The 114,000-nt window shown below is 46.6% G+C and overlaps 5 protein-coding genes across 10 annotated transcripts; 4 read left to right on the top strand and 1 right to left on the bottom strand.

Annotated features, from left to right (window-relative positions):
* Window positions 1-679: 679 nt before the first annotated feature.
* SEC31A (SEC31 homolog A, COPII coat complex component) lies at window positions 680-39,796 on the top strand. The gene is made up of 28 exons (XM_062493046.1): window positions 680-696; window positions 1,250-1,332; window positions 1,861-1,984; window positions 4,162-4,360; window positions 5,422-5,517; window positions 7,080-7,220; window positions 8,209-8,351; window positions 9,297-9,396; window positions 10,631-10,792; window positions 10,965-11,117; window positions 12,506-12,742; window positions 13,304-13,378; window positions 15,425-15,475; window positions 16,236-16,313; window positions 18,469-18,544; window positions 19,168-19,346; window positions 20,871-20,997; window positions 21,146-21,291; window positions 22,922-23,095; window positions 23,624-23,797; window positions 26,352-26,444; window positions 27,097-27,226; window positions 28,206-28,562; window positions 33,310-33,368; window positions 35,315-35,581; window positions 35,983-36,102; window positions 38,188-38,259; window positions 39,178-39,796. The coding sequence occupies exons 2-28, from the start codon at window positions 1,254-1,256 to the stop codon at window positions 39,355-39,357; spliced, it is 3,792 nt and encodes a 1,263-aa protein (XP_062349030.1). The 5' UTR covers window positions 680-696; window positions 1,250-1,253; the 3' UTR covers window positions 39,358-39,796.
* Window positions 39,797-47,505: 7,709 nt separating this feature from the next.
* SCD5 (stearoyl-CoA desaturase 5) lies at window positions 47,506-72,110 on the top strand. The gene is made up of 5 exons (XM_062493859.1): window positions 47,506-47,665; window positions 63,133-63,263; window positions 67,439-67,644; window positions 70,398-70,630; window positions 71,165-72,110. Exons 1-5 carry the CDS (start codon window positions 47,506-47,508, stop codon window positions 71,353-71,355), a joined length of 921 nt encoding a protein of 306 aa, XP_062349843.1. The 3' UTR covers window positions 71,356-72,110.
* Window positions 72,111-85,030: 12,920 nt separating this feature from the next.
* TMEM150C (transmembrane protein 150C) lies at window positions 85,031-99,510 on the top strand. The gene is made up of 8 exons (XM_062493858.1): window positions 85,031-85,112; window positions 90,285-90,366; window positions 91,361-91,414; window positions 91,532-91,564; window positions 91,661-91,728; window positions 95,159-95,286; window positions 97,619-97,796; window positions 98,445-99,510. Exons 1-8 carry the CDS (start codon window positions 85,106-85,108, stop codon window positions 98,651-98,653), a joined length of 759 nt encoding a protein of 252 aa, XP_062349842.1. The 5' UTR covers window positions 85,031-85,105; the 3' UTR covers window positions 98,654-99,510.
* Window positions 99,511-102,478: 2,968 nt separating this feature from the next.
* ENOPH1 (enolase-phosphatase 1) lies at window positions 102,479-109,290 on the bottom strand. Its single transcript, XM_062493857.1, has 6 exons — window positions 109,207-109,290; window positions 106,199-106,300; window positions 105,144-105,346; window positions 104,106-104,238; window positions 103,715-103,838; window positions 102,479-102,711 (listed from the first exon to the last, which is right to left on the bottom strand). The coding sequence occupies exons 1-6, from the start codon at window positions 109,288-109,290 to the stop codon at window positions 102,572-102,574; spliced, it is 786 nt and encodes a 261-aa protein (XP_062349841.1). The 3' UTR covers window positions 102,479-102,571.
* Window positions 109,291-109,669: 379 nt separating this feature from the next.
* On the top strand, window positions 109,670-113,610 carry HNRNPDL (heterogeneous nuclear ribonucleoprotein D like). 6 transcript variants are annotated; one of them, XR_009933222.1, is made up of 9 exons: window positions 109,670-109,853; window positions 110,126-110,294; window positions 110,383-110,544; window positions 110,794-110,925; window positions 111,040-111,154; window positions 111,716-111,883; window positions 112,062-112,158; window positions 112,539-112,642; window positions 113,341-113,610. XR_009933222.1 is itself a non-coding variant. In XM_062493039.1 (8 exons), exons 1-7 carry the CDS (start codon window positions 109,765-109,767, stop codon window positions 112,130-112,132), a joined length of 906 nt encoding a protein of 301 aa, XP_062349023.1. In that variant the 5' UTR covers window positions 109,670-109,764; the 3' UTR covers window positions 112,133-112,158; window positions 113,341-113,610. The 6 variants fall into 6 exon arrangements, 4 of the variants coding, with proteins under 4 accessions (XP_062349023.1, XP_062349026.1, XP_062349022.1 ...); XR_009933221.1 differs by having other exon boundaries at window positions 112,062-112,642; XM_062493039.1 differs by lacking the exon at window positions 112,539-112,642.
* The last annotated feature ends 390 nt before the right edge of the window (window positions 113,611-114,000 follow it).

Raw genomic sequence — 114,000 nt, 5'->3', positions numbered from 1 at the left:
CCAATGGGAGCCGCGCCTCCAGCCCCCATTTATAGCGGGGCCGGCGGCACCCGCCGTCTCTCACACCGTGCTCCATCTGAGTCGCGCCATGCGGCTCGGGCGGCGCCCGCCCCGTGCACGGTGTCTGCCCGCCAGTCGGCCGCGGAGCTCGGCGGCTGCGGGAGGCGGCAGCGGAGCTGTGCCCCGGCTGCCGTGAGGAGGTGGGTCCGGGGCTGCCGCCCCCCGGCTGTGGAAGCCGGCTGAGCTCCCTCGGGCTGGTCCTCCGCCCTGGGGTGGCCCCTGTCCCGTGATGAGCCTCACTGCTGTTCACATCATGAGCACGCTATGATTACTACCCTTGAGCTGAGGACAGGCGACACCGCGGCCCTCGCGCCGCCTGCCGTGAGCCCGGGCTCGCCCCGGTCCCGACGCCCCTAACCAGTCTCCATCTTCCCCAGGGCCGATGGCTGCTCCCGTCCCGAGAGACACGGAGGACACCCGCGGAAGGAGGCGGCAGCACATCCCCACACATACGCGCCCTCCCACCACCAGCAGCCCCCGTCGCTTCCCGCCGCTCCCCGTGCCGGGCAGGCGCGGCCCCTCTGCCGCCGCCCGGAAGCCGCGGGGCGCGCCCGGAAGGCGGTGGCGGCCGGGAGGCGGTGCCGGGGCTGCCACGTTGGAGCGGTCCGGGGACGGGTGAGCGCCGGGGACGCCGAGGTGAGGGCAGGGATAGGGAAATCCTCTGTTTTACGGCTGTTTTCCTCCGGTTCCTGTCGAGAACGGGGAGAGGGTGGCTGTCCCGCTGGCCGTGCGGGGTGCACCCGGAGCGGGGGGGGCCCTGAGGGGCTGAAATAGGACGCCTCCGTGAGCCGCTGAGGGTGTTCGGCGGCAGGGACTGGGGAGAGGGTCTTCTCGGGCTGGGTTTGTTTCGTGGATTAAGGCAGCAAGCTGTTTTGGGATACTCGATGCCTTAGTGCTGTGAGAAGAGGGTTTTTCACAGCTGTCGATGCTTTGGCCACGTTTTCCTGTGTTATGCTCAGTACCCATCAGTTTCCTCTACGTGTCGATGTTACTCTGCCGATGGAGAGTTATTCCTCCCCTCCCCCCCCGGTCTCCTCTGGAGAGGATGGCCTGGGTGTCTGTGGGATATCTTTGGGAAAACAGTCCCTCCGTCTGCTTCTGCCAAGTCCTAATGCGGCTCCTGGATCCGTGGCAGTGCAGTGTCACCATGCACCATTTCAGAATATCCTTTCTTGGTCTTGCGTTTCAGCAAAATGAAGCTGAAGGAAATAGACCGTACTGCCATGCAGGCATGGAGCCCTGCCCAGCAGCACCCCATTTACCTGGCCACAGGTGAGTTTTTTTGGGAAGCACGTGCTAGCAGACCCCGGGCTGTGTGTGGTGGCTGCCATGAGGGGGGTGATATTGGAAACTGTAGGAGTTAGAGCTGGAAAGCTGTGTCCTGAGGGCTGGAGTGGGGTATATATTGCAGGGCTTTGAGTGAAGTTCTTGCACTGCGATGATAAAAACATGCTTTGCATTCGGCTAGTGACAGCATGCATCCTTCTCTTTCTGCCATGGAAAGGTGACACCAATCCGAAGCACTAGTCACTTGTGGCCCCTTTGTAACTTCAGTCATGTTCTGTGCATCAGCAGGGAGAGGTACTTACCCAAAGCTTTTTCTGCTCTTACTCATTAAGAAACACCCAAGGGAGAACTATGGGAAGAAGAGTTGTGTGCGAGTATATCTAAGTAACAGAAGCCTGACCCCATCTCAGGATCCATTTTGAAAGGATGGGTTTTTTCCCCTTCTTGTGCTGCATTTGCAGTTACTGCTCTGTGTATTGTGGGTTTCTCACTGCCAGACATGCTTCCTCACAGGTACATCAGCTCAGCAGCTGGATGCAACCTTCAGTACAAGTGCTTCTCTAGAAATATTTGAGTTGGATTTAGCAGACCCTTCATTGGATATGAAGAGTTGTGCCACGTTCTCCTCCTCACACAGGTGGGCAGTGTTGTAAAAGAAAACAGTGTGGAACTGTTACATGTGTTATGTGTGGAAATGTCGCTTCATGTGCTTTGCCTGCACTTGTTGAAGAGAGAAGCTGAAGTTCAGCACTTAAAAGATGAAGGCAAGTGTGTGGAATTCCTGTTGTGGGGTAGTGAGCTGGGACTCCAAGCAAACAGCTCATGCTTTGACGTAAACAGAAAATTTTTGAATATACATGTGGACCCTTCATCTCGGGAACTCTCTGGGATTCAATAGAGAGCAAAAGAAAATGTGAAATTGTGAAAATATGGCGGCAACTCTTTGTATTGCGCCATCCTGTTTGTGTTTAGGCATTTCAGGGAGACTCCTGGAACATAACTAACTTGGGTTATGCTGTATGTGTTCATACAGCTGGAAAGCCAAATTCCTGGCTGCACAGCTCCACTTAGCTGTTAGTTCCTTACCATGTACTTATCCAGACAAATATTGTTAGCATCAGAGCATCCAGTTTCCATCTCAGCAGCACTCGTAGTAGCTCTTTGGCAGAGTTAAAACAGCCACAGTCTCTTTTTAAATGCCCTGCTTTCTGAGCAGAGCTGATGTGAACATGTTTTACTGAACTGCTCAGAGCAGGACAAAGTGTTGGATCTTTGAGTTTCTTTGATTTACTTTGTTTTAACTGTGACTGAGATTCTTCAAGACTTGCCATTTGCTTACTGAATTTCTAGAAGCACTCTTTATAGCCAGGATGCATTGCTCCTTGGAAAGTATCTCCCTTGACCAGCAGCAGAATTTGACTTTGCCCCAGAAAATTATTAAAGAGGAGGTTGAGGGTTGTTTGTTTTTTTTGTTTTTAACTAAAGATTAGATAGCAGTGTATACGTCAGGCTGTATTTTGGTTTGCAGCAAATGAAAACTTCAGGTGATTAGACCCGTAAAAGATAAATCCTTAATTGCCCTCCAAGCAAAGTTTTGCATTGCTTTTATAGAACCATGCTTTATCTTGGAAAGAGTAAAGGGCAAGAGAAAAGTAATTGCATAGTTAATTTTGGGGTTTTGTTCTTCACTGTTTCCTGCCTTTATTTTGTGGTAAGTCCTGTTCAGTCTTGCTGGTGATGCCTGGACACCTCTGTCAGTCACTTCATTTCTTGTAATCTTGCACAGTTAGATGCCGAGGCATAAAAATCATACCCAGCAATGGGTCTGTGTGATATCACAGACCAATTTCCATTTGTAGCATCATTCTTTGGTGAACCCCTGCTGTAATCTCAGCACTGGGAGCCTGAGCACTTGGCTGTTGTGGTATTTCTTACTCAGCATATGCTCTTTGAGTAGCTTTCTGCAGTATCTATCTTACCATGCTAAAGTTGCTGTGGTTTAAAGAAATTCCTTGAAGATTTCCTGGAGGTAACAAAGAGCTGAGCAATATTGCAGTGAATGCTAAGGTATCTCCTTGCTACCTTCCAGTCAATGTGAGTTTGCTTTCTGCTTGCATAAGAGCTGATAGGTGGCTATCTCATTTTATGTAGAACATATTCATTCTTTGCATGGCTAAGTGCCCAGGAATGCTGTTTTGCTTATGCAGGAAGCTAATTGAGTTGAAGGAAATTTGGGTATTTACAGATGGACGCAATAGGGTTTTTAATTTCTGGAAGTATGTTTGATTCCTTTTGAGTTAGCCTGAAAAGAGGCCATGGTCCAAGAGATGTGTCTGCAATGCTGACTCAAATTGCTGAGTTCCTGGTATGGCAGACAAAGCACTTCTACATCCAGAAGCACAGCTATAGAAAAGGATATGGAATTTTTCTAGTTTTACCTGATCCTTCTCCTGTATAAAGCTGCTCACAGATAGCAGAGGTTTTTCTCCAGACTGTGGCTGGATGAGCTTACAGCCCTTAGTTTGATTATTCCTGGTGTGGTTGGGAGCACTTAACCTGATTTTGCAGCCAGGAGACTGGAGATGTTTTCTGTTCGTGGGTTATTGGTTGTGCATGTTGTGCCTCTTGTTAATGAGCATAATGGGGACATGTCTTCCTGATGGAAGGGGTTGTACAGACACTCATCCTTAGGAAGGTAATGCAGGCAATGCTTCTCTCTGACTTTAGCTGGGGTGAGCAAAAATGGGATGTATCAACCTACAGGAAGCTGGTGGTGGACGATTATAAGACTGTGGGGCCCTCTGTGTCTTACAGGTACCACAAGCTGATCTGGGGACCTCACAGCATGACCACCGGGGACAGATTGTCTGGAGTCCTGATTGCTGGGGGTGAAAATGGAAATGTCATTCTGTATGACACAGCCAAAATCTTAGATGGAGAGGCTGAGGTAATAATAGCCCAGAAAGACAAGCACACAGGACCAGTGAGAGCGCTCGATGTCAACATGTTCCAGGTTGGTGTTTCTGCTTTCCTCTTAACATACCATCAATAGAGGAGTGGCCTATCTTAACTTGTAACCTCAGATATTTCTGCTGCTTCCCCTCCCCTGAGAAGCATGAACTGTTTTTGGTGTTTGAACGTCTATTTGTATTCAGTAGAAAAAACCTGTCCTATTACTGGCATTTCAGGATGGGAAATGAAAGTGCCTGAGGTGTCTGCTTTGTTCCTTCCCTTCAACAGTTTACCTTGTCAGTTTAGTTGATCTTTCTAGCTCTGCTTATGTGTGAAGTAGAGGTGCTCTTCAGAATGTTTTTAGTCAGTCTCTTAGCTTCTATGCATTGTACCAGTCACACAGGAAGGAATTACTTGCTCTTGTTCGTATTTCTGGTGAGATCAGTTTTCAGGTATCTCCTTTGGGGTCTGGGTAGGATCCACCTTCAAGGCCTCTAAGTATGGTTGCTTGCAAATAGGAGGCAGCAAGGAAACAGCACAGCCATATGGCCTCTTTAGCAGAAGGTCTCTCAAAGCTGACAATCCTTCCGTCATCACCAGTGAGCAGTTACTTCCTTCTAGATAGTGTGTTGGTTTTTCCTTGTTGCCACCAGCTGTGTGAGAATTCAGTTGGATTTGTTTCCTAAATAACACTTCTGTCCCTGCACACTTGCCTCCAGCAAGGCTGTGCTGTGTTCATTGTGTCCTCTCTGAATTGCTTCCTATCCCTTTCTGCCTGTTATGAACTCAGGACTTGCCTGTCATCAGCCACAAAACGTGACCAAAGAGCACTTGGTGCCCTTGGCTCATGCTGCCATGCCTGGACTTTGGCATGCCAGGTGCAGAAGTGCTCTGGATGGCTGCACTCAGTGTGTGCAGGGCAGGAATGACCCACTGTCCAGAGCAAAGCTCTGTGGTGGCCATAACTGTAGCACTGCTTCCTCCTCTGCCCTGTATCTTTTCCTATGTCCTGAGCTGACGGGGGATATTCATGGAGTCCTGCAGATCTGATGCGTCCCAGCAGCTAAGACTGGGAAAGCTGATGCTGAAAATACTCTTAATGTCTATTAATGTTTCTTACAGACTAATCTGGTGGCCTCTGGTGCTAATGAATCTGAGATCTATATCTGGGACTTGAACAACTTTGCTACGCCAATGACACCGGGAGTGAAGACACAGGTGCCAGATTTTAGTTTATTAAATTCTCCAGAGCAGACTCATAAAAAGATGCATGGCAGATTGAAATTTGCAGTTTTAAAGCAGTCTCAAGGGCATGGAGTGAGGGAAGCCTCTTGAAGTCCAACTTAGGTAGTAGCTGCATACCAGGGTGACTGGATGCTGCTGCTTTTGTGGCTCCTGGAAAGCAGTGTCCTGGCTGTGCCTGTAAGTGCAAGTGTGCATGGGTCCATGCAATGAGTGGTGTGCTCTGCTTCCCCTGCAGCAGCCCTGGATGTGCTGTCTTCTTTATCCCACAGTTTAAACCTGCAGTTTTGGCTTGCTGCACAGGCCAGCCATGTCTTCATGTTGCCATTTTTTGTTTAGAAATAGTATTTGGCCAGGGAAAAGCTGTAGTGTTCCCTTAATCTTTGAGAAATGTTGCATTTTATCAAGCAACAAGCAGAGTCTCTCAGGTTACACTCCTTTTCAAATACCATAGTCATTGCATGTCTTTTAGTCTTCCTCTGCATGTTTCACTGCATGCACAAATCTGAAGATGGTGAAGGTACACAGAATAAAATAGGAGAAAGATGAAAAAACAGCTACTGGGAAGTCAGATGATGAGACAGTAGGTTTTGCAATTACCTTGGTGGGTTTCAGGGAGTGGTTTAATTGCTATACTCAAGGTCCAGTGTTTAGCCTGTGTCTCTTAAAGATGTTCTATGGGGAAAAACAATAGTCTTTTGTGCATTTTGGCTTCTGAAGGAAATGGAAGAATGGGAGGAAGCTGTTTCAATGCAAATGTGCTTCTGTTGCTGTTAGGAAATTCCACAGAAGTTCATGATTACTGGAAATGGGTTTATTACTGCATGATAATTTGGAGACAAAAAAGTGTGCAAATGGGATGAGAAGTAATCTTCAATTTAAAGATTTTTAGTTTAAACTCTGTGGGATTTGGTTACTTTTAGTTCAAGTCATTTACTAACATGTAGGCATTTGAGAGGATGCTTACCTTAGAGATCCCTGTAAAAGACTTCTGTCCAATAGTGATTTTTTTTTTTTTTTTTTTTTTTTTTTTAGACTGGGAAATCTTTTAGGCCATATGCATGATGATAGCTAGAAATAATAGGGCAGCAAGAGCTGGGTTAATATGACTTTTAATTTTTGGTCTAAAAATAATTGGGGATAGGGGGCAATAAAAAACCCTCATGTAATTTCTCCAAGCCAACTTTTTTTTTTCCTAAATAAAAACCTAATAGTCCAAGACAAAAGAGTAGTTCATATGTTTGGATATACTTTCATGGGGTACTTTTCTGTTCTTGAAGACAGTTTTGCTTAGTCTTGTTTTAATAACTAAGCTGTGATACTGCAAAGCACAAAGTAACTCCACAGAGAAATTCTAACACCTTATACATCAGTGTTCTCAGGTGTTGTACACTACAGCATGTGTAGAAAGGAAGCCAGAACACACCCAGTAGATGAGGCACTTTCCTTGCAGATTTCTCGCTTAACAAGTGCTGAAAATGGCAGGGTTTGAGTCTCCAGTGTGGCAGGGTTGTGACAGGCTGTTGTGTGTGTGGCAGCCTCTGGAGGACATCAGCTGCATTGCATGGAACAGGCAAGTCCAGCACATCCTGGCATCTGCCAGCCCCAGTGGCCGAGCCACCGTGTGGGATCTCAGGAAGAACGAGCCCATCATCAAAGTCAGTGACCACAACAACAGGGTGAGTTCTCTCCTGCAGCTGCTGGGGGGCTTGCAGAGAGGTGTAGGGATGGGTCATGGCATCCCTTCTTATGTGACAGACATACTGAGGCCTGGCCCAGTTTGCTCTTGAGAGGATGTTTATGCAAGAGGAATTGCCAGCATTATAAATTAAAATAACCGGATGCAGACTGAAGCGAGGTGAGGCACTCAGATGTCCTGTCAGAGTGATGATTTAATTTTCAGAAAGCACTTGCTGATCTGTTTGGGGCTAGCACAGAAAGATTTTTTTTTTAATTGAATTTGCCACAGAGAAGTGTGGCATTGAGCAGGTTACATTGCCTCCTATAGTAATAACCACCATGCCAGCCCTTTAGGCAGTGTAAATGTAAAAAAGAGCCTGTTCAACTCATGGAGAGTGACATATTTGTATAATTTTGTATTGTTTTAAATAGAATATTGCTATAACAAAGCCCAAAGATACAGCAAGAGTTAAAAATGAAACTTAGAAATGGGTGGTTGTGAAGTAGCTGTTTCCTCACTGTATTATTATTTTGCTGAACTGTGTAACTTTCAGTGTTTTCTGTGTTTGTTGCCTGATATAACAGCAGCACAGTAGGCTGTCTTCATCATGTAGTCCTGTGATAGTGTTCTCATGACAATAACTTCTGTCTAATGTTGGCTTTTATTAAAATAGCAATTAAAATGGTAGGGGAAAACGTTTATATGGTAAATTTTAGTGTTTTCTTACATTAAAACATAGGACTGTAAAAAAGTCAGCGTGGTGTAACCTCTCTGAGAGGACCTTGGAAACTTAAGTGCAAGTCTTCTCATTCACAGAAATAAGGAGAATATCCCAGTCTGAATGCAGTCAGAAATAATGCCTAGAAACACAGCTGCAAATTCCCTTGTGGCAGTGTTTTACCATGCAAAGACATATTTGGTCAAGTTCTCGTATTCCTTGAGCACTGCTCAGTTATGTGATGCTCTGGGTCAATGTTGCCCCTCAGATGCACTGCTCAGGCTTGGCATGGCATCCTGAAGTTGCCACCCAGATGGTTTTGGCCTCAGAGGATGACAGGCTGCCTGTTATTCAGATGTGGGACCTAAGATTTGCCTCCTCACCACTCCGTGTTCTAGAAAGTCACACCAGGTAAGAGTCTTACATAGCGTGGTGTACTCCATGGTGTTTGTGATGTTGGTGACTGTCCTGGTTTGTACATATCACTTCTTGCTGTTCCCCATGAAGGAAGGTTCTGGTGGTGGTGGCAGTTTCAGCAGCAGGCAGTGCTGTATGCTGGCTTGCTGACCCTGCCAGCCCTGTGCCATGAAAGACTTGCCTTTCCTGGAGCTTGGTACTCTGAAAGGAAAGAGGCCCCAAAATTAAATACATAAACCCACCAGGCTGCTGGAACAGTGAAGCTACTAGTTTGTTTCTAAATTTTTTCAGAAGAGGAAGCTAAGGAAAAAAGAATTAGTAGTGGTTGATTTTGGCTGAATAATGTACTAAAGGTGCACCCAGGCAAATGGGTGGATTTGTACAATTTCTGTGCCACTGAGTCCCCTAAATGCCTTAACGTTAGGTATAATGGGCGATTTTGTTAAACTTCTTGTCCCTCCTCTATTGCTGGTAAAACTTTCCTTATTGCTTAAATCCAATGCTTGATGTAAGAAGGGAGAACAGTGTTGTGGCTGCTACCAAAATTGCTGCCAGTGGGTTCTGCTGACTTGAATGTCTTGCTAATAAAAAGCTGAAAAGCTTCTTAGTCACTGATCTTGCCTATTGGTTTGCACACTGGATATTAGTGACACTGCAGGCAAACAAACTATATTGTTACTAATGCCTAGGTTCTCCCATATGACTATTGCATTTAATTTTCAGATACAGTGGCTTCATCTTTATACCTTTTCATGCAGAAAATAGAAAACATGTGTTTCAACAGAACAAGGCCTGATAACATTGAAAAATTCATTCTCTTGTAAGACAAAGGGGTGGAGAGGGCATTTTGACATGGGATACTGAACTTGTAAATATGCTTTATTTATCAACATTTTGCATTTAAATTAAGTTTTTTATTTATTGTGGCTTTTCACACAGGGGTGTATTGGCCATTGCTTGGAGTATGGCAGATCCAGAGCTGCTACTTAGCTGTGGGAAGGATGCTAAAATCCTCTGCTCCAACCCTAACACAGGCGAGGTACTGTATGCATACCACTTAAAAAAAGCCAAAAATGTCTGTCCAGAGATGGCACAGGCAAAGCATGTGTTTCTGCACTTGCGTTCCTAGGAATGATGCTTCTGGGGGATGTTGCTCCCTATCCTATTTTCTATATGTGTCTTCTGAGCTTGTTCTGGTGGTGCAGGATTCCTGCCTGGTATTGTCAATATTGCACATTTGTCCTTGCAGCTTCTCTCTTACTGAGTAGTGATGTCCCTGTTCATTATAAGAGATGGAAATGGATTCACTTAAACTAAGTATATGCTTTCTACTCTTTTGTTTTGGGTCCAGTATGGCTGGATCATTGTTGGAATTGCCTTTTTCTTTTTGTAAGAACTTTATCCATACAGGAGCATTTTTATAGGTTGCCATGGTAGTGGCAGATGAGTGACAGTCACTCAAATGTGCTCCCACCCCACCCTTTTGAGCCTGGGGATACCTTTCAAAGAGAATGCAGATCTGTTTTTCAGACGGTGTTTGTCCCTACATCAGGAGAAATGTTTCAGCCATGATGGCCGGCTCCTTGCCTCCAGTGGGCAATAATAGTGGAGTGGGAAGTGTTTCTGAAATTTAGACATTGGTGCAAAAGCTGTACAGTAGTAGATGGGTTATCTGAGCTGGATCCTGAGCTGTTAGGAAGTTTCTACATGTGTTTGAATCATGCTGCATGCTTTTATTAAAAATAAAAACTGGTTCCTTAGGAGACAGCATTTTGCTGACAAGCTAGCATTTTGTTCTTTGCGTTTCTCCTGGTTTACAGTTCAATGTCTGCTCTAAGGGGACTTGTCTGTTCCAGGGCACAAGAGGCTGTCTGCCCAGGGTGCAGGTTTTACCCTTTTCAGTTTTCCTGTGAAAACAGGCTTCCTCCATGTAGTGTGTGGGGATACCTAAATCAGCTCTGAATAAGCTAGCATGAATGTCAACAGCTTACAGTTCTCAGTAGGGCAGCACAGACATAGCCCACCTGGATCATTTGTCCTGTGTGGATGAAACATAAGATTTAATTGGAGGAGAAGGAGATAAAGCTGTGGTGTGTGATAATCTGCTGTTTGGAGATCATCAGGGTTTGCCCACTGTTAGTGTGTATGGGGATGTGGAGGCTGCTGAGGAGCAGGAAGAACAGACCAGTGTCAGGGCACATAAGAAGATTGTTCCTGTTGGGGAGGGTGCTCCATGAAAGCTCTGATTTGTTGGGCTTGGTTTTGCTCCCCAGGTGCTGTACGAGCTGCCCACGAACACCCAGTGGTGCTTTGATATCCAGTGGTGCCCCAGGAACCCTGCTGTGCTGTCTGCAGCCTCCTTCGACGGGCGCATCAGTGTCTACTCCATCATGGGCGGCAGCGCCGACAGCTTGAGGCAGAAGCAAGTTGACCAGGTGTTGAAAATTGTTCAGCTAAGAATAGGGTCAGAAAGGGGGGAACAAAATATGGGATGTCTTCAGTGGCTGTCTGCAGCCCTGCTTGCAGGAGTACCACTTCAGCACAAATAAATGTTCAGTTTATTTGAGAAATGTCGCTTCTATTTTTTTCCCATTTGTGTTATCAAAGCTCTCCTCATCTTTTGGGAACCTCGATCCATTTGGCACAGGCCAGCCCCTGCCTCCCCTGCAGCTCCCCCAGCAGACTGCCCCACAGAGTGTGGTGTTGCCTCTGAAGAAACCACCCAAGTGGATCCGGCGACCCATGGGAGCATCCTTCTCGGTAAGGAGGAAACAGGGATGGGCAGGGTTGGCCAGACAGGTAGGGAGATGGTGCTGGCACCTGCTAAACTCCTTGGGAAGGGGGGGAGTTCAGTGTGGTGCTTCATTTTGGGGGATCTTCCTGTTTGTCATCATAGTGGGAGATGCTCGGGGCAGCTTCCACACAGGGCATTTGGGACAGCAAAAGCCTGACCAAAATGCTTGGGAAAAAGAAACATTGCTGAGAGACATTTGTTTGTGTTTCGACATTAGGGCTTTGCTTTTGTTTCTGTGCAGTTCTTGCTTTAGAGGAAATCAATATTCTTTGGGGGAATGAGACCAAACTGGGCAAGTATCTGAGAATTCATAGCTTCAAACTTCACTCATGTGGGTCAGTGTGGTGGAGAATACTCAGGTTAGCTTTGATCAAGGTAGCAGGAGTTGCTGTAGCAGCACAAGGCTGGGTTCCTCCATGCTGGTTGTTTTGCAGAGGAGCCAGCTGAGGGGATGGCAAGCTCTGCTTTTTGCAGTCATCTTCTCCTTGACTCCACTTTTGGCTTATTTTCTAAACCCACAGGCCATATATTTGGGAACTTCTGGAGATTTTAGCCTGTCCATTTGAATTTGATTTCTCTGCTGCAGTACTTCTCAATTTTCAGCATCGTATGTCTGCTTATTCATGATCTGATGCAAAAATTAAATGCAATTTTCTCCTATCAAAGAGAAGTGATGTTGCCTAGCCACTGACTGTTGTCATTTTATGATGTTGTTTATTCCCTTATTTGTCCTGGTTTCCTAGGAGCCAGGTGTCAGTCCTTTCCCTGGCTAGGCTTTTGCTTTTTTCTAATGTGGGTTTTACTAGACTGGCCTGTGTAAATTGACTTTGAGCGATAGAATGAAATACTATCATAAGCCCCTGCTAATTATTTTTTTGTGTTTATTTTACTTCTTCAAATGTTGTCACAGCTTACTGCCTCTCTCTCAGTAGAGTTTCAACTGCTAAACAGCCTGGCAAGAGTTTGGCAGACATCATGCTTGAGCATTTATTTAACAATGCATAGGTTTCTGTGGCAATTGCATTGCAATATCATGAGATAAGCTACTGATGCTGGGTACTTATAGACCCACAGTTCTAGCTCTCAGTTTCTGGTCTGTCTTTTGTCTGAGAAAAAAAATAGGCACAGGAATGGCTGTGCTTATAAATCCTATTAAATGTGAACCTACTTATCCAACAAGCTTCTTACATGCATAAAAATATGGTGTGTGTGGGGAACAAATAAATAAGCAGATGTCAGGACTGTTCAGTTATTGGACAATAATCATATATATATATCATAAAATACATTTTCATACATGCTCCCCTGCTGTATACTTGTGTTTTCACCTACTGCATGTGTGCTTCAATTCCAGTTTGGAGGCAAGCTGGTGACATTTGAGAATTCCAAGTCTGCGCAGCAGCCGGGCATGGAGCAGCAGCAGCAGCATCCCCATGTCTATGTGAGCCAGGTTGTCACAGAGAAGGAGTTCCTGGCTCGCTCAAACCAGCTGCAGGAAGCTGTGCAGTCTGAGGGCTTTGTCAGCTACTGCCAGAAGAAAATCGACATGGCCCTGGCTGACTTTGAGAGGAATGTGTGGGCCTTCTTAAAGGTAACAGGGGGTCAGCCCTTCAGTAGTTCCCCACGGACTGGGAAAGCCAGGATGTGGTTCTTTCTGCACATCTAGCTGAAGAAGTGCTGGGGACCAAAAGCTGCAGGCTATGGGAATGGTGCCCATGATCCATGTCGCTGGAGGGGGCCCACCAGAAGACAGAGGGTCCTCAGGACCAGGGGTGTTCGTAGGGTTTGTGAGGAGTCATGGCAAAGCAAAGGTGTGGGTGAGGTTTTTTATATTCCCCATGAGCACATATTTGTACTCACCAGGGAGCTGGTGAGAAGGATTAAAGCTTTGGGATAGCTTTAGATGGGCTTTTCACTGCTCGCTCTAAGCATTTAGAGGTTTCCAAGTGAAGCAGATAAACAGCCTGTTCACCTACAATAACCAGCTGGAAGCCTTGCCCACCTGCTCAGGAGCCCAAGTCACTGAAGATTTTTTGCATTTCTCTTTATTACATTCAGTCTACTCAGTCACTAAATCTCACTGGGTCATTCATGTCAGTGAGGGAGAAAATGAAAAATTGTGAATTGCAACATAGCCTTTAACTTTTTAAAGGTGAACTTCGAAGAAGATTCACGCGTTAAATACCTCGAGCTCTTGGGATACAGGAAGGATGATCTGAGGAAAAAGGTAAATGTGTGATACACAAAATAAATAACTTTGGAGTAATTTCAGATTCTTACAGAAAAGAGTTTGCTCTGTTGGGTTTTTTCATTAGTTGTGTCTTCTTGCAATATGGATGTTCAGTGGAAATGTCAGAGCAGGCAGCAGACTTCAGAGGTGTGTCTGCATCTGACTGTCTATTGCTGATGTGAAATTCTCACTCCCCAAGAAGCTTTGGTATTTATTGACTCAGGCTATTCATGTGACTTTGCTAATCGACATCCTTCTACTTGAGCATTGTGGATCTGCTTTTAAACTTTGTGGTTGAAGAACACGTCAGTATTTTTTCATTAACTAGGAAAACCTGGACAGTCTTTGTTTGTGGGAGACATAATTTATGTTTGAAAGGAAAAAAAAAAAAAAAAACAAGCCCAAAGGTAAACGTGGTTGCATTTGGAGAAGCAAAATTCGTATTAACAGGAAGCAATTTGCACATCATTATTGACCTTTCTTGCCATTTGGAAGATTTTTACTCGGTGTTACAGGAAGTTACCTGCTGTGCCTTTTTGGCTCTGTTGTTTGCAGTTGTCTACCCTGGAACTACCTAGTATTTCTTCAGTTCTGTTTCAGTGTATTTTAACATTTGACTCATTTTCAATATATCAAACTAATGTTTTATTTTCAAAGATTGGCTCCATTAAAGTGTCATTGTGCTCACATATTAAATGTCCTTCAGGGCAAAATTAATATGATTATGGAAAAAAAATCACGGTTTTAATAACAGTTTCTTCTCAGCTTCTAAATATTTGTACAAAGGCAAGCACAGCAAGGGTAATCCTGTATTTGAAAAGCAGCTTTCAATTGGAAAATCCAGTTGAAATTTAGTAGTGATTCTGCAGAGTGGCTTCATGAAATTAAAGCCCACTGCTTGCTTTTGCTCTGGGTTTTATATGCCCTGTGCATGGGGAGAAGCTGGGAAAATGGGAACAGCTGAACTGGGTGGCCTGGAATGCTGGGTCTGTCCCATTATTTCAGTATTTAGGGAACAGATGAGAGCAACTACAAGGTCCTGTTCTTATGTAGCTGTTCTCGAAAACATTCCATGTAGAAGTTGAGTCCATGTTTTTTTGAGTGTCAAGAAGCAGCACAGTACAGCTCATCTGAAAGTTTGTGATACTTGGATGGAAAGCTCACTAAATCACAACTTGGCTTTCCTATTATTGGTGGCATTAGGAAAGTAAATCAGAGATCACAGGTTTCAGCTTCTGGTTATAAGTTGTTAAGAAAGTGGGAAGGGTAGGTTACAGTCTTAAAACCTGTTATTCTCATGCAAGCCAAGTCCTGGATTTCTCATTTTTATGGTAAACTAGCGATTAAAAAAGAAAGAGAACTGTCTCCAGCAATTTGAGCTCAGCTCTTTACACAAACCAGCCTACAAGGGTAAAATAAAGCCTACAATACAAAAAGCAGTAGATAATTTTAGGAGCAATGTGAAACCCAGGCTCCCTGATGCTGAAATAATATGCAAACTCTATACATAAAATTGCTGGTTTTGAGAACTCTAATTGAAGCTGGAGTCATGATTTGCTTTGCAAAACAGTAGAAACTGGGCATTTTAACTTTTTTTTTTTTTTTTTTTACCCTGGAAAATCCTAGCCCACAGCCAAGTGCCTGATGTACTTGAACCCACAGCTTCCTGACAGGCTCTCTGTTCCATAAGTATTGTCACTGTTTCATTTTCCCTGACCAGAGTGGACAGAGGGTTTTGTTCTTCATGTTCTGACACTGCTTTTATTCATGTGATTTCCGGTAGCTCTAATGAGGTTTGAGGCCCTTGAGTTAACAATTAAAGGTTTAAAGGCATAGGGCAGATTTTGTTTCCATCAGAGCTCAAGGTGCAGGGTTCTTAGCAGTAAAGGCTGGAAAAGGAAATGGCTTTAATTTTATGTTAAAATGTCTAATTGTATGTTAACTTGTGCAAGCAACATAGTAGCTACACTTGCCAGTTTTGCAGTCTTGAGAATTTGGTGCCTCTTTAAAAGGGTATTTACTTAAATTTTTGTTGTTTTCTAGATTACATCTGCCCTGAATAAAGAAGATCTTGCAGATGGTGTTTTGGGAGAGGTAAGCAAAGACATGTATGTAACTCTGTGGTCAGTTTATGATGCCATGGTAATTTGTAAAGTAAGAATAATTTTTCTTTCAAAGAAAAATGATTTGTGACCAAATTCACAAATAATCTAGCATGTGGCAAGTTCCTACATTGAGTAGGATGAAGGTATTATTAAAAAAAAAAAAGGCAAACAGCCAGGTCTTTTCCACTCAGGTGTTCCCCTCCTTTTCCAGTGAAGGGCTCTCAGTTTTTAATTTTAATATGTGGTCTCATTGGTGTCCCTCCACCTGTGAGGCAGGGCAGAGCCTTGCTACCTGGCACCTGATCTCAAGAACAGCAGCACCTTCATCAAGCTTTAAAGGAAGCAGGACTGGGAGTGTAGTCCTATAATTCTTCCTGCAAGAGTAGTAACTACAGTTCAGGCACTGCCCACTGTAATTGCAGTGGCTTGAGTCTACAGCAGGACTGCAGTGCTTCTGTGCCACAGACAGTTTTCAGTCATCTGTAGCTGCCTCATGGGGAAGAAAGCTTTTCTTGCATGTTTTGAGGCAGCTAAGATGAAAGCAGCACAAGGTAGTGTGTTATGACAGAGCAAGGAAATAGGGGCCTCTACCTTGTTTATGATTCTCAAGCATATATTGCCAATGCATTTCTGTGATTTTCAGTCTGGTTCTAACTGTTGGTTGGTGGAAAGGTGACTGTACTCTGCAGTGCAAAGTATTTATACCTCTTTTGCTGGTGGATTTTTATGGCATCTTCTCTCTGCTGAAGGCTCCTGCAGAATCTGATGGATCTGTGCCAAACAAGGGGAATGAAAGCCAGTCTACAGAAGAACAGTTCTTGGGAGAGGTATCTGTTGCCCTCTAGACTAACCCTGCTGACCTCCCCTGTATTTACTTTGTTCCCTTTTAACAGCATTTCATTGGCTTTTTCTGCTGCTGAGGATATACAGAAATACGAAAAATCATTTATTATGGTAAAACTGGAGCCTTGTTGAGACTTTTTGCATCTGCTTCAGGCAGTATGTTCTGCCAGGTTTATTACAGGCAGTTTGTGCTCAATCATGTCAGCATTTGGGATCCTAAACCATTTGAACAGCATTGTTTTCAGCCCTGTGTTTTGCATATGCAGACAGTTCTCTAATTAGCACTAAGGACCCTGCCTCTGCCTTAGGAGGTGTCACTAGCACTGAAAATAGTGTACTGCTGTGTGAACAGGCCAATTTCATTCTTCCCCATTCCCTCAGTCTCCCTTTTGGATTGGCATTTGGGCTGGTAGCTGTGCTTCCTGTGCTTGTCTGCAGCTGTCTGTGGAGATGGGGACAGTGGTTTAAGGCTCATGTGTGTTGGGGTAGTGCACTTAACTCCAGATAACAAACAGCCTGTTAAAGGCACTAAAATCAGAATGCTCTCCTTGGTTTAGGTGCTTGATTGCTTGTTAATTCTTTAGTGGCTGACACATGGATCTGACAGTGAAGGGTTTTGCTGTATGCAGCCATGAAGATACTGGATGTCTCATAACAAATGTCTCTTCTAGGAGAGAATTCACAGCCAAACATGACCTTAGCCTACCTAAATATTTGTGAGCCTGGCCTGATGCCACTGGTGATGCATCAAAGGCATGCTGTCACATAAAGTAACTGGATGGGCACATTTTTCCTGTGGTAGTCACAACATGCTCTCAACCATACCAAACACACATCTGGTGTTAGCTGACAACAAAATCGTTTTCCAGACGCTTTTCACAAGCCAAACATAAAGCTTGTTTCAAACTTGCTTCCCCATCCAAGTGAGTGTCTTTGGTCTCCTGTGTTCTTCAATTTAGCAGAACAAGCAGGGTGTTCCTGAACTCCATTCATGTATTGGAGCATTGGCTTGTGAGGAGGTGGTTTGGGGTCAGGTTCTACACTCAGCTTAGGCTGTGCTGTGAAAATTGATGATGAAGAGGACTTCACTTTCGATACTATTTTTATTATTGACATGGTTTTTTTTAAATCTCAAAATCCAGGTACTTCCATGAAGTGGTCTCTGCCTTAATTCTGGGGGAGTTTTATAAAAAAAGCAGCCTGTGTCTACTGAGCACTCCTGTACTGAGTGCTGCATTGGACTTCTGTGTTGAAAATTGAGCTTGTGTTCATGTGTAATTTGCTTAATTAAACTGAGGTGTATGTCTAGTGCAGAGGGTTTCAAGGATGAGCTGAAATTTGAATTGAAGCAAGGTGGAACTTAAGTAGTATTAATGGTAGACTGTTCTTGGTAGGGGTTAAAGCTGAAAGAAGGAAAGAAAAGCATTCTGATTTTTCTCATTGTAACTAGAGCTTTGGTCAGAAGGGGTTATGTGTATATGGGTACAGATGCAAGTTGGTATCCAGGTGTCTGGCTGCTGGTACTGGTGAGATAAAGGAAGTTTAATTGGTAAAGCAATGAAAAACAAGGAATTAATTCAGTGCTTCCCATGAGCAGGCAGGTTTTCATCCCTGAGAAAGCTGAGCTTGTCAAATGTAACAGTGGTGTGGGAAGAGAAATGCCATCACTGCAGAAGTCCCACTCTTTCTTCTCCCTCCAGCTTTATATTATTTTGAGCATGATGTTATATGGCCTGGAATATCCATTGGGTCAGTTTGGGGTCAGCTGTCCCGGTTGTGTCTTTTCCCAACTTCCCATACACTCCCCACCTCCTCACTGGAGGTGCAGTAGGAGAAATAGAAAAGGCCTTGGTTCTTTGCAAGTGCTGCTCAGCAAAAGCAACAACATTTCTGTATTATCAACATTGTTTCCAAGACAAATCACACAAACTCATACTGGCTACTGTGGAAAAAAAGTAACTTTACCTCTGCCCAAACTGGCACGCAGGCATAACCTTCCCTAAGTTAATTGTCTCTGAGTTGAAGGGTAGTCTGAAATTCTAAATTTAACTTGCAGTGCAAGAGCCATATGGTTTTAAAATGTGTGTGTTTTCAAAGTGTTTGCATGATCTCAGAAATTATGCTTTTCCTTTCTTTTAGACACCAAAGGACCATAAAAAAGAAACTGAAGATTTGGGATCTGCAAAGACAACATTTAACATTTCTGTTAGTGGAGGTACAAAAAAATCCTTTATTGACTTCCTTGTGCTGTTATTTGTAAGTACTGATGTTGATACTGATGTTCCAGTGAGAAGGCAAAATCCGCACAGATAATGAAGGATTACTTGCTGCTAACTGCATTCTCACACAATCTCAAGGCACTTGAAACCACAACTTGAAGGAAGGAAGTTATACAGCACTTGTGTACCCCATTGCTGACATGCAGCTGCTCTGAGTGATTTCTGATATAAAAGATGACACGCTTGGTCAGGCATGAAGTGCTGCTTATACAGAAACTCCCAGGGGATCGATCTTGAGTAACACAGAAGCCACTGACCCCTGTCGAGGTTTGAGTTTTTATGGTACCATTCAGATAGTTGCTTTCGAGGCCATTTAGACCTCTAGGAACTTGCTCTGTCACAAGGTAAGTAATGCTTGACAGTGCCCCTGTGGCATGGCTGTGCCTGTGTGTGTTTGAGGCTGGAGGTGAAGGTGAGCACCCTGTAAGCACCTGGCCAGGAGGGGGCTGTTTTGCAGACAGCCATGCTGGTGTTGTACAGCCAGACAGTGTCACCTGCTGCTGCATCTCTCAGTGGCTTTTGTGGCAGCATTTGCAAGTGCACCCCTGTCTCGTTGCAGATGTGGATGGGCTGATCACGCAGGCTCTGCTGACAGGGAACTTTGAAAGTGCAGTGGATCTGTGCCTGCATGACAACCGCATGGCCGACGCCATCATCTTGGCCATTGCCGGTGGGCAGGAGCTTCTCTCCCGGACACAGGAGAAGTACTTTGCCAAGATGAGGAGCAAAATTACTAGGGTATGTGTTTTCAGGTCAGGAGTAACATGCTCATATGCCTTTGCCAACTCCCTTTTTCACCTTAAAAAGTTTTCTTGGCATTTTATAGGTTTTTTTCCTGGCAGATGTTAGTAAGCGTTCAAGTTGGTAAGACCTTGGAGTGGAAGGATTTCTGTTACTTTTTAATGCCTTGATAAGGGGAGAAGAGGCACACCACTTGAATATCATCTACTCTTTATCCCACTTTCAGTGTCTCTGAGTTGCAAATACACTAATGGATTCTCAACAACAGACAAATACCAAAAGCAGGGCACATTTCAGTCTGCTGTTCTGTCACATTTTTCACACATGACCCATGCTCAGGGCCAGCAGCATTTTGTTGATTTATGCCCATGATCAGTCTTCACAGATTTTGCTGATGCTTTGTTTTACTGCATGCACATAAGAGAGAGGAAAGTATACCCAGGGGAGATTAATCACCTTTTGTCTAGGAGACAGCGTGTTATGGCCAGGTGGTTATTGTTATTTTCAGCTTTTTGCAGTGCTAGGGGTTACTGATGCTGCTTGTGCAAATCTTTCTTTTTTACTACCAGTATGAGAAAGTAGTGACAGGAAGTTGAAACAGGAGAAGTGGCTTTAAAGGAACAATTGGTTTAGCAAGGGTGGCAACTTTTAGAGGAATTTCTTTGCTGTAGTTCAACCTTTGGGAAAAAGTGTTTTTATGGAGAGCTGACCAGTTATCTGTGCCTATGCTGACAGGCAAACATTGACCTTGTAGTTAGGATGTTGCATTTGTTGTTCAGGTAGGTTTTTTCTTTTCTGGTCCCAAACTGCACACATTTTGCTTGTTCAGCTATTTCTGAGCTTGTACTCTTGGCATGAGAAGGGCTTTGTTCACTAAAGGGCAGCACAGCTGCCAAATCTGTCTTTTGTCCAAAGCAAAATAACGGGAGGTGGGGTTTTAGAAGGAAGAAACTGGAATTTCATTCTGAGATCTGTGCAGAGGCAGCCTGTGTGGGTGGGTAGAGGGTAGGGTTACTACAGCCAGCACAGGCTGATTTTGCTGCCAACTTTGCTGCTTTCTTTATGCAGCCTTTTCAACTGCCCCTCACTGGGCAGCTTGAGACTAAGAGTTTAAAGCTGAATGAAACAGTTTAACAAACAAAATTCATACATCTCCCTGGGCATTGTGTACAACACTTTATAGCTAAATACTAGGTAGGTTATCTTTGTCTGGAAAAATAGTGCTGAAAACCATTTGCAGCAGCTTGTGGAAATTTGTCTATTCTTTTGTTGTACATTTTATGCAAGAATATTCTTGCTATTTTGTAGCAGGATTAGTTTGCCTCTGTGTGTTCCCTGTGATTTTTTTTTTTCCTTTTTAAGTAAGATGTGCTTTTGTGCAGTTGTTGAACTGCAATGCAGTACCTGTCATGACTGTGGATACAGCGGGACTGAGTACACTGGAACAGATCCAGATTATCCTGTGTATTATACAGAGGCAATCCTAACAAGATTGTGACTGTGGCCTCTCTCCTGCCCTAGCTCGTCACTGCAGTTGTAACAAAGAACTGGAAAGAGATTGTGGAGTCTTGTGACTTGCGGAATTGGAGAGAGGCTTTGGCTGCTGTGCTCACTTATGCCAGGCCAGACGAGTTTACAGCTCTTTGCGGTAAGGACGCTTCATGGACTGGATAATTCCAGAGCAGTGTCATGGCTTTGCTCACAGTTCCTTGGCCAGTCACTTCCCCAACTTCAGCAGTGGTGGGGATGGATACTCAGAGTGATTTTTCCAGCTTCTTTGTTCTTATTTTCTCTAGATCTCCTGGGTAGCAGGCTGGAGAATGAGGGGGACAGCATTCTGCAGACACAAGCTTGTCTCTGTTACATTTGTGCTGGCAACGTGGATAAACTTGTTGCTTGTTGGACCAAAGTTCAGGATGGAAACAGTCCCTTGTCCCTTCAGGTTGGTAATTCTTTTAAGAAAGATGTTGGAAATTACAGACTGCAGTCATTTGGTTCTTAAATCAAATTATGGCGTGTAGAGCTTTGCTGTCTGAGGTACATCAGGATGCAAGCCCTTTCTTTCTGGAAAAATAACACATAAATATGGTACTGGAAAATGTGTTTGGAAGTACAGTGGCCTTTGTGATTGCCTTATTCTTTGGGTTATGGTCCTAATACACATCTTGTGTAAAATAATTGTAGTACTTAGTGTTCTGGTAAAGAAGGGTTTTTCAACGCTTGCATCTTTTGTGGTTAGGAAATACTTGGGCTTTTCTACTTTTGGAAGTTCAGGAGAAGAAATCAATAGATTTAAATCTGGAGAGACAGTTGTAGGAAAGTTCCTCATGAGAGTTTTCTCTAGGGGTTTGCCCATACAAAGGTTGGTTTCCAGCAGTGAAAGACATTGTTTTTAGCAGATATCTTGAGGATGTAGGGTTGATGAGTGGAATGAAGCAGTAATGGAATATGTTATAATATAGTGTTAGTTTCTTCCATTTGTTTAAGGCCTTTGAAGAACCAGTTTTAGAAAGTAATTGCTTGACAATGCTGAGGGACTCTTGTTTAGTTAATTGAAGGAACTGATTTGTGTCTGAGTTTTGCTTCATGTCATTAGTTCTCTGAGTTATTAAAATAGTTTGATTTTGAGGGCTTTATTTACAGATTTACCTTCAGTTTGAATTTGCATTTTGATTGCATGGCTTTGGTCTCTTAGGCAGTAAAATTGGAAAATGTTGTTGAAGTCCTAATTAGGTGGCTTTTTTACTGTGATAGTGGCAATAAAAGCTGTTGTGGGTTGTTTTTTGAAGTACTGATTTTTAGGGAAAAACAAATGGTTAGAAAACAATCTTTATTAGTAATGTGTGGTTGAAATCTTTGGTGTGGTACACTCATTAAATCTCTTGTATGATTTTAGAAAGGGGTGTAATTTTGGCAAACTAATATTTGTAGTATCCTTCAGTTTAAATACAGTAAGAAAAACATAAGAATACTGAACAGAAAATGTTCCTATAATTTAGGATTAGAAGGAAACCCAACCAAGACCAGCTCTGGTCTTGGGAGATGCGCAAGGAAGGCAAGACATATAGAGTATTTTTGGTGAATATCAGGAAAGCCATTTTGCTGTAACAACCAGAAAACTATGGACAGCTCTTCCAAGGGAGTTTTTAGATCCTTTAAAGAAGAATAAGAACTGACTTACTAAAACCCTGTGCATGAACATGCAGCAGCGTGGCACTAGTGTAGTGATGACAGGAGTGATGATGTCTGTTTGTTCTGAGGCTGTCACCAGATAATTTTATGAAAGCATCCACTTGGTGGACATGGTCAGTGCTGATAGGGCCCTGTAATCCTGTTTAATAAGAGCAGGTTTTTAGAGCTCTGCTGTTAGAAGCTGCTTGGTGGTTGGTTGCAGTTCTGTCCTCTGGGAACAGCTGTGCCTTCAGTGCAGCTGTGGCTGTTTGGGAAACCTGCACTTGGTTTGGGCTCCCCATTGGGTGAGAAGGGTCCTGTCAGGGACAGTCTTTAGCCAGGGCCTACTTAATTTGGTTGTTCTCACTTGTGGGTCGGTTTTTCCCCTCCTGATCTTTCAGGATTTAATAGAGAAGGTCGTGATCCTGCGCAAAGCTGTGCAGCTCACGCAGGCTGTGGACCCGAATGCCATGGGCGCCCTTTTGGCCGAGAAGATGAGCCAGTATGCCAATCTCCTGGCTGCTCAGGGAAGCTTGGCTGCAGCACTGACCTTCCTCCCTGCCAACACCAACCAGGTATGGGCCTTCAGGCTCTTTGCTCCTTCTCTGTCTGTGAACAGGTGTGCTTCAAGCAGAGGTTTCTGCATGGTGCAGTTTGGCATCAGGACTGCCAGTTGACATATACCTTGGAATTTGACAGGCTGTTCCCCTCACCCTGCACTGGCCCTGCTGAGTTGGCAGACATGCACAGACCTCTGCTCCCTCTTGGTTTCACACCTGTGTGCCAGTGACTGCCAAAGGATGTCCTTCCATCAAGCCAGACTTGGCAAATGAAATGACATTAACATTTGGTTGCTCTCTTCTGACTTCCCATCTTCCATCAGCTGGTATTTGTAGTCAGGCTGTTTTGGGAATGAGGAAGGCAGTTGTAAGGCAGTTCCAATGGCTTCATGTCTCATGCAGAAAGGACTTATTCCAATGGAATAAAGCAGAGCAGGCTTCTGAGAGAGCTCGTCAGTGAGTGGACACTCAGCCTCTTGGTGTGATGCACTGGGTGCCAGGCAGTGCATTTCAGCTCCCTTCACTGTCCTTTTCTGATTGCAGCCAAACATCATGCAGCTACGGGACAGGCTTTGCAGAGCCCAAGGGGAGCTCCCAGTGGGGCAGGACGGCCTCAAGGGACCATATGAGAGAGAGCCCATGGCCAAAGGGCGAGCTGGCCCTGTGGCTGGACAGATGCAGACACCCCAGGCACCGGTCCAGCAGTATTACCAGCAGGTAAATGGGCTTTGGCAATGAGGGAGGGACATGGTGCTTGAGTTCTACAGAGTAATGGATGTAATATTTTTTTCCTTTCTCTTGGTCTGAGGCTGTGAGACAAACCTCTACTGAGAGCCTTGTGATGAAGGCCATTGGTGCTTCCTTTCAGTTAGTACAGATGCCTCCTTTACTCCTCATCTGGAAACATCCTTTAAACACCTTGTCAAGTAGCCTGCTTCTGAAGAGGAGGTGTTTCCCCTCTTTGTTTGGCAGTGTGCTTCAGTGACAAGGATAGCTCTGTGTGAGAGCACTGCAGGAGTTCACTGTGCTTCCTCTCTCAGCCTCTGACGTTGTCCCATCCCTGCAGGCCTTGAGGCTTGCTCATGCTGCTCTACCAGCCTCCTCTGGGGCAGATTATTCCCACCCCTAGCTCTGATTTTGGCTGCAGAAGTTGCTGAGCAGTGGCTGTAGCAAACTGGGGGCACTTCTCTGCAGCTGTGGATACAGCCTGCTGTGAAAATACCTTCCTAGCCAGGTGTAAGGGGGCATGGCATGGGCTGGTGGGGAGGCTGAGAGTGAACTGTGCTGCAAAAAAGACCTGATGAGTATGAGACTAATAAGGGAGCTGTGCAGGGAAGAAGAGAAATGGGGGAGGAAAATTCTCTGGTTTTACCTCTGAACTGAGGCTGACACTGCAGCAGAACACACTGTCAATCAGGGCAGTGTGGTGTGTTGGGCAGCCCTGGCTGTGTGCTTAAAGAGCACTGCCAGATCTCTAATCCCCAGCACATCACTCCCTCTAAAGGTGCTCTGGGCTGGGCTTTTTGGACAGCAAGGCTGTATTAGGGCTGTGATTGTTCTCCTTGTGCAGAGATTGGCACAAGCAGAGGTATCTCTTGTCTGTGCTGCCCCCAATCACTGCCTGCCAGAAAAGAAAGAAGGGATGAAAGACTGGGGGGAAGTTGGGCATTTTTGATGTCAGCAGTAGTGTGTGCCTCTGCCTTCTCTCTAGGGTGTTAGCAAGGCAGATTTCAGAAGGGACAAAAGCCTTCATCCAGAGTTTACCTTGCTAACCCCAATTGCATATGATTTTAAATGCATCATCATTAATAATCAAATCTTCTCTGCTGTCTGTGTCTTTGGCCTTCTTCCTTGTAATCAATGAGCTGCCTTGAAGTGAAGCTGTGTGTTTCCTGTCTGGCTCTGGAGAACAGCAGCTCTCCTCTAGACATTGAGATATGAGCATTGCTTTTTTAAACCAGGGTTCCCTCTTTCTCCTTCTGTTTCCAGAATGCCTCAAGGAATTATTTCAGCAAGCCCTCTTGCTAATTAAAGGCTGGATGTATCACAACCCCACGAGTTCACTGGGAGTTACAACCCTCTATGTTGCTGGCTTTTCAGGGAGCTCATCCTCAGCAGGAAGGGCTTGAAGGGGACAGGTGTCAGTCAGAAAGGTTCCCAGCTGATGAACCAAAATGGAGAGAAATTACACGTTTGAGTCTTAGGATACTTGCTTTGTTTGACTTCCTTTTAAGAAAGTGTATATGTAGGGCTTGTTCAAGCTTGAGGCAGCCTTTGTTTAACTGCTGTCCCAAATAGGAACATGTTCTTAACACTTGGATTCTTTTCAGCATAGTTTTGTTGAACTCTTTTTCATTTGAATAAACCAGGCATGAGAGAGGATGAAAATGTCTTTTAGATACTCCATTGATGAGTTATGCAAGCATTAGCAGTGGCTGTTGTGCAGCTGACTGCACCATTAGCTTAACACTGCATGGGGTTAGGGACACAGACTGAAGCCAGCTGAGCCAGCCAGGGCTCCAGGGTCACAGCTTTCCCTCTGTTTATATTCTTGAATCTCAGCCATGTGTCCTGCTTTTGGGCAGCATGCCCACTCTTTGCTCAGGAATGTCACAGGCACAGGAAGTACTTCATTCCTGTCCCATCAGAAAAGCAGGAGTGGTTGTATGGAATTCATGCCGTTTGGAGTGGCAAAGAAGGAGCATGGAGGAAAGGAGCTATGAGAGACTGGCTGGGAAGCAATGACTATTATGATGTGTATTTGTGCATGTGCAAGAGCTGAATATCAATTTTTAACCTTTTAAAATTATACTTTTACCTTTCTAAATTCATATGAAGCTCAGTTTAAGCAGACTCCTTTTGTGTAAGGCATATGTTTTAATTTAACAGGAAACCTGGGGCTTGCAGCTGTGGTTAGTGATGCTCGCTGTCATGGACCAGTGGTGGAGGGGGGCTTCTGCAGTGGGAAAACGTGATGAAAGATGGAGTCCTGGCTGACTGGCACTCATAACACTGCGCTTGCTCCACAGCCTATTGCAGCTGCAGCTCCACTGTGCTTTGTCCTCACTCTGCAATTCACTTTGGCTCCAGTGCACAGTGATTTTTGTCTGTCTGGAATGCAATTCCTTTCCTCCTCTGAGATTTTATGGCTGTTAAAAGTGCCAGCATGCAAACCTTCTTGCGTTCACTTCTTTGCATCTTGTTTTGTGAAACCCTTTAGACTTTTTTATTGTTTTGTTTTCCATGATTGGTATTTCTTTGTTCAATTCAGGTTAGAATTGCCCCTACTGTCACTACCTGGAGTAACAAAACTCCTACTGCCCTTCCCAGCCATCCTCCTGCAGGCTGTCCCTCTGACACACAGGTATAACCTTCATTATTCCTCTCTGAGCCTCTGCTCCACCCCAGTATGTCCCCTGGTGTAGTCTGTGTGCTTGGCACAGTCTGATACAGATAGATGGAAGGAGCAGCTCCCATATGTGCTCTGGTTTTACTCCTCTGCATCTCCTTGCTTTTTTTTTTTTTTTCCACCAATGCCGAGGTGAGTGGCACTGGAAAGTCTTGAGTTGGGAGCTCAGTATGATCTGAGTCTCTCCAACCCTTGCCCCACACTGGAATATTTGCAATATTATTTTTCCTATCTCCCTTTTCCATGGAGATTAGAAACTTCAGAGTTACCATTTAAGTTTAGTTGAAAGATGTTCAGGCTGCCTGAACACCAGGCAGCACTGGCAGGGAGCTCTTCCTTGTGCAGGCAGGTGTGTGCTGCTCTGCTTGCTGCTGAAGTCACTGCACATCTAGCTGTGCTTTCAGTGCTGGGCTGGGCACCCTAAGGCACTTGGGGTGGTTTGAAGCATTTGCCCCTCTGCTGGTGATTCCCTTCTTCCAGGGAATGCGGTTTCAGGCCTTGAAACATGAACTCATCATTTTGCTGCAGTTCTGCTTCAGCACTGCGTTACCATTACTGATTAAATCCTGTCTCTCCTAACCATTTTTCCTGTAATTTTTTTTGTCAGGGGGACAACCCACCTCCTCCAGGGTTTATCATGCCAGGTTCTGTTGGTCCCAGCATGCCACCACAGCAAGCCACATCTTCCAACTACAGCATGTACTCACAAGCTGCAGCAAGGCCAGCGTATCCACAGAGTGAGTGACAGCAGTTTCCCCCTCTCCCTCCTGCCCAGGTGGGCCACCATTAGCTCAGGGATAACCAGTCCCCTCCTTGTGGCTGGGAGTGTTCAGACCACACCAGTGCTACACTTCTTGCTGGGTGGGGAGAAAGGTAAGGTGATATCTGAGAATTGTAATTTCTTGGTGGAGTCCAGGCATCAGACACCCTCTGTCAAACATTCCCCCTCAGCTCTCAGACTATTCCTTACCTGGCCATGCCCAAGGTTGTGCTAGGGTCAGAAACTCCTAAGTCTGAGTCCTGGGAAAGCAGCACAGCCCTGCTAAAGAGAGACACAGTTCAACTGTGTGCAGCTAAGCCATCTATTTCTCACTGGGGCTCTGTGGAAATGGTAGAGGGGATGGAGAAATAAGAGCAGTAGTAGAGGTGAGTGAAGAAGGGGCAGAGCCCTGACTCACTCAACGCAGGAGCTGAAAGTACTGGCAGGAGGGAGGAAAAATGGCTATAGATGGACAGAAGCAGTGAAATTAGACTTCAGGGACCACAGTAAAAGAAAGGGTTACATTGCCTTCCAGAGTCTATATTCACTTCCTTGGCCTCAGTTTTCCCTTAGTGAAAACCTGGGACAGGGCTTTCCTTTCTCTGAGAGTCCCTGTGAGGATTACAGTGGTCCAGAAGACAGCAGCGTCCATGTCCCAGCCCCATCCCAAGCAGCACAGTGGCTCTGGGCTGGAGGGTGTGTGTGGGAGAGCAGCAGTCCTTTGAGCCAAGGCCATCCTGTCTGTGCCTCCCTGCTCCCAGTGCCAGGCTGGGCATTTGAGCAGTCCTACATGTGCAGGCAGAGTTGTGGGAGCCAGGATTTGGTTGGGCAGGTAAGTAGTTTCGGAGGGTAGGGAGATGAAGAGAGGAGTCAAATGCAGAAGGAAGCAGAGGCAGATGGAGCCCACTGCTCTGTTATAAACTCACTGACTGACTGTTTTCTCTCCCTGTTTGTAGCATATCAGGCCACACAGCAGTACTCCTCTGGAACAGGGGGACCAGCTCTCTATCAGCCTCAGCAGCCTATTGCTGCCCCTGCTTCAGCCTCTTACCCCAGCCCTGCCCCTAACACCACCCCTTCCTACCTGCCCTCTGCCCCTGCCCACTCCATGCCCTCCCTGCTCTACCCCGGGCAGCCTCAGCCCTCCCCAACGAGCCTGAATCCCGTCTCTTCCTTCCCTGTTCCTCCTTCTGGCACATCCTTTCAGCATGGCAGGCCAGGACCTCCAGCAACTTCTGTGGCTTATGCATTACCTACTGGACCAACAGGTACTCTGCCTGCAACCAGTGACCTTCCTGCATCCCAGAGAACAGGTCTGCGCTTGGACGGGGGGCAAGCAGGGAGGAGGGAGGGGCTTGGTCTTCACCCACTGAGTTAAATATGCACTTTGCCTTGTGAATGCTCTGTGAGAAGTTTGCTTTTGCTTAGAGATCAGTTCAAAGCATTTCTAAACCACATCATCACCCCTGTGCGTCTGTGATAGGGCTGTGTTGCTGCACTGAGCAATGCGAGCAGTCATCTTTGTCTGGGGAGCCAGACCTTGCCAGTCACAGACCTTGATTTTGTCTTGCCCAAGACAGGATGCTACAACAGGCTTGGTGTGAGGCTGTTGTATACCATGGATGGATCATGCCTCAATTTTAACATTGGTGTCAGAGTCTGTACTGTGACTGGAGAGCAAAGTACAAAAATGAGCAAGTTTTCCTAATCACTGTAGACAAGATGATACCAATTCTCCTTGTTGAATGATTTTGCAGATGTGATTTGTCTGTGTCTCTGGTTCTTGAGCAGCTTTTTAAGCCCAGGATTGGTAGCATATTTAATTTAAATAGCATTTCCCATGGCATCAGCTCTCTTTCATTATTTTGTCCCTAACCTCTTACTGCAATGGGATTTACTGTGGCTGCAAATGCCTTAAAAGATAATCAGAAGTGATTTAGAAATGCTTTTACACGTCTCTTCCCTGAATGTCAATTAAAAGCGTGTGCGTGTGGCTGACAAGAGCATGTTGGAGCATGCTTGGTGAGAGCACTCCCTGAGGTGGGGGTTCGTGTCTGCTTGTGACTGCCTGGGTGTCACTGCTGTGGGACAGTGATCTCACCTGCCATAACAAACCTGTCCCTTCACTGTGAAACAGCAGCTTTGCATGTCAGACAGTGCAGGAAGAATCAGCAGTCCTTTTCTAAACCTGCTCATGAACATCCTTACATCCAGATGGTCCAGCTGAAGAGTCAAGGAGCAAATTTGGGAAGCAGAGGGTGTGGGGAATACTGGGCAAGATTTGAGCGATGTTTTGGGGATGTCTGCTCTGCTGAGAGGCCCTGATGTGCCTGCTGTCATTCCCTCTGTTATTTTAAGTCTGTTAGGGGTGATGCAGTGCAGAAAAGGCATTTTGCCTTTGGCAGCATGAATCCTATGAGCAGGTGCTCCTGTTGGTGTCCTTGAGGCTGGCAGCTCACATACCTCCTTGTGTTTGGGGGAAAACTGAATTCTTTGCTATGTCACAAAATTAGGACTGGTTTAGGACTACCAGAGTTGCAAGGGGAGAAAAGGCTATCTACCATGCAGCCAGATTTGGTATCCTTTCTGTTTTTGGAGGTGTACTGTGACCTCTCCTGACCCCATGTTACAGGTCACATCAAATTTGAATCTAAGACAGAAATTATTAAATTGGACAGAGGGGGAGGGGTGTTGGATAGGTTTCTAGGCCTAGGGTGTCAAGGAGAAGATTATAATGCAGATAGCATAGCATCTGCACATCCAAATAAATGCAAGGAACAAGAAAGTTGTTCATTCTTGCCCATTTTGCTACTCAACTTGCATCACTGGCAGGCACTTCCAATCTGCCATTTGCTAAGTTTCTTGCAGTGACGTGACATAGTCCACATGGCATGCTCAGAATGCGTGAAGCTATTTTCAGAGTTAAAAGTTGTTCACATTAGGCTTTATCAAACTTTCTGAAAACTATCAATGCTGCTTCTGTTTTTCTCAGCAGCTATGGTGAGCAGGGTTGCCAGTACAAAGTGTCAGACCTTCAGGAACCCAGACTTGGGCATTGTCTCCGATTTCTGCAGCCTTAGGCTGAAATGCAGAGGTGGACTGTGGGGTATGGTGAAGTTATGAGCCCAGGATAGCTCATGCATACACACAGGTGATGATTGCAGCTAGAGAACTATGGAAAAAGGATAAAGTGTGTCTGGAGAGCATACTCTGTTCTCTTCCAGTGTTTAGATCACACCTTTCAGAAAGCATACCAACAAGAATGAAAAATCCTTTGTTTTCTAAGTGCATCAATGACAGTGTACATGCTTAATATGCTTAACCACCAACACATTTTCTGAGCAACTGCACTGCCTAGTGGGGGATGCCCTGGCATGAGATCCTGTAGAGCCACTGAGACCTGCAGCCAGAAGTAGATCTCACCTGTAACTCTTCGAGTGTTCTGGTGCAGTGATGCTGATCCTGGCAATGAAGTGGTGTGCTTTTGTGTGTGATGATGATCTAATCTGGGAACATTATGCTTCACTTTGCAGTTGTGACTCATTTAAAAGCAGGAGTAAGGGAAGAAAGAAAAAAAATATCAAATCTGAACTCTTGAAAAGCACCTGACCTTTGAACTGGCTTGGATTTAAAGATGCCTGTAAAAAGGAAGAGTTCTGTAAATATTTCCTGGTTTTTTTGCAAAGGCACACAACATCAGTATGTTAAGCTGTGCTTGAAGCTTCTGTAAGCAAGAAAAGTCCACGTCATTTTATTTTCAACCCCTCTCACTTTGTCTTGTGGTAGACTTAGAACCTACTTTCAAGGGAGATCTAATTTTCAGCATCTTGAATCTTATTTGAAACTGAAGTAGACCAATCCTGAGCTAAAGGAAGGGTTCGCACCAGAAGTATGAGCAGGCCAACTCCAGGGACAGGAGTTATCTTCTCCCCAAAGCTCCTTTCCTCTTTGGAATGGTGAGGGCTTTATTGGCTACATTTTGCCATTTGGGTTTGTTGCTCAGTCTGATCAGGCAGTGTGTCTTTTTGTGAGTGTAAAGTTGATGTGTGAGCAGACTTATGTTGCTGGGCTGTGTGCAGAGTTGAGAGTGTGCCTTGGTTTGAGAAAATACTAGGGAGATCCACCTTAAGGTGAAGTACTTCAGGCATCTCTTGAAAAGCTTTGTGGAATGGTAAAAGGTGTTGAGAAGATTGTGGCTAAGAGTAATGGTCTGTCAGCTGCAGTGGAATAGAAAATGAAGACACCAGAAGAGATAAGAAAAAGGGCCAGAATGCTGCAACATTTGTTATAAACAACTAGAAACACTGATTTACTGCATGGAAAGAGCAACAGGCTTATTTTGGGGGAAGGTGGACAAAAGCAATTCCATGGGGGGTTTGAACAAATTACTTGTCTCCAAGCTGGCATTGTAATTAGGTTAGGTGTTTTTATTTTTTTCTGCTGATGCATGTTGTGAAACTAAATTGCTGGTCAAAGATTAAAGACCAACTGCTTCATTATTTTTGAAGAAATTTTTTTTTCTAGTTATCTTTGCATTTTGTCTGCAGAAAGCCTACTATCTCAAGACCAGGCCGCTCCCTTCGCAGGTGAACTAGGTACCACCTAACCTGAAAATAATTACAGCCACTACATGAAATTAATTGAGTGGATATCAATTATGCAAATGTTCTTTAGTGAACATTAAGTGTGATGCTGTTTGCCAATTAGACTTTAATCAAATTGATTTTTAATTAATTGAAACCAATAACAATATATCTGGAGTTTTTAACCACAGAAACAAAGTCTTTTTAAATATTTTCCTTTTCTTAATGCAAATTATTCCAGGAAATTAACAGCAGTAGCAGTCTGGGAGATTTTCTTTATGTGGTACTCCTATCAGTATCTGAAATACTCTGGAATTTTCTGGATAGAGAGGAATACGAGAGGCTGCCAGGAGATGGCACTGCATTTGGTTAAAGAGAAAACAGATGTGAAAGGGGTTTTAAATAGTTTTTCATTTGCCCCTTTAATATGCTCCAGATGCAAAACTTGCTTGACAAAACCCTGGGAGCAAATGAAATTTCAGATCAATTAAGCCAATTCTGCAGTAATGTTAACCTGTGCTGTCTAAGGTAAATTCATTATCTGCTAAGTGGAAAAACACTGTGGTGAAAAAGTCCTTTGAGCAGGGATTTGGTTTTGTTGGCTTTTTGTGGCTGTGTGCAATAAATCCTGATTACTTGGGGAGGCAGCAGTAATGTCTGGATGTAATGCCATGGGCTCAATTCCACGTGCTCCATGAAGAGATGGGCAGCTCTTTCTAATGCACTAATGGGAGCTTTGGGGTGCAAATATCACAGCTAGCTTTAGGGGGCTTGCTTTCTTGGGAGAGCAGAAGGTTTGGTGCAGAGCAACACTCCAGACTTGGAGTGAATCTGCTCAGACATCCTCTGTGCTTCCAGTTTCAAACAAATCACCCCTGGTACAGAAAGCCAGATTTTTCCACCTTGCTCAAGCAGCTCTGCTCTGATTTGGGATACAAAGCACCCAAAACCATGCTGTAGCTGGCAGGGGAAAGCTGGGTTCATGGCTCTTCTGTGTTTCCAAGGTGACTGGGTGAACTTGGCCTGAAATGCTCAAGGCCTCTCATACCGCTTCTTTTTGTGTGGTGTTGCTGGGGAACTTGATGTACAAATGTCCTGGATAAGCTCTCTTCACATACACAGTCTGTGTAGCAGAGCTTTTTTGGGCATGGTAGGCCCTCTTCAAAGGCATGTCTACTCAAACTCTTTTTTTCTTGCAAGAGAGGAAAAAGTTAATAATTGAGTTATTAACTTCAGAAGAGTTGGTCAAGATCCCCAACCTTGCCCAGTAGGTGCAGAGCCCAAAGGGTCTTATGGCAGGGATGCTGGGAGGCTCTGTCTGGCTCTGTTCTGGCCCTCAGGGAAGGGCAGAGGAGCAGGCAGGTCAGGGCAGGCTCTGCCAGTGGAGCCATGACATGGATCTGGCCCAGCTCAGTTTAAGAAGGCATCACTGCCCTCCTCCCAGGTACTTATAGTCTCTGTTTTCTTTCTGTTCCAGGGCCTCAGAATGGCTGGAATGACCCTCCCACCCTCAACAGAGCTGCCAAGAAGAAGAAGGTAGTCTAGGAAGTCCTACCTCAACACAACTGAGTGCTGGTCACTTGAAAAACAATAGTTTAAGCTGCTCCTGGGAAACATGTTGGCAGGATAAGGGAAGAGAAGGGTTAACAGCAAACAAAAACTGCATCTCATGAGCAGAAATGGCCTTTATGTCTCTCTAATAAGCATAATCCCTCTCAAAATGTCTAAGCCTCTGAAAGAGATGGTGGGGTTTTGCTGAAGTTGTGGTTGTTAATAACAACATTGTTTCTAGTTTGAAGCAAATACTTCTGATTGTTTTCATCTGCAGAAAAGCAGCAGAGTTTTGCAGGAGATGATACTTAGGCAAAATGAGGAGGCTGTGCAAATTGTTATAGATTATTGACGTTGCTGGAGCTGAAAGCAATTTATCCTGATTAAGGGTCTGACCCTGAGAGATCTGTTGAGAGTAAGACAATTTCCATGATGGAGATAATGTAGTTTTGCAAAATGGATTTAAATTGCAGCGGGGCAGGATAATTGGGAACACTTGGCACAGAGCAGAGTGAGGCTTTTTATCCCCTGGTGCTGCTGTAGCCTGGAGTATGTCCACAACAGTCAGTGTTATCCACCATTCTCTGACCCTGGGAAGCAAGAGTTAGTCTGGAGCATGTAAAGTGTGGGGAGAACAAAACATTAGAACAGCCAAGGATAAGGTCTGGGTGGAGGCAGAAGTCTTCCTTACCTTACCCATTGGGTTTTGGTCTCTGCAGTTCAAGGTGAAGAAGCTTTTGGAGGCTGGATAAAGAACTCTTAATGTCAAAATAACTGCTGGAGCAGAGAGCTCAGGAGCAGCCTTCTGCACACAAGGCTTTTGCTACTTGTGTGTGTGTCAGAGCCAGAATTTCTGCCATAGCCAAGGCTTGCGGGTTGGCTCCTTCTAAATAAGCAATGTGTTAGTTGCATTCCCTGTTGGGTATTTAACAAATCTGTCAGTTGTGTTTCTATGTTTGTTTCCCTTCTGTCCACTGTCTGAGGGGTGGTTTAGGATATTATAAAATGACTCACCACATGGAATGTTATAAAATAGAAGAAATGTCTGGCATTTCAAGCCATAATTTTGAGCTCTTTTCCTCCTAACTAAGAACTTATTCACTACTCAAGAGTTTATTGCTGTGATTAATTTCTTTTATAATTTACTTTATTGCAGGATTGGGATTTTTTTTTTTTTTTTTGCTGTCCCAAACCACTAGCTTAATTCTAGCATCATTCATTCAGGGTTCTGTAATAGTCTCTTTTTTTTTTCCCATGTGCACCCAAAGAAATGTGCACATTCCCATGGAAGCCCTTTCTGTTATTTTGATTCCTTCATGATGTGTGGCAGAGGCCAATAGTTCATTTTGCTGTTTCTTCCCTCTACCAGATGTTTGTGAAATACCCCTGTGTAAAGACTGGCTCAGTTGTTACATGCTCAGGGATGACTCTGAAATGCCCTGGTAATGTGCCTTTGTGCAGACCTGTGTGCCAGAAGCTTGAAAGGCTTTCAGGAGCTTTACTGGGGCATGTTGCTGGCTATGTCCTATGAACTGCATGGACAAAAATACACACTTGAAAGTGACACAAAAGTCTAAATATAATGACCCAATAGTAAGAATAGATGTAGGTATGGGTTAGCTTTCTCTTCTAATAGTGCTGGTCTGCCAAACCTCTGGGTTGGAGGGAGGGTGGCTCTGATTCAAGGTGGCTGCACTCAGCTCTTGTGGCCAGGGGCAGGCTGGGCTGCCCCAAGGCACTTCTTATTGTGCAGCCAGAGGGGATGGGATTGGTTGGCCAGAGTGAAATTCTGTGTTGTCTGCCCCTGTTGTTTCTGTATCCAGTGCTCCAAATTACTGTGGTTTGGGAAATCTGTAAGAGCTGGGTGTTGTGCTGTGCCTGCAGCAGTCACACCAACATAAATGCCCTGCTTTTTTCCTTTTATTCCCCAGGTCCCTGACAACTTCCTGCCCCCGGTCCCCATCACCTCCCCCATCATGAACCCACTGGCAGATCCACAGTCTCAGCTGCAGCAGCCCCAGGCACCATCCAGCAGTACACCCAGCTTCCAGCCTGCACACCTCCCTGCAGGGCAGATGGTGCTGCAGGGTGGCTTCCAGCCTGCTTCCCAGCCCCTGGGGCCATCCATCATGCCACCTACTGTTTCCAAACCCAGCACGGAGGGGGCCCCGGGGGCTCCAATTGGCAATGCCATCCAGGTAACGTAGCCCCAGCATTGCATGGGTTTATTTATCCATCAGTAGAGCCTGCCAGGCAGGATCCTGTTGTACTGGCTTTTCTTGTAGCCACTAAGTGTACTGTGGAGTTTCTAGGCATTGGCTTTGCACCGTGCTGGCATTTTGTTACTGTGAACTCCACCAGGATGCCACTAATCCTCTAGTCAGTATGGGCCAACAAGCTGCTTCCTCCTGCAACTTTCACAGCCTCCCAGAGGGAGCAGTAGCAGGTGCTGGTAAAGTCACCTCCACACACCCACAGGGAAGAACACAGGTTCTTCTAGGAGTTGTGCCAAGCTAGGTAATAATGCCACTTGCTTTAGCTGAAAACAACATGTGGGCACAGTGACCTGGAAAAGCCTCACCTGTTCTCTGTTGTTCAGCATGTGCAGGCACTGCCAACAGAGAAGATCACCAAGAAGCCCATCCCTGAGGAACACCTTATTCTGAAGACTACATTTGAAGCTCTCATCCAGAGGTGCCTGCTGTCTGCCTCTGATCCGGTAGGTGATTTCTGTGACTTGGGATTTCTGATAACAAACTCATTTCAAAGGGAAACAACAGTTACCTGGGAAAGGGAGTGTTGACAGCTTTAACACAACCATTGGTGCTGGATAGGAAAAACATTTCCCATGGCAGCCAGTACCTTGTAAATGAGCTATCCCTCCCAAAGCTTCTCATTTATTTCTGATGGCCAGTAAGTAACATGCCACCACAAAACTCATGCTTGCCACATGCTAAAAGGTGGTGTTGGTGGTGTGCAGAGGGCTTTGTGCATCAAATTTGCTTAGTCTTGTCGGTTTGGTATCACTCAGTTACTCAAAATCCATTATTTAAAGGCTGCAGAGTACATATATGTGTGTGTGTGTATATGTTTGTATGTATATATAGTGTATTCTGCATTCCCTTTGATCTTTTCTTCCTCTAAGTGCCTCTTCCCCGAGACAAACGAGGCAAAAGCATTCCACTCATATCTGCACCTGGTGATTGCTTTTCTCTCCTGCTAACACATTTTACCTGCTTCTTGTTAAATCTCCCTGATTTTCTTAGGCAGTGAGAGTGTTTCAGCCCATGGAGACAAGAGACACCACCCTGGCTGTACACATCAGTTGTTGTCAGAGCAAATACAGGCACTGCTCAGCTATTACATTTTGAAGGGGAAAATGGGAATGGGAACTAAGGAGTGAGGAGAGCAATCAGTTTGCACTTCCACCTAATTGCTTTGGCTGGAGAGATTTCTTGCTCTTTCCTAGACACAGTTTATTCCTCACTGTCCTAGCTGACAGTCCGTAAAATGAAAATAGCATGTGCTCCTTTTCATGGGTTTTGAAACAAATGTTCTGTGGTCATGCATCTGAGAGTTGGGCAGCCCAAAAGAACTGGGGGTTTCTTACCTACTCCTCCTGGGGTATTTTTTCCTTAGATATATCAATTCCTTGATGATGTAACTGCAGCTGAGGAGTTTGCTGCATGTGGCCCAAGACCAATGTGCTGTGTTCTCCTTTATGCCATCTGAACAGCTTTCCCTAATTTCTAGCACAGCAAGCAGCGAGCAGCTGGTCTTCACCCTTGAGCTAGAGCATTCCCACAGGCTTTTTCTTCTCCAGGCAATTATTTAATCCAGACAAATATTTCCAGTTTCCGGGGAAAATGACAACTATCCTAAGTGAGAGTGGATTGATGCACAGACTGATTTAGGAGGAAATTCCATTACTCTTGTGCACTGATGCCATTCCTGCTGCTATTGACCAGCAGCTTTTTTGTGCTCCTGCAGTTGTAACCTTGATGCTTTATTACTGTTTTATTACTCTGTAGTGAAAGCTACAATTTTAGATGTGGCGATTTTTGTTGTTGTTGTTTGGGGTTTTTTTAAGTGGCTAAAAATTCATTTCTCCAGCAGCTGCAGCTCCAGGTGAAATGTACTGGGGTTATTTTAAGAGCTTTTGGTGGCAAAATAAATCCAGGAACATCAGTGGGTGGTTTACTTTATAAAAGCCATGGAAGCACAAAGTGTCTGAAAGGACAGATTGGGTTAGGCTATTAGTTTTTCTGTTGACACTAAAAACTTACAGAGAAACTGCTGTCTTTACTAAACACATGAGGAGAAATATAATTAGGATTTTCCATAAATGATGACTGAGTTGTACACACTTAGAACTGGAGAATCTGCATGTGCCTTAAGCTCTCACTAATGTTGCTGGATGCTTCATTCCAGTAAAAATTTTATCCAGTTACGCTTTTTCAGTGAACCATAGGAAAAAAGAAATCATGCTGCAAGTCAGAATTCTGTCACTTTTCTTATCAGCCAAGCCAGTGGGATTTGCAAATGACCAGTGGCTTTTGAGGCGCACCTTTACAGGTTTCTATTTTCTGTAGACAACTGAAGTGTTTACATGTGGAAAACTAGAGTCATGTTGTCATTGCTAGCAAAATCAGGGGAGAAGGGTGCAGAACAAAGAATCCAAATGATGTGTTAGGAAAATGTTGTTGAGAAAGGAATTTGATGTGCTGCATGGACCTCTTTGCAATGATACCAGATTGGTGTGGGGTTCTTAAAATAGCTGTTCTTTTATGCATTTGTCTTGCAGCAAACCAAGAGGAAACTGGATGATGCAAATAAACGTCTGGAGTTTCTGTATGACAAACTTAGGGAACAGACAGTAAGTTCTGTTTCACTTCCCCCCACCCTTCAATCATGTGTGGCTAGTGACTTCATTGGTGCAATACTCTTTCTGCAGTATGTAGCAGGGGCACATTTTTTCCTCGGAAGTGTGCTCCAAATGCATTTATTGGAAGTTGCATGGATTTCTTAGAAAACAGCCAGTTACTGTTCTTGGCCCTACATGCCAGTGCAGACTTTACAGTGTTGTTTTGGGGTCGTGTCATGAGTTTTATGGTGCTGTGCTGAGGCAAAGAGCAGAGCTTCTTGCAGCAGGCACTGGTTCTCTGCTCCAGGCAGGAGCTGAGACACACAGCCTGGGGTCAAAACAGAACCCAGGGGACTTGGATATGGGAGGCTCACTGACTTCACTGGAAGGCAGATGTGCAAATACTTTTGAAGATCTGGTAATTTTCCAAAGGCTTCCAGGAGGCTTTGGCAGAATAAAGGACTGTGCTTACATATTTTAGTACCTTAAGATTAGAGTGATGTAATCCTCTTGTTGCCAGGCCATGTTTGCTGAGCAATTACCCTTACCCAAGGCATAAAAGCTCAGTAGGTTTTTCTGATGCCAAAAATCTGTCACAGCAGGTCTCCCCCCCCACACCCCCAGGGAATTGCATCCAGGGGCTTGCAAGGAAGGCTCTGCAATACTGCAGGGAAGGCTCTGCAATACTGCAGGGAAGGCTCTGCAATACTGCAGGGAAGGCTCTGCAATACTGCAGAGAAGGTCCATTCTGGTTGAAGTCTACTGTTAGACTTCCCAGTGGCTGTTCCCAGTGTGGTGCAGCTCTGAAGATGGCTATCTCCAAAGAAAGGAACTAAGTGCTGCACCTTCCTGAGGGCCAAGTGCCACATTCAGAATTTTTTTTTCTTGTTTTTCCTTTGTGCTGACCTGCCTTGCCTGCCTTCCTTGCAGCTCTCTCCAACCATCATTAGTGGCCTGCACAGTATCGTGAAGAGCATCGAAACGCGCAACTACCAGGAGGGACTGAACATCCACACACACATCGTCAGCACCAGCAACTTCAGCGAGACCTCTGCTTTCATGCCAGTCCTGAAGGTTGTCCTCACCCAGGCCAATAAGCTGGGGGTGTGAGGCAGCCCTGCACTTTCAAAGCCCTGGTTGGGTGGTTGCTTTCCCAAAGAAGTGCATTTCTATGGCAGACACGCAGGAAATGGACCAAACGCTTGTCCTCATGGCATGGCGCAGCAGAGCTGACAAATGGCATTACACTCTCCCTGCAAAGTACTTTGTTCTAGAAGGGCTGTGGAGCCCTGGTGCTTTTCTTCTTATTTTAATCCTTTTCCCATCCCTAACGATTCTCATCTACAAATAGTATATTTAATGGATGATGTCCCACGTTGTCAATTTTTAGGCGCATGTTACACTGCTAAACAGTGGCTTTTAATAACATGTATGTGTTCAAACAACAAGATAGGTTGTGTATTGTACCCTAAAACAGATTATTCCCTTCCACCCACCCCACTGTTCCTTATCCACCGGATTAAAAACAGTCTGATCAGGTTACAAGTGTATCTGGTCTTTCATTCTGCGAAGCTGCTTGCAGTTCTGTTATTACAATTTACGTCTTATATAGCTTAATTGTGCACTGGGGCAAATGAACAAAATAAAAGCTAATGTGATATTTTCAATCAATGTAAATTTATTAATTTTTTTCTTTATGAAGTGCAGTGGAGAGATTTTTGAACTGGAGTACAATGGGGCTGCTTTCTGCTATGTCCTGGGCATGAGAATACTTTTGTTTTTCCTCCTCTTATCATTACAAGGTCTGTGTAGAACACAGATCAGCAGTTGGAAGAATTGTCTGGGATTTGGAAACAAAAGAAACAGTTTTACATAAAAACAACCTAAAATATCAGTCCTTGTGGAATGTAGATTTGGCAATGTATACTGCAAGAAATAATCTCAGTAACAGTGTAAATCACTGCAGACTTCTGTGACTTCAAACAGATTTGTTAGGCAAAACAGTCTTATTTCCATTCCAGCATTTTCTTCCTAAGCTTTTAAGATTGGTAAACACAAGGCTTCAGCTTGAAGTTACCTTATTTTAGGGGTTTAAACAACAACTGGAATAATTTTATCTAGGTTATAGGTTTCTAAGCAATGTTAAAAGTATTCTTGTGTAAGTGTACTTACAGCAGTGTATTCAGCACCTCTGTGTCTTGATTCAAGGTAGAAAAGTTCTGAAAGAACACATTCAAACATAAACAGGAATAAAATAAATTTAAAAGCACCCCTCAACAGGGTGAAAGGCATCTGTGCTGAGCTGGCCTGTGATTTGTGATGCACTGCTCAGCAAGGAAGACAAAAAGCAATCTCAGTACTTCAGGACCAAACCAGCAGGTATGAGGTAATGCTAGAGCAGTTCAGGAGCTGGCCTTGCATATTCTCTCCCTGGGTGTTTTTGGGAGTAGTTCTGGAGAGGGAGTGGGATTGGTGGCATGCACTGGCACTTGTGAAGGACAGGTATGGTTCATATTTTGGGAAGCTGGCTGTTCCTGGCAATGACAGCTGGGGAGACTGATGTTAGTGGCAGAAGGGCATGCTCTCCAGCAAGTGCAGGGTTGTGGGCAAAACCACTGCTTTTGTAAACTGGAAGCTCACAAGCTGGGACCAAGAGCAGGAATATGTGAGAGTAATGAGCTGGGAATATCTCCTACTTAAGGCTTTATAAAAGCCAAGGAATGTTCAGTGACAAACCTTCATGAGACTTGCATCCATGTCAAAAGATTCCAAATGAGAATCTAGTCAGCAAGGCACACGTGCCAGGGACAGGACTGAAGAGTTTATTTAATGGGAAGAAATTAAATAAATTTTGCTTGCTCCCCTTTTGAAGAGCACAAGGGAATCAGGTTGACTGGAATTATAGAGCATGACAACACATGTGGTATGAGCTGGGTGATGTCGGTTTGGTCTGGAAATTGGTCACAAATGGAAATGAGGAAGGGTTTTGAGGTGATAGTATCCTAAGAGTACCCTGATGTTACACCATGGCCTGGACAGTGTCAGCAATGGAGTCATCTCCTCTCCTTGCTGAAAGGAAAGCTGTCTTCTACCTCAACCATTGTCAGGAGCTCAGGACAGGATGAATGCACTGCCCAAATGCATAACAGGAGTGGATGCAAAATCTGCTCTTCTCTCCTGAGAGCTGAGCTGAGTTATCAGTTACACTGCCGTCTGTTCATATCTTCAAGGAACGCCAAACAATTAGCCACCCATCTGATGGGATAAATGCAAATGGCCATCTTCATTTACAGAAGGCAGTGAATCCTTGCCAAGTTATGCTGGTAAAACAATTTGGCCCCAAATAGCCTAATTTTGATCTCACTGAGCGAGAAGAGATTTATACTTTTAGGACACCAACCAAGCTGTTCTTCTTTGCAGCCACCCAAGGCTGCAGAATTATAAGAAGGGATGGAAGGAAATTCAAGGATGTATTCCAAGCAGCATAGGTGTTGTCTGATGGCAGCTGACGTGGAGGTACCTTGCTACTTCACTGGTCACCAGCCAAGCAAAAGGGCCAGCAGGAAAGGGCAGAGTTAATGTAGTTGGGTCCTACTTGCTGGAAACAGGTGGGGATGTAGTAGTGGCAGTACTGCAGAGAGGACATCCAAGTTAAGCACTTGAGTAAAAACCTTGCTGTGTTTGTAAAGCTCTGTAATGGATTTGCCTTGATTTGCTGGCAGAGGTCCAAGGTCAGCACTAGGCATGAATGCTGGAGATTGTCTTTAATTGCTGCTGCCTTTCTAGCCTGGGCACAGTTTGCATCAGATTTTTCCTGTGTTGTGCCTTTCAGGTCACACAGTTCCCAAACATAAAGATTGGGAATGTGGTTTTGCTGCATAGTAACCATGTTTTCTCTGCCCAGAAGGAAGAATGTGCTAGGCTGACTGAGCTAATGAGACAAGGGACGGGGGTCTTGCCAGAGCTGTTTCCCCAAAAAGCTATGGAGGGGAGGGGGCATGTTTTGGCAAGCATGGCAGAGCCTGCATGCAGAGCAGTGGCACCACTCCCCAGAGCTCTGCTGGCTGGCCTCAGCTTCATCTTCCCCTTCCCCACCATGCTGGTGCTTGGCTTCAGCAGCACCAACCCCACTGTGTCATTAGCCCGGCTGGGGAGCCCCTTCTGCCTGAGAGGGGGAACAAAGGAGATACTGAGTCAGGTATTTCCCTTCCCTGCCTCCACTCCCCAACACCTGCGATCCCACACGGCTCCACATCCCGAAGCGTTCCTTGTTCCGAGGCATCTATCGCAAAGGCAGAGCAGCAGATATAGAGCCAGGCACGGCCCAAAGCTAAAGAGAAATCCAGCCAAACATCTGCCACCAGCTGACAGCACCTCCCCTGCAGGGAATGCTGAGTGTCCTGCTGAGGACAGCCTTCAAGTCGGTCAGCCTTGAACAAGGGCCAAGACTTTACTGAGGAATGTGATAAATATTGTACTGATAACAGGAACACTTTCAGCACATCCAGTCTAAAACGGGGTAACCTCCCAGCCTTGACATGCTGTATGCTGGGGTGAGCATTCCCATGTTTCCTCTGGTGATCCTGCAGATCAAACAGATACATCACCAAATGGCCAGTCAGCATGGATGTATGGATACGTTTAATGCAATCCTCACTCAAAAGAGGCTGAGCTGATTAAAATTCCTCTGAGCTTTAGAGCTGCAAGTTATCCAGAAGAGCATCTAATTAAGAGGGGATTTATTATGAAGCACTCTAAAAAGCAGCTGCAGCTGGCCTCACCCAGTAAGTCCATGCCTGCCTGGACAGCACACAGAAGGCTTCTTTAGAAATTGTTGCTCAAATTCTATTCCAGGTACACAAGAAGCACTTCAATCCACAAAATTGATCACATATTCTTTATCCCTCTAATGTTTAAGGCTTTGTTTCCTTCTTTTCTTAAAGTGTTCCTTTGAACAATGCTTTGGGGTTGTTATTTTTCATGGGAAAAGAAAAGAAAAAGAAAAGAAAAGAAAAGAAAAGAAAAGAAAAGAAAAGAAAAGAAAAGAAAAGAAAAGAAAAGAAAAGAAAAGAAAAACACTGTTGACAACATGTTAAATAGCTCTGCTGCAATATAATGGCAGCAGGCAGGACCGAATACCATTAAAATGGTACTAAATGTTCACATGAACCATTCACTGCTTTTCATTATTGCTGCCCTCTTTCTTTCTTATGGGCAAAGAATTCTAAAAGAATATTCAAAATATACCAAAAACAATCTTGGGTTTAATTATATGCTCTCTGCTGATTCAGTTGCCTCAGGAGGTGTAGTTATTAATTAATTATCTCAGCAGACTAATGTGCTTTGTAGCAATATCACTCATTAAGCCACACTCGGCTGGGTCCAGGCCCATCAGGAGCTGAGGCCAGTGCTGTGCCAAGACCCACTTGGGATGGAGGTGAGCTGGTGTCTGCCTGCCTCCCCCTGCCACACCACTCTCAAACCCTGGCAAAACCTCCCTCTGAACTCCTTTGGGTGGCTTTCTAAGGCAGGAAATAGTCAGGTCAAATAACTGGAGAAGGACAAATAAATTCTGGAGCTATGCAACATTAGGGGTCAGTTTTTGCTGCTTCAGAAACCGTTGTGATAATAAAAAACGTGAAGATACAAAGATTTTAAGGCCCTTTGCAGCCCCAGCTCCAGAGGACCATCCCAGCCTGGCTCATCCCAGTAAGGCAGAGATCCTCTAGGCCTCGTGGTGCTTGGCAGTAAGGATTTTTGATGGCACAGGCATCAACCGGACAAGCTGCTGCTGCTGCCCAGGCATGCACTGACACACAGAACATGACAGGCAGGGACCATTCGCAGGCGTGAGTGGATTCCCCCGTGTTGCTCCCTGCACAGTGAGAGAGGAAAACAGGCTTTGTCTAAGGGGCTTTGTCTAACTCCAGTAGCAGTGCTGAAACCTGAATTCCTGCAAGTCCATTATGTTCTCTGCTGGAATAGGAAGCTCCACAATATTCAGGTCTTTGTCCTTTGGTTGTCTGACAGACAGTTGTGCTGGCAGAGTAACATATGACCTCCTTCCTCCCAGCAGTACAGAAGTGTCTTTGTGGCACAGAGACGGCTGTCCCCACCGGCAGAGGGAATCTGCCAGTGAGGTATTCCCAGGCTGATGTCCAGGGCAGCATTTCACACCTCGGTGCAGATGATGGATGAGGCCTCTCTCACTGGTGAGGCTGAGAGGATGTGTGATCCCTTGTGGGGTGCACTGAAGCACTACCCAGAGCCTGTGCCAGTGTGTTCAGCGACCGGGTGCAGCACTTCAGCCAGGTTCAGAAAGGCAGGCTCAGTCCCAGGGGAATCACACTCTTGCCGGCTTCCTGTGGGTGGATTGGAGTCTGTAGTCCAGCCCTCTGGCCCAGCAGTGAGATTTGAGCAAGAGTTGTGTGAGGCAGACCACACAGTGAGATCATCTCAAGTCAGTGCACAAGACAGGAACAAGAACTACGGACAGGTCCCCTGGACCACAGCTCAGTGCCAGGTGCCCCTTTCACCTGCACAGAAAAGGCATTGTTGCAGCAGCCAAGGCCAAACTCAGCGAGCAGAGGGACAGGCATGACAACAGAAAGTCCAGCTGGAATTGCCAGCATAGGCAAGATGTGCAGACAAGAGGGAGGCTGTCACTTCCTCTCAAAACTCTGCCTTGAGTTCTCATTTTCAGCACGTCTGCATTCACCACTGGGTACAGCAGACAAAATCAAGTTGTTTCCAGATCTCTTAACTACACTCAAACTTTATTTATTGTTTTTTTCTTTCCGGACTTGCACGTCCTTCGCTTTTAAAAATATGAACGTTTATTCGGAATGTTTATTGAGAAAATCTCCTTTTAACTCTGTTGCTGTTTTGGTTGCAGCTCCCCAAGTTTTTTTTTTTTCTCTAAGGCAGTTCTGGCCTGCTGAATGTTTTCCAATGCTATTTTTTTTTTACCACAGGAAGTAGGATTCAGATTTGCAAAAACTTTCTTTGCATTTCTGGGTACTAACAAGGCCTTAATCTGAAAGACCAGACCTCTCTGCGACATGTAGTCCTGACATTAGGATCTATGTGGCCAGGTATCTTTATTCAAGACACTAGATGTTTCAACAGCATCATGTCCCAAAATACACTGCTTCCCACAGCTACTGCAGTGATCCTGGGACAAATGCTAATGCTGTCACTGAGTTGCCACTGCCCAAGCAGTGATTTTTGGGATCAGAGGAACAGTGACGGGCTCCACTCATGAGGAATGACACTGTGCAACAACATTCTCAAAGGGGATACTTTGAGCTTCCTCTGCTCCTCCATCACGACCAGCAGCTCCATGAGCATTAGGGACTGCTCTGGAGCCATCTGGGCTGGCTACCACATAATATCCCCCTTACAGTTTTGCTGCTGCACTTGCCAAGTCTTCTCTGCATGCAGCCAGCTTCACTTGAAGAGGGACACAAGGACTTCTTCACAGAAGTTACCCAACAGTGTCACCCTAAGCATCAGCGCTCCCTACACCCAGAGGACCTGTGGCCACAGCAGAGCATTTTTCTTGTCATCTGAAAGCAAGCTTACCTGCTTTCCTTGCTGCATTGGCTACTCCGCAAGCAAACTGCTGCAAACTAGAGGTAAATGTGGGGTATGAAATTTACAGTATTGTGTTCAAAGGCTCACAGAGGGAACCTTCACAGATGTGTTCATCAGTGGCTCCAGTTAGCTGGAAATCTGGCAAAGCAATTTGTGTTTGCCTCTTGCCAGGGTGGCAGGAACGTCTGTGGACGTCAGCTGGGAGGCTTCAGTGCCACTCGCATCTGCATGAGCATACAAGACTAACATCTGTACTGTGCCATGCTTTAACATCCTGCAAAAACAGGGTGAACAGTTTACATCCTGCCTTTTCAGAGAGATGTGCTCCCTGGGTCTCCATACTTCCTTGCTGCCTGGTAGCATTCCCATTTCATTCACCTTGAACCCTGATATTCCTGCCTTAAACACTCAGGGCATCCTGTACGTGGTGTGCAGAGCTGAGCTTGGGCTGTGCAGGTTCCTTCTGCCTGGCGTGCCCAGCAGCAGCTGGGGATCTGCTGCTGTGCAAGGGATGGAAAAATCATTAAAGGATGAAGTCTTCTCTCCTGCCTGCCCCCAACAACAGATTGCAGAGTCCAAACAGGAAGATGAGTATTAGATCAGTATTAGGTACACTTGAAATAAGCCTGACAGTTGGCCTTGGGCACCTGGAAGAGGTCAGGAGTGCAAGTTAAATCGCCTTCCTCTGCGGTCCTGGAGCAGCAATGGAAGGACATGGCTTGGAAATCATGGAAAATCTGGTCCCAGTCAGGGCGGAGAGCAGATGGGCCGCTCCCTCCCTCCCTTCGCTCCTCCCAGGAGCGTTCAACACTAAACAAAACGCATCACAGGCAAACGTGTTATCTGGAATCAGTGTCTAGTTCCCACCCGGTGACTTAAACCCTCCGTATGCGGCTCGTGCGGGATGTCCTTACTCCGCGGCAGGTGAAGCACCTGGCTCGTAACAGCGAGCTCCTCCGTGCCACCCTTCTGCCAGCGCTGAACTCGCCACTAACGAGGTTCCCCCGGCATCCCCGGGATCCTTTCCCGCACGGGACACGGAGGGGACACGGAGGGGCGGCCGCCCCACGAAACCACAGCCGAGCGCTGAAACAACGCCGCTCCACCCGCGCCGGGACGGAGTAAACACCGAGCGCGGCGGCTCTCGGCTCGGGGGTGCGCTGCCGACAGCTCGCTGCCTGTCTGTGCGCTGGTTTTCAGCGCGCCCCTTGTCCCTCCCAGGCAGGAAACTTCACCCACCGCCTCCCCAACACCTGCTCCTGCCTAGAGGCATCTTTTACTTCGATGGCACGGGCTTCCAAATTAAACGCGGACACCTTTGTCTGCCAGCGGGAGCGGAGCGGGCCGGGCGGTGGGGCCGCGCTGCCGCGGGGGCGCGCCGGGGGGCGGCCGCGGGCGGAGCCGGAGCCGGAGCCGGAGCCGGAGCAGGAGCCGGGGCGGAGCGGGCGGCCCGGGGCCACCATTGGCTGTCGCTATGCGGTGCCCGCGGCCGCCCCCCGCCCGTCCCCGCCGCGGTGCGGGGCGCAGCCGGCGGCGCGGCGGCTCCATGGAGGCGGCGGCGGCGGCAACAGATGCGGCGGCGCGGCCCGGCCGCCCGTAGCCGCTGCGGGGCCGCGCTGCGCGGGGGCCGCCGCCGCCTCTCCCCGGTGCCCGGCCGGAGCCATGGCCGCGGCCCGGAGGGCGGCCGGCGGCTCGGCGGGCTCGGCGGGCGGAGGGCAGGCCATCGTCTGGCGCAACGTGGTGCTCATGGGGCTGCTGCACCTGGGCGCCGTGTACGCGCTGAGCCTGGTGCCGCGGGCGCACATCCTCACCCTGCTCTGGGGTGAGTGCGGGGGATGCGCTACAGGTGGGGCGGGGGGCGGCGGGAGCCCGGGCCAGCGGCGCCGCTCGGTTTCCCCGTGCCCGTCCCCTGTTCGCTGCCGCGGTGGCTTTTGTTCCCCAGCCCCCCCCCCCCCCCCGGCAGCTCCCGGGATGCCATTGCCATTGCCATTGCCAGCGCCGGGCTCTCGGTTGCTGTAGAAACAGGAGGCGCTCTCCCTCCCGTTCCATTTATCAGGGTTTTTATTTTTTAGTTAAAAATCCCAGTCGGGCGCTGATGTCTCGGTTTGAAGGTCTAAGGGAGGACGCGCTGGCCGTCCCTTTGCTGTTTCACCGTGTCACTTTCTGAACAACCCGCGGTTTTCTGCTCCGGTTCCGAGTAGAAAATCGGCTCGTCGTTTGTTTCTTGCGGGAGGTGGTAGGAAATTTCCTTAGGGAAGATGTGAAAGTCGAGTAAGAGCTGTAAGGTGCTGGCACAGAGACGATAAGACGCTGTGCTTCCTGAGGGGAGATGGCTTGCAGCGTCTGTCCTGCCAGCCGCGAAAAAAAGCCAAGGATTCTGTTTGGGGAAGAGGATATGAAATATAGAAATATAGCGTCTTTTCTTCCATCCCACAGTGGTGAGGTCCTCTTTTCTCCACAGAAGAATGGTGCTGGGAGAAACTGCTACACAGAAGAGCTGCAGTATTGTGCAAGGCTTATCAGGGTTTGTGAGACCAAATGGATGGTGAATGTCAGCATCGCTGTTCAGCAGGCACAACTGTATGTTGATTCATATCAATCTCGGTGGCCAAGAGGGTAAAAACTTGAGTGCTGCCTACAGGTGATGCAATTTCTTGGATAAATAACCTACTTTAAGGTCAGTGGAGAATATAACAGCCTGGGATTATTTTATATGGAGGAAATAAGGGTCTCTCTGCTTCAGGAACTCACAGACGTGGAATTTGGGTTGTTAGGCTGCCATCATTACTGTCGAGGTGACTCTTCAAAAGCCCCATCTAAATGCTTTAAAAGTCAGGCTTATTCCTTCTGTTTGGAGAAATCCTAAATCTCTTTTTCACAGGTTCAGCTTTTGTTAGTCTGTCTTAAAAATCTCCACCATTGCTGCTTGCAGTTGGGAAATGAATCTTTCCATCAGTTCCCATCCTCAGTTTCTGGGTCCCTGGAGGGCACCTGCATTTGACTGGCAACCTGGTTTGCACAGTCCCTCACCTGCCTTGCTCATGACCAGAAGAGGTTTGTGGGGTGGTTGTGTTTTGCATAGTTTCCTCCTGTAAACACTTCTCCTCTCCTCCCTGTTCTTGGTTGTGCTCAGGCTGATTTTTTTTTTTTTTTCATAGTTTATCTTGGCCACAGCTTGGTGATCAGGGAGACCAGGAGAGCCTGTGGGAGCTGTGCGGCTGGAATGCACAGCCTGTGGTCTGCTTTCAACCCTTTTAGGTCCTGTTGTGTGCAGGCAGGTGGGCTTTCTTTTTCTGTTTTGCCTTTCCAAGAAGACAATTTGAAATCATCTCTGATTTCACTGTGTTTAGTCACAAAAATCCCTGAGGCTGGAGGCAAAGGACAGAATTACCAATTCAGCCCTCTATCCTCCCAGGTATCTTTTCCTGGTGGAGATTAAACAGACTCTAGATAATAAACAGTTCTCAATGACTTTACAGCTTAATGCCTTTCCTTCTGACAGTGAGACCCTCTCATTTCTTGACATCATTATTTTTAACAGCCACTCTAGAGCAGACCACAGAGTTTTTACAGGAGTTTGGTGGGTGGTTTTTACAGGGGATTCGCAGCAGGGAGTGAGTGCTCTGGCTCCAGCTGTCCTGGACACTGCATGCCACTCTGGCATCTGGCTGCTGCCAGCTCTGCTCCCCTCAGAGGTGCTGAGCAACGTGAAAATACACACTCTCCTGCAGAATATATCAGACAAATTAGCTTGCTGTCATGCTGGTGACCTGTTTCTGAGGTCCCCCTGAGCGACTCAGGGTGATAAAAAAGGGTGGCTGTTGATTAAGTGGACAAACCCAACTCACTTCGGTGTGGAAGGAGCCAACCAGTGAGGTTGTGTTGGAAGGAATAAGTGTCAATCAGACGTGTCCCTTGCCCTCCCCAGCTCTCCACATCTCCTTCCCTGTGCAGATCAGCTGTGAGACTGCCTTTCTGTGGGCTCTGGCTGCCAGCCAGCCTTGGGAGCAGGGCTGGCATGCTGGCAAGCTTGGATGGTATCAGAGCAGTGTCAGGTAGCGCAGGGACGGATGTGTGTATGCTGCAGTCTTCCATGCATCCCTCTCTGGTTTTCTTTCTCTTCCCAAGCTTTCCTGGGACGCAGGAAGCTTCCCAGTGATCCCGTGCGAGCCCTTGCATTGCTCCACTCCGTGTTGCCCACCACTGCTCCCCCGTGGATAAGGTGCAGGAACAAGGGTGCTGGGAGTGGGATGCCAGTGCTGGCTGTGGCCTCCGTGGAGTCTGGCAGGAAGCCGACAGCTTGCCATGACTCACCACTGCCTGCTTGGCTTTCTACCTTTTCCTCCCCCGAGATACCCACCCCTTGTTGTGTTCTCCCCTGGGGGAGGCCGGGTACAAACCCTCCCTCTGTGCAGGGCTTGCTTTCCTCCTTCCCTTCCCACCCCCGGAGGCAGCTGATGCAGCACCGATTGCAAAGTGGAGCTGAAATGCCACTGTGCCACCTAGAAAACAGCTGTTGAGGCCAAGCTGCCTGCTCGGCAGGGCTCATTTCCATTGGTAATTTATTGACATTTGTCCAGCTGTACATAATAGACAATGGGGAAGCGCTGCCAAGGAAGGCTCAGCTGGCTGTTTACTCAGGATTATCTGTGCTCCTCTGTTCCCCTTGCCTCCCGCACCAGCACCTTGAGGCCCCTGCTGCAGCTTCCCACACCCCACGTGGAGCTGGGGCTGCACAAGGTAACCCAAACAGGACTCTGGGTGGTGCAGAGCTGGGGATGTGAATTGGTGCAGAGCTGGGAATTGGGTTATCTTTGAAGGGTTGTACAGATAAGCTGGTTAAAACGCAGGCTTTCAGGGCCATCCTAGAATCTCTGTGGAATTTGGTTTCAGTGCAAGCTGAACAAAAAAAATGAAATTACTCATGTCAAAATTTTCCATGAGCTGGGAGCTGCCTTGACCCGGGAGGCAGAAGATGGTGTGTGTGAGGCATGGAGCAGCCCCAGGCTGTGCCCGTGGGACAGCTGTGGAACTGGCCCAGAGGATATGCTGGATATCCCCTGCTGCAGCAGCCCAGGCTCACTGGGAGCTCTCTTGCCTTGCTCTTTGCCAGCCTGACTTGTGGTTTGGTGCAGGGATGGGTGGAGAAGACCCTGCTGCCTTCCCCCTGGTGCTCAGCACCACAGAGGTTTGAAAGGGAGACATCACCATTCTTTCCAGGTTCCCAGGAGGAACTGAAACAGGGTGGGAACAGCTCACTGTTGATGGGGCTGGCTGAGCCAAGCATGCAGATTTTCCAGGAGTGCAAAGGGGTGCTTGTGGCCAGCTGGGGCTGTGGCTCACTGTCCTCTTTTGAGCTGGACATGCTGCACCACCTTCCAGAGGTCACTTGGGAGGAAACTGTGCAAGGCTCATCTCCTAGGACAGTAATGTGCCATTAAATGATGCTTCTTAGCCAGGAATCTCCTTGCTCCAGCCAGGTCCACCCTGTGGCAGTCCCAGTGAGGTTTATCTGTTTGATTTAGGAAAGCAAACTAAAAAACTCTAAAATCCTTGTACAGAGGGAAGTACCAGCATGTTTCACTGCAGGGCCTGATGCTAACAGCTGCTCACAGCTTTTGGTGGGCTCATGATAACTTCTTAAAGACTCCATTTGGGGGATCACATGAGTGTCTCAGATTTTGGTTGGAAAAAAGGTGGTTTTTAGTCTTTGTGGAAGGCTCATGAACAAGCACTTGAAGTAGCCAAATTAATTCTAGGAAACATTTCCACTGCAAAAGAAATTAGGCTGTTTACCTGCTTTAGAACCTTTAATTTGAGGCTGCTGAACAGCTTTTAAAACTTGAGCCAGTGTGGTCACCCAGAAATCCCAAACCACCTGGATGCGCTTGGCTGAGCTGCCTGAGGGAGGAGTGGATGTCACACCTGCTGTGCCTTGCCAGAGCCTGGGACTGGGAAGGAGGGTGGCCTTGCCCTAATGGTGCTCATATGGGAAGGGAGGCTTGCTGCCATTGTTTTAGCAGCGTCTAGGAGATGTTTTAGTGCTCGTGAGGGCGCCAGATTGTTCATGTTCAGCCATGGTGGGCCATGTGCCATGCTTATCCTCAGCTTTCCCCATGCACGAGTGCTGGATGTCTGGGAGAGCAGAGGCGCTGCCCAGCTACACCACTGCTGAGATGCAAACTGCTCACAGGCAAGAGTCAGGATCCCACCTGGGATGCCTGAATCCTTTCAATAAAAGAGATTAAAGCAATTGTGGTCTAAGCACTTTGGGTTATTGCCTCTTTTTCAGGCTGCTGATAGGTAGCACGCCTATGTAATGAGACACTGGTTGCTGTTGTGCACTGCAGATGCAAGTTTTATTGGTCCTGCATGATTCCCGAGTCTTGGATATTCTTGAGTGCCACCTGCTGGCTTTCTGGTTATTAACTGGTTTTAGTCCCAAACCATTTCTACGCACGGTGTTGGAAACTCTGCGCAGACAGCTGTAAATAAAAAAATCCTAGCTCCAGGGAAGCTCCCCTTGGTACCTCTGTGGATGAAGGGGAGTGGAAATGCTGTCTCTGTTTCACACACAGTGAAATGGAGACATTTGATGGAAAATTCTCTGTTGTTCCTGCTGCCACTCTGGAGAGTGTTTATGCTCCACTGTGGCCTGACAGTGGGTTATGCTCAGGTGATTTCTGCTGGTGAGGTTTTGGGAAAAAATGCATTTATCTTGGATACTTAATGGGAAGGGCTTAATGAAGGACCTTTCCTCTCCTTACTCCCTGCAGTGATCTCCTGTTTGCTGGCTCCCAGAACAGCCCCAGCCATGAGCAGAGAGGAGCTCTAGGAGATTTCTGTGGAATACAGAGGCTGGCCTTGTTGTCCATCAGCCCCCAGCTCCACCATGCTTTCAGCAGTTCAAGACTGCAGCTGGTCCACTAGATGATAAGTAGAGAAGAGGTGGAGCACTTGAATGTTAGTTGCATCTGCATCTCTGAGGTGGACATCTGCACAGGGGAGTAGCCCTGCTTTTGTCTCCAGAGAAGTTTTTGACTGAATTTTCCTCCCCTGGCCCATTTGAAACTGTAGTTATACTGTTGTCACTCTTAATAGCCAAATTCTTGCTTGTTCCTTGTGTCCTGGCATCAAGAGCTGAACTCCCATCATCTGTAACAAGAACAAAGTAGTTTCTCTCCTTAAAAATGGCATGAGCCCCGGATCTGGGGCTGGCTGTAACATGTCTGGGAATGGTCTGAGCTCTGTGTCCATGGTAAAACTGGCAACACACCCTCACATAATGCACAGATAGAGCAGCATCACAGAATCACTTGGGTTGGAAAAGACCTTTAAGATCATAAAAATCAACCATTAGCTTGCACTAACTTACACAAGTCCAACACTAAACATGTCCCTAAGCACCATAAGTGCACATCTTTTAAATCCACCCAGTGGTGGAGACACCACCACTTCCCTGGGCAGCCTCTTCATGGAATAGATATGATGGATGCAGTCACACAAGTGTTCCTGGGTCTGTTCCAGAATCCTGCTCTGAGGTATCTCCTATTGAGGGCACTCCTGCCTGTTGGATGTTTTCCCTTCCCCAGTGTTCACTCCTCTCTGTTTTTAACTCTTGCTGGAGATGGTTCCTTAAGGTCTTGTCTGTCACAATGTTCAGCTCTAAGTGTATGTTTTTGTTCCTTATCCTGATTTCATTCCCAGTGCATTGGTGGTGCTCCTGTGTTGTTTCCCTCTGTTCTGTGTGCTGATATCACGTGGTCACTGCAAGCACGGCAAAGGAATGGGGAAGGAATTCCATTCCATGTGTGTGTGCTGAGCCCTGGATGTGTGTGATGGTCCTTTGGTCCTGTTGCTCTCAGGAGTGGGTTCAAGGCACTCCTAAAGAGTTCCTGCAGTGAAGCTATGTGTGCTTGACATCAGGATGTTCACCCAGCACAAAGAACTGCTGGGCTGCTCTGACCCGTGCTACAGCCAAGCCACAAGAACCTCAAGCACTCTTTCCCTTTGATCTGTGTGATGAGGACAGAGATGACAGCTGGATCCAGCAAAGGTAGAAATCCCTGTCAGAATTTGGCAGGATTGTTGGCATTTGGGCTGCCCCCTGACATTGTGGGCTTGGGAGAGGCATTCCTGTGGAGAAGCCCCTTGAAGGGAAGGTTTGTTGGCACCCCCAGAGCTGGCTGTGGCAAGCACGCAAAAGCCCAGCCGAAGGCCACAAAAGCATAAAGTTCCTTCTTTAGCCATGGTCCACCAGTCCCTGAGCTGGTGCAGGTAATTCTGGGGAGACATCAGGGATTTCTGACTCTAGCTTTTTATCTTTGGTTGCATGTGCAGGTGGGGATGGCAGAATACAGGCTCTGAGGAGTTTCAGTGGATGAGTCAGGATGAACTTTTCTGCAGGAGAAGTCTCAAGGGGCTTGCTTGCTGCATTGAATTCAGTGTGGTTCCTCATCTCTGCCACTTTGCCTATCCTCCCTGCAGTCACAGTTGCACTTGTAACTAACACTGATGTTATAATAGAAGCCAAGTAATTTCTTGTAATCAGATTTTATTTTTAGCATGTAGGCTAACAATAAAATGTGCTGCCCCACTGGAGAGTGAAACATTACCAATTACTGTGCTAAGTAAAGCAAAGCTGATGTGAAACAGGGGAGAAGGCTGTTTGTGATGCTGGCATGGGGAATCATGTGCCTGCCATCCCTCTTGTGCAGGGGCTTCAACAGCAGAGGATGGGGATTTCTGGAGGAATTTTCTCAATACATTTTTGGACAGTGGCATCTCAGATGATGTTCTGAGTGCTAGAGCTCGCTGGAGGAGCAGAGCTGGGCTGGGGCAGGGCTGTTTGTGCTGGAGGGACAGAGCGAGGATTCACTGGGGGAATGTGGGTAGCAATCATCTGGTGAGTGCCCCCGAGGAGCATCAGCCTGCCCACACACAAGGTCTCCTCCTCTGCCCTGGCACCATCTTGACAGCTCTGGCTAGCTGACCTGTTGGGTACAGGGGGCTTGTGCCTTCTACTTGTAATGAAGTTTAGTGCTTGCAGCCCAGCTCTGAGGCTACAATTGCCAGGAGAGAAGGTTGGAAGAGGCCATTTTTTGCAATAGGTTTTACTCTGAGCTCTGTTTGGTTTAGGAAGGGGGAGGAAAAGGTGTAGCAGCTGATAGCATACAACTGGAGCAGACACTAAGCATCTAGGCAAGGTGCAGTGATACAGAAGGAAACATCATCTGGACTGTGGAGTCCTGGAAAGTCAGACCCCTGAGATCTCTGCTTTGGTGGTCATGGGGAGGGCACTGGGTCAGAGCAGGGCATTCCCCTGTCATGTACCTGGTTCTGCACAGGGTAAGCTTTGGCTTTGTCCCTTTTTGGACAGGGATGCTAAACAATAACTAAACCTTCCTCAGGGCACAGCAGTCTGCTGAACGCAAGGCTCTGGGGTGCTCTGCTAATGGCTTAGCCATGCAATCTGTGTACTCTGTCCCTGAAAAAAAAGAGGTAAAATTGGCATTTATAGAGCACTTAAAACCCACCAGAGCCTGAGTGGGGATTGAGGACAGCAGTGAGGTCACTGGGAGAGAAGTGAAATCTGCCTGTGGTTTTGTGATGATGCAGGACCCAGCTGAGATGAGACAGGCTACACATAAGCACCAAAAATTTCAGAGAAGCCAAAGCATCTTCCAGCCTTTTCTTTTGATCTAAAAATATATGTAAGCTGTTCAGCATCTTAAGGCAATCTTCAGTTGCTAGTGAGTTCAAGGAATCTGTATTTCCTTCCTAGGGGAGTTCTAACATTGGCTGGAATAATTGCTGTCAGTCACGATTTCCATTGCTGTATTGGCTTATTTTATGTCAGGTTGGCTGCAGTTGTCAATATGAACATTTCTGCTATTCCAACTGGAATAAAGTCTTTTGTATACTCAGCCAAAAGTGCTGGCTCTGGGGAATGTTCCTGAAAATGCAGATGCAGGCATGTTCATCCAGGCAGAGGCACCCTGGATTTCATGAGCTGGTGATGGCAGGGCCAAGGGAATGTGATAGTTGGCTTCTCCTGGAGCTGTACCACGGTACAGAGGGGCAGGAGCAGGGCATCATCAGAAATCATCTTCCCTGCAGCTCTGAAAATCCGCTTCCCCTTTGCCTTTGATGTGCTTCCTCTTATCTCTGTCTCTCTTGGCTCAATTTAGAGTAGCTCAGAGGATGTGTAGATCTAATTTTAGATGAAACTTTCTGGCCTGAGCTTTCACATGTTTGGTCTCCACAGGAAAGCACAGCTCCCTGTGAGAGCTGGCATGACCTGTATGGAGGGCAGCCCAGGGAATTGCTGCTGCTGCACACCAGTGCTTTTTAATTCTCATTTGCTCACTTGAATGCAGCCCAAGGAGCTTTTGATGCCAGCCTTTGATAGTTAGCAGGGCTCAGTGAGCAGAGGGTTGGCTAGCAGAGCAGTGTTTCCTTCCCAGAGACCCCAGGGCCAGAGCACTAATTCAACATAACTTCTTGGCAGCAATTTAAGGACTAAGGTGAAAATTTCTTCCTCCTTAATAAATGTAGTTCCAGGTCAGGAAATAAGGCTTTTTTTAGTAGGATGCTGCAAGTTAAATGATATGTTACTGCTCCCTGCTGTCTCTTTGCTGTGCAGGAAGAGATGTCCAAGGTTTCTATGGAGTTTAGCAGTAGAGATGTGTACTGGGGACTTGATATCTAATCTACATCTAAGAATGCTTCATGTTGACCCTGGCCTTCCCACTGGTGCAGTGCGTGACATCGGCAGCATTTTTAACTGAGGTGTTTGGGAAGACTGCTGGCCTGATTGGGGGTAGGAAAACTTTCCATTCTGAGGGCAGACATGGCATTTTAAGAAAATGTATCTATCCCCAAACTCAACGTTATCTAATGAAAGCATAAAAGAGCATATGAGGCACCACAAAATTATCAGCTGCATTTCTGGTCTGAGCCCTGGTGTTAAATCCAAAGAGAATCTTCTGCCTATGTCTGTGTGTGTGGTGAAGTGGAGGATCTCTTAGGAGTTCAGAAGAGACTAGACATGGTGCAGCTACTGAAATGGATGGCAGTGCTGCCCTGAATTTCAGTGGGAATGAAGTTAGGCACCACACAGCACTACTGGAAGCATGTTCCCTTGTCTGGTCATATTGGTCCTAAATCTGCCCCTGAATAAGAGCAAAACCCCACAAGTGAGGAAGAGAAGGCAGATACAGGATATGCAGATTTAATTTAATTTTTAGAAAGGAAAAAAATCACCACTGGAAGTTACAGGAGCGTTACATATTTATGGCAGTCAGACAGACAGCTTTGCATGTTTTTGCTTGAGCAACTTGCTGTTTGTATGTCTTGTGCAGTTCTTGCAGCATAATGAAAATCTTTGGGTTTGACTCATTTGGTTAGTAAAATTCCCAAACAAGTAATTTTTATCTGATTGAATAAGCACAGGATGCTGGTGTGTAAGCAGACAAAAGTTTCATGTCCATTCCTGTAATTTTTAATCCTTAACAGTTTTCTTTTTTTTTAATACAAATGAGTCAAGTTATGGTATCCTTTTATATACAGGGGAGAAAAAATGGCTTGTTCTAAGATGAAAATTTCTCAGCAGCTTGCTTGAGACTTTGCTGGCTACTGTGGACAGAGAGATTTTCCATCAAATGGTGTCATGTCACAAGCTGTTGTCATCATGATCAGCATTTTAAGGTCAGCTGTCTCCAGCTGCCCTCTTGTTGAAGAAGTAACTTCAACTCTTGTTGAAAAGGTAACTTGTTGAAGAGGTTACCTCTTCTTGTTGAAGAGGTAACAGATGTCCACAGGTGAAGCACAGCCCCTGCATTTGTTAAATTTAATTCCCCAAGCAAAAGATGTGCTTTCTTTGCCAGTAGTGTGGTTAGAATTCACATCTGAGGAAATGGCTCCCTCCTGTATCCACGGGATCTCGCCTCCTGATCCTTGAACTGCTGGAGACGCAGTGTGTGTTTGTAAAAATGTATAAGCCTTTTCTGAATGTAACTTCAGCCTGGGCCTGGGAATGTGTCAGACTGTGAAGGTAAGCAATATTGGGAATGTCATGTCCATCGGAACAGAGTGCTGCGTGCTTCTGAAGCTGTCCCCAGAAAGATGGCAGTAGAAGAGCTAAGGTTTTTCCAAAATAGCAGCTGGAGGGTGAAGACACCACTGCAGGAGCTGCTCCCTGAGCATGTCCAAAATAATGCTGGAGTTGGTTGTGAGCAGGTCTTTGCATCAGGGGGCTGGCAGGAGGGGACAGCAGCCAGCACAGGACTAAATGGGGCTGATGGCCTCGGAACAAGACACAAAACCAAAGCCCTGACCCTTGGTGGCTATCCTTGACCCAAGGTCTGTCACCTTCCTGGTCAGAGCAAGTGTGACAACAGCTCTGGGACAGCCTCCAGGAATTACTTGCCTTGGTAGTTATTTTTCACATAATGTCTGTGCAAAATGTCACATCTTGAAATCCCCACCACTTGAAGTGTGCAGGCAGTGCTATTGCAGCAATAGCTGGTCTGTGTTTTTTTTTTTTCCTTTTAAATTTATTTTTTAATTCTTCTTTAACTCAGTCTCCTCTGCATAGCAGCTCTCCTTACCCCTGTCAGAAGAAAGTATGGGGGCTAGGTGAGCTACTGCTCTGATCTCACAAGGCCTGACCTCTGTCTTGAAGGGGTTTGAAGGGGTGAGCACTTTCCCCCATATGTTTTTCCCCCTTGTTGGTCCTGGAGAGACTGGGAGGTTCTTCCCTGCTTGCTTGGCACTGATGTAATACACCCCAGTCCTGGATGATGTAAGATGTGTCATGACTTAAAACCAAGTCTGCTTCAGGACCAGAAAAAAGTTTCTTACATGTTGTAACATGCAGAAAAGCTCAAAGGTTCACAGAAGTTGCCCAGTCCCAAAGTGTCTTCAGAAAATAGGGCTGTGGTGGGATCTCTGTTTGGAACAACTCACAGAGAGCAAATTGTGAGGATGGTGGCTCTCCAGGCAAGTGCCAGGTTCAGAGTAGTCACCTTGCTGTGGATGAATGCAGTGTTCAAGTCCCTGTGGAGGGACTGGGAACCACATGGGAGAGAGATTCCAGCAGTGAGACTGGCAAGGGCTGATTCCCTTCCCTGCTCCTGGCCCTGCTGTCCCTCCTGTCCTTGCCATCCACGCACTGGGATCGGGGATCAGAGCCACTGGGTGTGAGCTGGTGCCAGGCTCTCTCTATGTGCTGCCACCCCGTGGGAACAGCTGTGTGACATTATTCTGTATTTTAAAGATGGTTTGTACGTTGACAGTAGTGCTGCTGTGAACATGCAGTTGATCTTGTTTCACTGCTCCTGTTTTCCTGTCTGATGTATCGCCCCTCTGAGATAATTGTGATTTGCTCCATCTAACTGGATTATGCTTGACATTGGTAATGTGTGGATACTTGCTATCCCATGGTGTCTCCTTGTCAGCTGTGCTGAGCAAGGACATCCAGTCATGTCCTCACTTTCAGGAGCCAGAATTGTATGTTCAGATATGCAGAATGAACCCAGTGTTTGTAGAGCATCTTCTTTTGGTTGATTTCTTTTTTTAAATAATGAGATAAAAGTCAAAATCAAGCTGTAATATGCTGGGTTCACAAACAATAAATACATATCTTTCTAATATGGTCTCAGCTTTCAGGAACAGAAGAATTTCTGATTTTGATATTTAGCTTAAAACAGAATTGAAATTTTCAGGGAGTGCGATCTGCTCCAGTTTAAGCAACCACTAAGATCAGAGGATGATTTCCAGATGCCTGTGAAGTAGATACAGACTGTGGCAACATCTCTTCGTATCTTCCTAAGAAGCCAGTTCCCTGGATACTGAGATTTTCAGAAGAGTTTGGCACTGGGCTTAGTAAACCTTAGTAAAGCTCTTCTGGAAATCCAGCTATGGGCATAATGCATAATGAGTTGTTCTGAAAAAGGTGCCTCAAATGTTTGATGTTGTTGATTTCCCATCAATTTTTTAATTATTTGCCTAGTGTAGTTTTCATTGCTTCTGTCTGACAGTGAGATGTACCTCTGTGCCTGCTGTAAAAAACCACACTGATGTCTTGCTGCCTTATCATATGGCCCACTGGGAATATTTTATGGACTGTTGGTGATCCTCTTTTCAGGCTCCTGCTTCCCCCAGCTTCTCATCCTCATCACAGATCCCCGTATCCAATTACTGCTCTCCAAACCACATTACTTTGCTTTGTCTTTACTTTGAGCCTTTCCTTCCTGGTTTCTGCATGGATCCTTACTTGTTTTCTTAGCTCTCCCACTGCTGCTCCAAAAATAGCATCATCCACGGTTCTAATTAGCATGCTGTTTGCCTTTGTTTCAGGTCATTAATAAGAATGTTGAATAAAAATCTTCTGCCTATTGATTCTGGCGTGTTCCCATAAATAGCACTTATGCACAGGCACAGTATTTTGGAAGCCTAGCAACCTGCCACCTCCCTGCCTGCACATTGCTTTAACCTTGTGTGTCTTGTCTCTCTTGCATCCTCTCCCTGTCCCTGTGCACTGGGTCTCTCTTTTGTACTTTTGCACAGGTTTACTTACTGTTTTCTCTTCCCCTCTTTCTTTGTTCCCTCTTTTAAGTGCTTCTCCCTCTGCTCCAGTTCTGAATCACTGTGCTTATGCTGTGCTCTGTCTAGTGAGCTGGCTGGAAATGCTCCTGTCAGACCTTAGCAGAACATGCAAAGGACACATCTGGCTATTTTGCCAATTTCCTCTTTGTAGATTAGCTATCCCACTAAATTAAAAAGAAATAGAATGTTAATTATTTGAATTCCAGATTGTTAATTGGTACTTTTCTTGTGGCTTTATTTCCCCCCCTTTATTCTTCAATAAATATTACTTAGTCTTTATTACTTAGGAAATCCTTTTAGCTACGTTTCTAAGAGGGTTTTTTTCAGTATAAGGAGGAATTACTATTAACTGTTTGCTTTGCTCCACATTGCAATCCTTGTGTGTTTCACTGACATGTTCACCCCTTACACACACTCCTATCCCTGAAAATGGGACAGGTAAGTAAGCAGTGGCTTTCTTTTCATACAGGTACTGTAGCTGTGCATGATAAATATATAATCAAATGGTTGGTAATCTGATTTTTGGTTTGAGATCCTAATTTATTCTGCAAAGGAGAGCTTGAAACCTATTACTTACATGGCAAATATTTGTTATCTTGGTTATTTATACTTTGGGAATTAGTGGTCAAATATTATTTTCGAGCACCTATTGCTGTAAGAATCACAAAACTTGCAATCACCAATCAGTGCATTTGTATGACAGGATCTGTTTCTGCTCTGACACTGAACCTCCTGAGTAATTTTGTTTGTTTGTTTCTGGGGATGCTCCAACCCTCGGGATTTATATTAGGAAGATGCCTGCTCTTATGATTCCTCCTCTGCAAAGCCAAAAAATAGGCATGGTGCGTGGGTATAAGCCCCAGCTGTTTCCTTGATCACTTGAGCACTGCAGGAGTGGGCTGGGGCTGGCAAGTCCCTGTGGGACTGGAAAGGGCCAGAGAGGGTTGTCTCTGATTGTGTTCAGTGCAGATATTCCATATGCTCTGTTACCTACCACACAGGCTCCTCCTTACGCTGGACAGAGCAGGGAAGTGAAATAGACCCTAACGTCACATATCTCTCACTTTACCCATTTATCTTCCATTCTCGTTTTAAGCAATCATTCATGATTAAATTGGATGGGTGCCCTTGAGAAGCACTTGGTCAATTAAATGATTTGTTGTTTTGAAGTGGGAGAAAAGCCCCCTTGTGCTTTAAGGAAGCAAAGAAACTGCTGAAGCTGGGATATTTCAGCCCTTGACTAGGAGGAGGTTAACCAGTCATAAAGCCCACAGAAAATATGTTCCTGTAATGATTCAGGACTCTAACCTTAATATTTTTATGTTAGCTGGATAATGTCTGTATTCTGTGTGTCACAGATCTGTTCCCACAATTGCAGTCATTTGAGTGATTTGGAAGGCTTTATTTAGTGATGTTTCTGCACAGCTCAACATCACACACAGCAAATGGTAGGATAGGTTTTCCCTGATTTAATGGAGGTCCAAATCCTTGCTCTAACCAGGAACTGCAACTCTGCAGTAGAGACTGGAGTGTGAAGAATTGTGGTGTCAGCATTTTTACTGATCTGAGAGTAATCTTTAAATTCAGCAAAATCTGTAGATAATGTGCAGAGAAAATGCATGATTTTAGTTAATTTCTGTGGCTCTCTTCAGGTAAGTAGAAATTTTAATTTCATTTTAGACTTCAGTCCACTGGGCATAACAGCACAAATGAGCCTTTCCTAGGAGTGCCATGAGCAGTCAGTCTGCTGAAAATCAGAATTGTCTCTTCAATGATGGCACCCAAAGCAGGTTTTAGAGAGGCATCATCTTTACTGGGACATCCTGACTTCAGCTGTCTGCTGCATCTTGTGAGAAAGGCTTTGGTTTGCTGTACAGGAGACGACAGGGATTTTGGCCATGGACATAACAGCAAGCAGTTTGGGTAAATCTGTTTTTGATGGATCCACCAGCAGAGCGGAAGAAGTCCATTTGCTTCTTCAGTCTGCAGGGGTGACAATCAACGTGAAATATGGTTGCTGTTATTTTCCCAAATATCTTTCCTTTCTATTTTCTCTCAGATGCTGCAATTTCAAGCACTGTGAGCTGGGAGTTGATAGAGGGATGCAGTAGACACACACCTACATATTCATTTGTTTTCTTTTTGCAAAGAAAAATGTTTTATATTACATACTGATAAAAGCAGACTGTGAATTCCTGTCAAGCCACTGCCTGTCTAACAGGGTTCCCTGGCGGACAGACTCTTGTGCAGACACAAGTACAAAACCCCTTTTTGGGGATCTCGTTTTCCCTGTTTGTTCTGGTAACTCTGTTTAGGCATTTGAAATGGGCTGTTTTAACCAAAACATATCTGTCTGTGTAGGGTGGCAGGGAGCCCTGGCTAAACAGCACATTGCTGCAGATGGTGTAAATTGATTTGAAGTTGTCCTGTAATATTCTTTAATGTTTGAATTTGCTCTCGTTTTAATTTTACACTTGCAAAATAAGCCTGTCCTTTTTAGGCAGAGTCTGTGAGGCAGAGGTGGGCTGAGAACCTCGCCTCCTATCTGCCCAGCCTCATCTCCTGAGTGACCCTGCAGGTGTTGGCAGGCAGGGCAAGGAGCATCTTTACACCAAGGAGAGCACAAATAATGTCAGTTGGCCTCGTGGCACAGGCTGTTTTTATTTCTGTGTCTTTCAGCGTATTTCTGTTTCCTGATGACGGCTCTGGGTGTGACAGCTGGTGCACATCGCCTCTGGAGCCACCGCTCCTACAAAGCCAAGCTGCCATTGAGGATCTTTCTGGCTGCAGCTAACTCCATGGCTTTCCAGGTGAGCTTCTTCACATTCTTGGCCTCCAGGCAGCTCTCTCTCTGCTGTGCAGGGATCCCCTCATCTCAAAGACAGCAAAAGAAATTAAAAAAAAAATCTGGCAGAAAGACAGACATTTATTTGCTGTAACACATTCTGCTGGCTCAGGGGATGCAGAGCCCCTCTCACCACCCACGTAACAATGTGCACTAGGCAGACCAAGTGCAATAATTACATTAAGACCAAGCTGAATGTGAGCAAAACAGAGGCTCAGCACCCCAGGAACTGATCTGTGGCACAGGTCAGGCCCCACACTTCACAGGACAACACGGAGACTTTTATAAGGGCCAACCCAATGCAAATGTGTCTGTGTGTAACCAAGAGTCTGTTCATCCAAGAAGCTGGAGACTTTGTGCCCTGAAAGGAGAGCAGGCATCCCTACATAATCTTAATTTATCTCTGTTTTATGCAGCATTTTTCACCAGCCAAATTCAATTACGTTTGTGAAGAAGTGTGTTACTAGCTCTGTACTTGCTGGTAGGCAGTCCTAGACCACAGAAACACTTGTGTAGCACCCAGCTGGTTGTAGGAGTTAGCCCTGAACCAGGAACTTCTCAGTGTGAATTTGGTTCCTTCTCTGGCTGGTAAGGATAGAGATAGGAACCTGCACTAAAATTAAACTTATTGAGCTTGGCTGCCATAGCCCCTTGTGGCACCGTGTACCGTGTATGTGTTGTGCCCTGAGTTTTCATCTTTTTCCTTTCAATCTGGTTGATTGACTTCTTGTTAATTTGCCTTGACAGAGAATGAAAAGAGTCCTTTTATCTACCTCTGTACTGCTCATTTATCATCCTTGATTTTTTTCTTTTTTGAGGTGGAAAGAATTAATTAGTTAGCCCCTCTACACATTACAAAGAGCACAATGCTTTTGCTTGAATGTGGAAACGTGTCCATTTTGACTATAATCTTTCTTTATTCTGAACAGTTTTCCATCTGCTGCTTGGTTCCTTGCAGAGCTTTACAAGCCCTTTGCTCAGTGTATTAAACAACTGTTTGGAGTTTTGAGAAGCCTCTGGTACTGCCTCCCTGTTACACAGCTCATCTTACCTTTCACAAGTAATTTAAATGAATGTGTAGAGCTGTTTGCAGTGAGCCTGCACACAGGGATTCATTGCATTCTGCTCCCCTGTTGCTATGGATTTTGCTCTCAGCTGCATTGGCCTCATCACTGCTTTTGTCTGAGGATGCAGTGGGATTCTGAAGCAGGGAAGTACTTCAAAGTAGCTTCAAGCCACCTTTGTGCCCTTCATATCAGAAATAATAGGAAAGGCCAAATTACCCACTCTAAATCTGAAGCCTTCTCCTAATTACCATGACATCCATTGCCTGTAAAGGCTATTTCCACCACCACAAACAGACAGTGAGTGATGAGTTTTCAGGTCCATCTCCTTCATGTTGGCTGTGGGAGGAAGAGGTAGCATTGGAGATGTATACAGCATCCCTGGATGCTAAATGAGGAGAAAATATTCAGAATTCTTGAAGGGCAGGGGAAATAAACTCTGCTGTAGAGTTTTAGCTTTATGCTGCCTGGGCTGTGACATGCTGTACCTCTGGAATACCATCAGATGCAGCCACTTTTGCTCTGTGGATTTTTTTGTGATTGGAGCATGCTGAGCTGTGTTTCTTTTCTCCGTCTAGAATGAAGCTGTCATAATTTCGAAAGACTCTACTTCTTGGTGTCACTTGTTTCAGACATAGGTAATACCTGGCTTATTGATCTCCTAGTATTTAAGTTCCAGCACCTCAGCTGGGCTGTGCTGGTGCCATCTCTGTGGCACAACCTGCTTTTGTGCTGGGTGCATTTCTACACACCAGGAGGGGTGGTGTGGAAATCTGTGTCAGCATACAGACACTTGTCAGACAGCCCAGTGAAACTGGCACATTTCAGTCTGCAGGTTTGTTAAGGGACCTGCTAATGAAACCTCATGGCTGCACCACTGGCACAGCATGATGCTGTTGCTTTCTGCTTCGGAAGGGATTTCACCCCTGTGTTTGCCCAAAACTCGATCAGAAGTGATGTGTTCTTGAAAAATGGTTGCTAGTAATACGCTCAGAGCATATTTACACATGCTGTGCTCCAGTTCTTAGTGTGTTTATTGTCAACAGTTCTAGCCTCAGGCCTTTATTTCCTCTTAGCCTTTGTGGTTTTTAATTAGATGCACTTCAGTTGTTTCACAGCTTCCTAACCCTTTCATCTGGGGAATCGAGTTTTTTTTGCCAGCTCTGCAGGCATTTGCTCTGGCATGAAAAGCCAAGTTAATTTCTCACAGTATCATTGCTTTTCCTGGTTATCTGCTGCCCCACAAACAACTTCATCAAGTGCTCTTGTGACAAACTGATCAATAGTCTCACTTGAAAAATTATTTCTGGTTAAGAAAGAAGACCTTTTCTAAGTGTGCTTCTTGCATTACCCTCTTTTATTTTTAAGTTACTTAATGTTGACATTTTCCAGTCATATGGATATTCCCACTGAAGTCACTTGAAGCAGTGATGGGGTTTTCATTCCTTTTGATTTCTCTGTAGAAAGGTAGAGGCCTCCCCTTGTTCTCGCTGAGGATTTGGGTGACTTCCTTTGCTTTTTTGCAGTTTACTTTGTTTTCTCATGCAGTGAGATAGTTAAGGTGCAACACACTGGAGTACTGCTGGCAAGGGGCTAATCTTTGCTGCCTCCTCTCAGTGGCTTAGATGCATCAGTGCTGCAGAAAAATGTCCCACTCATCCCCAGCCCACTCCCAGCATCACTGTGTTCACTACATGAAAACAGTAAAGGGCTGAGCATAGCTGAATGCAGTGGAGCTGAGATCTTTCCAGGGCTCTTGTTCCTCACTTGTCCCTGGTGTGCTCTTGCAGTCAGATAGCATCTTTGCAAAGCTGAAATTGGACGTGGAGCCATTCTAGCGGGATCCTTTAGCTGCTCTTTGCAGTTGTTCCCAGAGTCCCCTCAGTGCTTTCTCTCAAATGTTGGTAGCTGAAAGAGCAATGATTTCTGCAATGCTTTCAGCACAGGGCTTTTGCCCCACAAAATACAGGTACACTCAGTTTCATTATCCTGTGCTTGCTGTGTCCTGTGCTGTATTCAGTACCCAGATGGGTGATGTCTTGTTCTTTTTTAAGAGACACTGTAAATGGCTTGCTCAGTTCTACTGGGAGCAAAGCTGCTGTGGTTGGTGGCTGTGGGTGCTGCTCCTATAAAAGTAACCCAAGCCTTTCCTTCCTTGGGTATTTCTGCTTGGGTACCTCCCTGACTGCAGAGATGGAAATACAACCTCTGCTAAGAACTCTCTGATTGAAGTTCACGCTCCTGTGGATCTGGGCATTAAATGACATTTCCATGTTTTGGTGCTGGTGTTGAGCAATTCAGTTCTTAGATGAGCATGTGGTCTGAGGTTTGCAAGTGCTGGATGTGCTTACAATGTCCTGCGCTAATAGCTCAGCACCACGGCAAAAGCCACCAGTTTAGTCCAGGGCATCCTGCAGAGCAAACCAGGAGGCAGAAATCCCTTTGGCTGAAAGAACTCAGAAAGTCTCTCTTTATGGATCCAAGTGTGAAATTGTGGTCCATCCCTTCCTCCCTGCAGTCTACCTGATTCCATTTACAGCCATAAGGCATTTCAGTGTCGTGTTGTTCACTACAGTAGTTGTAGTGATCCACAAGCTCTGTCCCATTTTCAGTTCTGTGTTTGTGCCTGGAGGGCACCAGCTGCAACCAGCTGAGAAGGAGGATGCCAGAACTGAGAGCCTCTGTACAGCAGTCCCCTGAAAATAAATATACAAGGTTCCCCACAGCACAGTCTTAAAATAACAATGTAAATGTGTATGTACCCAGTCCCTGCAGCCCATCCTCAGACACCCAGGGCAGACTGATGATGGTAACTCCCAAGAGACTCTAACAGCCATTTCCAGCCTTGAGACTTGTCCAGTCTGTGTCACCAGTTCCCAGATCAGGTCCGTTCTGTGCGGGGACTGGCAGGAGCGGTGTGCAATGGGCTGGCTGGCTGCCGAGCTGGGGGTTTTAGCCAACAACCTTTTGTGAGGAACATCAGAGAGGGGCTTGCTGCTGTTACTGTGTCTGAGAGGACCGGAGGCCGTGATGCCAGGCCTCTCTCCTCTCACCCCCCCATTTTTTTTTTGTGCAGAACGACATCTACGAGTGGAGCCGAGACCACCGCGTGCACCACAAGTACTCAGAGACGGACGCGGACCCGCACAACGCCCGCAGGGGCTTCTTCTTCTCCCACATTGGCTGGCTCTTCGTGCGCAAGCACCGCGACGTCATCGAGAAGGGCAGGAAGCTGGATTTCACTGACCTGCTGGATGACCCTGTGGTCAGGTTCCAGAGAAAGTGAGTGCAAGCGCTGGGCCCTCATGAGGTGGGCGTGCAGAGATCCTGGTGGTCTGGTTGTGGCTCATGCCTTGTTTTCGTCTCTCTGTTTTCTTCTCTGAGATATCCCTGCCACCTTGACTGCAGGTGCTAGGATGCCTTTCCTCTGGCCCCCACTATTCCCACGTGGCTGACACTTGCTGATTGTCCTCGCAGGCTCTGTGGCACAAGCAGTGAGCCCTGTCCTTGTGCCTCTGATTTCCCAAAAAGCCAGGGCTGGTTATGAAAACAGTTGCTCGTTGACTGTCCTCGCAGGCTATGAAAACAGTTGCTCAGATCTTAGCCTTCTTTGATCACAGGAGCAAACTCTGCTATCACTAATTGCCTTAGCACAGAAGTGCACATTTCACTCTGCAAAGTCCCCTTTGGCATCCCTGGGCCAGTGCAAGCCAAGTGCCACCTCTCCCAAGACTGCTATTCTATACAGGATTAATTATCTCCCTTGGGAATTAGGACAGTCCTAGCTCAGTTTGCTTCGTACCCTGTGAGAGTTGGGAATTAAGCAACATCCTTTATGCTCTACATGAGTACCTGCAATTTAGGCACAAGAAGACTTTCTGCTTGCAAGCATTTCATCCAGACACTTTGGAAAACTGCTTAAAGCCATTTCTGTGTATTTTCTGAGTGAGGGGAGCAGTCAGTGAAGTCTAAAAATCAGGGGTTTTTTTATGCTGCTGCACAGGTTTCTCTGAGGCAAAAAAATTACCCTTGTAATGGAAATCTTCCAGGAGTGAGGAATACTTCCCTCCACGTATGGTTGCTTTTACTGGTTCCTCAGCTGGCAGTGCCTTTTTGCAACAGCTCCCTTGCAGTTTGCTGCAGCTCCTCCTAGTTATTACCTTTTCCAAGACAACAGCATCCTGTGAGAAGCAGGCTTTACTGCTTTGGTCATGCTGCAAAGATTGTCTAGTGAAGAAGTGTGTTTTCTGCAGGAAAGTTGTCTTAGCAAATGCCTTTGCTCTGGATTTGGATTTAGGACTTTGTCCCTTACCCAGCATTTGGGTTTCTCCTTTCTACAAGGTTACAGTGTTGGGGTTTTTTTGACAGCGTGGAAAAACTAGCAGGTCAGATCACTAAGAATCATAATAAATCCTTCTTGTCATGTTTTGGTTTAAGGCCAAATTGTTAGCTTTGCTGAATTTAGTGGTGCTGCTGAGTTGTGGACAAGGCACCACTCAGTCAGTTTAAAACCACATCACTTCAGCTGAAATCACAGTACTGCTCCAGGCACAACTGACAGCAAAACCTACCCTCTGTGAGTAAGGAAGCAATAATCCTGCAAGTGATGTGAGAGAGGAGCTCACAGGTGAGGTGTCTCCATGTCAAAGTTTTCATGTGGTTAAAGCAGCAATGTTCCCCAGGCATGTGTCAAGGCATTGATTTCCCTGCACTCCAGGTAAGGAGGTTTCTCACTCCAAGGTGGATGTTTCAGCCAGAGGGAGACAATGTACTCTGATGCTTGTTCAGATGGGACATTTCATGCCTTCATCAAAGACTTCGGTCTGGGGTTCCTCCATCTTGCAGGATAGTTTTAATTGGTGCCTGATAAGCTGTTTTTCATATTTTATTCTGTTCCCCAGAGTGGTAGAGGCTTTGAACTTTAAAGAGTTTTCTGGACTGGAAAGTATTTTTCTCCTTCAGCTCTACTTAAATCCTGACCTGGAACTGATGAGGTTTGCAAACATTATCATAAGTCAGTGATATGAGTGGGAAATTATTTGGTACCTTTGGTGGAGCAAAGAAAGGGAACTTGTTTGCTTGGAGGGCCTTAGCTCAGGTAAGTGAGGATTGAGTTCTATGAGGGATATGAGGAATGACCTCTTCATCACAGCTGGTGCTGCTGTAGAGCTGCAGATCTCCTCCTGGAGCTCAGGATGTGAGACACAACTTCCAAACAACAACAAAATACATCAAGAAAAGAACTTGCAAGGTAAGAGGTTGATTTATTTCTTGCACAAGATGATCAAAACTACCTCATGTGTTACAGATGAGAATGTGTTCATAAAAACATCTTTCCTTCCAAAAATACTGATAATATTAACATTTTTCCAGTCCTCTGTGGGTTTTAATTGAAAGCTCTTTATTTGTTTTTGTCAAATAAAAATTACAGTTCTTCTTATCAAAAGACTTTCAGGGAATGAAGAGTTTTGATGCCTGGAAGGGCTGATCTGGAACAGAAACTAGATGAGCAAAAGGGATAAAATAAGTGTTTATTGAAAGAATACACTTTGGTCAGTGCAAGAGCCCAGCCAGGGCTGCATCCAAATCAAGATGGATCTCTGTCACGAGTTTTACACTTTTATAAGTTTTGGTTCATGTACATATTGGGGTCAATTGTCCAACCACAGCCCCGGGCTATGAAGTCTCATCCCCTGGGTTGCCCCCTTTCCCTCGCTGTTGTTTCTGCTTTTTGGGTAATGGGTGTCCTTGATTCTCTAGCTGGGAAGGGATTATTTTGTCTAACTGCCCTGTGAAGAGAACTTACTAACACCTAACATGAAGTTTCAGGGTTACACACTAAGCAGCAGAGATTCTGGAAAAATATAAAAGCTAAAACTAATAACTGTTTTATAAATCCAAACTCTGTTTTTCCTCATCCCTTTCAGAAAACTCAAAAAAAGCAGGGGTCTATTTTAAACCTTTCATAAGGGGGCGAACAAGACGGGTCTTAACTTTGCGTTCCTTTTTCCCTTCTCGCCCCGTAACGCCCTTAGGTATTACAAGAGCTCAGTTGTGCTGATGTGCTTTGTGATCCCCACCATCGTGCCGTGGTACCTGTGGGGTGAGAGCCTGTGGAATGCCTACTTCCTGGCCTCCATCCTGCGGTACACCATCTCCCTGAACGTCACCTGGCTGGTCAACAGCGCCGCGCACATGTACGGCAACCGCCCCTACGACAAGAACATCAACCCCAGGCAGAACACCCTGGTCACCCTGGGAGCCATTGGTGAGTGCTGCAGCCTTGGGCACAGCTCTGCCTGCTCAGAGGGATGTCCCATCCTGTTTCACCCTGGCTGGGGCTCTGGGTGCCTGCAGCTGGACACCGCTTGGAGCCAGGGTTTGGAGAAGGCCGGAGCTTGTGCATCCTAGAGGAAGGTGCCCTTGTTCTACTGATGGTGCCCAGGTTGAGATACCACCACGTGGTCTCTGGGAAGGTCTCTGCGAGCTTTGCTCAGCAGATAGTGCAGCAGAAGTGAGTGACCTCACTTCTGACTCAGTTGTGTGTCTCCCCTCTTGAAGCACTTCTGTTTTTCTTCCCTGAGCATAGAGGCGTGGGACATACCCCTTCCTACTGGGGAGGAAAGCCCAGAGCACTGAAATGGACTCTGGTTTTGGTCCGCCCCAGAGGTCTGGGGTGGAGCATGACCTCTACGAGATGCAAGATGTGGGAAATGGGTGTTGGAGTGTCCTGCCCGAGCGTGTTCCTGTGTTGACAGAAGTGCCAGCCGTGTGTCCTTTAAACTCCCTCTCTGTTTTTCAGGTGAGGGTTTCCACAACTACCACCACACCTTCCCGTTTGACTACTCAGCCAGTGAGCTGGGCCTGAAGTTCAACCCCACCACCTGGTTCATTGACTTCATGTTTTGGCTGGGGTTGGTCACTGACCGCAAGCAGGCTCCAAAGGAGATGATCCAGGCTCGCAAGGAAAGGACTGGAGATGGCAGTGCCTGAGGAGTGACGCTTCGCTGTGCCAGCGCTGCTGTCCGCGTGGCTGGCTGGGTGTGCGCGCACGACCCCGTGCCTGTGGTGGATTTACCTCTGGGTAAAAGTATTTTTTTGTTTGTTTCAGATTGGTTGGGCTGAACTAGTTGCCCAGGAATTGATTCGGCCACAGCTTTTTTTTTTATTATTTCTTCTTTCTTTATTAGCTGTCTTATGTCCAACCTTAAGACTATTAAGTGTAAAAATGTTATATATTATTTAATATTGCAGTTAAGCAGGAGAGAGATTTGATTTCAGTCACTGTAGTCCATGTTTCAGGTTTGTTGTAATTTGCTAGTTCATGGTAAATGTTGGCAGGTTGAAGGAACTACCTGTCCTTTCCAAGTGCAGTTAGGGAAGATTTTTGTTCCTACTGCTAATCCAATGAGGTTTGGAGGTGCATCTTCTGGGGGGATGGGGCAGGGCTCAGTGTGCCGTGTCAGCTGCAAACTCATGGAAAGGACAGTAACACCACTGATGAAAAACAGTATGTCCAAGGGGAAGAATCACCCTCAGTTTAGTTAGATGTTAGTTTGGAAACCTGCTTTCTTCTTTTTGTTAGCCCTGTTAGCCAGCCCAGTGCACTGCTGTCTTTGCTAAATATGAAAACCATTTATTGCTGAGCAGGCTTTTGTGTTGAAGATTAGTCTCTATACAGACCAAAATACCAACTGATGCTATATTGAGATGGTTCCTTTGTTGTCATATATACATTGTAATTGTAAATGTATAGAGCTCAACCATGTCTTAAGCCAAATAAAGCTTCGGTTTCAATGTTTGGAGACCTAAGTCATATTCCAATCAGTCATGGCCATTGATGCATGCATATTTTAGCTCCTTTTGCACAACAGGCCTCTTAATTTCTTTTTCAGCCTTTGACTAGTGGGTCTTAGAAAACTGACCTTTATCTAAGTCAGAGCCCGTACTAATATTTCAGCTGCATGCAACATCCATTGGTTTCTGAGCAAAATATAAAGACAGTTATGTAGCTTCTGAATTTTAACAGTTGCCTTGCTTAACCAAAAATAAAAAAGTAAAAAAAAGTAAAAAAAGAAAAAAATCTTTAAAAAATGGCATGTAGATTTATTGGGACATATAGCCCTTTGTGTTAGATGTTAGCCAGTGCAGAAGAGAGGCTTTGTACTGTCAGCACTGGAGCACTTTTGAAGATAGAGGGCATGATTTTCATTTATAAAGAAGGTCACTGCCTCCCAACCACACAGCCCCACACCCTGGGCAAGGCAGGGATCTCAAGATAACTGAGACTCAGGCCCAGATATTTTCAGGAAAGATGCAAAAGTGAGGGGAAAAAATAAAATGGTTTCTTTTTTGTTCTGTTTCTTGTTTTTCAAATGATGCCATATAATATAAAAGAGTTGTCTTTATTCTGTCTTTCATCCAGCAAGTGTTTTAAAAGTGTTATTTTGCCATTAATGATGTGTAAACTCTTGAGTGATTTACAATAAACAGTTATGAGTTAGCCTGGCCACTGTGTTTAATTTGGAAACATCTCCCAAAGCAAAGGCCTTTGTGCATCACACATCAGAATTACAGCAGTGTTTTGCTTGGCATTTCCAGCTACGTGTTTGGTGCAGCTCAAAATACCTCCCCTCTCAGCATTTCTGAATGTCAGGGGAAGAGGAGGCTGGAAGTGCCTTCACATGGAAGGGCACCAAGAGATTTGATTACTTTGGGCTTCCTGGCCAAGCTGATAGAGGGGGAAAAGAAACTGAAAGCTGATGGCAAAGTGTCTTGCATGTGAAAATCCTACTTTAATAGAAAGATTAAATTAGCCCAGCATGACTGCAGGACATTGCTTTGGCCAAAAATATTAAATATTTTACTTAGATTTTGCTGTAAATTCTCATTTATTTTTCTGCTGAGATGGGCCTGAAGACCTAGGTGTGCCTGAAGACGTGTTTTGATGTGCATTCATCAGGAGTCAGAGCCATTTGACAGACAGGAATTACACACACACACACACACACACACACACACACACACACACACACACACACACACACACACACGCTCCTGGAGCTGGGAGGCTCCTGATCTGCTGGTTAGAAAGATAGAGCTGTTCCTTCCATGGCAAAAGTCATAAGGATCCTGCTTTCAAAGTGATGTGTGTAATGGGTTTGGACCTGGGGTGTGAGTGTAGGAGCCAAGCTTGGAAAATGTGCAAGCCCTGATCTCACCGGTGCTCTCATCCTTTCCTTCGTGCAATTTTCTGACCACAGAACTACAGGGAATGCACCAAGACACAGTTTGCTGTTGCAATTTCCTGTTGATCGTTATCATTTTTTCTTTTGTACTGCTATTGCTTGCACTTCCTTAGGCTCATTCCTGTCAAGTGCCTGGTGTAAGAAGAATAAGTGGCCTTGCTAAGAGGCCCATGCTGTTCTGAGCCACTCTGAATACCTGAAGCTACAACAAGGTAATATTCCCCCCACCCTCCCCCAGGTATAAGATTTCGAAAGCAGCAGCAATTCCAGTGCATTTCAGGGATCTGAAAACTGAAATTGAAGCCATTGTCAAGTTACCCGGTTTTGAAAAACTGGAAATACCTAAAGAAACATTGTTCAGAAAAGAAAAAGCTCGCCAATCAAATCTTTTATCTGGAAGCTTATGCTGCCAGAATCTCTCTTTTTGTAGATGAAATTCTCCATGTGGTAGAGTAGATTAAAAAAGTGTCAGCCTTTACAGGAAAACTTGATTTTTTAAAGTAGGTGCCTCAAATTTTGGTAAAAAAAAATTAATACTTCTGTGCATTCCTTTTTTGCTTATTTGTTTGTATTTTTGTGTTTGTTGGAACTTCTTGCTCTTTTTTGGGGTTTTTTTTTGGTTTTTTTTGTTTGTTTTGTTTTTTTTTTTTGTTTGTTTGGTTTCTTTTTTCTTTTCTTTTTTTTTGTTTTGTTTTTATTTTTGTTTTTTTGTTTTTTAACAGTTTGGTCGTGTCTTTCAGTGTGGTTTTCTCTTGCTCTAGAATATATAGGTTCTGTGGGCCCCTGCTATTTCCCAGGGTAGCTACTGGATCCATCCACTGTTGAATGAAGTAATGTGGGGAAGTTGTGGAGTGTTGGCAGTGTGGGTACTAGGGCATGAGCTGCACTTATTTTTGTGGACTTTGGCACTTCTGCTGATTTGGTAGTTGAAGACCTGGCTAGAGGTCTTTCTGAGCAGTGCAGGAGTGTTGAAGGACTGCTGGTGGATTGGTGTCTGGCTGTAGGTTGGACTTAACCAGCCAGTCTCAGACTGTCTTCTGAGACCTGGTGGTCTGGCATTGCCTGACCTTGTGCTGTCTCTAACTCTGTTTTTGGCACATGAATCCATCTGGAATAACACCACATAGCAGTGGGAGCAGGTATTTGTAGGCTGCTCCATGCACTGTTGCACTGAGTGTTTCCAGGCTCTCAGCTTTGGCACACAATAAGCACTGAATTGGTTTTTACGTCTCTTCCCAGAACTGGTGGGGCCCTCATGAAATGCAGTGTTGGTTTTGGAGCTGTGTGCTCCTGCCAAGTGGAGCAGGTCAGCTGCTTTCTGGCATGGGGTGGCTCAAGGGAATGCTAGCCTGCCCTGGGATCCCTGCGATTTAGCACAATCTCTGGAGGAGAATCTAACCTGTAAATTACAGCGGAGAGGAGGATGTAATCTCCAAATTAGAGCACATAATTGGTTATGCAAACACTGATGAAACCCGCCCCCCCTCAGGGCTGAACACAAAGAGTCAAGGTGTGAGGTGAGGCCAAGGCTGGGGTGGCTGACTGCAGGGGAACTTCCAGGCTCCATCTGACTCCATCCCTGCTGCAGCTGGGCTGGGCTGGGCTGCACTGGGCTCATCCCTGGAGCAGGAGTAATGAGCAAAACCTGCTGGCACTGAAGTTACGCCTTGAGAAAGAGACTGCAAGGGAGAGGGAGAGTGCTGGTGCTGAAGAAATGCATCAAGGTTTGCATTCTTGGGGTGGGAGGGGTGGATTTCTGCTTCCTCCAGAGGCTCTGCTGTTCCCTGGTAAACCCTGGGAATGTCTGCATCCCTCTGCAGCTTGGAAGTGCAAGGCAAACTGCTGTCCCCGGCTGGCAGCCAGAACACAGCTTTCTAGAAATAAGCCCAGCAGATGGGAAATGTGGCCTGACTGCAGGTATCAACATTCAGCTGCTGGAGTGGGAGGCTCCTAGGAAAGGAAAGATCTTCTAAAAGGTCTCCTGTGGCCATGGAGCCTGAGAATCCATGCAAGGCTGGAAGTGTGGGCTGACCTGTGGGCTCTGGTTAGATAATGTTTGGGGGTATTTGACAGGCAGCTGGGAGGCCTCCCAGTTTGGAGGGAGGTTGATGATATAGTATCTCCCAGACAGGGTCAAAGGTATGGATTGTATGATCTCGATGTTTTTACCCCAAGGCTGTTTTGCAGCTCTCCCCTTTAAGTGGAAAGGGTGTTTGTGTACAGGGTGTTAATCACATTCTGGGTGCATATGGGAATCAAGGTGCAATTTCTCCGAAGATCTTATTTTAAAAGAAGAATGAGAAGCAAAACTGAAAGCAGACGCAGTGGGAAAGGAGGGCATGTACTAACACGTGCCCATGTGCCTACAGTGACTCTGGCACAGTTGTGTTTGTCTCGGGAGTAGAAACCTCTGGCAAAAACGTCTACCCAGCAGCACCAGCCTCACTGAACAGGGGGGGGAAAAAAATTAGAACTCCTGGGGTGGCCCTGCATGGGCAAAATTGCCCACTGAATGGTTTGGAGGCTTTTGCTGTTAAATCACCCCTTGCACATGGGGTGCATTGCTTTTAGTGAGTCCATCTCCTGCTGCCCCACTCCCCAAAGAGTTAAATCCTGATTTAGGCTTTTTCTGAGAAAATGTTGAAAGAATTCCTACCCTGGATTTCAGACAAGTGACTCCAGGAGCTGTGCCACTGCATCTCCCCTTCCTGCACAATCCATGGCCAAACTGTGGTTAAAGCTGAAAGGGCAAGGAGCAAAGGTATGGCCCCAGTGCAGGTAAAGGCCCTGCCCCACACAAGCATTTTTATGGATAAATCTAGTGCCCAAGAGAAGCTGATGAACAGCAAAGCCTGCCTGCAGAACAATAAGAAAAAAACCCTTTTGCAGGATTTGGAGAATGTTTGGAGAATGCTTGGCTCTACTGAGCAGCACAGATAAGAAATGTAGGTGAAATGGTGCTTGCCACATTTGCACAGCATGCCTAACCTTTGTATTCACTGTGGCTACTAAACTTTCCCAACTGATACGATTCCCTTAGCATTTGTAGCATGATAATGGGAAATAAATAATTACTTTACCCAATCTCATTATTGTTAAAAAAAAAAATCCTTTTTTCTCCCAACCTTTTCTGTGCTTCATGTAGGACTGTCCTCCTGCGAGGCCGGAATACACACCCACTGGAGCCAAGGCACACCAGTCTGCAGCTCTCATCTGCATACACTGGCACTGCAAGGTTTCTTCCCCAGAGTTCATACTGTGACTATAAGTCCTCTTTATCTCGTGTATTTGCTATCACAGCAGTATTTTTTTTTTTACCTCCTAACATTCAAATGGTATCGCTTTGCTGCAGTTAGATGGAATGGGTCTCTTCAGTTTGCTGCTCCATTCCCTGACCTAGGCGTATTTTTCTCAGTTGGGATCATGTGGATGAACTGGGAAGAGCTTCATCTCATAGGGTTGGGATCTGGGGATGTTCCTTAGGGTGTGAGAGGGCACCTTGCAGGTCACTGCCTCTCCAACCACACTGAGCACACCTTGTCAAAACCAAGCCACGGGTGGGCTTGCTTAGGTGGCATCTGTTTATCAGCAGGACATTTGGAGATATGATGCCTATCACAATATTTGAAAAGCTTGATAAAGGAACAGATAGCTTTGACAGGAGATGATCTGGCTAATGAAATGAGGGCTAACATTTCAACTGAGAAACAGTTTTAACTGACTCCTAACAGTTTTAATTGTATTTAATACATGCCTCGGGGTGTGGAACAGCTCCAATGGCTGCTGCTGAGTGATTCCTAGGCCCATTTTCCCCACTACTCCTCTTCCTGGGTGGGCAACCTTTCTTGCCTGGCCTCACTCCACCTTTGGAGCAGAAAGGAGCTGGACAGGAGAAAAAGGTGGCAAACATAGTTTCAGAAAACATGTATCCCCCAGAAATGAAAGCAACTCAAAGCAATGCCCTTTTCTATTTTCCTCATCTTTGTGTACCTTTTCCTCCCAAATATACCAGTCCAGGATAAACGCAGCCAGTCTTCAATGGCAATTTCACCCGGGGAAGGATGGCAACTAGAAGGGCATGAGGTTGCTTTGCTTTGCAGGATTTGCTCTTTGTAGGAGAGGGCCTGCTCCTCTCCCATGGTGTCCCATGAAGAAATTGTTGTAGGAAATATCTCTGAGAACCCACGTAACATCACCCCTTGATGGCTGATGCCTCCCTGCATCTCTCTTGCTTCCTGCACTGGGCTCCAACACATGCTTGCTGTCCTCAGGCTGTGCCCTTTTTTCAAGCTGTGATTTTTTAAATTTGTAATAGGTTTTTGGTGGGCCTGTCAGTATCATGCGTTTTCCAGCACTCAGAGGGACACCATCTGCTCAAAAAGGAGCTGTGAACAAAATGTCTCAGACACTCAGAGTTTACCAAAAATGAAATTGCCTTAAAATCCCATATGGTGCATTGTTTCCCTTCCAGCATTGGCTGACAGCAGAGGTGAAGTGACTAAGGCAGTTTCTGACTAGTTGCTGCATTTTCCTTTCTGGCCAAAATAGCTGGGGCTGAGCACTGCCACTTCTCACCTGTTTGACAGAAGGTTTTCTTCAGCCTCAGCTGCTGAAAGCCAGAGGGTACTGGGATTTAAAGACCTCCCCTCTATTACTTTTAAAGTGAGTTTCCTCGACTCTTGCTGTCACAAGATGCCTTGCAGAGAGGGATGTGGTTAATGCTAATACCTTGAGCATATTTTTTTCCAGGCATCTGATTTTGGGGCCCCTCTTGGTGACATGGAGGCAACAGCTGCACCTTGCCTGAGGAAAGCCATGCCTGGAAGTCACTTTGTGGCTCCTAAGCATGGCAGTGCCATGGGGCAGTGTCAGGTGCATGCAGAGGGGAAACCTCACCAAGATCTCTGCATTTTGTGGGGTCGCAAAAAAAGTAAATACTTCAAGGAAAAACTCATTACTCCAAGATAACATAAGATTTGAAATACCAAAGCAGGAAGAATATTATTTCAGCTCTAAAATTAGCCCCCTTGGCCTTTAAAACACTGAGAAGCATACACAGTACATGCCTTTCTGTGGGAGTGTCTGTCCTCTCCCTCGGTGATGCACCCACTTTGGTAAGGGCTCAGGGGACCTGCTGGTGCAGAGCTTGCTCTGAGGATCAGGATTTTCAATCCCTGGGGATCAGAGACATGAAATCTCTCCAGTGTTCCATGAGGGCCACAGCTGCAGGGTGAAGGAGTGTTGCTTGCTAGAAGGGCAGCCTACAAAATACTGAAAAACTGCTGATGTATAACTCAGCTCAGTTCTGGGGGCTGACATGGATTTAGGCATCTGTCTGTTCTGTGTTGGTTCATAAGTGATGGCAGCAGGACAAAATTTTGACTAAGTGCTACCTAATTTGGATTTTAGGAAAACAAACAATACAGTCGCTAAATAACATCAGTCATTCTGACAGAGAGAGATGGGAGGAAGAGGAAAAAGAAGTGGTAGCATTCACGTGGACTAAATCCCACAAAGATCAGACAGTTAAGCAACCCCTCCTGCCCAGGAAACAGTCCCAATGGTTATCACCGAGCTGTTTTGTTTGCTGGGAATGTTTCTTCCCAAAATTCCAACCACGGAGATACTTTAGAGAGATCACAAAGCCCACCATCCAGCAGGAAAGGGGAAAGGGGTGAAAGAGTCTCCTCCTGGGGCCTCTTGCTACTTCAGTGGCTACTTGAGGCCTTTTAGAGCCATCCATATGGGCAGCACTTTTCGGGAGGGCTGCAAAGACGGGCGATTCGTGTGGCGGGCCCTGCCCGGTACCTCCGGGGACTGGGAGCAGAAGGCGCATCAGGAGCCGCAGGCTGGGGAGCTGCTCCTGGGCCTGGGAAGAGCGGGCAGGGAAGGAGGCAGAGCAGGGAAGGAGGCAGAGCAGGGACCCTCTGGCACGGCAATGGGAAGGCAGAGCAGGGACCCTTCGGCACGGCCGTACCGGGGCCAGCCCGCAGGCAGCGGGACCGCAGCCACACACGGGCCGTGGTGCTGGCCGTGCCCCAGGGATGCCCTGAAGCGCCGAGGCGGGGGGGCTGTGGCCGCCTCCCAGCACCCCAAACCCGGCGGTCAGAGCGAGGCACGGGCACCGCTTCCCGCGGTGCTCCGGAGCCCCCGGTGGCCGCGGCGGCTGCGGGCCCGCCCGTCCGGGGCGGGGCTCGGCGGGGCGGGGGCTCGGACCCAGCCCGGCCGCGCTCGCTGCCGCCGGAGCCGGAGCTGGAACCGTCCGCAGGTGCGCAGGTAAGAGCCGCTCCGGGAGTGCCGGACACCTCCTCCCGTCCCGCTGCCGCCCCGCCGTGTCGCGACTCGTCGCCCCGGCTGCCGGGGAGCCCCCGAGGCGCGAGTGGGGCAGGGCTGGGGCCGCGGCCTGCGGCAGAGCCGGGACCCCCGCGCCGCCTGCCCGGAGCGCCCTGCGCCGCGGCAGGTACACACGGGCTAGCTGAGAGACTTAGAGCCGCTTCACCCTGGGCCGGAAGGAGCCGGCTGTGGAACAGCTCTCCCAGGTCGTGATTTCGGCATTCCTCTGGGAATCCATCCCTTCGGCGCTGAGGGATGTGGTGGTGACAGAGCTCGGCAGGGTCCCCGGCCAGGTCGCTGCATAGGTGAAGAAGCTCCCCTGGATTGAGGTGGTGGGGTGGGACAGGTCCTGCCCTCCCCAGGTGCTGTCAGGATGTGCTGTCAGGACATGCAGGCTGTGTCCGGTTAAGTTCCCTGGAGGGAATTTTAGGTGTCAGCAAGGCCGTTCAGATGTGCTGTGGTGCCTCGGGGAGGGAAGGGCGAGATCCTCTCTCTGAGTGACAGAAAGATGCTGCGTGGTGATGTACAGGGTCTCTTGGGATCTCAGCTTTTAGTAATAGCGGTATGCTTGTGCCAGATCTTTGATTCAGAGCCTTTAAACTATAAAGGTTGCAGAAATTATGAATTAACCTTTCTGCCTTTCTTTTTTCTTTTTTTTTTTTTTTTTCTCTTTTCAAGCGAAGCTACTTGTGAAAGCAACCCTGAGGGTTGTCTGATCAGGATTCACACAGTCCTCATGCCATGGCAATGTACACATGCATAGTTAATTAGGAATAGCAATTCAATATGGAGGAGGGAAGTGTGTGAAAGGTATATCCTGACACCGACTGCCTGTTGTGTCTTCTGTGCTCAGACAGGTGACAGTGCCTAAAAGAAGGGGACTTGATTCTTGCCCACTTTCTGCTTTTGGGTAATGGGCTGAAGACAGGGGATTCCTATTTGCTTGAATGTCTTGCTCCTGATTTCACTGCTGAACTGTTAAAAGTCAAATTGTTTTGTTATGGTTGTCCATGCTCAGCTGTCAGCATTTTCTGAACCTGGGTGCTGAAAAAGTGCAGTTGTTTCATTTCCCCTTTTAAGATTCTTTGTGCTGCAGTGTTTGCTTTTCAGATGCAGAGCAGAGATGTGTGCTTGTAAGAACACCAACATTTTCAGTTGTTTGTTTGTTTGTTTTTATTGGAAGAAATGTCATGTCCATGGTTTTCTCTCTTCCCCCAGCCATTTCCAGGCAGCCTGAGATTGCAAGATTGCGGTTTGGCCCAACAGAGAGACTTTAAGGTCCCAATCCTGCAGTCCAAGCTGAAGCAACGAGCTGTGGTTGCAGGTTAGGGGGGAGAAAAGAAGCAAAGAAAGGTCTGTGAGAAAAGAGAGAGAGGATCCTAGGCAGTATATTGGGAAGGATACACTGGGATAGGAGGTGGTGGCAGGTGAGGAAGCTGCTGCTGCAGTAGAAGGCTTGGACCAGGACTCTCTGAGTGCATGCTCCTCTGTGTCACTGATTTCCAGTGTGACGTCTCAGTGAGCAAATCACTGGCCTTGTTGTCTAAAATGGGAATAATTGTGGGGTTTTGCTGTCTCAAGAAGATTTTCAAAAGTCTCTCCTCACCTTATGTCCCTGCAGGTTGCAGGAGAGTCCATCTGAGATTCAGGGATAATGGCAGAATGAGAGTGAAAAGAAAGAAAAATACATTGGGATCAGGTGGAGAGAGAAGGGCAGAATGAATGGAAGGAGAGGAAAAGACTGATGAAGTTTCAAAAACCATGAAAGTTGTTAAAACAACTATAGGTTACCTCACATGGGGTTTATTGCACATTTTTGATGCTGAGATTGCTGCTGGGTGGTCCTGCCTGCTGGGGAGAGGTCTGGGCTGCTTCTCCCATGGGTAGTAAAAGGAAGGGAGCAAAAGCCTGGAGGATGTGGGCTGATCTGCTGCAATGGTGGGGAGAGTGTCCAGCATCCTCCCTGCAATTTCCCGAGCTGGGGCAGGTCCAGATACTTAGGGAGAGAACTTCAGCTCTTCCTGTATTATTTCCTGCTTCCTGTGAGGAACCACTGGTATTAATAGTAGTGGCTGCCTAAACCAGAAGAGCCAGTGGCCCTTCAGTTTTGGCACCACAGGGCTGCAAGAGTGGGTTTTGCCTGGCCAAGACACTGAGGATGGCCACAGCTGTCAGAAGAGACTCCCCAATTTCTTGGTCTTGGCCCAGCTGAACGCTCTTGGAGGTGGTTTAATGTGGTCTCCTACAGGAAAGTCTGTCTCAAAAGATATTTCAATACACTTAAAAAGTAATAATCCCTCTGGATGAAATGTAGAGGCTGCTCACACAGGCTTGGCCCTTGTTTAACAGCTGGAAGCTGTTCCCTGCTCCCCACCGTAGTGTTTGCTTGAAGGGAAATGCTGTATGGCATCTTCCTACTATAGCTCACCCAAACACCCTACAAACAGCATTTTATGGCTGCTCGAGACACTGGTAAGCAAAGGAAATTGTTTCCTACAAATAAGGAATTCTGGCAATGAAGTGGCGAGCAGCACAGAAGTGTCTGTTTATGATTGCTTACCTTGTCCTTTGCCTCTCAGGGCAAATGATTTCCACAGGTCTCAACAGAATCAAAAGACAATCCCTGTGCCAGAGAGGGTCACTTCAGTGGGATGAAAAAAACCAAGTCACGGGTACTACATGTCCATTCCTTGTAGCTCACCCTCTGGCCCATCATCTGGCTACTGTTTCTCTGGGGTTTTGTGATTAATACATGAAAAAGAGGACCTCTTTCTTGGAGGAGGAGGAGGAAGACCTCAGGCTGAAGAGGTTGGTGAGGGAAAACTGTGCTGAGAAACAGTGTGCTGTGCCACAGCCTCCTAACAGCTCACAGGCCTTGGGTGTGTTCCCCATGGCCAGTTGCATTTACCAAAGGAAATGCTGCTCTGGGGACAGTGTACACATCTCCCAAAGTCTAGAGCTGAAAAGTGCAGTGAAGAAAGGACTTTTGCTTCCAGAAGGTGAATTGAAGAGGGGTGAAAGGCATAGGAGAGATGAAAGACAGGGTAAACAGATGGGAGAAGCCTTGCTTACACCCCATGAGAAGTTTGTAGTTTGAGTGTGTGTTTTCTGTTTGGTGGGAAAAAATAGTGGCAGGGTAGAAAAGGCAGGGGAACCTGGAATTTTTCTGACCTTGCAGGGCCTGTACTTTCTCATCCATGAACTGCAGGAGGAGGAGACAATATGATCAGGAATAACGTTCTGCCAAGTCTGTTCCCCTGGGCTTAGTCTGTTTTTCCTTACCTTCAAAGCTATTTGTAAGTCAACACTTGAAGTTTCACCTCCCTATTAAGTGTTCTTTGCCCCTCCCTACAATTCCATTGTTTTCCTGATAATGGGACAAACCTTTTGGGCAGACTCCCTTTCCCCCTTCCGATGTAATGTGTGTCTTGGCTTTGGTTGCTCGTGCAGGTTGGAAATTATTGAAGACATTTGGACATTTGTGATTTTTGGAACTGAGGAACAAATAAAACACCTTTATCAGTTTATTAATACCCTCTCAAGACCTCTGTATGTTATGGGAAGAGAAACACTCAGTCTTCCTGTTGCTGTTTCATTAGATTGTGGTCATTAGATTGGGGTGGTTGAGGTGGAGGACAGCCTGTCTGCACAGTGCCTCTGACTTCCTGGGCCTTTGCCATAACATCAGCCTGCATTTCTATATTGCTTGCAGAGCAAGGAGATGTTTTCAGAGACTTTTTCCTCACAGTAGAGCTCTCAGTTTTCATAAAGCCTTTTTTGCCCTCTTCATTTTCCAGCAGCTCTTTACTTTGGGGGTTGGCTGGGACTTTGAGGTAAGTGCCCTTCTCACAAGCATCCCAAACCAAAGGATTCTCAAGGGGAAGATATGCTTCTGTGGTTGTGGTGGTGGTGTGAGACTGGGTTTGGTCTGTGTTGAGACTCTGCTAGAGATTTCCCTTGTGTCTCGGAAGTCTGGTGAAAGTGGCCCCAATCCTGAGCATCTCTGTGTTAAGGAAACTTTCCTGTCTGACCACCCAGAAGCCACTGTCAGTCATACTCCCACCACCCCAGGCTGTTACTGCTGGGACCAAAGCCCTTTCACAGTGGGTGGTTCCATTAAGCTAATGTCTGCCTTGCTTGACAGGTTTTCCTCACTGGCTAGACCCCAGAATTCCCATAGCAGAGTCCCAGAAGCCTGAACCCTTTAAGCAATTTAATCATGGTGCACTAACACCACAACAGCTTGGATTGATGCCTTCAGAGGGACTCCCTGCACTGAGGAATCTCTGGCTTTTTATACCCTCACAGTCTGTGTGCCCATTCCAATTGTGATATTTAGTCTGGGGCCTTCTTGCTGTTTATTTGGGTTCTACAGAGTCTCTGGGTGACCAGCCACCCTTGGCTGGTGCCACAGCTCTCTGTACCCTTTGCTAGGCAAGGAATGGATATCAGGTCATGGCCCCTTGCCCGTGGCTCCAGCCACCACCACAACCTGTAGCTCCCAGTGCGGCTGCTCACCAAGATACTGCTTGTATTCCTCAACATCTGCACTTGGAGAGAGTAAGGCATCTGCTCTGGGAGGTGGGGAGTCCAGCACACACTGGAAGGACTCACTGGGAGCTGGTTGCCACCTGACTTGTACAGCCCCTGAGGTTAGGAGGCGCTGGGATGGCTGTATCTTGCAGTGAGTGCTCCCTAGCAGAACAGGATCCCTGGGGCAAAGAAACGCACAGCACCTGCAAAATGCAGTTCTCCTCAGCTCACCCTGGCTGCTCCTGCCTGGTTTCACTGCCTGCCACCCCAGCTCCTTCTGTCTGAGCTGGATGTTACCTTCTGCCTCACCCAGCTCATCTCTCTGCCTCCTTTACCTATTTGCAGGCTGAGGGCCAGGACTGCCCAAGCCCTGCTCACGATATGAGTGGCACCTCATGGAAGTCAGCGTGATCTGGCATAGATCCATGGGTCAAAGCCTGTAGAACACCCCTTTAGTCCTGTGGTGGCAAATCATACTAATTTTTCTTTTCTAACGCCCAGGAGTGTGGTCTGGAAGCGGGGTGTGCCTGGTTTGTGCAGCGCCAAATGCGAGACAGGCAGACTCAGCCCACGAGAGTTGAAAGTTGGCATCTCTGTCTATAACACAGCAGCTCAGCACTGGTTGCTAAATGGCCTGTAAGTACTTACACCCGTGTGTGACTGAGGGTGAAGGTTGTGGGGCAGCAAGAAGCAGAAAACCAAGGGCACTTTCTGAAGTACAGTGGGGTGCACTGGCCTCAGGATCCAGCAGTGCTGCAGGGATATCTCTGGGTCAGACACTGTGGATGTCAAAATGTCTTTTTCTGCCCATTTTTTGGTGATTTAAAGGTTTCATTCCTTTGTTGCACTTGGCCCATCTCTGATAGTTTTATGTTGGCCAGAGGATTTCATTAGCACACTGAATGCAGTCACAGTGTGTGAAATGAGACAAGAAACATACTCATGTTGCTGTGGGTGAAAACATTGCCTCCCAATATTGTTGCAGGATTACTGAAGCATCTCTCCTGCTTTCCCCATGCACAGCCCAGAGATGTCTTTACCTTTTCCCATTCCTCCTGTATAAATGAAATGAAACTGGCATTACTGCACATCTGTGAGATGGTACCTGGAGCAAGCAGAACATCCTACTCTGCTGACAGAGGGGATCATTTCTTTTCTTGTTACCCCACCATTATATTATGTATTTACAAGCCTCTATCACATCTTATCTCTCTCACTGTGCACTCACACGGGAAACCTTGAGATAAACCTGAAAACGCCCTGTTTTGTTATGTTGGCATTTGTGACTTGTGGGTGGCAGGTTATATAATGTGCTGGTTTGTATCCACTCAGTTACAGTGATTAGCTATCAAGTGACTGTGGTTATTTTTGCTTTTAAAAGCACAGAGAGCTATAGTGGGCTCCACCAAAAAACACAATGTGTTTGTTCCCCTTTGATTGTTGCTGACTGGCAGCAGTTCTTTATGACTTGCTCTATGTTTTGAACAGTGTCCTTCTCGCAGTGCTCCTGGCTTTGTACCTGTTCTCTGAAATAACTCAGTGGCCTAGTGCTGTAAAATGCAGGAGTGTTGCTCTGGCTTATTATGCATTTCAAATACATCTGCATGCTTTAGTCTGAAAAAAGATCTATGACTCTGTTGATGTAATTTTGTCCTTCCTTACATTCATGTTCTCTGGTGAAGCAACTTCAGGAGTAGCCTGTATCTTTGCTTGGCAGATGAAATTAAGATGTCCATATTAAATGAACCTTAAGCAAGCAGCAGTATATGTTTGGTGAGCTGCCTGCTGTAATTGAAGTGTGTACATTAGAGGAACAGAAGCTTAATTGGTTGAGGGTGTATAGTGGGGCAATGGTAAAAAAATCAGAGCAAGCAGTTGACAGTCTATGCAGATTTAGACATAAAAATGGAACTGGAGATGAGTAAGCTTACATTGAGAGAAATTCTCAAGACACACACCAGGGCACTGCTAATGTGAAACTCCTTTCAGTTCTGCACCCTGGCTAATATTAGCTGGCAGCAGGAGCACACCTCAACAGGGGTTTTGCAGTGCTGGTGTGAGAGTGTGTGTCAGGAGGGACTGGAAAGCCACATGTGAGCTTTTGAGAAGGTGGTCTGGGTCAGCTGTGATAATAAAAATGTTTTTGTTAGTTTTGTGAATCCATTGCACCATGAGGGCTTTCTGTTGCTGAAGGCCTTCCTGAGCAAGCCTTAGTGATGGAAGACAAATGGGAAGTTACCAACTGCTTCTTGGATGCAGTGTGTTTATTTGGGAGAATATGGGCTGGCAGAGATTGCTGTTGTTGCCAGCTGGAGTTGACTGCTCAGATTTGGCATCAGTGGACATGGCAGTAATGCAGAACAGGGCTGTGGAGAGGAAGTTTGGCTTTATGTCATCCCTGTGGAGCAATTGACTGTCAAGGAGTTTGTTTCTACATTTCCCATAAAGAATTTTGGTAATTTTTCCTATCATTCTTGACATTTTACTTTGGCTAAACTGGTGTGGTGCTGCAGGAGAAGCTGATGTTTGTGTTCCTTGTTCTCTTGTTCCTGTCTGCTTTTAGAGGTGCTGGTCTTAGTGTGCACAGAGGTTTCCCAGCTTGAAGATACAAACACTGCGGACATCCCTGAAGACAACAAGGTTAACCCAAAGGCAGCTGAGAATGATGTTTGCTGAGCACTAGTGCAAAGCTAGGCAAGTTTGGCACACATTCAGGGTTTCTCCTTTGGAAGAAGTTTGGATTACATGTAATTTTGTTCCTGGCACCTGAATAACACAGCAGGGAATAAATGAGAAATGTGCAAGAAGAAGAAGAAGCTGAGCCGTGTTTTTAAACCATTCTCTGCCCACGTGGGGATGCTGAAACATATCCAAGCATGTGTGGGCTGTGCCAATAGCCAACATTAAAAGGTTGCTGCTCTTTGGGGACATAGGGGAAAGGGACCCTTCTTTCCTGCTTTTGGTCTGTCAGACCAGGTGGCTTCCTGGCTTTTAACTGGCAGAAATTAGGGTCTCTGAACTAACTATGGAGCCAGCTTCCCATCAGGACACTGTGCTCTGCACTGATCGTTCATTTAACATGCAATGATTTCAGATGTCATTTTCTGTTAGTGGCTGATGGAAGGGGACTCAGTGTGGCACAGTGAATATTAAACAGAGGGCTGTTTTCCAAGGAGGTGAGTCTGTAGCCATGTTGCTCTGACTCTGGGGAGGTTGGGCACTAGTCTTGGCCTTGCTCCATTTTAGAGCTCAGCACAAAATAGTGGTTATCTAGACAGTATTTTCACATTTCCCCACTTTATTCTGATGTGGAGTCCATGTCCCTGTGTGCTGCCTCACTGCTGTGCCTGGGGAAAAAGCCCTTGCCACCTCCCTCTCTGCATGACAGGCAATGCTGAAATAGCTTGTGAAGGCTGCTGTTTCCATGCTGGGAGCTGGAGGAGCTGCAGCAACCCGTTAATGAGGACAGGTGTTACGGCTACTGTTTGCTTTTAATGTGTAAATGAAACTTCCGTACCTTTCCAAAGGTGAAGGGTAAATTATAAGATTTGCCATCCCCTGAGGTGAAAGAATTGTGTTACCTTGGCTTGGTCCAGCCATTACCAGAGACAAGAGGAGAGTTGAGCACAGCAGTAATTAATGTTGCAGAGCAGGCAAGGGCTGGAACAGGAGGGGATGTTACCTGCCTGCTCTCTTCAGCCAAGGCAGGAGGGGGGAATTTGGCCACAGTTATGTCTCCCTTGTGTGAGGCACTGACACTTGGGCACTCTGCTGCCAGAGGCTACTGGGGACACAGTCCTGTGGCAGGTGGGGCAGGGGGAAGTGGTCCTTGAGATTTCTGTCACGGGTTTCCCAGTAGCATAGCACCATCCAACATCAGCTAAGGAATGCTGCTGCAGTGCTGCTAAGCAGCAGGAGGAAAAAGGGAAGGGCTGCACTTCATGGAATAGCTGCAAGCATGACAACGGGAACTGTGCGGCTTACAGAGATGTGAAATGCTGCATCTCCTGTGCTGGAGGAGAGGAATAGAAGTGAGATGGGAAATCTAGTCCCCCTTGTTGATAATTTCTTCTGATCTGTTCTCCATGCTAAAGATCTGTATGCACATTGGAGCTGCCTGCCTTTTAAATCAGCATACTTAATACTTGCATCATTTCATGCTCCTTGTCTGCAGTTCTTTCTGCTCCCAGGTCAGAGAAGAGACCTTATGTGACTGCTTTTCTGTCTTTTAAGGTTTGGAATTCAGCCTTACGACAGGCTGTCTGTACAAACAGCACCAAATCGTGGCCTTATGGCTTTGTGCAAGTGTGGTATGACTCTGCCATGGTGTTGTTTTGTACCCCTGCTAGGCCATTTGCAGGGAAAACAAGATAGCTGACCTGTAGAGGTGAGAATGAGAGTGCCATACTTTCTACAGGGCATGGAGAACCTCACTCAAGCTCTTCAGCATCTGTCCCAGTGAGGCAGGGCAGGAATTGGTGTCTGGGGCCCCAAGCAGTCCAGCCAGTGTGTCCTTTGCAGCTTGGGGTGCCTTAGGGGAGCAGTGAGCTGGGGGCTGCTGGGACATGGTGAAGGTGGTGCTGACTTTCTTCTGGGTCTTGACGGCAGGGATCAGACCATGGCTCTGTGCTGCAGATGTAGGAAGGCCAGGGGAGTTGTGAGGAGGAGGATGACAATGCCAGTAGTTTCTTCCCTGGGGCAAAGGGAAACGGTCATGGCTCTAAGGACTTGGACGAGGTAATTGAGCTGTAAATGCAAGCAGGCTGGAGTGAGCGGCTATCACCTCTAAGCTGTCATGGTACCCCAGGGTGCCTCACTATGCCATGTGGGTGCTGGTGGCCTCAGGGAATGCCTGCCTTGCAGGCACAGGTGCTGCTGCCCTGGTGGAAGTAAAGTAAGTAAAGTAAGTGCTGTAGCTGTGAGCTTGGTGTTGTTCCCCTCTCTTTGTGTCTCTTGGCTGTGCTGGTGCCTGGAGGAGCATTTATGGAGGAGGACGGAGCATGAGGAAATCCTTGATCCATTATCAAAGGACTCACATGGAGATGTAGGACTCTGTGTCAGCAGCACAGCAGCGTTTCTGAATTGTACCTATAACAGGAACAGCCCCGGCATTCCAGATGCTCATCCAGCATGATCTTGCCTGGAGGACAAATGCTTCCTTGGGAGGCGATGTCCGCAGCATCCGCACGCCCCATGCAGGATTTCACAGTGCCTGCATGTCAGGAGCTGATGCTGTCGGCAGCGCCTCATCCCGACTCCTGACAGCACGCTAGGAGCCGGCCCTGGAGCTTGCCTCTGCTCTAGGTGTGGCCAGAAACTATTTTTAGCTGCTTGCTGTGGCCGGGATGGGAGCTGGTCGTTTGCTTTGTGGAGATGATGACAGCGCGGGCATGCTGCAGGCTTTGCTGAGGCAGTGTGTGTGGAATTGGTAATAATCCTGGGTAGGAGGCTGCCTTGCCTTGTGTGTGTGGGAAGCAGTAGGGAATCAGAGCTGCAGGTCTTGTGGTCACCTTTGTACAAGATGCTTAAGACAAGTACTTTGAAAACCACTCAGATTCTGTAGGTGTGGTTGAAAAGTCTCCAGCTCCATGGCTCCAGTGCCTTGGTTCTTACCAGCTGAGTGCAGGATGCTGCCTGTGTGCAGCATCTTAACCCCTTGTGCCAGTAGTGACAGCAGGAAAGGTTTGCAGTGGCCATGAGGAGTTTGGTACCTGCTGTGGGGACACCCTTCTTGCTCTCAGAAGAGGGGGCCTGAGGAGGGTGGGTGCCTCAGCCCTCTGTTTTTACTTTGTTCTTTGTTTCTAGCAGGTATGGATGGGAAGAAATGCAGTGTGTGGATGTTTTTACCTCTTGTCTTTACCCTGTTTACATCAGCTGGATTATGGATAGTGTAAGTTATCTCCTGCTGGTTATTATTAAGGGGTCTTTTGGGGATGCTCTGCCCTTGAGCTACTGTGGGGCTGGGAAGGCACATGATAAGGGCAAGGGCCACTCTGTGCCAGTTCATGACTTGAAGTATCACGTTTTTATCCCTGAATTTCTGTGCCTCTCCAAGCCAAGTTGCTGACCTTGCTTTCTTCCTGGTATGTTTCTGGGAGCTGCCTGAAAAGAGACAGCCAAAAATGTAAAAATTTCCTTTAATCACATTTTCTTCGAATGACTCAGCAGAGCTCTTGGAGAAGCACTTAGACCTTGCTTTGGGGTAGAAATTCAAAATCTGCAGCATCCAGCACCACTCTGAAAACCTGCCAGTAGCTTAATGCTGACACTTCACTTTCTCCCTAATGCTTCTTACCAAAATGCATGCAAGACATGCACTTCCCTGAGCTAGTCTCTCCAAGCATGCAGGCAGATGACTGCAGCATGAATTTGGGAGTGATGAATGTGTGATCAGCAGCTATGCTCGGGCTGAGAAGCAGTTATGTTATAGGATGTGGGTTTGGCCATGGTCTATGGATGCTGTTTTTCAGCAGCAGGGGCAGGTTAAGCCTTTTGTTTGACCTCTATTGCTTGTTGTTTTTCTTGCCCCATCCTCTTTCCATTAAAATAGCTTTTGTGGATGGAGTACTGTAGTAAACCTGATAATCAAAATAACTCAAACTAAGAATGGAAACATTCCCCTGGCTGGTTATTTTAAAGGCAGCTCAGTTCAGTGACCCTGTTTGTCCACTCAGTTGTGCAAATCAGATGCAACACAAATGAAGGCACATGGACTGAGAAATAAGCAAAACTGCCTGCTTGAGCAGATTAAAACACAGGCTCCTCCAGCAAATCCTGTCAGTGGGCTTCGAAACACTTAATGCGTTGTTTGAATTATATTTAGAATGGAAGCTAGAATGAGATTTTACACTATTTTCTTTTTTTTTTTTCCCTTTTCTTGACAGGTACTTTATAGCAGTGGAAGACAACAAAATTCTCCCACTAAGTGTACCGAATAGGTAAGAGCTGTTTATGGGCTTTATATTCAATCAGTTGTTTCTTTGAAATAATAAAACAATTACAGCAAAATGGGAAAGAAAACCTTGAATCTTTATTCCTGTGCCTGTGTCTTTTAGGAAACCTGGTTCCAAAAGACCACCTTATATAAGGTAAATTATATTATTCCAAGTACTGTTCTGGTTAATGGTTGCTATTTACATGTCTTTGCCTTCTAGAGTTACAATGATACACTTTATATTTTCAAGTATTGCAGGTGATGCACCTCCTGCAAGCTGTGTGTTTAGTCAAGTCATGAACATGGCAGCATTTCTAGGTAGGAACCACAGCTGGAGTTTCTTTCTTTCTGTTTGTTTTAAGAGTCACTGAAATGTGAGTAATATCCTGTACATATTCCTTTTGAATGTGATGATGTGACACCTTTTGAACTGTCATTTTATTGCTGCTTCTTCCTGTTGCAAAGCAAGAAATGTAACAGGGGAAATACAACCTCCAGACTGCAAATGTGTCGTGGGAGGTGTGATGGTAGGTGACTGTCTCGACCTTGGTGATCATGAAATGGTTGTGTTTAGAACTTTTGCTGTACTGAGAAAAAAAGGAATTTAGGGAATCAAAGCAGAATTGATCCCCTAGATTTCAAGAAAGCAAACTTTAGGCTCTTCTGGGAGGTATATACTGAGCAGAATACCTCAGGAGTCTGCTTTTGAGGGCTTAGTTGTCCATGAATGCTGTTTGTTCTTTGAGAACCATCTTTCAGAAGCACAGGAGAGGCAATCCAGCTGTGTGGGATTGTGCTCAAAGAGTGGGGCAGAAGACCACCTTGGCTTAAGAGGAAAAAGCCATTACATGGCCTCTGGAAGAGAGGTTGGGCTTTCCAGGAAGATTGCGGAGCTGTGGTTTGTATTTGCAGGGAGAAGACAGAAAAGGCCAAAGCTCAATTTGATTTAAAACTGGCTAGAGTTGTTTCAGACAGCAAGAAGAGTGTTTTTAAGGATATCAATGGCAAAAGGAGGCCTAAAAGAATGTTGGGGAGACACTTATTAAAGACTGTAACCTGACTTAATAGAGGTGAAGAAGAAGCAGAGGCATTCACTGCTCTATTTGCCTCAGTCTTTAATAAAATGCTGATAGAGCTTGGGCTGTTCAGTCCTCTGAGTTGAAGGACTGCAAGTGTGGGAGCAGTGACTGTCCATTTGTGAGCACTGGAATTGTCAGGGACCAGATGTATGAGCTGAATGCTCACAAGTCCCTTGGTTCTGCATGGGATTCATCCCAGAATACTGAAGGAGGTAGTGGATGTTGGGGCAGGACCCCTCTCTGTCATCTACCCAATGTCTTGGGATTCTGGGGAGGGCCCTGCTGAGTGGAAGCCAGCCAGTGTTATTCCAGTCTACAAGAAGGGCATGAAGAAACACCCAGAGACTTACAGACCTGTTGGTCTAACCTCAGTTCCTGGAAAAGTTATGGACAAGATGATATGGACACATTTAAAGAATAATGCAGTCACCAGACACAGTCAGCATGGACTCACAAAGGGAAAGTCCAGTTTAACAAATTCAGTATCCTTCCATTATAAGGCCACATACGTGGTGGATGAAGGGAAAGTGTTTGATGTAGCTTTTCTGGATTTTAGTAAGACTTTTGACACTGCCCCTCACAGCAGCCTTTTGGAGAAGTTGCCCACCTGTGAGATCAGCAGGTTCCCAGTGCACTGGGTGAAGAACTGGCTGAAGGGCAGGACTCACAGGGCTGTAGAGAAGCTACCTCTGGCTGCCATCCAGCCACCAGTGGTGTCCTCAGGGCTCAGTTCTAGGGCCAGTTCTGTTCAATGTTTTTATCAATGAATGTATGAATGACGTGAAGGCACCATTAGCATGTTCGCTGCTGATCCCAGACTGAGAGGTGCTGTTGACTCTCCTGAGAAGCCAGGTGCCTTCCAGAGGGATCTAGATAGCTGGGACATTGGGCATTAATTAATGGGATGAAATTAAACAAGTCTAAATGCTGTATCCTCCACCTGGGATGGGGTAACATTGGTCTCAAGTATAAATGGGAAGAGGATGTGGAAAGGCAGGTGTGGATCTCTTCCAGTGACAGGATACGTGGGAATGGTTCAAAGCAGGAGGAGTTTAGACTGAACATTAGGAGGAAGCATTTGTTTACTGAGAGAGTGCTCAGACACTGGAATAGGATGCCTAGTGAGATGGTTAATGCCCCAGTCCTGTCCCTGTTTAAGAAGCAATGCCCTTGATAACATGCTTTAACTTTTGGTCAGCTCTGAATTGGTTAGGCAGCTGAATTTCATGATTGTTGTAGGTCCCTTCCAACAGAAAAAGTCTGTTCTGTTCTAATCTCTGCTTTGTGGATAAAGTCAATCATTCCTCTGCTGTATTTGTGTACTTCTGAGAGCTGCTTTTAGCTTGTGTCTCTGACCACCTTAGTTATGTCAAAGCTAAAGGAGAGGAAAACTATAGAAACATGCTAGAAATATGGGCATTACTGAAATCGAAAATACCATTGTTTTGCACAGAATGCTTTCAATCCCCTTTTGTCATTCCCATCAGGTTCTAGAAAAAGATCACATAGTTTCAGGAGTCTGTATTATAGAAATAGAAATTTAAAAGTTCCTGTATGTGAGCTTGAGTGCCCACAGATGGCTGTCCCAAGCAATTGTCTGGGGATGAAAAATATAAACCCTCTTTTTCGGTGGGAACAAAGTTCTAATTTTTAAGGATTTGGAGTGGATTGATTCACTAGAGCAATTGTGAGAAAGAGAATTCAAGTATCTTCTGCAGTTTGGGTAAAAGTGGGTATTTTTCACTTACAGTGCCCTTATTTTCCTAAACCATCTTTTCAGTATTATACCGGGGTTTTATGGAAGATGCAGATCTAATTTGCTAAGGCAAACTACTTACAACAATATGAGCTGCAGGTTATCAATTTGAGCATGAGCATAAGAAGGTGTTTGACACAAGTAAATTTCCCTGTTGAACTACATTGATCTTTAGTGGTCTGGCTTGAATTACATCTGAAGTCCAACTGATTGCCTGGTTTTCTGTGTTGTTCCATGCACCTTTCACTAGGGAGGCAAAGAATACACAGTTTGAGTATCTTCTGGGGTTATACCCTATCGTATGATATATGATATATCGATCATGTATCATATACCATAGTGCTTGGGGCAATTGTTAGCTTGGAAGGAATGTTATTCCATTCTTCATGGATAATTAGTGCAACACTTTGGCTTGTGTTCGTGGCAACAGAACGTGTTCTGGAGGAGAAGAGGCAGTGGGCATTATGGCAAACCCTGCAGAAATATGTGTGTGCTATTCATATGCTTTTTAATACAAGTGGGGTTTGACATACCTCCTCCAGGAGAGCTCAGGACTCATGAGTGCAGTGAAACAATGCATGTCCAAGTGTCACTAAGTGAATGCATGGTGTGTATGTGATAGTCTCTGTGCTGGGAGCTTCACAGGCAAGCAGAAGGGTGTTTTTCCCCCCAGAAATTTGCAGACAAAGCGTAATGAAAAAAGGAAGCCTTGAGCTTGCTGTAGCTGGATTACAAGAGAAATGCTTCCTGTGCTTAGTCTTGTCCCTGTTTAAGTGGGAGGGGGCCATGTAGAAGCACCAAGCTTGCTGGCCTGCAGGTAGAAAGAGGAGGAAGGGGCTGTGAGCCCCCAGGCAGGTGTTTGCTGCAGCAGGTTCTACCTACTGACACCCCTTGCCTTGTGTTTCCTTCCCAGCACTTGTTGTGGCTGTCCTGCGCTTCATTCAGCTGAAGCCAAAGGTGCTCACCCCTTGGCTGAACATCAGCGGCTTGGTGGCACTGTGCTTGGCCTCTTTTGGGATGACCCTACTCGGCAACTTTCAGGTACTGCTGTGCAGGCTTGGACTGCTCTGTCTGTGATGCGAGTTCCCCGCTTTTCTAGCGGATCTGCTTGGCACCATGAACCACCTGTGATGTGAGCCTGGGAGAAGCATGTGCCCCAGCCTTCCCTTTAACTGCTCTGCCCCCTTCTATCTGCCACTTGTGTGCTGAGATGAAGGGCCACAATCACTTTTCAGGTGTCTCTAGCAGGATTTTTACCTGCATGCTTAGACCTGACCTGTTGAGAGCCACAGCAGGAGCCTCCTGAATCTCTTGAGCCCTGGGAGCTGGCACAGAAGGCCCTGGGTAGGAGGGTTGATTAGGAAGTTTGTGGATACGTCTGTGGAAACAGATGCACAAATGCCCATACAAATTTAGCAGACAACTCAATGTCCTTCTTTTAAAACATGTTGCTTCCAATCCACCTCTTTCTGATCCTCAGACCTGCCAGGAGAGGGACACAGCAGAGGAGTGCCAGGACTTCTCCAGATGTGATAGCTGTCTGGGTGAGGGCCCTCCCATTCTCCCTCTGTCCTGCAACATTATAGGAACAAACATCGGCCACATCTCTAGGGATGGGTGTCAAGTGATCAAGTTTGTGTCTGTCAGGGCTAAACTGAAGATCAAGGTGTGAGCTTGGGTTTGATTCTGAGGCTCTGCCTTTCACTGGGGCACAAGTAATGACCCCCAGTAATGGCAGGAACTGAGAAAGGTCAGTGCAGGCTGGCTGCTTCCCTGGCTTTGCGTGACAGGGACCCAGTAGAGAAGTGGTACTTGTTTTGTGGAGGGTGAGGAGGATCTCCCTAGGTTGTACAGTTATTGAAGGAACTTGGTGTCCTTTTACAGTTGACTTTTTTTTTTCTTTGAATGAGGTATGAGATAATTTGACTTTTATGGACTTGGTCTTCCTAACTCCACAGCACAAGCCCAAAACCCAGGGTCTTATTTTTTTTCACAAAGCCTTCCCAGCTAGGAATTATGAGGCCTTTGTAAAAGCTTTGTCTACCTCTGGGTATTTCTGGTACAGGACAGGCACTGGGAAACAGTTTTGACCTCTCCTTCCTTTTTTCACTCTTCAGAGCAAATGATTGTAATTTAACAGTAGATGCTTTGAATCATGCCTGGCTATAAATTCTGATTATTGTCTGGTATCTGATTCTAACTATCCATTCCTTGTTAGTTACCTGTATCCTTTCTTAGATCTTTTGCCAAACATGAAAGCATGCATTAATGAGACCTTAGGCTATGCATCTCCCTGCCTGACTGCTGAGCTGAATGTGGCATTAAATCACATTTCTGGAAAATTATACATTGAATGTTTTAGAGGGACATTATAGCTGTGAGTCCCCTGCAGTGCTGATTATCTTGGGGAAGGCAGCCCAATCCTATTTTTGCCTGAATGATTATTTGGACCTACTCTTGAAAGAAATTTAGGGTAGAGAGGAAAGGAGATATCAGTGGAGGCACAGCAGCTAGATTGTTGTCCTGTGGATTGTGTCTTATTTGATGGGTATTTGTTAAATCATTGAACAAGAATTAAGGCTGCGGGGAGAAGTTACAGACTGGTGGTTTCATTTCTAGAAAAGCGGTAGAGACAGAGGGAAAATGGAAATTGTTTGGCTCAAGTCCGTGCTGGACTTTTTGAATGGATTTGCAGCCTCAAGGCGTCTTTTTGCAGATTCTTGCTAGTTGAACCTGGCTGTCATTTTTCCTTGCAGTGTTGCACAGTCACTCAGCCCTGAGAGACAGGGCAGCCCAAGGAACAGGGAAGCTCTGGCACTCCAGAGAAGCTGGGTTCACGTTGCCTCAAACCCCAGTGGTTGAGGATGGGCAGAAGAAGAAATTAGCAAAATTAAATTTTGCTAATTTAATACATTAGCATGTATTTGTGTTTTGGCTTGTGCTAGCTAAAGGGGGTGTCAGGGCTCTGCTTCCTCAGGTGGCACTGAAGGTGCACAATTTGCATCCATTGCAGGGAGCTGTACAAAATCCACAATGGGTTGTCCTTGCCTGCCCTGGCCATCACTTCGAGCCAAGGAAGAATTTATTTCTGAGCTCTGCATTTGTGAGTCTTGTCAGGGAGTTGTGGAGACAGTCCCCATGCAATTGCATTTTCCACAGTGCTCTTGGGCTTTGGGCAGAAGATCTGCTTCACTGTGACAGCTATCAGCTCACCTTGGTTCTATTACACCTTACTACCAGAAGAAATGATACAGCATCTCTGTCTCACACCCCAGTGATCCCCACTCTCCCCTACCCCACCTCAGCAGCAATCCAGTTAGCTATCAGATAATTCCTGTTTTGTCCTGGCAATTACTGTTTCATTTGTTCCTAGCTTTCCAATGATGAGGAGATCCACAACGTGGGCACATCGCTGACCTTTGGCTTTGGGACGTTGGCGTGCTGGATTCAGTCTGCCCTTACCCTCAAGATCAACCTCAAGAATGAGGGACGGAAAGCTGGGATTCCACGAGTGGCTCTCTCAGCCAGCATCACCCTCTGTGTGGTGCTCTGTATCCTTTTGTCTTGCTCCCCAGGAAACCAGGTATTGTGTATGTTCTGCAGCAGCTGCTCTCACACCTGTCCTAGGATCTCAAAGCATTTTGGAATGCTACTTAGTCTGTCTTCATGGTACAATCCTATTTCAGTGCCATACTGTGTAGAGTGATGCTTCCAGATTTCACAGAAAGGAACAATTTTGCAGGTGATCTAAACAGAAATATTTCACAATGTGGGTTGAAAGGTGTTCCAGTTGCCTGTGGTAGGTGCAGTAGTCTGATCCAGTTCCCACTGGGAAGCTCCTGGCAGGTAGGGGCCAACAGCCAGGTCCCCACTTGCTGACTTTGTCCCTGGCAAGCTGGATGTTCAAGCAAATCACTGACTTCTCTGCACCCTAGTCTTCCCCTCCATTAATGTTTATTAACATTAATAATATGATCTGGGATCAGGAAGCCCTGGTCTGGATAGGAGAGCTGCTGTGCTCCATGGGCATCATTGGACACCTGACATCCTTTTCATCTCTAGCATCACATTCACACTCTCCTCTTGATGGCTGGATGGGTTGGCTTACCCAGGTGACTTTGTTCAGATTCTTTTCCCTGATGGCTTTCAAACTGGTTGGTGTCTGCTCCCACTTGTGTTCCTTGACTTTCCTTTTCCAGATTTCATCCTTATGTCCCAGGGCATTCACATGCATGCTTCCAGGATCCAGTGGAGCCTAGTGATGTGCTTCCTGTGCTACTTTGGCACCTTTGCAGTGGAGTTCAGGCATTACAGATTTGAGATAATTTGTTCTGAGTATCAGGAAAACTTTCTGAGCTTTTCTGAGAGCTTATCAGAAGCCTCTGAATACCAGACAGATCAGGTGTAGCCTGTCCTTTGGCAGGGGGGGAGGGGGGCAGGTGTGGTCTCATGGGTGAAACATGACCTCATTTACACTTTTTTTATAAGTTTGTTTTCATGTGTAATCATGATGGTATTGCCAAAGGGCTCTGAGGGTGGCTGTCTCACCAAGAGCCAAAACAAACAGAGGTGTCTGCTGGAAGAGGAGTGGATCCATCTCAGTAAGGGACCACCAGCTGCTTAGTTTGTGCCACCAGTGGCTCTTTCCGAGCAGCTCTGTCACACTGCTGTTGTTCACAGCATTCAGCAGCCTGACCTTGGGACGCCCCACTGAGACTGGTCCTGCTCAGCCCACCCTGCAGAGAAGGAGGTGAAGGAAGCAGACTTCTTCAAACAGCAGGAGTCTTGAGGAGTCACCGGTTCCCAAGTCACCAGACGGCTTCTTCAGTGTGTTTCTCGGGTTGTTTTCTTTGCTTCCAACTGGGGGAGCTTGGTAGGGTGAGCAAGAGCAGCTGTTTGTTTCTTCAGAACCTGGACTCAGACATGGAAGACCCCAGTGGACTGGCTTTTATAGCAAGCAGGCAGGCATTTCTTCCAGCCTGGAAAGCAGCTGATGGTAAATCTGGGTTTGGAAGGAGCTGTGCTGTGATCAAGAAGTGAGACTTAGTTGATGCTACCTTGTATCCAGGCAGATCATCCCCAGGCCAGAGGGGATGACACAGTGGGATGCTGTTCTTGGCTTCCCGGTGGGGAGTGGTGGGAGTGAGGTGCTGAATTAAGATGAGAATGTCTGTGTGCTCTGAAGGCAACCCAGAAAACGCTGCTGTTTCCATGTGTAGTGCTTCCACCACACATTGTGTATAGTATTTCAGAAGCTTTTAAATATTTTTTCTTTATGTTCACTGAGAGGGAAAATATTGTGTTAGAGACACCAGGCTTGTCTGCCACAAGAACAGTACCGGCGGTTCTGGGCACAGGGTTTGGTTTTGTTCCTTGTGCAAGCCAAACTTCAGACTTGCTGGTTTGGGCTCTGGGCCCCTCAGTGTAGCCAGTTGTCCTGGGTGGAGCCTGCCACGGGTTTAAATGGGCTTCCAAGGTGCCAAGAGGGAGTTCTGCCCCAGAGGCTGGGTGATGTGCCTGAAGGCTGGAGGTGCAAGGAAACAGCAAAACCAGAAGGGCTTCTCACTCCCTAAAGGGGGGATTTCAAACAGGTCTGTTTTCAGAGATGAAAGAGCTTGAAGCCCATTTGAAAAATTGATTTTGGGAAGGCTACTGTATTGGCTGGGCAGGGAGTGATGTGAGTTGCTTTTCATGAACATGGCTCCTATTTTTCTCCACAAATCAGGCTCAGCTTAGGTTTACATCTTGTTTGAGCTGCAGGAAAACAAGCAGTAATTAAAATGGTAGGAAAAGGCACTTGAAGGGGAACTTGTACTGTTCTGTGGCATTTCTGACAGACAGGGAAAAGGCAAAAGGGCATTCAGTCTTCTGCAAAGGTTGCAGCCCTCTCCTGGAGAGGAGAAACAGTTGAGACAAAGTCAACTGTGTTAAGTAGAAAGCTTTCAGCCAGCCCTTTATTTTCTGTGCACCAATACTTGTTCTCAGGCAGCTGTTACAAATCAAGAATTTTTTTGGCCAACAGAAGGTTGTTGTGGATTGCTGAAGGCTTCCTCCTTGTAGCAGTGTCATTATTGGAAAGCTTTCCTGGAAGGATGTGCTGAGAGTGGCCAAGGACACAGCAGTGTGAGGTGCCAGCTCCCTTGAGGCTCATCCAGGGAGCTCCTCCTGGGCAAGGGCAGGAGGGAAGAGTCTGGAGAACATGCAGGTGGGGATCCTCTTGCATTGGCACACACTCAGTCCGTATGGAGCACAAAATAGCAATTTGTTCTAAGAATGTTTTACTGTAAATAGTCCACTGTGACTTTTTTTCCCTAATTATTAAGTTCAATTTATTATTTTAGCTTTTATAATTTTATCAGAGGAAAAAAAAAAAGATTATGTGGTTATTTTTTTCTTTTTGCTCCTTTTCCTATATGCAATCCAAACTGAACTTCAGGTTTATAGTGAGAATTCTGTACATTTCTTAGAGTATTTCTAACAGCACATTTAAGTACAACTAAATGACAACTGATACACACTGAAACATGACCACTAAATAAAGTGCTTTTATGGAGAAAGTGAGTTTTATTTTTCTCCCTACCCCAAGCATAGGTTTCTGATGGCAAAGGCAAAACAAAAGGTGAGTATTTATTTACAATGTAATGATTACCATTATCACTTAAGGAAGCCAGGGACCATTCAGCCATGCAGATACACTTATTGTAACAGCACTAATTAGCAGGCTCTTTCTAGGAGCAGGATCACACCCATTGCACAGCCCAGAAAGGCATCTGGACTAGTTGCCCCTCAGCCTGACCTGGTACTATTAAATTTTTAGAAAGACCATGCTGGCACAATGTGATTTCCTCCCCTAGTGCCTGTCTCTTCCTTGTTCTTTTACCCATCAGCCTCCCTCAACAGGGACAGCTGTAGGTTCAGATCAGAGCTCAGGAATGCAGCATGCACATACTATATTCTGGCTGGCTGTGAGGGCAAAACACCCGTGCATGAAATGCCAGCAGCAGGAAACAGGGATTTCAGACAGAGTTTCAGACTGCCTCTGATTCCACTACTACCTGTATAACCTACCTGTGGCTCTCACTCCTGCACTGAGCCACAACTGTAATCCTAAAATGGTCAGGGAGGTAGTACAGCTTCCTTGGCAGGACAAGGCTGCTGCCTTAAAGGACTGGGGAAGGTGAAAGCAGGAACACAGTGTTCACAGATTTGGAAATAATAAAATTTGCCTTTTAGGTGCAGGGATCACTGGTGCTAAGACAGGAAGGCTAAGTGCTGTGGTGGAGTGAACACAATGAAAGCAAAGTTGTGTTTTTATTTACTACGTTAGGAAAAACTCCATGACTGTCTCATCTACATTGGCACAATTTAGGTAAGGTGGAAAGGTCAGTGGTTTAATTTTCATCAAATGCAGCAGGATGTCTGCCCTCAGGAGCAGTTTGTCAAGGTTTGCTCACAGGTGACCAGTGCTATGAACGAGTGACTGGGTGATGTTGGCTGGAGGAGGAGCTCCATGGGTCAGTGCTGAGATACTTCAGAAATGCTGTCAAGCTGACTTTGTGGTTCAGCTAGTTGTGTCCCATAGCCCAGCACCATGATGCAGCAGTGAAGTGTGTCCAGCATTTAATTTTTAAAGCTGTATTTATATATACTCGACTTCATTCTGGGTAGCCTGGCTGTGGAGCTCTAAGCGGCTTCTATATGCAAGTTGTACTGTTCTGTACCTAGAGCTGCTGCAGACACAGTCAAAATACACACTTGTTCCTTGTCTAAAGAACTTGCTTGCAGCAAGGGCTGGCTTTTTCTGTGGCAGCCCAAACCTACTGTATCATAGGCCCAAAGTTGGCATTTTCCTTTGGGAATCCTAATTGCAAATGTTTTTGACTTAGCCAGAAATCCTATCTGCAGGGGGAAGCTCACATATCCCCCCATGGTTCCCAATGCTCCCTCTGGGACCAGGGGACATAAAAACCTTGTTTGCAGACTGCTTCTAAAAATGACAGAGATCATGGTGGGGCATCTCAGCACCAGATTTCAGTGGATGAGTCTGAAGGAAGCATTCCCTTAGCTATAACTACTAGTCAGGAAGGGGGAGGAACAGCAGTGCTCATGGGTGCTGCTCCCTGCCCTGTTCCCAGCACCAGCTGGCAGCAGACCTCTGTCCTACTGCACAAGGGACCCCACACCATACTCTCCATCCATACCTGCCTGCACGAGGCCCAAGACATAATGTGGATTTGGTTTGAAATTCTGATTATGGACAAAATTACCTAATGTTTCACAAGAACAATCAGGTGAAGCACAGTCTTTTGTGCGTGCACCGCTTTCCCTAAGTGGAGGAAGGCAAGAAGAGTTCGGTGAAAGATGAGATGAGGCTGTAATAGGATTTCTCATCGTCTGTCAGTCCTGCGTTGCCTGGTCTGATCACCACAGCCACGTGAGTGTCCGCCTCCTCGGCCGCACTGGCTTCTGAAACAGATGGGGAGAGAGGAGCTGAGAGCTACTTACTGACCTCTTCACATCAGGGTTCTTAAGGCTTGAGGATGGCCCAAAACACTCAACAGTGCTTTTAAAGGCTGCGACTCAGCAGCGTTTGCATGTGACAGGGCTCTAGAGAGAAAGCAGCTCCTGGCAAACCTGCTGTGTATAGCTGTAACTGCAGAAATGGACAGCAGCTGGCTGCCTCACCATCCTCTCCCCTTTGCCAGCTGATGGCTGTCCAAGCCACCTTGCAGGCAGCACACACCATCAGCGCAATTCCTGCTCCATCAGCTTGATTCCTGTCATGAGGCTGTGGTCAGTCCCCCCTCCCCCAATCGCTTCTCACAAGCTTCTCTTTGCTCCCTGAGCACAAAAGGCCACTGGAAGATGATCCAGGGAAAAGGAGGTAACTACAAGGTCCCACTAGCTCTGCTGCCAAGGCTGGGGAGGAGGTAAGGACTAGCTCCAGGAGACTGAGATGGCTTAGACTGAGACACAGTGCCATTTCTGCCAGAAAGATGTTTCCAGCAAAAGCAGGAATTAAATTAGCTTCTCAAGCCTGGCTTTCCAGGGGTCAAGCCTTGGCAACCTGAAGCAATGCTTTCCTGCTGCTGAACACAACCTAACCATGAATGGCACAAAGAATCAGCCACGTAGCAACACAGCAAACACCATCATTTCCCCTGAGCACCAGCCAAACTACTGACCCTGTTTGCAAATGGGGCGTGCTTCAGCTCTGCTTCAGCAGTCTCTCCTTCCTGGCTGGTGCAAAGGCAGGTTTTCTACTTGACCTATTTTCCCCCATTGCAGCGCTGCACAGGGACATCCCACTGCTGTGTGCAAGCCTGGGTGTGTAAAGGAGGATGGCAGCAGCTGGAGGGAAGGTGCTGAAGCATTTCTGGGGTGCTTGTGAGAAGTCAGCAGCACGCCTCTGAAGAGCACCTGCCTCCCCTGCACAGGTGAGAGCCAGTACGACTGGCTGGTGACGTACCTCGAGGGACATCTGTCAGGAAGAGGATGTTGTTGGTGGCACACCCAATACTGGCAGCAATCCTCCTGTAGCTTTCACTTTCTACCTTGGGGCCTATTTTGGTATCAAAGTGGCCATCAAAGAGCTGAAAGAGAGAGAGAAGCACAAGCCATTGCTGAGTGCCACCTGATGAGCAGGGATAAACCTCCCTCCCTCCCTTTCTGCCACAGTTAAGAGGGGTTGGTGCAGCCATGCTCTCACAGTCAACTGTTTGAGCTGAATTCCCATGGATCAAACCCATGCCCCACCTTCCTGTCACAGAACTCACATCCAAAGTATTACAGCAAGGGAGGTTGTGAGAGGAGTGCTCTGCAGGGGGAGAAGCTGTAAAGAAGGTGGTAAGGTTATCTACCTCTAGGATATCACCTTCTGTAGAGTATCCAAACAGAAGCTTCTGGGCTTCAATGCTGCCTGAAGAGTAGATATAGACCTTCATCCCTGCTTCCCGCCACTTCCGGATGGCTGGAACAACATCCTCGAAGATTCTGGAGCAAAACAGGGCAGCAGGTAAGGGCAAACCCAGAGGCACCTGGAGGGACATCATTAGCCAAGCACTGTGACAATGAATTTGTCCCATTAATTTGCAAGGGGACTTCACTGCTCCTGGAACCAGGCAGCCTCTTTCACCAGCAGGTGATGCAGAGCTGGGAAAGATTTTAGAGATCCCACTCCTTGAATGCAGCCAAGCAGGCAGCTTTCTTCACAGTTCTTGGGCCACCATAAGACAATTTAGCTTTGTTTTTTAAAAACAAAACCAACAGGATATCTGTCTCTCTTGAGTTGTTTTTTGGGTTTTGTTACTTTCTCTGGTGGATCTTTACATTTTGCTGTATGCTCATTATCTTCTTCCTCCTTCCTCATTTGACAAAACACTTTGTGAATTTATGGGCTTGTTTTACTTACTTAGAGACCTGAAATGCATAATTTAACCAAGTATCTCTTAAATAAGAAGATCAGGCTTAATATCAGTTGTCCCTATTCATGCACTCCTGTATTGTGGCTGAAACATAAAGAGGAACCTGAAGACAAAAAGAAGTGGAAAGGCAGAAAGCACAAAGGTAAAAGACAAAGGAGGAACCAACTGAGGGGGTCTGACCCTGCAACCTTGGCTTGTTTATACTTGTTCCAAAACATGAGTGCAATCTGGGGATAAAAAATGCAAGATGGAGAACTGTAAGAAGCTCATACTTGTGCCTTAGACTCTTGGTTTACCAAGAAATCTCTCAAAATATTGGTTTGTCTGCTGAGCTAGTATGCTACTTGTATTTGTAAGTGGGACTGTTCCCAGGAATAGCTTACGCAGCTGTTCTGCTAATAAGCTTTTAGGAAGGATGTCCCCCATACCCTGCCCCCCAGGAGGGGGCACACAACTACTCACACAATTACTCACTCTCCTTTGACGTGCCCAGTGGCATAGGCTGCCCTCCACATGTGGCCCTGCAGCTGCTTCAGTGCAGTGGTCTTCCTGTCCAGGGACATCTGCCAGTGCACATTGTCCACGACCGCCTGGATGATGCGCTCCAGCTCCTCTTCCCCGCTGCCGCTCTCCAAAGGGATCGGCACCGCCCCGTCCAGGCTGGAGTCCTCTTGAGCCTGCAAAGTGGTGTTAGAGAATGGTGTTAACAATGCCAAGCTTGTGGGCTTGATCCCTGTACGGGCTATTCACTAAAGAGCTGGGCTTGCCGATCCTTGCAGGTCCCCTCCAATACAGAATATCCTGTGATTCTGTGTGATCATCCATGATAAAAAGAGGGAAGAGGTGGAGCAATTTCAACACCTCTAATATAGGAAAGTGGTCTAATACCTGCACCGCTGTGCAGGACACTGCTTGAACTGCTCTTCACATGAGGGGTTATTACGTTGTCTGAATGCTTTTCTCAATGGAAAATTGAGACCTCAGTTGTGTTTAGGAATACTTGCTTGGGTTGCACTTTCCAGACCAAACAATTAGCATTACTGTAGCCATATTGTAAATACTCTAATGAGAACTATGCTTGCTTAAGTATTTAATTACTGCAATTAAGGCAAAGAAGCAAATGCATCTGTTGGCTTCAGCCACAAGTCTCAAATTGAAGCTGTGTCCCTGTACACAAGCAGCATCCACTGCCCTGTGTGGAACAAGTGCTCTGGCATCCCCCTGTGCTGCTTCCCAAGAGGTTTGGATTCAACAAGAGAAGGGCACAGTGCAGGCAAAAAGCTGGAAAGTCTTGGCTCAACAGCTGCTCAGGGGCTGTGAAGAGCAAGGTGAGCTGAGGGAAGCTGCTGCCTGCCAAGCACAACCCCAGGCTTTGGATGAGGGAGAATCCAACCATCGAGACAACTGTCCTTCATGGATGAGGGCAAAGAGATAGGGATGAATGTGGGGTGACTGGGAGACTCTGAGTGACCTGAAGCCTCAGGCATGCTATGAAAATGCAGAGACACAGAATTACTCTGTTACTTAACCTGTTTCCTCAGAAGTCCGACATCCCGCTGGCACTCCTCCTCCTCCCAGTGAGCACGCAGATACTCCTTCACGTTTTCTCTGATGTAAGGGAACAAGGTCTCCTGGCAGAAAAACAGGCTGCTCCTTTAACCTGGCAGAGGTAAGGCTGACTGGCTTTTAAAGGAACCGTTCACCCATGCTGCCGTGTACAGTTATTTTCCCAAACTTCAGCTTCCCCTACAGTGCTGCGGCTGGTGAACCTTCCCGCCAAGGGTTTCTGCCTGGTCACAGGACTGAGCAAGCCTCAGGCCAGGATCAGTGCAGGTGGATTTTTTTATACAAATGTTTACGTAGCTGAAAGTTTTAAAACCTGCGATGGAAAGGTGGGTGCTAACTTTTCCTGGGCTTGCCAAAAAAAGTCACAAATGGCGCACGTGACCCCACGTTCCCACAAGCAGAGGAGTACAAGGCTGACAATGTATGTACTCTGCACAGGTAAGTTATGATGTTGTATTTTTGATGGGGCACTTGTCCTAGCAAAGGTCATTGTGTAAACACGTCTCAACCTCTCGCCAAAGCTAGAAGACCTTTTAAAACGGAAAGCCTGGTTTGGTGACACTGAACTCCACAGGACAGTCTTGCAAATGAAATTAAATGGGATTTGGGAAAAGTGCCACAGGAAAATTACAAACCTTCACAGAATTCCCAAGGGCAACCAGAAATAATTACAAATTGCTCTCATTAGTGGTGTTTCACGAGTCAGAAGCCACAAACAGCCGCTGTGTATCTCTGGGTGTGAAAAAAGCCTCAGGTCAAAAAGGGCAGGGACATCCTTCCTTCGGGTACAGAACTGAGCTTTTTTTAATAGGGGAAAAAACTAACCTGAACTCGCCCTTCCTCAAAAATGGCCCATAGTTTCTTGTTGTATGTCATGTTTGGCTTGTTACTGAATTAAGAAAGCAGTAGTCCTGAGAGTGTGATGTGGTAGAAGAACTGCGGGATTTTCTATTGCTCCAATATAGTGTTTTCCTGTGTTGTATATTTTAAAAACAATGCAAATTGCCTAAAAAATTACCACAAACTTCTCTAGTGAAATCAAAAGCCTTGTAATGCCCCCAGTTACTCTCTCATTTCCTTTACTTTCAAACTATCCTTTAAATCATGGAGGAAATTTAAGAGAATCCACTGGGAAATGCAGGTGACCTGCTGGCTTGGTTTAACCTCCTTTACAAATCAGATGTCAAAAGGACAATTGTTTTTCAAAAGCAGTGTTTCATACTCTTGTGCTGGCTAAGAAAAACTTCCAGCTTCTGAAAGTTCAGTGGATTCTGTAATTTGGGGCATTTTAAAAGGGTAAAAGTATTAGTCCACTGGCAAATGCATTGGTCTGTGAACTAAGAGGGGATACCCACGTGACAGCTGGAGTAGTAGACAGCTAGTGGGACAGATGGTTTATGGATGTCAAAAGTGATCCCAGTCAATGATGTACTAAGTTTAATAGGCTGTGAGTCTGTGTGGAAGAAAGACTCCAAATACTCTCTTTTCTGGTATCTTTCCTTAATCCACCCATCAACTGACTCATTATATTTTCTTACTTTGCAAGTTCAGTAATTCTAACATTAGAGAAAGGATTAAATAAAATCATTTAATACTGAATAGTTTCTGCTGAACCATCAGTGGACCTTTCAAAGGCAAATAGAGGTTAACCGAAAGACCAAATGAAATCACTCGTTCCAAGCACTTTCAGGATTTCCATCAAACTGAATTTTATTGAGAACCAAAAGTCATTTGGCCTCCCTGAAACAGAAAGACACTGGGTGGAAACCCAAAGTCTCAGGTGCGTGGCATGTTGTTTGCACAACTGCAAAACGGCTTCAAGGTGGACAGAAACAATTTAGTTGCTCTGTTGGATGTTTAGTAAGAAACCTGAGCTCTCCAAATTGTTTGAATTGACAGATACTGAGTGGAGGGAGGTAGCTCTAATGCCATCTAGGCCTGAAATTTCTTCAAGAGCATGGACAGGAAAGATGTAGGTCATGCTGTTCACCTAGTACACCCTGTTAGCAGAAGCCTCTAGAAAGCCTGGCAGGAGCCTTCACCTGCCATGTGGGTCACAAAGCACCTTTGTAAGCCCCCGACAGCAAAGATGTACCAAGAGCTGGGATGTCTCACGGAGAAGTCCAGGTTAGTTGAGGGCAGGAGAAGGGATACATGCGTTCGCTCTTCCAGCAAGCCGCTCCCTCCCGCGAACCAAAGCCTCCCGGAGAGGCGGGACCCGCGGCCAGCACAATTTGCGGTTCTCCTATAACTCGCAGACTTCCCCGTCCCTTGGGTTCTGCACCGAGCCCAGCATTCCCAGCAGCCTGGAGCTTTTTCCAAGGCAAGGGAAGCCAGCCGTGCACTCGCTGCCCCCCCCAGTCACCGCGGCACGCTCGGTGTGCGCCCTGCGCTGGACACGCTCCTCCGGCACACGGGGGGCATTTGGCTGTGACAGCTTCCCGAAGGGACAAGGCAGAGGATAGCCCCGGGAATTATCGATTACCGCAAATCGCTAATTACTGAAATTACGGCCAAGAAGCATCGTACTTTAAAGAGATCGCACTTGAGGCTCTCCGCAGACCCGGGTGCGGTGCTGCAGCTCCAGCCACCAAAGGAACAGTGATGCTCGAAGAATTTTCCCGGTTCGGCTGCGAACACTCCAATTGCCCTATACCCATGAAGCAAATCCCTGACCTGCCCGAATCTCAGCGGCAGCGACCCGCTCCCCAGCCTACCAAAGGAGCGGCCGATCGGCAAGACAAGGCGTATTTTCTCGTCGGCATTATTGGGAAAAACGCGGAAAATGGGTCACGGCTTTCGCTGCCGGCGGCACCTCGGCCTGCCTTGAGGCGAGCTGCCAGGGCCGGGGAGGTCACGGTACGAACGGCGATGCTACGGGAGCCCTCCGCGACGCCAGGGCTGGGGAATCACGACATGAGCGGCGATGCTACCGGAGACCCCCGCGGTGCCGGCGGCCTCCGGGTCTCACCTGGACGAAGGCGATGGGGGTGGTGGTGCCCTCGATGTCCAGCAGGATGGCGCGCACCTCCGCCGGCACCGGCAGCACGCCCATGGCGGCGGCGGCGGCACGTGGGGCGCACCGGGGACGCGCGGCGGGGAGCGCCGCGCCGGCTGTGCCCGCCCACGGAGCTCCCGCCCCGCCCCGCCGCCGCCGAACGGGGTTTCTGGGTGACGCGTTACCACCCACCGCCGGCCGGCCCGCTCAGCCCCGGCGCCCGCCTGTCCCGGTACCCGGTGCGGCGGTGGCCGTGCCCGCCCACAGCAGCAGCGGCGGCGGCGGCACCGGCCGGGCCCGGCTGGCCCAGCCCGCGCGATGGCGGCCTCAGGGCGGCTGCTGCAGCCCCGCCGCGAGCCGCCGGGGGCGCTGCGACGCCGGGCGGGAGGCCGGCGCTGATTGGCTGCCGGCGCGGGTATATAAGGGAAGCGCAGGCGGTGCCCGGATCTCTTCCGCCGCCATTTTCTGCCGGGCGCAGGTCTCCGTTGTCTCCGCCGCTCGCACGAGCACCCCCGCCGCCCTCGCCCCGCCATGGAGGACGCGACCGAGATGAGCGGCGGCCAGGAGGAGTTCGCCGAGGGCTCCAAGATCAACGCGAGCAAGAACCAGCAGGACGACGGGTAGGGCCGGGGATGTGGTGTGAGGGGAGGTGTGGGGGAGTCGCGCGGCCATCTCCACCCCTCGCCCTGCGGCTCGGGGGGGGCGGCTCGGTGGCTGGCGGGAGAGCGGCCTTCGCTTCCCGCACCATGGCCGCGCCCGCCTTTGTGTCCCGGGCGGCTGACCCAGTTTCCGCGGGGCGGGGACACGGACGGGGGCCGTGACGTCACCGGCAGGCTCTGGGGGGGGCTGCCCCGTCGCTCCCTCACCCTTATCCGTATTTCCTGCCCTCCAGCAAAATGTTCATCGGAGGCCTCAGCTGGGACACCAGCAAGAAGGACCTGACGGAGTATCTCTCGCGGTTCGGCGAGGTTGTGGATTGCACAATCAAAACAGACCCGGTCACTGGAAGGTCGAGAGGCTTTGGGTTCGTGCTCTTCAAGGATGCTGCCAGCGTGGAGAAGGTGGGCGCTTTTCCTGCGGACCGATGGCACGAATCCAGCTTGTGTAGCTGTAGCGATCTGAGACTTAGTTCCTTTGTCTGCTTTTTAGGTGTTGGAACTGAAAGAACACAAACTGGATGGCAAGTTAATAGATCCTAAAAGGGCAAAAGCACTGAAAGGGAAGGAGCCACCCAAGAAAGTGTTTGTTGGTGGGCTGAGTCCAGATACATCTGAAGAACAGATTAAGGAGTACTTCGGTGCTTTTGGCGAGGTATAGTATATTGGCATGTAAGAACACCTGTGATTCTCAAGTGTAGTCTTAAGAAAGAATTTGTGAGGAGGTAGTTGGCCAAAACTAGAGGTAGTTGAATCTGTATGCTAACGATTTCATAAAACTGTAATGGTCTGATTTACAGCTGCCAGAAGTAGTCGGTGTAGGTCCTGCACTGCCAGATGGTTCTGGGGGCATAAAAAGCTGCTCGCAGATTTCACGCATTGTTTATATTCATTTTGATTTCAGATTGAAAACATTGAACTTCCCATGGACACAAAGACTAATGAAAGGAGGGGCTTCTGTTTTATCACATACACAGATGAAGAGCCAGTAAAGAAGTTACTAGAGAGCAGATACCACCAGATTGGTTCAGGCAAGGTGGGAAAAGTCCTGTTCCTAGCATGTGAAATCTGTCTCTGTACGCTTCTGAGAAAGCATCTCACAAAATTCTTTTGGAATTCTTAATAAGTTAAAGGATTTCTGTCCTTACAGTGTGAGATCAAAGTAGCACAGCCCAAAGAAGTGTACAGGCAGCAGCAGCAGCAGCAAAAAGGAGGGAAAAGCAATTCTTCTGGTGGACGTGGAGGCGGAAGGGGGCGTGGACGGGGTGAGTGTTGTCAGTAGTTCTGTTAATGTAAGTACTTACCTAATACTCAGGCGTTTGTAGATAGTCTGGGTTGCAGGCTATGTACAGATCTCATGTTTAAATCAAATGTGTAAAGTAGCCTGTTTTTGGTGGCTATGGTTGCTTGTTGAAGCTGAGGAATCTCTTTTTGCTCTGCTTGCGTTCAAGTGGTGAAGGGGCAAGGTTGGATGTAAGGTGCTTTTGTACATCCTTAGTGGACAGTGTAGCTAGTGCAGTTACATTTTCACCTGAAAGGGATATACTCAATTGGCCCTTGGGCCAGAAACCAGAAGCTGTTTGCTAAGGACTAGGGTGATGACTGCTGGGCCTTTGAATGGATCAGGATTCAGCTGTTATGTTACAGGCTAATGCATCTCAATCTTTAAAGGTCAAGCAGTCACAAGTCACACCTTGCAGTAAGGCTCATCCTGTGGTGTCACTTGGCAATTACTGATTATTCTTGTATCCAGAGAGTTAGATGAAGGGGCACAGGAGAGGAGTGAAATAAGTTTTGAAACTTACACTTGCTATACTTGGTTTCAGGTCAGGGACAAAACTGGAACCAAGGATTTAATAACTATTATGATCAAGGCTATGGGAATTACAATAGCGCTTACAGTGATCAGAGCTACAGTGGCTATGGAGGCTACGACTACTCTGGGTACAACTATCCCAACTATGGATATGGGCCAGGATACACAGACTACAGTGGTAAGTGGTTTTGCCCTCAATGCCAATAAAAAGAGCATGCATCCCCTCTCTGGAATGTTGCTCTTACTCAGCCCATGGCTCTAAAGATGAGATCTCTTGCTGTGCTGCTGTGCGTGAAGTCTCCTAAGGCTGGATGTTAACGCTTGTGGGTTCTGTTTTTTCCCCACGTTACCTCCAGGCCAACAAAGCACGTATGGGAAGGCGTCCCGCGGCGGTGGCAACCACCAAAACAACTACCAGCCGTACTAAAGCAGTACCTAGTACCTGACAAACAGGTGTGTACATGAGCGCGAGCTCCACTCCGACTAGCTCTAATCTAATTTAAAGATCAATAGACAAACGAAGAGTAAAAACTTGCCTAGCATGACTTTTCCTTTAATTAAGCTTTTGTTAACTTTAAAAATACTTTTTTTTTAAACCAGCTTTGCCTACGTGTCTATAGATCTTTAACTTTGTAAAAATGTGACTTTATCTTCTTTAGTACTTCAGAAAAACATAAGAGTTTTTCTGGTTTGCGTTGTGTACCAGGTGATCTAGAGGAATAATTAAACTTATTAGAAGTATTAACAGGTAAAGTACTGAAATGGGTACAACTTAAGGAAAACAAGAATGTTGTCTTCTAACTCTGACATTATACCTTGTTTGTACCCGCCAGCGGGAACTTCATTGCAGGCCGTGTGTCACCCTGACCACGTCTATCTCTGGGGTCGCACGTTGCAGGCAGAGCGCAAGGCATACACCAGAAAACGCTGTCCTGTGGTATGGTCTCTTCCAACTTCATGTACCAGCGTAAAGATTAAAGTGGAAAACTTCAGACTTTGGCTTCTTTTTTTTAATCTTTTTTGGAGATTAAGTGTCTTTAACTTAAATGGTTTTTTGCAGGAGTTAAAGTACATAAATGCCTTTACAGCTTAATCATTTGGTCTTCTGTTTAGTGTTGTATTTCAATTGTGGAACCTCATTTTAAATGTGCATTCTTTAAGATTTTAATGCTTGCTTTTTTCTTTTTATAGCTAATAGTGAAATCTGCAAACCAAAACGAACTTTTAAATCTGGATAAACATTAAAGATCATATGCATATGGACCGTCTGAACTAAAGTCACCTGACTTGTGTTGCACCTAAGTCGTTAAGTTGTATAAACATATAATCAGGAAGCCTTTTGGCAGTGTTTCTAGTGGAAAAGAACGTGATCCAGAGCCTGCTTACTTGTCTGAATTGGATGGTTGTTGTTTTGGAGCAGCCTCCTAGATGGGCTGAACAGCAATATTTGGGAAAATAAATTACTGATGGGTAACTAAACAAACCTCTTGTGTTACCTTAATAAATATGCATATGATCTTTAACAGTGAAGAAAGGAATATATAGAAGACTTAAAGCAGTTCATGAAAATGGACCTTTTAACAATCCTGTAGTAACTGTCACAGATCTGACATGCATTTTGTCTTGATTTTTTAGGTAGAGATACTGCAACAAAAAGCCATCTTGCAACGCATCGTGAGTGAATGGAGGGTGGTCTTCGTGAGAGGAAATGACTATTTTGTAAAAGACTTTTAGTGTATGACACAACTGTGTCCAACTGTACATAGCGGCCGACTAGTTTTCTTTTATGGTTTTTACTTTCTTTTTGCCATTCATGTTATGACACAATGTGGACTTGTGTTTATACAAACTTTATTTGTATAATTTCATGTTAAAAGATTCTCTAATAAATGCTTACTTAAGTGAGTGTGTAGTCTTGCTGTCACCTTAAAGTGGCATAACTAGTTTTACTTGGATAGAAGGGCAGGTACCTCGCTGGAGATCAGGGTTACTTGGAGAACAGATTCCTACAGCCCATTCTTTATCCTGACCTGTCCTGAGAGCACCAGAGTGCTTGGAATTAGCATCACCGTGGAAGATGGCAGAGTCCTGTCCTGCCCTCTGCAGCAATGAGGAGATAATGTTCTGTGGCACAATGCTGTGAGTTTTGTACATCGCAGGAGGGATCTAGAGCTATAGCAGCACCCTTTTTAATGCTGATAGCACTGCTTGAGGAATTGGAGCTTTCCAAGGTTTTTCAAGCACTTAAAACCTCAAGTATCCTAGAATATGGCTTATTTGCTTTTCTACACCAGT

Source organism: Cinclus cinclus, chromosome 5, assembly GCF_963662255.1.
Source record: "Cinclus cinclus chromosome 5, bCinCin1.1, whole genome shotgun sequence".
Classification (NCBI taxonomy): domain Eukaryota; kingdom Metazoa; phylum Chordata; class Aves; order Passeriformes; family Cinclidae; genus Cinclus; species Cinclus cinclus.
The sequence above is the reverse complement of the archived record's forward strand: the minus strand, read 5'-3'. Positions and strand labels throughout refer to the sequence as shown.

Excerpts from the sequence above, each read along its gene's own strand:
- SEC31A (XM_062493046.1), top strand. The coding sequence starts at position 1,254 with ATGAAGCTGAAGGAAATAGACCGTACTGCCATGCAGGCATGGAGCCCT. Across the intron at positions 15,476-16,235 it reads CAGATGGTGTTTTGGGAGAG|GCTCCTGCAGAATCTGATGG; the intron begins GTAAGCAAAGAC and ends TCTCTGCTGAAG. Across the intron at positions 23,096-23,623 it reads TCCCTGCCAACACCAACCAG|CCAAACATCATGCAGCTACG; the intron begins GTATGGGCCTTC and ends TTCTGATTGCAG.
- SCD5 (XM_062493859.1), top strand. The coding sequence starts at position 47,506 with ATGGCCGCGGCCCGGAGGGCGGCCGGCGGCTCGGCGGGCTCGGCGGGC. Across the intron at positions 67,645-70,397 it reads GTGGTCAGGTTCCAGAGAAA|GTATTACAAGAGCTCAGTTG; the intron begins GTGAGTGCAAGC and ends TAACGCCCTTAG. Across the intron at positions 70,631-71,164 it reads GGTCACCCTGGGAGCCATTG|GTGAGGGTTTCCACAACTAC; the intron begins GTGAGTGCTGCA and ends TCTGTTTTTCAG.
- TMEM150C (XM_062493858.1), top strand. Across the intron at positions 90,367-91,360 it reads TCAGCTGGATTATGGATAGT|GTACTTTATAGCAGTGGAAG; the intron begins GTAAGTTATCTC and ends TTTTCTTGACAG. Across the intron at positions 91,415-91,531 it reads CCACTAAGTGTACCGAATAG|GAAACCTGGTTCCAAAAGAC; the intron begins GTAAGAGCTGTT and ends TGTGTCTTTTAG.
- ENOPH1 (XM_062493857.1), bottom strand. The coding sequence starts at position 109,290 with ATGGGCGTGCTGCCGGTGCCGGCGGAGGTGCGCGCCATCCTGCTGGAC. Across the intron at positions 106,301-109,206 it reads CCCCCATCGCCTTCGTCCAG|GAGACCTTGTTCCCTTACAT; the intron begins GTGAGACCCGGA and ends TTTTTCTGCCAG. Across the intron at positions 102,712-103,714 it reads CCTGACAGATGTCCCTCGAG|AAGCCAGTGCGGCCGAGGAG; the intron begins GTACGTCACCAG and ends CATCTGTTTCAG.
- HNRNPDL (XM_062493040.1), top strand. The coding sequence starts at position 109,765 with ATGGAGGACGCGACCGAGATGAGCGGCGGCCAGGAGGAGTTCGCCGAG. Across the intron at positions 109,854-110,125 it reads AAGAACCAGCAGGACGACGG|CAAAATGTTCATCGGAGGCC; the intron begins GTAGGGCCGGGG and ends CCTGCCCTCCAG. Across the intron at positions 110,295-110,382 it reads ATGCTGCCAGCGTGGAGAAG|GTGTTGGAACTGAAAGAACA; the intron begins GTGGGCGCTTTT and ends TCTGCTTTTTAG.